At 51.2% G+C, this 106,531-nt stretch overlaps 5 protein-coding genes and 1 long non-coding RNA gene across 10 annotated transcripts; 3 read left to right on the top strand and 3 right to left on the bottom strand.

Annotated features, from left to right (window-relative positions):
• Positions 1-17,216: 17,216 nt before the first annotated feature.
• On the bottom strand, positions 17,217-52,267 carry LOC119114765 (Hexokinase A). 2 transcript variants are annotated; one of them, XM_037238796.1, is made up of 10 exons: positions 52,232-52,267; positions 31,804-31,966; positions 29,701-29,840; positions 26,918-27,133; positions 25,923-26,022; positions 23,501-23,644; positions 22,083-22,287; positions 19,823-19,939; positions 18,401-18,560; positions 17,217-17,871 (listed from the first exon to the last, which is right to left on the bottom strand). In XM_037238796.1, exons 1-10 carry the CDS (start codon positions 52,253-52,255, stop codon positions 17,791-17,793), a joined length of 1,350 nt encoding a protein of 449 aa, XP_037094691.1. In that variant the 5' UTR covers positions 52,256-52,267; the 3' UTR covers positions 17,217-17,790. The 2 variants fall into 2 exon arrangements, with proteins under 2 accessions (XP_037094691.1, XP_037094690.1); XM_037238795.1 differs by lacking the exon at positions 52,232-52,267 and adding an exon at positions 37,111-37,230.
• Positions 52,268-54,495: 2,228 nt separating this feature from the next.
• Positions 54,496-61,028, bottom strand: LOC119114766 (E3 ubiquitin-protein ligase RNF185). Of its 3 annotated transcripts, none has more exons than XM_037238797.1 (5): positions 60,933-61,028; positions 58,703-58,852; positions 58,191-58,371; positions 57,316-57,445; positions 54,496-55,138 (listed from the first exon to the last, which is right to left on the bottom strand). In XM_037238797.1, exons 2-5 carry the CDS (start codon positions 58,846-58,848, stop codon positions 54,714-54,716), a joined length of 882 nt encoding a protein of 293 aa, XP_037094692.1. In that variant the 5' UTR covers positions 58,849-58,852; positions 60,933-61,028; the 3' UTR covers positions 54,496-54,713. The 3 variants fall into 3 exon arrangements, with proteins under 3 accessions (XP_037094692.1, XP_037094695.1, XP_037094693.1); XM_037238800.1 differs by lacking the exon at positions 60,933-61,028 and adding an exon at positions 60,907-60,925; XM_037238798.1 differs by lacking the exon at positions 60,933-61,028 and adding an exon at positions 60,736-60,900.
• Positions 61,029-61,299: 271 nt separating this feature from the next.
• Positions 61,300-74,871, top strand: LOC119090210 (uncharacterized). Its single transcript, XM_037212998.1, has 11 exons — positions 61,300-61,549; positions 65,075-65,208; positions 65,414-65,557; positions 66,231-66,431; positions 66,833-67,006; positions 69,712-69,861; positions 70,506-70,696; positions 72,473-72,576; positions 73,131-73,232; positions 73,716-73,847; positions 74,804-74,871. Exons 2-11 carry the CDS (start codon positions 65,089-65,091, stop codon positions 74,869-74,871), a joined length of 1,386 nt encoding a protein of 461 aa, XP_037068893.1. The 5' UTR covers positions 61,300-61,549; positions 65,075-65,088.
• Positions 74,872-77,504: 2,633 nt separating this feature from the next.
• Positions 77,505-89,422, top strand: LOC119114762 (protein CNPPD1). Of its 2 annotated transcripts, none has more exons than XM_037238792.1 (7): positions 77,505-78,353; positions 78,644-78,739; positions 79,164-79,260; positions 86,213-86,412; positions 86,699-86,827; positions 87,226-87,405; positions 87,794-89,422. In XM_037238792.1, the coding sequence occupies exons 2-7, from the start codon at positions 78,704-78,706 to the stop codon at positions 88,424-88,426; spliced, it is 1,275 nt and encodes a 424-aa protein (XP_037094687.1). In that variant the 5' UTR covers positions 77,505-78,353; positions 78,644-78,703; the 3' UTR covers positions 88,427-89,422. The 2 variants fall into 2 exon arrangements, with proteins under 2 accessions (XP_037094687.1, XP_037094688.1); XM_037238793.1 differs by having other exon boundaries at positions 78,329-78,339.
• Positions 89,423-89,439: 17 nt separating this feature from the next.
• On the bottom strand, positions 89,440-98,084 carry LOC119114763 (splicing factor 45). The gene is made up of 8 exons (XM_037238794.1): positions 97,653-98,084; positions 93,931-94,175; positions 93,593-93,710; positions 92,961-93,089; positions 91,761-91,909; positions 90,881-91,096; positions 90,382-90,556; positions 89,440-89,819 (listed from the first exon to the last, which is right to left on the bottom strand). Exons 2-8 carry the CDS (start codon positions 94,168-94,170, stop codon positions 89,713-89,715), a joined length of 1,134 nt encoding a protein of 377 aa, XP_037094689.1. The 5' UTR covers positions 94,171-94,175; positions 97,653-98,084; the 3' UTR covers positions 89,440-89,712.
• A 5,509-nt stretch (positions 98,085-103,593) lies between these two features.
• Positions 103,594-106,289, top strand: LOC119114761 (uncharacterized). Its single transcript, XR_005096068.1, has 3 exons — positions 103,594-103,687; positions 104,141-104,253; positions 105,785-106,289. It is a non-coding gene; the product is annotated as an uncharacterized LOC119114761 (long non-coding RNA).
• The last annotated feature ends 242 nt before the right edge of the window (positions 106,290-106,531 follow it).

Here is a 106,531-nt window from a genome sequence, read left to right as displayed (position 1 = left end):
CCAGGAGGTGACCGCTGCTCCTGCCCTTCTGCCGCCGGGCCGCCCCACTGTCCCGCCTGAGGACGATCAATACCGGCGCTGACCCCGGCAGCGGCCGGGCGCTCCTCTCCACGTGTGCGTAGCCCCCGCCCCCCCGCTGCCGGAAGCGCCAGGCCGTCGGTGCGTTCAGGTACCCGGCGCTCGCGCGTGTGTGCGCGGGTATTTGCGGCACGCCAGACCTGAACGGATCCGCCGTCGCCTCGTCGCTCTTTGTGACCGAGAGAGCCACGCTCGGGTCGCGTTTCAATGAAGAGGTCGACGAATGAATGAATGCGGAGTGAACTGTGAATGGGCCGGCGTGCGTGTGCCACGTATGCTGCACAGTGGGCAAGCGAGCGTACACTGGTGAGTAAGACATTGCGCTGGTAATTGCTGGACATGACATTCTGTGATGAGACCTGGAACTGACTGATCGACAGGTTTAAAAGAAAGTTTCGTGGGAATAGTGGCGAGAGACGAAGCGAGAAACCTGGACTGCGGAATTGTCGCCTTGCACTTTTTGCAGCCGCATGCACTTGGTCACGTCTGTTTTATTTTTAAGACGCTGCCTCTCGGCTCAGTATTTGTATTTTAATGTGTAATTCTTTGCCATTGTATCATAGGACTCATTGGGGGTATAGTGATGCTATGCATGCTCCTTAGCATTTAAATGCAGAAGGTTCGTCCCGATAGCCCAGTTTTCTAAAGCGCCTGTCTTCCGATTCGACCACCCGTGGCGGAGTGGGCTCGAGTTACTCTGGGCGCTCGCTATTTGCCCCTGACTGAGATTGCCTGAGGCCGGTGGCCACGGTCGCGCTAAAGGTCAGGTGACGTCAACGTGCAGGATGGAGGTCAGACTTGTGCGGTATGTGACAGGAATGTTTCACAATTGGAGATATTGAAGCAAAGACGAGATATGATGGAACCAGCTCACTCATAAGCATTCGTATACTTTTTAAGTGGAAAGGACTGTTCTAGACAGCACATTTTTGTTGAATAAATGCGCTCCTCATTGCGCCATGGTTTGATTACGTTGTCGTATATTGCACAGCATTGATTGAGAGCCAATTGAATGTCTTGAAATCGCGCCCACGAACTCCAGATATGAACGTCTCGACAATTTGTTTTTGCCTTGATCGCGGCATGGCTTATGGAATGGCAGGATTTGAATAGCGTTAATATCACGTCATGAATGCAATGTAGACTTTGAAATGCTTCCCTCGATATACCTTTCCGCATTTTCGCGGGTATGTAGCAGAGGGGCTTAGGTCTTAAGAAAAGCGGGATTGTGAACAGCACCTAAAGGCCTTCAAGATAGCTATTTCAGTTCAAAGCTCATAGAAATGTGAAACACCCCTTACGGCTTTCACCGCAAAATTCTGCCGCAGACCCGTAATTTCACGACTGTGTAATGAAGTCAGAACTTATGCAACAAGCACTCTTAAAGTAGACGTGCGATTCTAGAAATCCATGCAATCAATACGTTCGGACTAAATGTAAAAAGGAGATGAAGAAACTTGTTAGCCATACGCCCAGGATATTGCAACAGGCAAGTGTACCGGTTTGCCCATAGACAAAACACACCATCATTTGACGAACACTATTGTTATATAACGATGCTTATTCGCCATCAATATGAGGCTTCAGACTTACTTTCACATCAAAAAACCCTGTTGGAATGAAACGATGGCTTTGTTGGCAAAAGGTTCTCCTAGCAATGATCATGAGGTGCCGCCCATATTGATTAGTGTATTTGCCCGTCCCGTTTTGCGTAGCGCCGTCCATGGGCTGAATGGCGGGTCACTGAATGATGACATTTGGACATCATGCGCGGGCGCATGAGTTGGTCTTCCACGGGAAGATCACGAGCCGCTGCAGTCTGGGGTTCGTGGCACGTGGTGAAAGGACCGTTTGAGGCCCACTGGTCTTGCACGGACGGCCCGAAATTCGTGAACCTCGGCAACCAGGGGTCGGAACGACGCCAAAAACTGACACGCCTCGGTAGACTATTGAACGTGAAATCGTGTGGTTCCGAACTGCGGCTGCACTTGCCTCGTGTCACGTGCGCAGAAGTGGCCAACATGGACTTTCCCAAGACAGATTACCTTATGGCTCTCACATTATATACTGTATCTTGGCATCCGAAGCGCATGGGAGCGGCGCCTAATGCAGCGCACTGTCGTCAGCACTGACCAGGATCGTGACGACATTTACATCGTTGCATGTACCGACTCATTTTCTGTATTTTCCACCCATTTTTCGTCGTTCTATGCGCTATACCGCCCAAACATCTACCTTAACTCATCGGTTCCAATTCCACATTTTTACATCGTCTCTATACCACTGGTTGATTGCTCAGTCGCCGGAGAACAATATTCTAAGTAAGCCATGCTGCCTTTTTAAAAACCACAGTTAGCCAGACTACCAAATAATTAAAAAACTAAGGTTCTAAATATGACAATTTCCCACGTGTTTATGCACAATTGGGTCATGATAACCATCCGATGTTAGACTTGGCTTGAATTACGACTATTTTGACCCATAATGGCCACTTCAGTGTAGTGCTATTTTTCATTTGAGATTTTTTTCGGCCGGCCATGATCATCTTGTGGTCCTGTGGTGGGGGACGCGGCTGTGATGGGGCACACTGCATCCATCTGGGAGCTTTCTGCTACCGGGTCTTACCATGTACAAGGGCTCCTGTTCGGACTGCTTGTGAGCGCTTGGGCGGGCCTTCCGCCATGGGGCACTTAAAGAAAGAATGCCACCTTTTGTACTTTTCACTTATTGTTAGATCAGACGCATTGTATTTGATCAGTAATTCCAGCTTTCTCAAAATCCCTCTAAATAGCTCAGAATTTCTGTATGGAGTAGCTGCTTCCGAGGGAGAAATTTCCTAGGATTCCCTGCTCACCACTGTGAAAATACGTCCAATTTGCTTTGCTTTTTCGAACGTGTGTGTCCTGTAATGTTTGCAACGCACTAATTCATTAAAATGTTTTGTAATGAATGCTACAAAAGTTTGCAACTCTCAGAGAAAAACACACATAGGAAAAGATATGCAAGTGTGAGGCTATTATCCCGCGAATTCTACGAAACGTCATGCTATGGCTTTGATTTGCCTCATATGTTTCTTACCACAGCTTCTCTTTTCGAAGCGCATTTTTACTTTGGGGAAACGGATACCTGTTTGTTTATAGTGACAAGCTGGTCTAAACTTCAACCAATGCTCTTCTTGGTAACTGGCTGACTCGGCTGTCCAGCTGAAGCTGACTGGCTATCCAGCTGGAGCTGACTGGCTGTCCAGCTGGAGCTGACTGGCCGTCCAGCTGGAGCTGACTGACTGTCCAGGTGAAACCGACTGGCTGTCCGGCTGGAGCTGACCGGCTATCCAGCTGGAGCTGATTGGCTGTCCAGCTGGAGCTGACTGGCTGTCCAGCTGGAGTTGACTGGCTGTTTAGTTGGTGCTGACTGGGTGATTAGCTAGCGCTGACTGGCTCTCCGCTGTCGTCATGACGACGGCGGTTGCGACAATTACGCTTGTCGCGGACTTGGGACACTCCATGGCTACACGAAAGGGAGCAGTGTAATGCTATTACAAAGCACTTGTAGGAATCTATATCCTTTTTATATCTTAATGGTGGCGCCGCGGTACTACTCGGTGTTATTACTGGACGTATATGGTCTTGAGAATTCACCACAGTGTGTTTTTTGAAATATGCCACAGAGGTGGGGCGCTCCCTTTAACCGCTTATAGCTGATGCATGCGGCATGCCCCAGATAAACGGGGCGTTGCGGAATTCAGGATAAAGCGATGAATGAGGAAAGACGTGCAGACGCCGTGAGATTAAGGAGAGAGGCAAGCAGTGAGGAAATGCTGGGCCGTCGTGGGAGTAATTCGTTACCGAGCAGTGCTCGGCACAGGGGTTCAGGTGTCTTCGGGGTTTATGCGGCCGCTCTGGCGGGGCTCCCGCGGGGGCGGGCCAAGGTGAAAGCTGATCAAGTCAGTCAACTCCAGCGGAGAGGCCAGTTCAGCTCCAGCTTGAATCACCACCCAGTCGGGTCGGCTTCAGCTGGACAGCCAGTCAGCTTCAGCTGGACCGTCAGCCATCTTCAGCTGGACAGCCAGTCAGGTCCAGCTGGACAGCCAGTTATCTTCAGCTGGACAGCCAGTTATCTTCAGCTGGACAGCCAGTCAGCTCCAGCTGGACAGCCAGTCATCTTCAGCTGGACGTCCAGTTATCTTCAGCTGGACAGCCAGTTATCTTCAGCTGGACAGCCGAATCAGCTGTTGACGTCGGCTGGAAGCTGGACGGCCCCGTTCTGGACGGCGTTACGACGCAGGTGCCCGTCCAGGTCTTTTAACAAAAACTCTCGTCGTATTGGTAATAAGCGTGCGGGCCTGTCATGTGACATGATAGCTTCGCGGCGTTAGAAGTATGTGCCTATCTAAGGGATTTTTATTGTGAGTACATTATTCCACCACCCACTTCACTTTTGGGCATATTGTAGAAGCAAGTCTGATCGCTTTTCAATGCACGTCATGCCAACAGTTAAATCATAATCCTTTTACCTTTATTTGGTATGACCGCAAGCCAGCACACCATATTTGAAACCGAGGTGTGACGTCCACAATATCCCGGACGAAAGACGCCGACATGCACTATTCGGAACCGGAATGTGGCGTCCACAATACCCCAGACGGCTTAGTCCGAGCCATTCGGAGATGTAAGAGATTGCGCGCAAATGTCCGAGAAAATCCTCTCGGCGCTAAGTTATTAAACAAAAAGAAACGGGCACCACTGAAAAAATGTCATTTGAACGGGACTTAGGATGACGTTGTACCCTAGCGCCACCTGTGGAGAATAGTTGGAAACTGCGTCATCGAGATAACCACGAGCCACATGATGAGGTGATTGTGGAAGTCGCTGATAGGGCTCAGGTACGAAAGGCTGCTCGGAGTTGATCCCCTTAAGTATTGATTATCCACGAGATATTCATATATATATATATATATATATATATATATATATATATATATATATATATATATATAACTACATATAGCCAGAATAACTACCTCTGAAGTCTGGACTGCACTGGTGATGATCGTACATTCAAAGGGGTTTTATCACTTATCACTACCACCTGTCGAAAAAGCTTTCCAACGCAGCGTCCGTGCAGCACGCCTAGAACGCTGATGTTGCGCCTACAACGGTGATGCAGCAAAACATAGTCGGCAGCACTGGTGATTGCAGGTTTACGCAGGAGGCTTTTGGGAATCAGATGACGATGATGTTACAGCACATGTGAAATTCCTGTGCACTTCTGCGCAATTGCATAAAGTTGCGATGTGCATGGCAGGGTTTCACAAAAAAATAACACCAAGGTTATTATTGCCAAGTTTTAAATGACTTCATAGATCAGACTACCGGCGCTACCAATTTTCCAATGGTTCAGTGGACTTTTCCAAAGCAATAGCTTACCAATAGCACTCAGAGGCTTCCGCCAGGATTTGGGTAGGTTATGAAGAGATATGACATAAGACAAAGACAAAGATATCTGGCCAGCAAAGAGCCACAAGAGCTCATAGACGTTGGCCTACCTCAAGCTCCTTATACATCCCAAAATTAACCACCTGACCTACATAAGCTTAACTATAAACGATATGCTTCAGACCGATGCAACTTTTCTAAACGGGTTTTGAATATTGCCAGATAGGGACTCCCCACAATTTGTTTGTGAGCCATTCCAATGGTTCACTACTATTTGACCAAGTGACACCCGCCTCTTCATAGTTCTACTCCTAGCTTTGCTAACTGAAACTGGTTTCCTCTATGCCTCGGCCTAATTTCTAGTGTTCCATGTAGATCTACCTTGTCATTCCCCTTCATAATCTTGCATGCCTCTATCAGATCCCCTCAGTCTGATATTTCAGTGAATAGAAGCATAAGCATTGAGGACTTCGCAAACATAGCTTGTGGATCGAAATGGAATCAAAGTTGTGTATTACGCTTAATGTTATTTTACATTGCCAGCCCACCTTCGTCTGGGAATGTTCAATCTCTACTCAGAATAAGATCACGAAAAAAAATAGATCAGATAGCTATGAACATGCGTGCGTGCAAGTCTTAGGAGCAAAAACCGCGATGCCCGGCGTTGCAGTGTCCAAGGGCAGCACGACGTTGCCTTCCGAATAATACCAGGAGGCAGGCAACAGATGGACGAAAGCGGTAACACATGTGTACGAGTTATCTTTGGGCCCTTTAAGATATTAATAAGGACATTTTAAAGGCATTACGAGCAAATTTTTCAGCTTGCACAATATTTATATCAACAAAAGGAGCAAATTAATATTTATAGCACGATGAAAAATTGCTGGAGCCTAGTGGTTGGACTGGAAGAGTGAAGGTAAAACCTCAGTTCTTTTGTTTTACTCTGCCGGTAGAGCTGCTCAGAGTTGAATCTCAGAATTTAAGTTGAGTCTCAAGCCCCACTTTTGTCTTTCAATAATACGGGTTGATTTTGAAAGAGTTTAAAACTGATTATTTCACAGCGGCCGTTTTCGCACGCCCGGTGCCCGATGTCCGGTGTTAGCAATGGTCAACGACGCTCGGTTTTATGGAGACTGCAGCTCCAGCCCATCGGTGTCCTTACGTACAATATTAATGATGCCAGGCTTAAAACGTGTTATGTACAATTTGCTCCCATAGTTGATTCTGCAAAGGATTGACGTCCTTGGGCAACACACGTTGGCCTTTTTCATTTTTGACCTTGTCTCGATTCTGTTGAACACTTATGATACTCTTCCCGTTTTCCTGGCATGAAAAAGCTCGTTATCAGTTGTCCGATGTCATATTGTCGCTATTGTCTCGATCATATACGTTCTGTTGTTTTAGCAATATATCCATTAGAGAAATGTGTTCATGCTTGATAAATTTACTCTCCAAAGCAACGTTTTCAGATTTATGTGTTAGAAACAGGACAGCTCGTAAATCGGAGTTTACAGCTCCGCCTATGTGTTTTTTTCGGCATCATTTTTGTGCAATTTGCATTGTGAGAACACGCTTCAGTTTTCAGTTTGTCTTCAATATAGTTAAGATCCTTGAAAATTGTGGCGTCATCACGTGGTTGGTGTGAGCTGTCGATCACCTTACAGCGATTTTGATCCAGCTTCCCCTTGACTCAGACGCGTTCCCCTCTGGAGCGGTGCTGTGGTTCATGCGGTGAAGTGCTGTGGTGACGAATTCGTCGCGTGTGGCGGTCATGAAGCTTTCACCCCCGGGTGTAGTTTTGCAAAACAGATTTGGGGCCCTGAGCGGGGAAAACGTCCAAACCCGGCAGTAAAAGGAGCTTAGAAACAGGCTTCTCACCAGATTTCACCTACTTTCCTCTCAGATTTAGAAGGTGAGTCTCTCCGTGCTTCATTGAAAACTATACTCCTGCTTCAAGGCGTTACCTCACTTTGTCCCGGTGTGAGATGATGTCAGGCATCAATATCATTTTGTTGGGTCTCGATGATGGTACCCAGGTTTCAGTAATCGATGTAGGATCGATGTTATACGGCTTTAAACGCTGTTGGATGTATTTGGCCTCGGGAATAAAGAGCGTAAGTTAAAATGCGCGACTTTTAAAGGTTGCCACGGAAATCCGCGGCTAGAAGTTGCGAGGTGGGTCTCAGACTTCAAAACAGTACTCGTGAAAGGCATGCTTGAAACGCTTCGTATTGTGTTACTGGCATCGCCGGACGATTGCCGCTATCAGTTCAGACGGGTTGTGTCGATCGTCACGTTTTCGTAACTGTTTCGTTAAATATTCACTTTGACATGAAGGTCGGTATATTTCAAGGTTTTTACCAATATAGCTGGCAGTAAATTCGTCACGTTTTTTATACGTTCTAATTCTCCGATGATATGTGACCGAATATCACAGTGAACATAGCTTGATGCAGCGCATAAAGTTTCGAACATCGCTAACTAATGCCAAAAAAAAGATGCAACAACACAAAACTAGACCAGAGTTAACAAGACACGAATTATGTCATTAAATTATGCATGATTCACCAAAAACATAGATGCTCCTCTCAGCATGGACAGAACGGGGAGCTGTAAAGGTTTGACAAGCCCCGACAGCTGCCCTCAACTTGACGCGGCATTACAGCTAAACTTTCTTTGTATATTTTACCTGTGAAACAACTATTGGAACATTTCAGAATATGTATATAATTTTGAGCTCTCACCTAACTGGCTCTGCATGCACATGCTTAAGTTTCAGAAGGTTGCGGAGGTCCAAACTGAGCGTTTAGGTGGGAGTGGGAGGGAAATTGGACTTTGGAGCCGTTTCGATATCAACGACAAGTTTTGCGCAGACCACGAAACATGAAAAAGTGACTTGAAGGCAATATTCCACGTCTAAAGATACTTACACAAGCATCGCATATGATGAAATAAGATCACTTTCGGTAACAATTGTCATACTTTTTAGTGGAAAATACTGCTTTAGATGGCACGTGTTCGTCCTGTAGTAACTATGCTCCTCAATGCGCCATTGTTTGATTGCGTCATGGAATGTTTGTATCACATTGAGGTGCTGCCAAAACAGCCATGTGAAATTGACATGCTTGCACTAACATGTAGCACTTTAAACTTGCCGAGAGATGGCAGGGCGGTGTTGTTCGCAGCGCCGCCCTTCTTAAGGCCTACACCCCTCTATTTTCTAAGCTACATACCCGCGAAGGTGTGTGGGCTTTTTTAGGGAGACTTTGTCAGGGTCGCCCAGGAAATCTATGTAGCTCCAATAATGTCATTCCAATATTGTCATTTCATTAGCCGTGCGGCGATATAGACCAGAAACAACAGAATTGCAGAGTTGTTCATACGTTTGTTTATTCGTTCATTAGCAGAAATTACAGGCATAACGGCCGTCAGTTGGCTCTCAATCATTGTCCTGCAAGGTACGATGACGCAATCAAGCAATGGCGTATTCAGGAGCACATTTATGAAACAAAGAAATTATGCTGTCTAGAACAGTATTTTCCACTTTTACGTATATCATTACTCGTAAGTGAACTTTCTCGTCATATGTGATGCCTGTTTCAATATCTTCAGATGCAGAATAGTCCCTTTGGGGCCATCGATGACTAGTCTCATTTCAGTAATAACTAGCTTATCGGTTGACTTCGGTGATGATGCACGCAAAAAAACGCAGTACAATATTTCCTATTCATCCCGCAGCTGTGAACACCCTGATTGATGACTATCACTCAGGCAAGTAGCCAGAATTTTCCTCAGGGAGCGACCAAATGTCAAATGTGCTTATGTTTAACCCGTTTTCAAGATAGTTTGCTCTACATCTGGTAAAGAACATCTGTGTCGGTGAAGGGCCATGATCCCTGTGGCACCCCCTTTGTTATGTCCCAGCTGTCAACTTAATGCAGACGAATTGAATGTTGACTGCGTCCACGTTAGTTCCAACCTTGATGCTGTTCCGGGCCCATGTGGTGTTAATCCAACGCGTTGCATAAAGTCTCAGCTGACTCAAAGTATTTCTGTCACAACTGCCGGCGTCAGCACGGTCGTCAGCACACAAGTCGCCAGTTGGCTGCGCGGCTCAGCACGGCGGCGCGTGAAGAGGGCCCGCCGGGCTTTCTGCCGGCCTTGCCGGCCGGTGAGGAGGGTTCTGCACTGTGCCTGTCTGCCCAGAAGATGCTCCAGGAGGGTGAGCTGAGCCCGCATGCGGGACGGACCCGCCTGATCTGGCCCACTCGACGGTGAGCGGAGACAGACCGAGCTGCCCGGCTGGGACGGGCCCCGACCGACGCCGAGTCCAAGACGGGTCATTCCTGGAGCTCTCTCAGACTCCGGCTCACGTTGCGCGCCGTTCATGAGGTATGTAGGAATGACTATCGGTGAATGACCTACCAGCGATCATTTTCAATTCGATTGAAGCTGACTATTTTATCGATGCTCCAGTAGGTGGCGCCATCGGTCGGATAGATGGCAGCACTGCATGGCTGCCGCACTCACGGCACGCGCACTGATTGGAGGAAAGCGGTGAAGCCGTCACGCTGCCCACACCCGTCGATGGCCTCGTCACCTCCGTTGTCTCGAGCCGCTGCTGGCGTACCGGCCTTCTTCTCTTATCGTGTGGGGATTATTGCACATCCGAAGCTTGGCCATTGATCTGAAATTCAGCAGGACCCCTGTTAAGCACCAGGGGGCCCCTGACAGATACTGGGGCCTTAATCAGCGTAAATCACTGGCCCGGCTTTGTAATTGATTGGGAAGTGGGCCTTCAGGTCCATACCGAAGCGGAGCCGATTTGAAGGGTCGTTCTCAGGGGCGGGGCTCCTGTATAACACTCCCCATCACCCTTTCGCATCCTTACGCCCTTCCATTGGGCCCTTGATGGTCGACCCCGGTGGGTCCTTAAGGCTCTTCGGGCCTCCTCGCACTGCCTCTGGCCGAGTCGGGGCCCCGGGACAATACACGCCTCCTATTGGGCGCCGTGGAGCCCTGACAGACGCTGGGACCCCGACCAATGTAATTCACTGTCTTCGGCTTTATGTTTGCGTGGGAGATGGGTCATTAAGCCCATGTCGACGCGGAGCCGACTGCGCGCTACTGGTGAGGTCTGGCCGCTGTATAGGCACTTGTCGACTCAGGGGTCCCTGGTTAGGCGCGCAGGGCCCTCTGGTTGGCATTGAAGTGCCCGATCCTGGGGGCCGGGGCCCTGAATACCATCCCGGCCGGCCTTTCGGGCCCTCTGGGACTCTCAAATGGGGTTATAAATCGTAGAACCTAAGGGGGGCACGTGCCTCCTGTGTGCCCCCTACCTGCGCCACTGTTTGTACTGAAATGGGAAGAGTTCTGAGTTTATCAATAAGTGATATCGCAATTTTTTAAGCAATGTCTGTATAATTTTTCCGGTACAGGTAATGACTGGTATGAGTTTTTGAGGTACAGGTTTTGCTGTGTAACACACAGGTGTCGTTTGGGATTATTTTGTGAGAGCCCAGCCCCCCCTCCCCCCATTTTGATTCGCCTCTCGTCAAATGCTCGCCTACCCCCCCCCCCCCCCCCACTCCCCACCGAAATATTTTGAGCTTGAATATTGAAAAACGTCGGAAAGAGTGACTTTAACACGAAGACGATCTGATTTATCTTTCTTGTAGTAGTCTCACCATGGAGGGGCAACTGGGCAACTTAAAGCCGCAGCCTCCATATGATATTCGCAATTGAGCGATAACTGAAGACATTACAGTTAACTATTTTATAGGCTGAGTTTTTCTCTTCTTCGTCAAATGTAAACCCAAACACGTTTTTACCGCAGCTTAGCGTGATGCTTACGCCAATGATTCTTTGTTGTAGAATCGCTTGAGCCAAAATTTGGCTATCTTTTTTAACTTCAGCGCGACATCGATTTTTTACATCGTGGATTCAGTTCAGTTACAAAAGGAGAAACCGTGAAGCACGAAAGTTCTCCGCGATAGATTGTTAACCCGATTACGTGTTGAAAATATTGAATTGTTAGCACTCTAAAGCTATCAATCCATCATTGTAATGCATCGTCAATAAATCCAGTCTGCCTCAGTCCCTTATCCAAACAGCACGAAGGGGCATTGCCGTGCGATGACGCTACAGGACTGTCGGCTGCTCGGTAACCAGGCTGACACTATCAAGGCAATGCCTGAATGGCCTTCGTTGACGAGCTACATATATAAACACTTACTCTGGAAAGCTAACCTGTCTTTAAGTGTTTCGCCACATCACGAATGTGGTCGGCATAATTTCAACGCTCTCCCAAAGCTGGGCTCCCGCCGCCGTGACTGGTGTGTCTGCGCGGCAACATGCGTTCTTTTTGCGAGCATTTTACGCATCGCAGTCAACGGGCTCGTAGAAAGACGATGTCTGCTAACTGCCTCTTCACTTTTGTTGTCGAGGGTTATTACCAGTCACATAAAACGCAATTACGTTTTGTTAAACTCTGATTAATATGTGACGCGATTAATTGGAACAGTGACATTGTTTTTGACAGCCTGACGTCTGTTTGGGACATCATAAGGGGGAAGTTCAAGCTTCATCTGGACTCGTTTGGCTACTTCGTTTGAAAATAGGTAGCTACGCTCTTCTACCGATTTAGGGATTTCAACGATTCGGGATCAAATCAGACTCTGGATGCAAAGGTTTTAGGTTTAAGGCGCATCGCTGTGTGCAGTGAATAACGATACCATCTAATAATGCGCAATTTTGCGTGTTTTAATCAAGCTTATTTTAATCACTGGTCATTGATCACTTTGTCATGTTGGTGAAAAGAAGGCTGCCCGTATACACCTTCCAAAACGGAGGATGGTTACGCACCGGGCTTATATACCCTCCAAAACAGCGGGCGGTTACGCACCGGGCTCATACACCCTCAAAAATGGAGGGTGGCTACGTACCGGGCTTATACACCCTCCAAAAATCCTTCAGATGGTCGTATGTGTCAAGCATACGCGAATGCCAGGCTTAGAGGGAAGCAAGTGCAAACAAGCAGAATCCCGTATGAAAAGTCGGCTTTATGTGTGATGGCATCGAACGATCACAAAATCCATCAACTCACTATGAACCAGTCATATTCTGATCAATCGTTGCTCAGGGGCCTTCTACGTGGGTATCGGTCAACCTACTAACACACCTGAGATATGCCCATGGGTCTTGTACATTGGTCTAGGGCGTTTCCAATTCTCTGTCACTTGCTTAGGGCCCTACGCTCTTGTCGGGGCCCATCTGATAGCCTGCTTGGGCACACTCAGTCGTTCGGGGACCTTCCACACTGGTTTTTTTTTTTTGGTACTTCTGTTTTGAATGGGGGCCTACGCTTTTGTGGGGGGGGGGGCTACCTAATAACCTGCTCGGGCACATTTGATCGTTCGGGGCCTATGTTGGGCCTTGGACACGTGCTATTTGAATGGGCCCTACGCACTTGTTGGGGGCCCCCTTTGTTCGCCTCCCCGGCCACATTGGATTGCTGGTGGGCCCTGCACATTGGTTCTTGGTGTTTGAATTTAGGGCCCTCTGCCCCTACCGGGGTCGTCTGATAAGCTGTTCGGGTACACTCCATCTACCAGGGCCCTCCGCACGGGGTTTTAGGTACTTCCTAATTGAATGGAGGGCCTTAAGCTCCTGTCGGAGCCCCCATCTGATAAGATGCTTGGGCCCATTCGATCGTGGGATACCTCTTCGTCTGGTTTCGGGTATTTCCTTTTCTAATGGAGTGCCCTCCGCTCTTTTAAGAGGCCCTATCTGTTCACCTGCTCTGGCGCACTCGGGGCCAGAGCAGGTTATTCGGGGCCCTCTACATCGTGCCGTGAGTAATTCATATCTTAACGGAAGGGCCTACGCTCTTGCCGGAGCCCCATCTGTCAACCTGTTCGGGCACACTGAATATCCGGGGCCCTCCACATTGTGTCTTGGGTACTTCCTATCTGAATGGAGGAGCCTACGCACTTGTCGGGGATCCCATCTGTTCGCCCCTTCGGCCACACTGGTTTGTTCGGGGCCCCATATACTGGGTCTTGGTGTTTAAATTTAGGGCCCTACTCACCTGGCTGGGTCACCTGATAATCTGCTCGGGTATAATCCATCTTTTGGGGGCCCTCCGCACTGGATTTTGGGCACTTCTTATTTGACTGAAGGGCTCTGCGCTCTTGTCGGGCTCCTTCTGATATGCTACTCGGGCACATTCCATCATTCTGGGGTCATTCATTTGGGATCTTCAGTGCTTCCCATTTGAATGCCTTCCTATCCGGTGCCTTACGCTCTTGTTGGGAGCCTCTACCTTGGGTCTTGCGTATTTCCTATTTGAAAGGAGGGCCCTACGCTTTTGACCGGGCCCTATATGCTTGCTTGCTCTGATACACTGGATCATTCGAGGGTCCTCTGCATTGGGTCTTGAATACTTCCTATTTGAATGGAGGATCCAACGCTCTTTTTGGGAGCCTTGTCTGTTACCCTGCTCGGGCACACTCGATCATACGGGGGCCTTCTACATTGGGTCTTGAATACTTCCTTTTTGAATGGAGGGCCCCAAACTCTTGACTGGGGCCTTATATGTTAACCTGTTCTGGCGCACTCGATCGTTCAGAGCCCTACACATTGCGTCGTGAGCATTTCTTATTTGAATGGATGATGCTATGTTCTTAGCGGGCCCCATTTATTCAGTTGCCCGGGCCGGTGGCGGATGCAGAGGGTGGGGGGGGGGGGGGGGAGGGGAGGGAGAGTCACAGGACCATGTCCCATCGACCATGCCGAGGGAACCTAAAGGCTCCGAAGGAGCCCATAACCCGTCAGACAGACGCAGTTTCCTTGCAACAAAAACACAACGAAATTGGATGCCTTTGGGCCTACAGATGACCAAGAACCCTTGCTAGCAAAAGTAAAGAGTTCATAAGTAAACGAAGGTCATTCCTCGCTGACTGGGAAAATGTTGCTTGGGGAAAATTTTGGGGCTCATTACGCTGTCTAGAGGCATTACGCTGTTGGCTGCCTGTCCCTATATGTCCACTTTCCGCGTCAATCTGATCGCTAAGGAGCTTTTCACGTTACCCTCGATCTCTTTCCATTTTTTCGTATGGCCCAATGTGCTGTTGGGAGGCCATCTGCCTCTATGCCTGCGCATTGTTGATCAATCGGGTTTTCCTCCACGGATTCTTCCCATTCGTCCGAAAGGCTGTATACACTTTTTCCGGGGTCGCATAAGCCAGAGTACAATCACTTGCTCAGTGGCCCTTCATATAAATTTCAGGTTCTTTCTTCCGGCTTGAAGGGCCTTGTGCTGTTGCTAGACCTCTAATAAGGTAAGGCACGGAGACACTCAATGCTCAGGGCCCTCCACTTTTGATCGAGGACTCTCTCCCTTTGGTCTCATTTGCGGCTGGCTTTTCACTCCTATGGAGACTCGTGTTGTTAATCTACCCGTGCACTCTTGATTGCGCAAGGGTATTAATTTATGGTCTTGAATAACTCCCCTTTGTTCGGAGGGTTCTGTGCTATGACCGGGGCTTCTTATGTCAGCCTGTCAACGCACTACCGATCGTTTAGGGGCCCACTACGTTGGCCCCCAGTTCTTTTTGCTTGCTCTGAGGGCCCTATTCTTGTTGACGGGAGCCACTCTGTTGGCCTCCTGCGGCACCTATGATCGTTCAGGTTCCGTCCCTATTGGCCTTGGTGCCGTCGCCTTTGAGCAGCAATCGAATACGCGCCGATGAATTTTTGCGCGCAATTTCCGAACGTAGTTCTGCATGCCGGCGCCGTCGTATGCGTCATTTCCACTGGCTATTCAGCGTGCCACACTCAGTTAGATTTACGGTCAACCTTCACGGGATCCTCAGTATCTTTGTAGGGTGCGGACTCCCTCCCCCTGGCATTGGAAACTATGGTACTGTCCGATATAAAAAGCCCAAGTTAAAATTCATCCCGCTTAGAAGTGGAGCGTGTTGACAGCATCGCGCCACGCCGATAGACCAGGTAACCGGATTACCGTCGGTAACCGTCGAGATTTGAACCCGGGCTACCCGCGTGCGAGACTAACACGGTAACCATCTACCCACTGGAGATGCGGACCCGGCGGTCGAAAAATCGTGATCAGAATAGAACTGGTTCAGAGTAAGTTGATGAATTTCGTGATCGCTTGATATCTATCACGCATAGAGCCGACTTTTCGCACGGGATTCTACATTCTTCCACTTGCTTCCCTCCAAGATTGCCAATCCGCGTATGCTTGACACGCACAACCATCTGAAAGATTTTTGGAGGGTGTAAAAGCCCGGTGTGTAACCGTCCTCTGTTTTGGAGGGTGCATAAGCCCGGTGCGTAACCGCCCTCCGTTTTGGAGGTCGTATACGCACTGCCTGAAAAGAAACGAAATATGGAATTTAAGTGGTTCACATAACATGACATGCCCATTGAACGGAAATTTACCCTCACATCAGGCAGCGCAACAATTCGAATATACGCATGCATGTGGCGTTCTTATTGAGAGCACGTGCATTTTGTACATCACACTTACAACAAACTCATCATCGCCGTTGTGTTTAGAGCGTATTTCTATGCATCCGATGGAAGCAGTTTGCTTCTAACTTCAATCCCACTCAGCCATTAGTCACTGTGTAATCTTCATTATGGGCTGTTGAACCCAATTGAGTATTGATAACTATGGTTGATTTAAGTTATCTCCTTGTTCACATTTGTTGATGCCATGACATAGTTAAAGTGAAAAGTGTGCTCAAAAAAGCGAAAATACGTCGCAAAATTCAGCCGACATTTTCGAGGGCCGCTCGCGATTCTAGCAAAAATCGTAGCGTAAACGTATGTGGGTGGAGGTCAATTTGACCCCGCCGATGGTTTTACCAGAATGATTTCCAAACATCGCAGCGCAGCGACGTCAGATTCTGCACTGCTGTAGGCAATGACCGTATATGTTCTTTTCGGTAGAAGTGGTGACGACTGAACATTTTTGGAGTATACGTTTTGTTGTGTAGCTCTAATGTCGCGTAGAAATTGACCTTGACATAGTATGCACATCTTCGCGGGCGTGTAACTCAGAAGCTGGATGGTTTTAGGCGCTACGAAAGACAGGGCTGTGAACTGCACCGAATGGTCTTCAAGGTGGCCATTTCAGTTCAAAACGTCACACAAATTTGCAACACTCCAACCGGCGGCGGAGCGGCGCCCGCTCACGTGGGTTCGGTGACGCCAGCGAGGCTCTCGAACAGCATATGACCTGATGTGTTTGGTCGCGTCTCGGTCTATGCATAGCGCAAGGCTTAGCCGATATTGGACGCCGCTGGGTCGTGCTGCCATACATGAAGCTCGTGTCTCGCCGCTGCCATAGTGCGAGCACGGGGCAGGGTGACTATGCATGACACGGCAGCTTCTTCAGCGTTGAGCCGAGCACACCATTGCAGCGTTGATGGTGCAGCTTCCTCCAGCCCTTCGTGCTCATTCGCTTTATTCAGCTCTGTGGTCAGCCCACCAACATTGCAAAAAAAGGTTGGACGCATCAGATTTTCAGACTTGAATGCTGGTTTTCTGTAGATGTGGTCGACTGACGCTGGCTCATTCGCTAATTTGTTTCACAAACTGCACCAGTGCAGACTGGGTGTCATGCACTGTGACATTACATCTGAACAGACATTGATCAGACTCAGAACAAAAACACGAGGTATAATATGTATTCCATCACCGATCTCCTTAAAATAGCAGCTATGCACGGCACAGGGCTGACAATACGTTCCATCGGCTGCTGCAGCCTGCCAACAGACAGCTAAGAATAGATATCGGTCATGAATTTACGGCAGTACACGACAGTGACCTATGAAATCGAGCCGTGAAAACATCTATCACCAACCGTGCCCACGGAGGGCCAATACACTGAAAAACAACTGACACCATCATCTCTGCAGCAACGAAACCACTCAAGCAACTAGGGCCTCTCCAGCAGTAACAGGAGCGACTGTGCACTGACCACCAGGCAGGGCGCTCAGCATCCACCAGATCCCGCGGGGACCTCCAGGCAACGTTAGTTCATGCAGCAGCCGCCAGGCGGCCAACATCGTGGAATGCGAGTTCATCAAGAGCTGCCGGCGATATTGTTCACTGGTGTGAAGCTTATTCTGGTGCCATCCATTGGCACGCTCCTCGCCTACGGCACACGGCCGCGTGGTGTGCGCGCTGGGGGGGGGGGGGGGATCTTCGAGGCTTGTCCAAGGTGCGATCCGGTTACCTGGTGAGCTCATGAAGCAGTCCTACTTGCAACGGCAGCCACCAGGGCGGCGCCACGTCCACTGCCGTCCTCCGACAGCATTAGCTCAAACTGTGGGTAACAGAGTATTGTGGTAATAAAATCACAGTGAAGATAAGTTATTACCTATGTCAGAACCAGGGCAAATTTTAATTCTCCCAAGCCGCTGCGACAGACAACATAGACGTATGAGTTCGTCGTCGTCTTCGTCACCGGGACTTTACGGCGCACTCAGCTGCTGAGACTACATGGCGTCGCCTGCCTCTCATTCTGGCGGGAACTGCGGACGCCGTGGAGAACGGAACCCAGTACCTCTGATTTCTCAGGCGTGCAGTGGATATATAATTTCACACACGTCGAGCATAGAAAGGCACAATAATACGACTGCTCCATCAGCCCTGGGCAATAACAGTGTAACAAAGTGGAAAACGCAATTTTTCCGACCAAATGCTGTCTGTTTCTTCTGGCCGTTCGATGCTTTACAAGAAGACACGATTGACGACCGCCACATTTCACATCACCAACGGCTTTAGGTCCGTGACATCCACAAAGCCCACAATTCATCTGCCGGCCCGCAGCTCAACACCCGCTCACCACCTACCTTGATGCCGGGCTTGATGAGCTTGCTGATCTGTTCGCACATGAGGTTGTGTACGTGCGGGTGGAACCTATAGACGGAGCCGTCCACGCCGACCGTCACGTTCGGCCTCTCCATCTTGTTGAGCAGCACCGCCAGACCGGTGCCGACCAGGAAGGCCGCCCTGCAGGGGCACAGGGCTCATTGTCAGCGGCCGGGACCAAGGCCCGGGGCAGCAGGGCGGTGTGACGGACAGAGGGCACCAGTGAGGCTCGGAACAGCGGGGTGTTATGACGGACAGAGAGCACCGGTGAGGCCCGGTAAGGCCCGCGACGGCGGGGTGTTATGACGGACAGAGAGCACCGGTGCGGCCCGCGACGGCGGGGTGTTATGACGGACAGAGAGCACCGGTGAGGCCCGCGACGGCGGGGTGTTATGACGGACAGAGAGCACCGGTGAGGCCCGCGACGGCGGGGTGTTATGACGGACAGAGAGCACCGGTGCGGCCCGCGGCGGCGGGGTGTTATGACGGACAGAGAGCACCGGTGAGGCCCGCGACGGCGGGGTGTTATGACGGACAGAGAGCACCGGCGCGGCCCGCGACGGCGGGGTGTTATGACGGACAGAGGGCACAGGTGAGGCCCGCGACGGCGGGGTGTTATGACGGACAGAGGGCACCGGTGAGGCCCAGGACGGCGGGGTGTTATGACGGACAGAGAGCACCGGTGAGGCCCGCGACGGCGGGGTGTTATGACGGACAGAGGGCACCGGTGAGGACACGACACGAGCACGCTGCACGCGCACGACAGCACGCTGCTGTCGTGCGCTGGAAGCACGCATGGGAACGGCACTCAAGCATGCGAGGTAGAGTGAAGCAATATGAGTCCAAATGAAATAGTTTATGCCGGGCTGGCAATCATTGCCGTACGTATGCCATGGATATCGTCGCTTAATAGAAGTTAAACAGTTCGCAGTTCATTGCAGGCATCCGGTAAGCGTTTATTGGCCTAATGCTGCATGTGGCGAACAAAGAAATGTCAAGAAAATTTACATAGCCGGGCTAAGCATTTCTATACCAGCACACCTCTTCAATGGGCATTGTCTCGTCCTCTCCTGTTCTGTCCCTGACATGTCAGCGCGTCGTTGCTCCGTCCTGCCCTGTCCTGCCCATGACATGTCAGCGTGTCGTCGTTCCGTCCTGTTCCGTCCTGCCCATGACATGTCAGCGTGTCATCGTTCCGTCCTGTCCCGTCCTGCCCATGACATGTCAGCGTGTCATCGTTCCATCCTGTTCCGTCCTGCCCATAACATGTCAGCGTGTCATCGTTCCGTCCTGTTCCGTCCCGGTCGTGGCTTCACTCCTCCCCTCCCTTGCCGTCGTGTGTTTATCCTTCACTGTTGCCATCCGTGCCGGCGCCGCCCGCGTCGCGCCAGTGAACCCCTCACCGCCGGGAGACAATCTCGCAGACGTAGCGCACGTTCTCGCAGTCCTCGTCTGTGGCGTGCTCCAGTCCCAGCTCCTCCAGCACCATCCGGCAGTTGGTGTAGTCGCCCGGTGTGTCGCTGGAACAGCGAGGCGGCCTACTCAAACACTGAGCAGTCCACACTGGTCCGTCACGGGGCAGATCACAGGGACAGCTCTGGTGCACTGAGCAGTCCACACTGATCCGTCACGGGGCAGATCACAGGGACAGCTCTGGTGCACTGAGCAGTCCACACTGATCCGTCACGGGGCAGATCACAGGGACAGCTCTGGTGCACTGAGCAGTCCACACTGGTCCGTCACGGGGCAGATCACAGGGACAGCTCTGGTGCACTGAGCAGTCCACACTGATCCGTCACGGGGCAGATCACAGGGACAGCTCTGGTGCACTGAGCAGTCCACACTGGTCCGTCACGGGGCAGATCACAGGGACAGCTCTGGTGCATGTAGTAAGACTCAAGCATGCATGTGGCGTGCAAATTTAATTTAGAAATTCGCCAATCCTACTCAAGGCGTATTCTTTTGTGTTCCTATGTTCACATGTTCTTGAATCTCAAAGGAAAGTTCCATATTCCAAGCGTTCCTTGAAAAAAAACATGGGAAAAAGATCCAGGGTTCCGAAGGCAGACGCAGTCTGAATTCCAAGGGTGGATCCAAGATCCCATGAGGTCAAATACTTATGAGATTCTGGGATTGGATCTTGGGATCTTTTCTGGGGCTCCAGTTATATGTCTGTCTAAAGGGTCGTCCAAGGTAACTTCACACTAGATCCAAGATCCTTGAGAAATCATGCGGTAAATTGAGAGACAGAATTCCGGATCTCAGCTAATCTTTCGACACAAATTTAGCGTGGATCCTGTATTCCGGAAATTTCAAGCCAGAAGAGTCAGGAGTCCGATTTCAGGATCCATGTCTGTGTTTTGCAGCACAGGCAGAACTTCTGAGCGCGACACATTTAGTTGATAAAATCAGCGAACTTTTAGAAGGTTATCAGCGAACAGGTGTGCTTTTGTTAGTCAGCAAGGTAAATATATTTTGTACATGTGATCAAGGCGAACTTGTGAATCCATTCAATAGGAAGCATAGGTTGCATACATTACATTAACTGGCCTAAGCAATTCACAAACAAAATTTCTTATCAAACTGGATCCAAGGGATCATTCCAAAAATCGCAATATGGGTCCAAAACAAAGGATACTCCCCCGGGAAAACTCTAAAGAGAGATGCAAGACCACTTAAGATTTTCCGGTATCATTTCCAGATAGATTCTGGATCCCAGGACATCCTTTAGCAGTCTGAAAAAAAATACTGAGTCTTGTAAATATTGAATCTGGGACTGTCAGTATCTGAGCCCGGGATCCATTTCTGAAATCTAAGCACATGTTCTGCTCATTTATACACTCCGCACACCTTTTTCATGTTGTCATGCTGCTGCTCCGAAGGCAGAAGCGCACTAGAGCCTTTTAGATGTTCATAGGCCTTGCAGCAGCTATTTAGGACGCATCGCACCTGTCTTGCAACCCGCACGACGCCATAACGCGGACCGAGGCTGTGAGCCTCCGCCGCGGCTGGCACAGCTCGGCCATCGATTTTCCATGGCGTCAGCCGGCCCATGGCGACAGCCGGCCCAGAAGGCGGCCAACGACGGCGGAGCCCACCGGCCAACGCTCCCAACTGTCCCGCTACCATGGGCGTCTGCAGAATTTGACGAGGGGGGCACAGCTCACAATTTTTTCATACACACCCAAAAACTCTAAGCGTGATGTTGACATTGAAAACATCAGTTTGTATGGTGACTGAATAAGCCACAAACCTGTCCACGCCCAAGCCACGAGCCCATTCAGGTTCTGTTCCAGACGACATAGCACGCAGTCTGACTATCCATAGCATACCGCTAACACATCAATGGTCCGTATTGCTTCTCCCCCTCGCCATTTCGCGAACGCACTAAGCCAGGCGTCTACCTTTCATATTCAGAAACGCATCCGGTAACAGGCGTGTTTCGATTTTGGCAACGTCTAGGTGTCCGGACAAGTCTGCACATCGGCCTGAGTGCCTGATCAAGTCTGCATATCGGTCTGTGAGATCCGCACTTCCGTCCCCGCCTTTCGGCTTCGACGACACATCCTGCTCAACCCCCGTTGCTGCCTCGTCGCTGCCTCGGGCGACGTTGGTGTGTGTGTGGGGGGGGGGGGGGGAGGGGCGCAGCTCAGCAGGACTCACCTTTCGACCTCGGTGACGTATTTGGTGAAGAAGGTACCCTTCTCGGCCAGCGTGTCCGAGCCCAGGCCGCCGAACAGGAGGCCCCGCTTGGTGAGGCGTTGCAGCACCAGGCGCACCAGCTCCCCCATGTACATGCCGCTGATCATCTTCTCGAACAGCTGCCGGCCGGGGTTGATCGAGTGCTGGTCGATCTCTCGGTCGTAGTCTGCGAACAAACAGCGCCGTCAGCAGTCGCGGGTGGTGAAGTTGGGGAGGGGGGGGGGGGGGTCAGACCCTGTGAGCGGAAGGTGACGTAAGAGCTGGTAAGAGGTGGGGACTTGAGGGGGTGACGTATGAGTTCCGGCCGCCGTATCTCTTGGTAAAAGTTTGCAACTGACGATGAGGTGTGGAGCCGCTTGGGACTGGGAGACGGTCGCTGTTCCACAGGGCATTGTTGAAAGTTTAGCGCGGGAGGCATTCTCAAACGTTTGAAGGTCCTCTTCAGTGGAACATTTTCTTGTGACGCTACTAAGTGCTTCAATACATAGCTTTTCCGCGGGCATGTCAAGCCTCCGATCAGAATGCAGTTCCCAGCTCGCGTTCCTGCGACTGAAGACGCAATGAGACGTAATGAAAAAGACGTACTTTAGCGTAAGTATGTAAAGTACGTAAGTACCTAAAAGTACGTAAGTACCTAAAGTACGTAACACGTACTACAGTGGCTAACATGACAAGGTATCATCATCTGACCTATAGCTCTGAACTTATGTTGCTGTTAGGGGATAGGATTTTCAAGCCATGTGCCTGACTACAGGCGCATACCTTACTCATGGTGGCGCCGCCCACCCCCGCAGCTCCACTGATTAGAACACCCACCTCCCGTCCCATCCGGGCGGGGTAACGTATCGAATCACTATAAGCGCACGCTATTTGTCCATACTGGATGGGATGGAATGTTATGCAACAGATGGCAGCGACCGCTCCAGGCCCGATGAGGTCAAAGCGTGGGCAGACCGTGCCCAGCATTGCGGTGTGCTAAGCTTTCACCACAAAACTGTTGTTGGAATTTTTCGATCGGATAGCGGAGTTAAGGTTCATACACAAAACACTGGTTAAAGTGAACTCTGATCCAAGAAATTCGTCTGATAAAAAGGTTTGGACTACATTGACAAAAGCATAAGACAGAAATTATCATCATGAATTGCCTGTAGTGCCGGAAATGAGAAGGAACCCTTCACGGACTAGAGAAGTGGCCAACTGCACAGCCAGCAGCACACCACTCAGCTGTTGAGCTGGCATGCCAAGCTCGACTATGCATGCGATGAAAACCAAATCATGCAGTTTTGAGAATGGTTCGCGGTAGCTTCGACAGAAACAACAAATATGCATGCCCCCACTGACATTTAACGCGCGCTGGCTTTCCTCTCCTCCGACCTGACCTGTGAGGATGAAGCCCAGCTCGCCCTTGTTGCCGAACGCGCCCCACTCGGTGTTGATGAGCACCTGGCGCGGCTCCTCCCAGCTGCCGTCCCACAGCTCGACATTCTCCAGACGCTCCACATAGCACGCGTTCGTGCCCGTGCCTGGGAAACGACGCGTGTCAGACGGTCCGGACACAACCATCCTCTGCCCCACACAGAGCACTCACTGGGAGAGTGCTCTGGGATCGGCGCGTGTCAGATGGTCCGGGCGCAACCAGCCTCTGCCCCCACACGGAGCACTCGCTGGGGGAGTGCTTTGGGAGCGGCGTGTGTCAGACGGTCCGGGCACAGCCCGCCTCTGTCCCATACAGAACACTCGCTAGGGGAGTGCCGGGGGGGGGGGGGGGATGGCGCGTGTCAGATAGTCCGGGCACAGCCAGCCTCTGCCCCTCACTAAGCACTCGCCGCTCGATCTGAGATCATCAACAAGGATCTGAGTGTCCACTTGCGTCATTCATCGCTGTTTGGAACGGCGAATGCTACGATAGAATTGCTTGCATGTCTTCGCTGTTTACCAGCTTCTCCTGGCATGACAAAGCTCATTTATTGTCAATGCGCGTCTATACGCCGGCTAATATTATTGAAAACGCCAAGTTGTCGGGGGAGTGAGTCTCTTGATAGCCACATGAGGCGTAGGTTCAGTTTATAAGCATGACCGAGTGGGCCGTTAAGTCTGACAAATCGTCTTAATCGTCCAGAGGTATGGGTAATGCGGTCAATTACAATCCGGCACTGCAATGCAACCCTTCTCCTGCCTAATGACTCTGGGACCCTACTTTGCATTCGCTTGCGCTACCACGTCACAAGGTCATTGCCTCCAGTTAAAGCAGCATTTCATCCTAGCGTGACATTTTCTGCTAGACAGATCGGAGCTAGAGGTCAGAGTTCTGTGAGCGATCAAACTGCAAGATGGGGAAGGTTGCATTTTTGCGCAAGCCACGTAACATCTTGTGAGCTGAAAATTACTCTGAAAGCTTGTGATGACATCTCGATATTTTTGAAAAGAATATTAATATTCGTTCAGTCTACTTTCTTCTACGAAAGCAGTGAGCTTTTACGACAGGATGACCAAACTGCGCCATGTTCAAACGTCTGAAAACGTTATTTGTCGGTGTTTGGAAACCATAGGGCCGTGCGGGAGCGATGATTCAGAAACCGTAGGGCCGTGCGGGAGCGATGATTCAGAAACCATGGGATCGTGCGGGAGGGATGATTCAGAAACCACGGGGCCGTGGGGGAGGGATGATTCAGAAACTATGGGGCCGTGGGGAGGGATGATTCAGAAACCATGGGGCCATGGGGAGGGATGATTCAGAAACCATGGGGCCGTGGGGGAGGGATGATTCAGAAACCATGGGGCCGTGCGGGAGGGATGATTGAGACACCATGGGGCCGTGGAGGAGGGATAATTCAGAAACCATGGGACCGTGGGGGAGGGATGATTCAGAAACGTCACCGAACGCCGCAACTCTATTTCAGCAAGCTCAAAAACCACATCTTAATAGATGTCGTCTCTGATTTGGTAAAGACATGCAAGGATGACATCGAGTATGAAGCCGAACGGGTCAGAAGTGTTCAGAATATCCCCCTTCATTCGCGCCGGTAACTAGCTCCGTTCGCGCCGGTAACCAGCATCTACGGCTTGTTGGCCGCATGGTCCAACGACAATGCACACATGCGTGATCTGCATCATGATCTGCCATCAACTGCACAATTGTGCATCTACCATGAATTGCACAATCGCACATCTACCATGAATTGCACAACTGCACATCTGCCATGAATTGCAGTGTTTCGTAGACCGGGTGCGGGCCAGCGCTGAATAACACTGAGGAAAATGCTATCGTTCATACGTGTTCCTGGAGCAGTGACTATGTGGCAGTGAAATGCTTAGCATATGCCGCGTCACTGGCCAAACGGCGCCGCCCAGCTGAGTGGTTTGGCGTCAGCAACAAAGCCAATCTCACGCTTTTTTACCGCGCGAGGGTTATTGGCAAATAGGCCGGACCATTGCCATGGTGCATATGCAGAGTCAAATGCCACTGTAGGCAGCGGTCGGCATGAACATATTGCCGCCGACCACAACGGAATCTCTCCAACAAAAACGACGTACAGAGGCGCGTAAAGGATTCAAGGATGGAAATCAAACAAAAACGAAACGGGTTTAGCTTAAACTTTAGCGTATGCTTAAAACGAAAAGCGCACTACGCGCCAGAATGACTGGCTACGTGTTCAAAGTCACCATGTTCACTACAATGGCAGAAGGTGAGACGATCGGCGGCAGCACGCCGCCACCTAAGCGTTCAGTAAACCACATACAGCGTTCGGTTAAGAGTATTGCATGCAGTGCTCCGTTCACCGCTGCCGAGCACGAGCGTACCGATGATGAGGCCGACGTAAGTGTCGTGCTTCTTCCAGGCGCACGACATCAGCGTCCCCGTTGTGTCGTTGAGCACTGCGCACACCTTGATCTGGACATCCTGCCGGAAACAAAATGCTTTGGCGTAAGGTTTGGAGCTGTAGTGCACGCGTAGAAATGTTTCATGCGAGTGTTGACTCATTTGTCTGGCATCGGCTCAGCGGTGCACTCAGTCGGGCCTTTCTGGCTGTGGCAGTGGCCATACGGCCATATTTGAGGGCGCGGTTTTTGCGGCTTCACCGTCCTTCGGGGAGAGGGAGCGGGGGGGGGGGGGTTGTGGCAAATGTCGTGTCGTATCTCCGTCAAGACATTTCTCGTTTCGCTGTACTAATCCTCCCCCCTAGCACCCAAACAATTGAAGCAATCCCCATCTTTGAAGCCTTGGCCTATCTCAGCGAGGCTCCCCGTGTCTAACATCGTACCCGAGGTACAGGTCAACAACGGTTTTGATGGCGTTAACTGCCCACCCAGCCACGACCTTTCACTTCCAGCCCTCGTATGCCAATATGGCTCCCTCTAACAGGCTCAATCTCTTTCCCCAGCCCATCGATTTCTTCACCTGGCCCTGATCTCCCTCAGTTGGCTCCCTCGCCTGTCCTTGACTCCCTCATCTGGCTCCATCCCCCGTCCGTCATCTCCCTCACTCGGTCTCCTCACCTGTCGGTAACCTCCCTCACCCGCACGCAATCTCTCTTACCCGGCCACAGGCTTCCTCATCCGGTCGTAATCTCACTCACCCGGCCACAGGCTTCCTTACCATGCAGCACTTTCTTTCTCCCATCCATCTCGTCCCTCAGTCAGAGAATGCCCATTGCCATCTCCCTTATACCTCCATCGCCTAACCGTCACGTATTTCACTCCCCAGCTGTCCTTTCCTTTCCAGCCTCGCCCGCCTCCTCCGTGTCTCCAGACCCATATCCCTCCGTCCCCCTCCTCCAGACCCGCGCCGCACTGACCCCACGCCGTTGGATGGCCTCCTCCAGCAGGCGGACGACATCCTCTCCCTCGACTCCGCTGCAGCTGAACCCCTTGGTCCACTGCACCAGACGCGCCTCCGTCAGACCGTGCTGGCTGCACGGAAAGCTGAATGTGAAGCCCAGCGGCAGCACCTCTTTCTCGATGTGCTGCGCATGCGCGAATGCCGACAGACACTCGGCGATGTGGTCAAACAGCTGCGGAGAGAAGGGCGAATGTGTGAGAGGCGGTGCGGCAGGCGGCGTTAGATAGTGAGGGAGAGGGACAGTATGACGGGCGGTGGGAGACAGTGAGGGGTGGTGGTAATGGACAGCATGACAGGCGGTGGGAGACAGTGAGGGGGGGGGGGGGTGGTGAGGGACGGCATGACAGGCGGTGGGAGACAGTGAGGGGTAGTGGTGAGGGACAATGTGAGAGACGGTGTGAGGCAGTGAAGGGAACGGCAGTGCCACAGGCGGTGTAAAACAGTGTGAGGGCGACGTATAATAGGTTTAATGAAAGGTGGTGTGGTAGCTACCACACCTGCCGAAATGAATTTCCCACACGAGGAAACCACCACCTGAAAGCTTTGCACTCAGTCGCTCACCACATACATTCCACATGAAAATGTGTCCAGTGGTTGTTTTTTGAATTTTGTTTTGCGACAGGCTCTGTAGTGTTCTGTTAAGACCGCCTTTCTACAATAACCTCGCTAACGTCATGTTCGTGTGTCGTATCCTTGAAAAGCTGAATCCTAAGAAATATCGCCTGCAGTTTGAACATAGAAAGTTCTTGCTCGCTAGCGTGCGGTTCCGTTCCAACCCGCCTCGTTGGTTTCACTCCTTGCGTCAGGCTCTAATTGGGAAGCCACAGGCCACATTCTCGGCTATAAAGACTCAATGACCGCGAGCTGCTGGGTCCAGAAAAGCCAGTCCTCCAAATCGCTGGAGAAATATCTCCTATGAATGACTAAAACTGATGCAGCTAGGCGTCGTCATAAGAGGGAAGAGAGAGAGAAGAGAGAGAGAGAGAAGAAGAGAGAGAAGAGATAGAGAGAGAGAGAGAGAGAGAAGAGGAATATAGAAGATATACGAGAGATAGAGAGAGATAGAGAGGAGAGAGAGAGAGAGAGAGAGGAAGAGGAGAGATAGAGAGAGAGAGAGAGAGTAGAGAGAGAGAGATAGAGAGATAGAGAGAGTAGAGAAGAGCAGCGAGAGAGAAGAGAGAGAGAGAGAGAGAGAGAGAGAGAGAGAGAGAGAGAGAAAGAGAGAGAGAGACTAACAACACGGCTGCCGACTATACTGGATAGTTTGAGTGAAACTGTGCGTTAACTTAGTTGGCTTGAGTTATTTACGGGACAGGCAACGTGATTTTCAGAAGATGGAAGAAATGCTGCTTTCTGTCAGCAAGACTAACGTCACCCATCCCAACGTCATTGTTTTGTAGTACGGCTGTAACCACTACGGCCCGGATAATACGGCAGGGAGAGAGATTGCAATTTCACACCATTACAACAGCAAAGTCGCATGCCCAGTTTTACGGTGAGCCCATGATTTCCTCACTTTCTACACCCACGGTAACGCCAGCAAATGAACACGGACGTGGCGCGTCCGCGTCCGCCGATGACGTAATATGTTGCCGTGGGCTGCCACCTCTCGGTCTAATCGCCACTTCAGGCTCGACTCGCCCTGAGGTACGAATGTCGGCCTCCGCTTACAGCCAGCTGTAGCCAAGACCTTATAACAACTGCACCTACCCTGTGCCGCACCTGGGCCCGGCTTGATCGTTTGACAACAAAGCACGCTTGCCAGCCGCCGCGTTCTGCTGCTAGCGGGCTGCGCTAGTGGATCGATGACCCGGACGTCAACATGGCCGTGCTCCGACTCAGCAGTGGCGTACGGCAGCTCAACAGGTCAGGCACCGACAGCCGCAGACCACGGCCATGGCTTGCAATGGCGCCAAACGCCGAAGGACGCTCTACCAGCAGCCGACCAGTGAAGCAGGCCGACAAAACACTTTCTCTGATTTCATTCTCCTCACAATGAGTGGAATTATATGACTCCAAGAAGTCGTTTTCCAGCTGTACAGCTCCTGAACGACTGCAATGTTGTTAATCCTGCTTCTTGGTTTCGGCTGTGGCATTACAGATTTACCACTGTTCAAATCGGGCTTACGTCTACTGCGTTCTTCCTTCGATCTGAGGTGAAGCGGAAGACCGTGCCGCAACTCTACATGCATTGAACTCCAACACGAACGTGGAATGGTCCCAATCGCCTTAAAATGCCGGGACATCTTGGCCAGCGACTTTGACGAAAGCCTTCATCGGTGAGACCACACGGCAGTGCGAAAAGTGGGATCTGAGCAGGATGTCGCTACGTTCGGGCTCTACTCAAAACAGCGCTTGGGATTTTTTTTTAAAATGCCGGTTTGCGAGCAAGCTTCCTGATAGTGCAAACGTTTTGCAGCAAAGATAACTCTTCAGTTGCTGTTATAGATTGGTTTCTTAATCGCATTGTTGGCAGAGCTAACGAGATGACTTAACCACACCTCTACAAAAAGTACCACTGAATAACGACTTGATTGTTATCATAGATTGCTAAATAACAGCGAACCTGCGGTACCAGGACTAGCTGACCAAAACGCTACATTACAGTGTTCAGCATCGAAAAATCGTGGATTTCTACCGGGTAGCAGCACTATCATCGCCATCAGGAATGATAGGAAAGTCTGGCTCCGCGTCCCCCGCAAAGTCAGGCCACGTAGTGCATCGACCCGGGCCACTCACCCCGACGCCCGGACCAGCCATGATGTTCTGTGGGACGGCGAAGATGCGCGACTCCATCTTGAAGTCCCCGTCAGCCAGTTGGATGAGCAGCACGCGGAAGTTGGTACCGCCCAGGTCCAGCGCCAGGAAGCGACCTTGTTCTGCAGCAGCGCCAAGGTCACAGGAGGTCATCGGACAGGTCGGCAAGACACCAGGCGTGACAGTGCGCACCAGAGCGTAGGCTGGTCAGAAAATCACATACAAACCATTGAATAGCTGATGCTGATGCTGTCAACAATGTATGCGTCACAAATACTTTCGAGCGTCGTAGCTTAATTCACTTTCTCTACACATATATGACGGATTTCGTGCCCAGCTACGATTTTGAGCCAGAACCGACTTGAGTGAGAACATGTTTGGCCATGTCAAGGTGCAGTCGACTTCAGCTGTTTGTGGAGTCATAGTCAAAGTTGATTCAGCCATCACACAGAGCTACGCCGAGTCAGCTCCCAAAACGACGGGTATGCTGAATGCTGAATCACGTGAAGCGTCCTTCCCCGATTGCCAGCCTGTGTCCACACGCGATAGTAGTGTGATACCGAGGTGCCTGGCATACTGGCACCATGCACGATACTGCACAGTTGGCGATTGCGATTGGAAGAATGCTGTAGACAGTAAAAAGACATCCTGAATTCGCATGAACACTGTGTTGTTCAAAGGTGCCGACCCTATGGCCACTCTAACTATGGCCAATGGAATGACTCTACTACACTAAGCTGATACTTTGAACACTGAAAGGTGATCTATGCCAACAGCACATACAAATAAGCAGTTGGGGTCTGCTGCCAGCAGTCAGCTCTGAAGTGGGTCAAAATTTCGTTGCTTCAGGGGTAACTGATACGCCGAGAGCAGGCGTTCCGAGGGAGACTGCTTGTTTTCTGCATGCGCAATACCACTACGCATCGTGGATGAGAGGATGCCATAAAAAACGGAGAAGACAATGAATCGTCTGAAAGAAGCCGAGTGCATCACAAGTGTGTGACCTAATCGCATCAGGAGCCCACCCCATCAGGACCCAAACGTCATCGCGAGGTGAGCCAACGGTATCAGGAGCCTTTGCAAGGATGAATGCTGATTTCCCTGTTGGTCGTGCAGCCCCCCACCTCTAGCACGACGCCTGCAGCGCGTCGCGGTGACTAGCCAGTTTCGCCAGGTAGACTGGCCGAGGGCTGGATGGCAGACAGACGCGTGACCTTCAGACCAGCTGAAGGTCGATCACGCCACGTCTGTGGGAAGGGGGAGGAGCGCGCGGACCTGGCGCGGCGCCCGCGGCGCACGACGGCTGCGGCCGCCCCGAGCCGCTGGTCGCCTCGGCTGCGATCGCAACGGCGGGGTGACCACGCGGCGCACGACGGCTGCCGCCGCCGAACCGCCGGTCGCCTCGGCTGCGATCGCGACGGCGAGGTGACCACGCGGCGCACGACGGCTGCCGCTGCCGAACCGCCGGTCGCCTCGACCTGTGGCTGCGCCGTCGGGGCGACCACGCGGCCGCGGCGAGACCGTAGCGGCGCTGGCGCAGCTGACGGGGGCTGCCAGCGTCGCTGGCCGGCCCGGCGGGACACGTGGCAGAAGACCAGGGCTCGGACGTCACCGCCTGCTATTTCAGCCACTCATGACAGCGGCGTGCGCGCGTCAGCGTCGAAAAAGACGAGTCGGTGTGGAGCGCGGCGAGCGATGGCGCTGTCTTGGCGGAAGCGACGCGCCGGCTCAGTGGCCGCTTTCAAGGTCGGAGGCCCACTAAAGTGAGATAATTGAAATTTCCGTGGGCGATGCGGCGGGGTTTGAAGCACCTCATTCTTTTGAAAGTGATGTACGGAGGTGTTCACGTTTTTGCCCGAGGCTCTCGGCACGGCGGTAAGGCAACCTCCCCTACCCAATGTCATGGAGTTGGGCACGCGCTTGCGTCTTACGTAAGTATACAGCACGGAGCTATTTCAGCTGTTCGGGTCGGTATTGACGCACGACGTACCCAACACGGATCAGATATGTACTCCGCGGCAAAACCGCGAATAACCCAGCCGTTCATCCCGGTCTGTCTGGTGTGCAGCTGGACGCGGCACTCACCGTGGCCGTTGGGTAGTTCCTTGACGTAAGTGGGGAAGCACTTGACGGTGGCGTGGGCGTTGGTGGCGCGGCCCAGTCCCAGGTTGATCTGGGCCAGCAGACTGCTGTACACGTCCTGGATTTGACCCGGGGTCAGCACCAGCTCCTGGCATGCCTCCTCCATCTGAAGGCGGCAGCAAGTGATAGTGTTATCGAGGCGTTCTTCAATCACCACTAGATGGCCGAACCATAGGGCGGCTCGCTGACGACAAACAGCTTGAAAGCTTCAAGTGCGCGAAACCTTTTTTAACACATTTTTTCTAGAGCGGGCGAAAAATGCTCAGGCAAAAAGGGAACTTTTGAAACCATTCCAGATGCTTGAAAATTGACCCCATGGGCTTTCGTCTTCGAGCGTTGTCTTGGGCCACAGGGCCAACAACAGAACGGAAGCACCATTCATCAAAATGTGGCATATGTCTCCTGTGGGACCAATACCAGTGTCAACAGTTTGCAGGATTGCTACATGATGAAGGAAAGACTCCTTCAGAAATGTGCGCGTGTGTGTCATTGGGGCTTTACGATGGACTCGGCTGCTGAGGCTATATGGCGTCGCCCGCCTCTCACCCTGGCAGGAAGACTGGGCACCGCGGGGAATCGAACCACGTGCCTCTGGTTTCCCAGTCGCGCAGTGCTACACTACCGGCACCTCACTTCCACAGAAAGCAAGGCGCCTAACGAACCAGGAGAGAATGACGCATTTTCCTGCAAGCTGACTTTAAAAGTAGGTTCCGGTGGGCCAAGACCTCAAAGTAAGTACGTTGCAATACGCGAGTCGTAATATACTTATTCAAAGAAACAAGCAACATCTATGTAATTATTACTTTTACAGGGAATCAAATGTTCACCTGCGGGCTGATATATCGAAATATTTGCGAAGTCCGGAGAGTGTTAATGTTTGTGCACTGTGCACGAAACCCGAATATTTGCTCTCTGCCGACAGCCCTTCCACACAATGATGACGGACGCCCCACTCATAAAACACGATAAGATACCCGTATGTGATCACGTGAAGCGTCCTTCCCCGATTGCCAGCCTGTGTCCACACGCGATAGTAGTGTGATACCGAGGTGCCTGGCATACTGGCACCATGCACGATACTGCGCAGTTGGCGATTGCGATTGGAAGAATGGTGTAGACAGTAAAAAGACATCCTGAATTCGCACGAACACTGTGTTGTTCAAAGGTGCCGACCCTATGGCCACTCTAAACACGGAAGTTATTATGTGCAGATTGACTTGGCCAATGGAGAGGATATATGATCGCCGTTTAATGACGTGGGAAGAACATTTAAGGACGACATGGACACAGCAGTGTTCATCGATAAGGTGGTGATGACCTCATGAAACGTGCTCTTATATAGCACTTATGGGTTTCTTCCTCCTCCTAGCTTACGTTTAAGTCCTCAAAGCTGGCTTGGGCCTTTTTGTGCTCGAATATCACGAAAGTGAGGAAATAGTAAAATGGCACGCAAGGGAAACAGCTTCTACGTATTTGAGCATTAGTTGATGCTCATGGCTACCGTGCCATTTAACTGAGACACTTTTTATCAATGACACGAAGGTTGAAAATAGAATGTCTCAAAACAAACAAAATAACGGTTAATTAACATAAAGTGGGTGAAGCCCGTACACATGTGATGGAGGTTAGCTTGTTAACCCTTTGGCTCATCTCCCCTGCGCTTAATCATTCACACCAATCGGTGTCCCTGCTGATTGTTGTCTGACAGAGGTACTCTACGATCTTATGGGCATTTATTCGCTGAAAAAGGTGTATTGCGGCTGGAAAAGGCGGCTGGTTTGCTCTTGCACCGAAACCGTCACAAAACGGTAGCAGGAGCCAGCTAATGTGGAGTTCGTCCTGCGCATCTGTTTCAGTAAGCCCTGTTCAGGACTTTTCCCCCGCCAGGACAGCATCCACCAATTGGTGCCACCAACTACCGTTGCAATATTGACAGCTTGCCTTCCCTGCGAGGCCGAGTCCGACTGTTCTCCACTGCCCACACCGCGTGCGACCATCAGTGGATCGATCGCATCGGTCTGATCAGCTGCGCCTCCTGCATATAATGAGGGACATTGGTGTGAGCACTTCTCTTGCCGATTAGGCCTCGTTCTGACGTCACATCGCACGCTGCGGTAGACAACTAGAATGATATGATCGATTTGTGAGTCACTGGTATCTGTATGCAGGATGCAACCCATGGCTAAGTCAGTTACCCACCTCGGCTAGATTTGGAGGCACTGTTGGCGATATCTGAACACGCTGAAGCAAATGCGGTTATTGGCTATGCATGTGTATTGTAGTTTTTTTCTAAGTGCTTCGCGTGTATGTTCAGGGTGCGAGTGGTCTACACCACGCAGTATGTGGCAAGAGAGCTTGCTAATTATCGCTTGAGCCAGCCGGCGAAGTCTTCCCACCCTCGTTTAATGACCCATTTGGCGACTGGCCTGTTTATGACACAGGGTCGCCGAGCCCTCTAGTCGGTGCCACCGCGGCCACCCTGTGCCCCGTTGACGCTACCCGGCTAGTTGGGATCGAACCCAGCCCCATTGGGCAAGTCCTCCCATCTACGTTGGATGACGGGATGACATGATGACACCTAACCGGTGCCTACGATGTCAATGATTCAAGCGTTACCACCGGTTGCCGTCCCTCGTCACGCTGCGAAAGGTGGTGTGCGCTCCGGTTTTCCTACTGTGTAGAACGGATCCGAAACTGGGTGTGTCAGTAACATGTACGTAAGCTTCATACATTTGCCAAAATCTCAACATATGATGGCAGCGACGTTTCATCCCGTTATCGCTAAAACTGATTGCACTTATTGACGATGTCCATTCTTAACTGTATAGGCAAGGCCATGTAGCAGGCATGAGCACACTGCTTTACAAGCGTAGCTACAAACAACGAGCCAAAAGGCAGACGCAATGAACTGCTGTTTGAGAATATAATTTTTTTTATTCTTCTTGCCTGGCCTGCATTTAAGCAAATCGTCGCAACTTCGACGACAAGCAACTGATGTGTAATAAGCGTCGTTTAAAAGCAATGAATGCGCGTTTAAAGCACACACAATATCAGGCAGCCAAGGTTCCTTATTTGGTTCCCCCGGAACTAGGTTCTGGTTCCTGGTTCGGAAGCCAGCAAAGACCTAGGAATCACTCATAAATCGAGCCGAAGAACCAAGCGGTCTCTCCGCATGTCAGGAAGAAAGCAAATGTCTGATTAAGGGGTTCATAAACTAGCAGTCTGGCAGGTAGGCACGTACCGTCGGCTCAGAAGCTGCATAGTTTGACCGTTTAACGACCCTGCAAAAAAACATTGCATCCAACCTTCCCATATGAAACTCGATCCCCGGGTAGGTATACACGACTAAGGAGAGCTGTCCGGTATTGGTGGGCTCAGGTGTATTTTGCGCCGTTTGTTTCCATGTTCCGTTGCCATGCTCTGTCATAGGCCTAACAGTAAATCCTAGATGGATCCATCCAAACGAAGCAATTTTCATACAGGCCCCTCGTCTTGAACGCGATCCGACCGTTCCTCGTTACAGGAAATGCTCCAGATTTGAAAATATTGAAGCAAATTGGATATGATGAAATAAGGTCGTTTATAACTATCGGTATACCTTAAGTGGAAAAGAATGCTCCGAGCAAAAAAAAAATTCTCGATTTGGTGAATATGCTCCTCAATACTGTCTGACTGTGTCATCGTACCTGGCACATTTTTGATTGAAAGCCAATTGGCGGCCTTTGTATCTGGAAGTCGTGATCACGAACGGCAGATATGAACGACTCGACAATTATATTTTTACTGACCTTGATCGCTGCACGGCCAATGGAGTGACCGAATTTGAATGACGATCATAACGTCGTGTATGTCTGGGTGGCCTTCAGATGGCCTGCACGAAAAATCTGCACGAAAAAGTCTGTGCATTTTCGCAGGCGTGTAGCTCAGAACCTAGAGGGGCTTGGGTAATAAGAAGAACAGGGCTGCAAACCGCACTAAAAGATCAGCATGATGGTCATTTCAGTTAAAAACACCCACGCAAACGTGGAACGCTCCCTTCAAAGCGAGTTCACGCGATCCCAGAACCCCGAGGCACAAGCGCGCTATTGATTGCGCTTGCATCACGCCCTCCGCCCGGCGCCAATCAGCTGCGAGCGCCGGCGGCGGCAGCCAATCAGCGTGCGGTCGGCCGGAGGCGCGACCCGCGTGCCAGGAATAGGCTTGGTGGCTGCCGGCGGGGAAGCCAGCGCGGGGGTGGGTTGCACGAGCGGGTTGGCACTCACTGCCCGGTGGTGTCAGGTCGGACGCCAGCGGGGGGAGGGGGGGGGGCGCTCACCTCGGAATAGATGCCGACGCAAGGCCCGCCCAATGAACGGGGTCACGCGCAACGTGCGCTAGGGGGCTCGTCTCTGGTTGACAAGCCCACCTTCGGTACAAGTTCGTACACGTGTGGGGCAAAGGAAGCACGCGATCCGTTGTGTGCGACAGATTGCTGGTCCGCGCTGAACGCCTCGCGTATACGGCTGAATTAATAGTGACATTCGCACGCACTTGCCGTCTAGCGATTTAATCGCTGTTGCCGACTCCACACCTTCGACGGCCAAATTATCGTGTCCGCCAACCAAATCAGGTCATAACGGGTCTACCAGATCAGGGAATCTGACCAGATCAGGTCAGATCAGGATCAGGAACACCAACTGCGGCGTAGCCCATGGGGCCTTCTCGAGCCATGGCTTTCCTTTCCTGGAGTTGGCGGGGCTGATGCTCTCTGGGCCCGACGGCCCCAATAATTTTAGGCAGTTTAAGACGCCCGAAATGGAAAGAAACAATGCAAGCGAGCCTCCGAGGCGGCAAAAGCAGGGCTCGGGCCTACGAGAGTGCCACGAATACAATACAAGGTGTATAATTCATGAAAAAGAAGAGCCCCTATTATTTGACCTGGCTCCCTCCTGTATGGGCGCAACTATGTTCCTGAGTCTGGGAGAGGGGGCCAGGATTTTGATGGTCCGACTGGAATCTCGAGGGTATAACCTGACCTGGACATGATATTGGGAATGGGAAAGCGTAAAGAAACGTTCAATGCATGGACAAAACTGAAGGAGACATAATAATTGTTTTCGGAAAATCGGGGACCTGTCTCCTAGTCCGCCCCCCCCCCCCCCTACTGAATGTTATGCCCATGTCCTCCTGGACGAAAGTGTAGCTACGGCTGACTACAGTATGCCTGACCACTGAACACCACTGTTCCGGCCGGACCGAGCGTCCACTCACCCTGGACGAGGTGGGCGTAGATATCATGATGTCTCTGTCCTCCTCTGCCGCCGGCTGTCTCAGGCACTCAGGCATGTCGCTGCCGTACCGCGCTCGATCGCCGTGTTTGACCCCGTCAGGCCGCCGGCACCGTCTGAACGCCCTTGGCGCCGAGTCGACGTCCGCGCCGACGGGGGCGGGGGAGGGGGCGTGCGCGCACGCGCCGTTTCATCGAGCCGCCGACGGCGCCGGCCCTGGGGCGATACACATCGCCGCCGGCCATGTGACTGGTGACGTCACCGGCCTACAGCGGCGTAGAATCGGAACTATGTTGGCGAGACGGTAGACTGAATCGATGCCGTCGGTGGCGCTGTGGAGTCACGAGGGTGGTGGGAGAGAGAAAGAGGAGGTGGGGGATGAGGGCGCGAGGGGCTGCCATGAATTACTACGGCGATGTATATAGATTGATGCCATTTTGTAAATTGTAGGTAGACAGACGGGGTCTATTGACCAATTCACTTAACTTGAGGGACAGCAACGTTTACAGGTCCCGGGATTACACAATTCTTGCACATTTATAACTAAGGTGTAGGTTAAGAAAGTCTTATTTTTGGTATTTCAGGAACTCAGATTTTTCATATTTCCAAGCCCACATTTCTCCCCCTTCCAATCTTTGTTTTGTAGTTAGCTACAACGGTATTTGCTCTCATACGGACATCAATATGGGCATAAATCACAAAAGGTACCACATTTTGATAAGAAGGGATTCAAAGCCCAATTCGTGCACAATGCACCGACAGAGCGCATACGTGATGATGATGATGATTTGGGGATTTAGGGCGCATCGACTGCTAAAGGTCATGCAGCGCCCATAACTATCGATTCATGCAGAGCCGTCAATCAGAGAAGTGCATCAATCAGGTCACCCTATAGAGCCATGATGATCGGCCCTAGCATCATGATGAGAAGATTACAGGAAAATCTATAGCGCGAAGGAACTGGAGCACTTTACCAAACCCGACGATGTTCGAAGAATCCCCTAAAAAGTCGCATAGCGTGCGACTCTGGACGTGGCGTCCGAAAAACTGCGCTCTCGTTGCCGTAAGGTGGCGGCAAGCGACCAGTACGTGACGCACGGTCAGTGGATCAGAGCATCGACCGCAGCATGGTCTGTCGCCAGCCAATAGCAGGTGACGGTGCGTAGCATATGTGTGACCTATGCGTAACCGGCAAAGGGCAACTTCTTCCACCCTATTGTCCCGAAAGCACGACTGCCATAATCCAATGCGGGGTTTCACCGACTGCAGCTTGTTGGCGCTCAGCGAGTTCCAGTACAACTGCCATCGCTTCTGCATAAACAGCGACACTGCGGGGTACATGTCTTGAGCAGGTAGTGGTGTTATAGGAATTCTAGTCCCCGTCGTAGCGCGCTTTGCTGCCGCGTCAGCAAGATCATTTCCGCATATCCCCACGTGACTTGGGATCCAGCATAGAACGACCGTTTTTCCTGCTCGATCCAGTGAGCTAAGACGAGATTGAATGTCCTGAACAAGTGGATTCGACGGGGAGAAGCCGCTAACAGCCAGCAGGCTGCTCAAGGAGTCGGAAAGAATTAAATGCAGATTGCTATCGTCCACTTCAATAAAACAGAGAGCTTTGCTAATGGCTATAAGCTCGGAAGTGTAGACCGACGCGTGTGAAGGCAGTGTGAATGACCGTGTGGTCGATCCGCACACAAAAGCGCACCCTACACCTGCATCCGTCTTCGAACCATCTGTATAAGTCATCTTGTACCCATCAAAGGAGGCCATGTGCTTTAAAGCTGCGCCTTTGAGTTCCGCCATGAGGACATGTTGCTTTTGCATATTTGATAGAGAGACATCCACTCTTGGCGATGCTAGCTCCCAAGGAGCAGTCTCCATGGGTTTAGGTCTGATGACACGCCGTAGGTTCAGGCCGCTCGCATCTAAAAGCTCTCTCATTCGTACACAGAAGGGAGAAGTTTTAGGTGACCGTTGACGTAGGAAAAGCCTTCGTAAGCTACGCGAAAACACTGCTTTGTAGGTGGGATGATCTGGGAACTGCGCCAGCTTGCACGTGTAGCGCAGTCCCAGCATCTGCCTTCGCAATGCTAGTGGGGGCTCGTGAGCCTCCACCAGAAGACTGTCTATGGGCGATGTCCGAAAAGCCCCTGTGGCGATACGGAGTGCGGCGTGATGCACCGTGTTCAGAGTACGCTTGATCAGGTCTGATGAGCTGTCGTAGATAAAACAGCCGTAGTCAAGTTTTGAACGAATCAGGGAGCGGTATAGGAGTAAGAGTGTCCTCCTATCAGCACCGTATGACGTACGTCCCACGCACCTTAGGATGTTAAGAGATTTTAAACATTTGCCGCGGAGATTTCTGATGTGCTCACGGTATGTTAGGCGTCGGTCAAAGCGTATACCGAGAAATTTCGCGGTATTCTCATTGGCGACGCGTTGCCCATACAGCCTGATTTCCATATCAGGACAGTGACGGCGACGACGACAGAAATGAACTGCAGTTGTCTTCGATGTAGAAAACCGGAAACCGTTGAGCACACTCCACTTCTCCAGACGTGTGACAGCCAGCTGCAGCTGTCGCTCCATCGTGCGAGTGGTCGATGAGCTACACCAAATAGCAAAGTCGTCTACAAACAGAGAACGGCTGATCCCATGTGGAAGCGTGTCCCCTATGTCGTTTATCATCACTGCGAAAAGAATGACACTTAATACGCTGCCCTGAGGCACACCATTGTCCTGTGGATACCTGTCGGATTGATAAGAACCAACACGCACCCGAAAGAATCTGTCAGTCAGAAAGTTTTGTAAAAACTTTCCCATGTGACCACGGATGCCACAATCGAGTAACTTCATCATAATTCCATGTCTCCATGTGGTGTCATAAGCTTTTTCTATGTCAAAGAAGATGGCGCCGGTATGACGCTTGCTACTAAATCCGGCTCGCACTGCGGTATCAAGAGTTAAGATGTGGTCAATCGTGCTCCTGTTCTTACGGAATCCGCACTGAGCATTCGTGAAAAAGTTCTGGCGTTCTAAAGTCCACGAGAGCCGCACATTCACCATTCTTTCCATGAGCTTACAAAGCGAAGATGTGAGGGCGATCGGGCGGTAGTCAAGAGCGTTCGTCCCACTTTTCCCGGGCTTTAAAATAGGCACTACTATTGCCTCTCGCCAGATTGGCGGGAAGTTACCTGACACCCATATGCAGTTGAAAACTGCCAGCAACGCTCGTAGTACACGGGGAGGAAAATGCCGTATCATATCATTGTGGATGAGGTCGGGCCCCTCCGCTACACTACGCAGCGAGCGAATGGCCGCTTGAAGCTCCATCATAGTGAAATGTTTGTTGTACGTCAGGACGTCATCTGTACAAAAATTAACCTGCGAAGTTTCACATCGTGCCCTGTGCCGCAAAAACCGCGGATCGCAGGTGCCATTTCGGCAACGGTCTGACAGGGCTTCCCCAATGGCTTCTGCCACATCACTTGGGTGGGTGATGTCTTGACTTCCCACTCGCAGTACGGGAAGAGAAACTGCTGGATGCAGTCCAGCGATTCGCTTAATGCGGCCCCATACCTGTGACGTCGGCGTGTGGCGATTTAGTAAATTGACGTAGCTGCGCCATGATGCACGTTTCGCCTCTCGTATAGTGTGGCGTGCGGCCGCGCGTGCTTGCCTGAAAGCCAAGAGGTTTAATGTGCTGCTGTGCCTGTCAAAAGCCCTAAAAGCTCTCCGACGTGCACGAATAGCGTCGCGACACTCGTCGCTCCACCAAGGTACAGGGGTACGACGAGGGCATCCGGAGGTGCGCGGAATGCATCCTTTCGCCGCATCCAACACGAGAGACGTAAATTCCTCCGTAGTCGGAGTTGCAGAGTCGAAATCGTTGGAAAACGTTTCGTCCAGGCGAGTCTCAAATCCCCTCCAGTCCGCCTTCTTGAAATTCCAACGCTGAGGTCGAGTACCAAGAACAGTACCACCACGGTACCGAACCCAGACCGGAAAGTGGTCACTTCCAAGGGGGTCCTCTGAAGCATCCCAGGTGAAGTGTGGTACCAACTGCGGACTACAAATGCTCAGGTCTAGCACCGACGATTGTCCGGATGGCAATGTAAAATGCGTTCTTGATCCTGTATTTAAAACGCACAGACCTTCGTCACGCACGAGAGCCTCACATAGCCTCCCGCGAGTGTTCGTGGAAGCACACCCCCACACAGTGTGATGTGCATTAAAATCGCCTAAAACGAGTAGAGGGGGAGGGAGTTGAGAGACTAACTCTCGTAGTCCTCCAGATGGAAATGAAACCCCAGGTGGCAAGTAGAGAGAGCAGACAGTTATGGTGCGGCGGTTGAAATTCACCGTTGCTGCGACAGCCTGCAAGTCTGTTCTCAACACCAGACGCCGCGTAGGTACGCTTTGGTGTACAGCCAAAAGAACGCCACCGTAAGCAACGGTATCTGTTGGCATGTCAGTGCGGAAGGTAGTGTACCCTTTCAGGCTGAAGGCCGCATCAGGCGCCAACTTGGTCTCCTGGAGACACACGGCTACCGGGCAGTGCGCGCTTAAAACTGTCTGCAAGTCCTGGGTGCTTGACCTTACACCTCTACAGTTCCACTGTAAAACTGACTGAATGAGGAGGCTTTAAAAGCACTGTAAGGTTTTAAAAGAACTCAGCAGCGCTAGAGCCTGGCCCATGGTTGTGGGTTTTGTCGTCAGAACCCGAAGAGATCGGGCGGATCCTGGGTCGGATCCGGGGACTACCGCCATCTGTTGGCGAAATCGGCCCCGGCGGTCCACGCTTTTCCGGACGCCCCGTCCTAAACTGAGCCGGCGCCGGCGACGCCGTGGTCCTAGGCGGCGGTGGTGGTGGAGCACCCATAGACGGGTCTCTCCGCGAGTCGGAGGGGCCTGAGGGAGCTTCCACACGCTTTCGGGGAGGTGGGACTACCTCCCCCGTGGGAGCAGGCCCGGGGCCCGCACCCGACAGCCGACTGGCTGCCTTTGCCCTCTCCTGCTCCTGAAGGCGTGCACGCTTTGCCTCGCGCGCCCGTCTCTCCGCCTCTTGGCGCTCAAGGTTGTCCAGTTTCCGACCCATCGTCTCACTCAGGGTTGTAGGACGTGATGCTCCTGGGGAGGACGGCTGTGAAGCCGGTGATCGCGCGCTTACTGGCGAAGACCGAGAGGTTCGGCCCCGGCGGGCCACGGTCCACTCATTGCTTTCGGCTGGTGTGGGGTGGGGCGGCGAGGTAACAACTGGCGCGCTGGCCTGTGCCTCAGAGGGGGCACAAGGTGCCAACGAGACGGGGGACGACAGTGTTGCCGATGCTGTGGCGTGCACCTGAGACGCCGGTACAACCGACAGCCCGAAAGATGTAAGCAGTTTAATGAACTGCGATCCGGTCATCTGGTCTAAGGAGACCTCAGGTGGGACATGGGCCTTGGCCGCCGTGGCATATGATGTCTTAGGGTGGCTCAGTTCATATAAGTCCCTTGCTTCCCGAAATGAGATGTTCTTCGTGGTTTTTAGTGCGATGATCTCCTTCTCTCTGGCGTACGCCGGGCATGCGCGATCAAAAGTGGAGTGAGGTTTCTGGTTTTTCCCACAGTTCACACACCATGGGTTCGCTGCAGTGCACTGATCGCTCAGGTGCTCCGGAGAAGCACACTTGCCACATGCTGGCTGGTTGCGGCAGAAATCTCTCGTATGTCCAAACATTTGGCACTTAAAACATCTCATGGGGTTCGGAATAAAAAGGCGCACCTTTACCTGCACATAGCCTACCCTTACTTCAGATGGTATGTCAGGACGATTAAAAGTCAGCACAATGTTGTTCGTGGGGACCAGCTCCGCACCTCTGCGCACCTTGATGCGGCGAGCATCCGTTACCCCGAACTCAGCGAGACCATCGATTATCTCCTCATCACTGACATCTCTCAGGTCAAAACAGTTCATGATACCCTTTGACGAGTTCTTTGTCCTATGGACCTCCACAGCCATCGCCACTGACACATCCTTTTTCCCCTCCGCATCCCGTACACAGTACACAAACCTATCCGAGGTCCTGGCCCGTTTGGCCTCCTCTCCGTTCTGAAACTCAACCTCGATCCCGCCGTCCTTGAGCTTATCGCATCGGAGCACCTTTCCAAACCGATCACACCCATTTCGCCTTTGAAAGGGCGAAAGGGACGACAACGGCTTCTCGGCGCTTCGAAAAATCAAGATCCGAGGGGTAGGCGCTGACGCACTACCACCTGTAGCCTCAGTCCGCCCCCCTTTCGGGGTGCGGGTGTTTTTTGAGTTTATAGTTGCCATGCGTGTAAGGTTGTAACATTCGGCACCGAGGCTCCCCACCCGCCTCGGAGCCCAACTGGGGGACGGCCCACTCACCCAGGGGGTGGTGGTTCCGCCAGGGCTACCCCGGTGCTATACAGGGCGAACGACGCCTCCCACACGGCCAGGTGTAACCAGGGAGACCCCTCCCCGTCCTGACCGTAGTTCAGCGCCGCCGCCCCTTGACCCCTTAAGCCGCTGCGCGCGGCCAAGCGCCCCAAGCGGAAACCCGCAAGGAGCACCCAACCGCAACGCGAGCGACAAGCCGCTAGACCCGTGTGGGGCCCCACGGGCCCCCCACGCCCCCGGATATTCTGGCCAAAGTGGAGTGTTGGGACGCGCCGTGACTGACCCGCACGACGCGCCCCTCAGCCACCAGGATCCGATCAACCCGGGGACGTGGGCGAGGGGGCACGGCGACCCCGATAAAACGAGGATGAGGAGTGGTGATAGGGCCGGATGACGGAGAAAGGATAATGGGAAGCGGAGCGGGCGGGACAAGGAGCAGGAGCTCACGTACCGGCAGGGTCGCTACGCCCTGAGAGGAACAGCTTGCGCTGTCCACCCGTTACCGGAGCTGGGACCCGAGGGGGCGCTAGTCCCCTACACCGGCCGAAGCCGGTGCCCCTGCGGGGACAGAGCGCATACTAAACATAAAGGTACCTCTACCCAATGTGCTGCTGTGTGGGTGACCCCTGTGTTGACGTCTGATGCCCGGGCTGATATCGTGGTATGGTAAGCACACTAGTATCATACGTAGGTGCATTTGCTCTTACAGTTCCCCACTTCAGTAGATGTGAAGTGTTGCGGGTACCTCCGCAGTTCATTTATGGCAGGCGGACCATTTTCAAAACAAACATTCCAGGTGTCAGCCATGCTGTCCCGTGCCTTCATCACCGACAGAAACATACCAAACACGGCCAATGAATACTTGAGGAGACACAGGCCTCACCAATGTTGACAGCTGAATAAGAACAGAACTTCGTTTCGTCATCGAATTACTGAGGGAACCTTTCCGTGAGCGTTTGTTTTCGCATCTATGTCAAAGACTTGTAATGCTACCAGGTCCGATGTGTGAAGCAGCCACGCAGGGGCTAGTTGAACTCTGGCACGTAACGTATGGTCCGGCTCAAACCTTGGTGCTAAAGACTGGTGTAATCTGGTGCCGGGCTAGCATGAGGGCGGCACAGGATGAGTGATGGTGCGACCCGAGACGCCGTACACCTAAAGGCGTTCCCACTAGCCTACCAGTCACGTCCGAGGCATCGAGGAGTACAGAAACTGCCGTTTACGTACGCCCGTTTCCATGGAATGGTTTCCCGAACCAGCAGTGGCAACTGCGTAAAAAAAAACTGACAGTTTAGAAGCACACCAAACAGTAAGGGGCTGCACCCCGCCTGCCAACTGAGCAACTGAAGGCAATTTACCCAAGCCATCGTCTTGGCAAGCGACGGAATTAGCTCCAGCTACTCTGCAATGTAAACGATGACCCCGCCTTCCGAGGCGTTCCCAACTGTTTGCGACTCTCGTGACCTCACGTGATTCCCCCCTCCCCCAATCCCGCCCCGGGTCAACATCCGGCCCGGCCCGGCGGGGTGTGCCGCGGGCTTGGCCGCGACGGCGGCCGTGCAGATGGCAGCACTGCACCGCGTCTCGTGCAAGACGGCCGACTATTTCCACCGACTCGAGTTGCATCACCTGGCGTGATTAGATCGGTTCTGGTCCGCTCAGACAGGATCAGGCCCGCTCAGACCAGAGACGTGCCGCTCGGAGTGGATCAGGCCCGCTCAGACTAGAGCTGGGCCGCTCAGACTAGAGCTGGGCCGCTCAGACTAGATCAGGCCCGCTCAGACCAGAGCTGGGCCGCTCAGACTAGATCAGGCCCGCTCAGACCGGAGCTGGGCCGCTCAGACTGGATCAGGCCCGCTCAGACCGGAGCCGCACCGCTCAGGCTGGTTCAGGCCCGCTCAGACCGGAGCTGGGCCGCTCAGACTGGATCAGGCCCGCTCAGACCGGAGCTGGGCCGCACAGACTGGATCAGGCCCGCTCAGACCGGAGCCGCACCGCTCAGACTGGATCAGACCCACTCAGACCGGAGCTGGGCCGCTCAGACTGGATCAGGCCCGCTCAGACCGGAGCTGGGCCGCTCAGGCTGGATCAGGCCCGCTCAGACCGGAGCTGGGCCGCTCAAACTGGATTAGGCCCGCTAGGACCAGGCACGTGCCGCTCAGACTGGATCAGGCCCGCTCAGACCGGAGCTGGGCCGCTCAGACCGGAGCTGGGCCGCTCAGACCAGAACCTGCCCACTTAGATGATCGACCACGAGATCCTACCGGAACTGTCCCATGCCTGCTGCGTCGCGACGCATCACGGCTGCCACTTGAGCTTCGAGCGGCGGCCTCTGCCAGACGCCACCGAGGGACGAGTGATCTCTGTGCAGAACTGGCTGTTGCCAGCAGGGACGGCGCCATTAATTTTTGATATGGGGAGATGAGATCAAACAACCCCCACTACGGGACTTCAATAAAAATGAATGAAAGATCATGCATTTCTTAAGCGGCGCGCTCACCAATGACCATTGCTTTGAAAATCGTTTCTGTGCCTTGCGCTGTAACACCGGTTAAAATGTAACATTGAAATTTCCAAGCTTCTGCTCGGCACAGTGCACACAAATATTTACCCATTGGAATACGCAATGTCTTTTCTCGTCATTTACGGCCTACTATCGTTATGATAGCGCCTCTATAAACTTCAAAAGAAACTAAAAGGTATGCTCCCCTTGGCACACGTTGAGGAGGAGGACTGTCCTTGCCCCTGGTGGCGCCCACGCGGGCCTCCCTGGGTTGGTCGGTACCCACGGCTTCTGGGCGACCAGGGGCAAAAATCATAGGAGTTTAACTGACCGCTCCCGGACAATTAATATTTGCTCGGGCAGTTGCCCGCTGCCCGGGCAAATAATCTCTGCCCTTAAACGACCGATGCATGACAGATGGAAATCACTATTGGGCAATTGGCAATCGGTGTGCAACTGATACCTGTCGCGAAACTGGCAGCTGGCGGACAAATACTTCCTGTCGGACATCTGACCACCGCTGGAAAAAGTTCCTGTCAAGTAAACGACCGCTGCAGGCCAAACGATCTGTCTGGCGTAATTGACCGTTGCCAGACAAACACCTTCAGCCGGGCAACTCACTGCTGCCGGACTGCCGGACAAATGATCTCCGTCGCGTTACTAACCGCTGACGGGAAATGATCTCTGTCGGGCAACCAACCGCCCCCCCCCCCCCCGACATTAATCTCTTTTAAAGAACTGATCACTGACGGACAAATAACCTTCGGCCTTTTCAGCTGACCGCTGCCGGACAGGTTATCTCTGTCCGGCAGCTAACCTCGCTACTGGACAGTTTACCACTCCAAGTGACTGTCGTGACCGACTCTAAAAGAAGAAATGTTGTCTGGTAAACGAAAATTGCTGAGCTTTGATCGTTGTCGAATGAATTGGACTTGGACAGAATTATTTCCGCTGGCCGAACGTATGTTGTCAGGCATTTTTGTCTGTCAAAGTCCCACTGACATGCAAAAGCGTAGCATCATTTATCAAGCACATTTCGTGGCTTAATTCTGTCAGGTATTTTTCAGCAATATAGAACAAAACCAGGCACCTGTATGCAAAGTTAACACGCGCCCCGGTGACGGGTTGGATACCCTTTACTAGGGTGGAGGTCAATTTGACCCCCTCAGATCTCAGGAACTAAGAGAGCTAGAGACGCCAAATTTACAGGATGTGTTCTCCTGTACGTGAAGTCACTTAGGCTGAAGTGTGGGGTTCTTAGATTATGATCTTCAGGTGAAATGAGGTCAAATAAGGTCAAAATATAGGGTGGTTTCCGAAGGGCTCCCATAGCCTAGATACCTATTGTTATCAAAAGATCACATGCTTATTTAAAGGCAGTGACCTTTTTTGACTTTTTGAAGCTTATGGTGACCAAGTATCTCAGAGATGCATGGCTTCGTCCAACACTCCGTTGTTGCATCAGATTTGGCGCTTCCCCAGAAATTCACTTCGCTGAATCCATAACCTGACTTTGACTTCCTGTAGGTCAGCGACCTTACAAGACACATCTAAATGTTTGACACCAAAGATCCGCTATTTGATTGTCTACCGCTATGCAAAATCTGGCACGGCTGCTCCACGCCGTTCGGAAATAATTGAAGAAAACCTTCGGGGGGTCAATTTAATCTCAGAGCGCATGATAGCTCACACAATGAGCACTACCACAAGACCAGCCGTATCGGGTTGTCCAAGTGATGTCTGACGTCATTAAAGAGCCGTTCGGGCCCACGATTGGGCATAACATGCCGTTTTGTGAGCATTACCAGGTTAGGAATACCGGCTAGAATACCAACAGAATACCACAAGACCAGCCATATTGAGTTGCCCAACTGATGTCTGACGCCATTCAAGAGCCGTTCGGGCCCACGATAGGGCATGATGACACGCCGTTTTTGCGAGCATTATCAGGTTAGGAATGCCCGGATCCGCGAACAAGTAGACCTGAGTCCTGATCAGCGGCTGACCTCTGCACGATCGGTGACTTGTGCGACGGGATCGCCCGCATGTGACAGGAAGAGGTCCCCAGGGGTGGGGAGGGGGCTGGCCGAGCCCGGTACCGATCTCTACCACGTGACATATCTCCCCCGGCGTGGCACGACAGGGGCGGAGCCACCAGGTGGACAGCCGTCCGCCTCGCCGCAAAACAGGGCGGATGGACATATCCATTTGCCCACCGTGGGATTGGAGGATGCACCTCGAAAGTCATGGTATATGTAATGCGGGCGGCCAACAACAATGCTACGATCAGGACAACCCGAGATAGACAGTGTGACGTAGTTATCAGGAAAGGGTCCAGTTATGCAGCGATCAGGCATCGCCGGAAGCAACCGTGCTGTATGTGTGGGCTCCCATCTTGAATGAGAAGAGGCTTCGTACCCTTCATATACCTCCTCTTATTATTTTAGCAGCATTTGAGAGTGGTTGGCCAGTGTCAACTGGCTTTGAAAGTCGCCGATGGTCTTATCGCGCTTATGTCAGACCTGAGTCAGGACCGGAAGAAGCCCTTGTGACGTGCAATCCATTTCACGGAGGCATCTCATGCAAATAAGCAGCAGATTCCGGACTGAAATGAAGTCATCAGGGAGTTCCTGGACCAATCCAGCACCTCTATACCCCGCCGAGTCAAGGGGTTCTTTACCGCTTTCAACGTATGACATAGGGTCAGATCCTGCTGAAATATCGCAGATCCACCAGGACATCTTTCTGTTAAACTCTGAAACAGCATGCACTCAAAAACGTACTCTTGAGAGTATTGCAGCCCTAACTGCGTGTAAGAAGCCGGCACCGGCGTAATTGAAGCTACCCCAAAACACATGTTAGTGTTCCACGCTATATGAAAATAACTAAGCTTATTGTCTAGTGATCTACGAATATTCTGACTCGCTGACCCTGGATGAGAAAATGTCGCTTTGATCACTGAATAATACTTAACACCAAGCTACTTCTGTCAATTTTGTGCATCTCGCTGGCCATTTACGACGGTTTTCTTCCATTGCTTTTGCCAAGAGCTTCTTTTTTTTGTTTTTGCGGTTTTTGCAGATCGTCTGGTTAATTGACCAGCTGCTAGCGCAGACGCAGCCAAGAACTGGCTGGCCAGTTGACGTATAATATGATACGAATAATCTTCGACCAGTATTTTGTTTTTGTTTATTTCCCTCAACAGATGGCTCATGATAAAATGTTTTTAAAAAACAGCCTAATGCGTTCTCATTAACTCTCACCTTCATTTTAAGAAAATAATCGTTGCTTCTACGGCTGCTAGGAGACGTCTGCGAGCAGCAGAACGACTGACCTTTCTTCTTTTCTTTCTGATTTCCCTATTCAGGGGGGCACCAGTCTTGCAGAGATATTTTAGCCCTCCCGCGTGTGCGCCGTATATTGCAATGGTATTTCTCTTTCGACTGCACCGCACGTCGCATTTTCGAGGAAAAAGGCCGTCTCCTTCCTTAGCTTCACGATCCGGCTGACAGCGGCAAGGCTCACACCAACTATGCTTGCTGTCTCCCGAGCTGTAGGTCTTGGATGTGTGCTCGTGCATTGTTATGATTTCGTCTTTTCCTGTAGATGTCATGTTTGTCGCGAGCGAAGTCTGAATCATGTCTGTCGCGAGCGAAGCCTGAGTCACGTCTGACGCAATGTCGGTCGATCAAGCAATGACACCAGCCGGGAATTGCATCAGCCGTCCTCAAAGCAACCATTTCTGGCACAACTTCAGCTGCTGAAGCACTGGTCCATTGATAAAAATGGCATAATATGAAAATTTTTAAACATATGTTACCTGGTTGGATTGTAATAAGATAAATGGACTCGTGATATATTTATATATTCATATATTTATATCTTATATTTGCATATTTATCTTATGTTATATATATATATATATATGTATATATATATATATATATATATATATATATATATATGTCTCAGCAGGCAAGTTGGTCTTCTAATGCGTTATGATTTTGGTTATGCCCGCAGCTGCCCCGCAATACAATGGCTTAGATGCGGGTATGCATTTCCCAGGAACCCCGGCGAAGTAACTTTGGTTTCCTCGCGATAAAATGTCATTTGCCGTTTTTCTGAAGTGCATGTGGGCCAAGCCTTTTTTCTAATGACTGAAAACCTAATCAAACACGCGTGGCATCTTGCGATTTCATTCGAAGCCAGTGTTCATACAGTTAAATAAAAACTGAGTCGTCCGCATCACTTAACCCTATCTTGCTGAGGACTGCTCCCGTTAACCAGGAGTATATTTCAATCACAACGACCTCCTCTCAATCGAGACAGAAACTTGCTCCTGAAGATGGTCGGGGCTCCTCTTTGTCCGAAGGGGGCCTTCTGCCCTCGGGCGCCGGAACTGCTCTAAGCTAGGAGGACCGGTATCCATCCGGAGGCACGGCAAGTGCCACGTTATGGGAAGGTTGGAGTTGGGGGATCAAATCAATCCAGGATTTGGGAAAATAAGTAGCGGTGCATGGAAAAAACAACTCAAGGTGCCTCTAAGCCCATCCCTCTTAATCTTGGACAACCCCTTACTTCTTCTTCTACTTCTATCCAGCTTTGTTTATTTCTTTCAAATTAACGGCTTTAGGGCAAATATTTAACTTTCAGCAAATTGGAAGTCCAGCCCCCTGCATCCCCCCCCCCCTCCACCCCACCAGTTACCGCACCCCTGCTTCAGCGTCACATCATAACCCGACACGCAAGGCGGGGACCACCTGTCGACCCACGAACTTAAACCACCCGAGCCAACAGCATCACAGGACGGGACCTTCTCTGATTCATCGTTCCTCTGATCTTCGCCAAACGGGATCCTTATTGTCAGGACCTCCTCTCGTTTACAGGGTTTCTTCGAACACTGACTCAGCTGGGGCTCTATCGTAGGAGTAGGTTGTTGTTGCACTGGAAACAACCCATACATCCGTAATGTTGCATTCTAAAGCAATTGATGCTTCGCCAAGACCACAACGAATCGGAGGGCCTGCTGAGGCCTCTCTGCGGCAGAGGCCTGCCCAAACAAACACTGGCCTGCGCATCCGCCATACGGTTCATGGCAGCGCCCCTATATCCCGAGCCGCAGCCGTATCCAACTTAACCCGTGCGCTTGGCAGGCAACGTGCGGGCTCTGTACTGAAGCCGGCGCCAGACAGCACAGTTCCTGGGAAAACTCCGTCACGTCTGTTCCTCCGTCCGCTCGCCACATCAGTATGGGATAGGCCAGGCGGCTCCGATTGCGACAACGACAATTGTGAGCTTGCCGGGTACGCACGAGTTATTCACTCAAGTTATTCACCAGATAATGAGTGCAGTACCAGGGAAAGCATAGTCGGGAAAGCCATGCGGATGAATCCTTCGTGAATCAGCAGGGAGGGTGTCAGCAAACCGAAGGTGCCCAAATAACGATATTTTTGCATTTGAATATGCACCATAACCTTGATTTCAGACGTTGCTTCGTGACAGTTGACACGGACGGCGGGCGGCATTGCAGGAAGCCTGGCCTCGGCCAGTGACGGTCAAGGCCTCCTCGCCGTGTTTTGCCACCGGGTGCCATCGACCGCTCCGTGGCTGTTTGCGCGGTGGGCGGTGGCCGCTCCCCCCCCCCCCCCCCCCGTCCGCCCGCCTATTACCGAGCAATCGTGTCCGTTCCTCTTGCGCAACGTCACGATAAAACGGGTGTCAACAGCCGCAGGCGCGCATGTAACTTGTGGCCAGGTCGAACACGAGAGCAAAACCGAAGCGCGCCGAACATCGTCGCTGCCGGGGTGGGGGCGCGCAATGCGCAGTCCCACGTTCGCAGCTTCAAGGATCAAATTTTGGCAGCGAATGGACGCCACCACGCGTGTCTTTAAGGAGTTTGGCTGCGAAACTTTCACCCTGCGTTTACTCAGCAACACGACAGAGCTTTATCACGCGTGACGCTGCGTTTGCCCCGGGGAGGGGGAGGGGCGGGGTACGTAGTCTTGCAAAATGCGTTGGGGGGGGGGGGGGGGCTGAAGCCCCAAGCCGAAAGGGAAGCAGCACCCCTGATTTGCCCATTACACTTGCCCATGCGTGCTTGTACTGTGGAACTTAACCTCGTACCCGGCCCATCTTCTCAGCGCTGTGTCCGCTCATCTCGCTCAGGCCCCACTGGCTTCTCGCGAAGCGACTCACCTTGGCTCTCCCGCCGCGGGACATCCTGCCTGCACTGCGAACGGCGGGGGACTGGCCGGCGCACGCTCCGCTCACCGCCGCCTTATCTTCGCCGTCGAGTGAGGATTGCGAGCTGGCGGGTGCGCCTGACGCCGCGGGAGAAGAGCGACGGCGTATGGTCCTCGGAGGAGGCATTGGCGTGATGGTGATGAGGACATTGACATCGCTTGGGAAGCGATGAATGCTGCAACAAAGGCCGCCAGGGGTGTATGGATGTACGAAGTGAGGCGAAACCAACACCTTTTCAGTGATTTCTTCGCGTGCGTTAACACTTGGTAAATTTAAACGCATGAAATGTTGGTGGTCCGTGACTTCCTGTGCCTGTTCCTATGACTGCAAAAGGCGCCACATGCAAGAAGCCTACCCATTGCAATACCCCGTGGCACAACTAGTCAAAGAAAGGGTTCCGTTCTTGACCCGGGGGTTGAACAATGCATTTATGTCGCCTATGACGCACAGCAAGTCACGCGTCATTTCAAGCATAACCTCTCGGACGCTGAAATGAAATCACGAGAGCTAATACCCATCGCTGATGTGAGTGGCTGTGTGTTTCCCAGCCTTTAACCTTGTGCTCTCATAGTTTCCCAGTCGGTGCTACCTATACATTGTCCAAGATGTGATCTGGACTGGTGACATCGCAAGCATGTCCCGTCCAACGTTGGCGCGTCTCGCCAGTGCGGGCCGCGAGCAGCTCGGGGCAAACGGCGCAGTATGCAAATGTACCATGGCCCATCGTTAGCTCAATTAAAGTCGAGCCTGGGTCGTTAGGTAGTTGAGGCTTGTTTATAATAGCCCGTTCTTTAATATCCGTCCCACGTTGGGCGTTTATTTCGTGGAGTGCCCATAGGTTACCCTACGGGGAGTGTGGACGGCTGATCAACAGCAAGTTTCTATGAATGGACAGTTCAGTGTTGGAGCCACCTCCAACTGGAGCTCACGGCCCGAAATCAGCCCACCCCAACCGGTGTGATCCCCGAACGCCGGCACCCCTTGACCCACCGTATCCAGCCGTCAGGGGTCGGTCACCGACCGGCCGGGCGTCGGCACCGGCCGCGCTATCCCAGGGCCTTGAGCGTGATAACTACTCGACTGCAGCACACGAAACACAGCCGATATAGCGGAGACACGCTCAGCAGACCCCCAAATACAACGCTGCGGACAAGCGATGCGGCCTAAGCCTACCTGTTTCCCCCAGCTGTGCCCGAGACGCGCCTTGTGTGAATACAAAATACTGGCACCGAACACAAGCGCTGGCGTGAGCTTTCAATGCCCTCCCCAGTCCCACGCCGCATGCTGCTGAGAATCTTGTCTGTTGTCATGGTACTCTCATATGGTATGATCATCGGGAGCGCACCCCGATGAAACAGAATAATTTCCCGTCAATAAAAATGCTTTGGCCCCAGGTCTGTTCCAGGTGGGTACAAAACTGGCATGGCATGCACGACCCTAAACAAACCCGCTGAGAAACAATGCGACGCCACTTGAAAATCTCTTACTTTTTTACATTCCACCCATAAAAACACTGATACCAAAATATTTGCCACCGGCATGGCCTCAGATACGCGCCCAAAACAAGAGGTCTATCAACGTCGGCGACGGCGTCCCAAAACGAACCAGTTAGGACTGTTGGGACGAAAATCGTCAAAAAAATACACTGGACGTCGTGTAAGATTTATTTACGACGAAGTTACCATATATATATATATATATATATATATATATATATATATATATATATATATATATGCATATATCCGTAACAAGTCATCTGCACAAAGACACTCAGTGAGCTGGGCAGTAGACATTCAACGTAGACATATAATTCAAATACCATGCGATACGAACAGCTCCTTACACAAACCTACCATAGCACTAGTGTCCAACATAATCCCTCATCGGCGATATTTTTCCCAATTACTGGCACCGCGCTAATGTATCTTTTAGCAAATGCATTTCATACTAGGACGAGCAGTTCGCCCCCATCGCAACGGAGCAAGCGGACCTCTAGCCCAGCTCTGTACAGTGTTACTATTTAAAGACGCGCACCGCGATCCGACGGTGTCCATCTGCCCCTCCTTCCCTCTACTCGTGTCCCGGCTGGAATCGTGTCTCAATCAGCTCTCCGCTCACGGCTGCAGGGCACGCGCAACACCAGCAGCCGCTGCCTGCGAGCGCCGGTACTCCCCGGCACATCCAACAGCGGCCTGCGCGCGCCAGCCCCGCTACGCAGCAGCACCCGCGACCGACGCCGTCCACAGGCGGGCTGCGCGCCTCACACGCACACGCGCACGGCCAGACGATAAAGCTGAGCTCTGGGGCGCCCGGGTGGCGCGCTTGGGCCGGCGGCCGGCCGGCCAGCTAGAGGCCTCTCTGTGAGGCCGCCCGCCCGGCAGCAGTCTACACCCATGCCGGTCGTGATCGCAAGCAGCTCGCGCTAGCCACCTCAGCATCGACCCCTGCAGAGGGACAACGTCCACATACCCCACCCACAAGCACACACATAGTGATATTCCCGGTAAATATACGCATAGGCCGACAGTGATGGGCGCGCGCGGTTCCACAGCTGGTCAACACCGGCGGCCGCGGCCGGCGCGCAGGGTCGCCTGTCGCCCCGCGGGCAGCGCCGGTGCGGGCCAGCCGGCTGCCTTGCGGCCAGCCGGCGCGCACTGCGGGCTCTGTCGTGGCCCCGCTCGGCCGCGACACAGATATGAATAGAAGAGGGCGGTGCTGATCGCGCCGGCCGAGGCGCACCGTTCCGGAGTGACACTACTGCCAACAGGATCCAGATGACGCAGAAGATGCCCAGACCCAGAAATACCTTGGAGAGCATCTGGTCGTCGGCCTGGAACTGCTGACCCTGCTGGAAGCCTGGGGACACCAACCAGAACGTCAGCAGCCTACCAAGCTTTGCGCAAAAAACGAGCCGAACAGACGGCGGGCGGGTATAGACGAGGTTTCGTTATTACTTGAGCTGGCTGGCCATGAGACTCTGGCGTTGACGGGGGACTGGCCAGCCTGTGACCCAGATACCGGACCTGTAGCGCCGCGGCCCACGGGGCAGAGGGAGGGGGAGGGGGCGGCCCCACTGCGTGCGCTCTCCGGGCCTCGGAGGAGGCTCGGCGGACCTTCAGCCGCTCGGAGACGGGCCGCCCTGCAGCCGGTGACACGCACTGGATGACGCCACCAAGCGGCCGTTCCGCGGCACCGATCAGGTGACGCCCGTGTCAGTCCCTCGCCCGCCCCACCCACACAGGGGTACGGGAACGCGCGATACGGCACTCCTGGCCGTTCAGCAGCGGCCGACCGCGCCAGAATGCGGCTGGAACACAGGCAATACGGACGACACAGGCGTCAACGCGAGGTCGGGCTCCTGCAGCCACCCTTACCAGCAGCCAGTGAACTCTCATGGACTAATGGTTACTGACGTCGCCTTGGCTCGTGACCACTGGCCAGCAGGGCACCCGTCACAGCAAAGTGGCCAGGGTGATAACGTGCTGGAGTCAGCAGACACCTTTAATTAGCGCAGCTAAAACCTAACAGTCCTGTAAGATTTCAGCTGTGATAATTAAAGGGGTACGCCACCTGTTTGTACCTTATTACTTATTGTTATATCAGATGCATCCGACATCAAAAGATACACCAGTTATCCCGAAATCCTGAACAGATCAGGGTTTCGCTTTGAAGTAGAAGCTCCAGCGGAAAAAATATCGTTGGCCTGCCTGCTCACTACTATGAAAGTAGTACATTTGATTTGTCCCGCTCTTACCCGCATGTGTGCTGTTACGTTTGTAACACAGCAATTTATAAGAACAATGTCTGTGTCATAACTGCTACAAAGGCTTGAAAGGCTCTTTGAAAAAACAGATACATGCAAATCGGAGTCAATCATCTCGCAAATTCAACGAAACGTTACACTACGGCTTTGACTTCTCTCCTCATACTTTGAAATTAGTTATATGACTATGGCGTTTAGCACGGCAACTCCTTTCAAAGCTCACTTTACTTTGGGAAACGGATATCGTATGGTCTTTAGCGACGCGCTGGTTCAAACTTCAACCAATGCGCTTCTCGGTGAGTGGCCTCGCCGCGCGCTACGCCAATCACAAACCTTCCTTTGTGCTGACACCATCCATACCAGTAGAAGTGCCACTTTTAAGTCCACGGGTCCGTAATGTGCGGATTAAAACAGCTCAAAAGTAGCACCTCTAACCCGTAACTGCTGACAACGGCCCTCAGCAGACTCCGCCATCGTCAAGTCGACGACGACGGCACAGCTGCAGTTGTCACGGGCTCGGATACGCTCTGGGGTTACCAAGAAAGGAAGAAGTGTAGTGCTATTACAAAGCGTTGACAGCGTCATTCAGACTACAAAATCAAAAATGCATTCTTATTATATCATGATGGCGCTACGGTGGAGCTGCCTGGTGCCATTATCATACTAAACAGACCTGAGATTCCCAATAGCATTTATTTTTAAAAATAAATATGAAGGGTGTGACGCTCCCTTTAATGACAAAGACGGCTCAGGAGCTATTCGGTCACTCAAGGACATAGGACCTCAGAAGTGAACACCTAAACGGCTTAATACGAGCTTCCTTCGCACAGTTTCACGTCGTTATGGGAGCGCAGGACACAGCCCACTCACACGAACATCTAATGGGCATCACGACGACCACACGTGTGTGGTTTTATGGTGTTGGTTGGCGAAGCCTCTGATATCTCGAGCCCAGGAAACATAGCTCGACAATCGCCCTGCGCATGCAACAACGCAATATTCCGACCCAGCTATCACGAGAGAAACGGAAAAACTACGACTCGGCAAAACTAAAAGCAACATAAGCAGACTTCTTAGAAACGATACCAAGCGTAAGGTGATCACCTGGCCACGAGCACCTACCATGCGGACAGACTCTGTCTTAAATTGCTCGACACGGTCTCACGTGAGCAGACCGATGCGTCCCGTAAGGAGGCACCTCTGCGGCGCACCACACCCGGCGACAGCGTCCAACGCGCGGGGCACCCGATCTCCAGCTCCCGAGACTCACCAGCATGGGGGTTCAGTCGCTCGCCGCCGAAGTTGAGGGTCGACGCGAAAAAGCCGAGCGGGAACGCGCCGATGCCGAAGGACATGTGGAAGTTGGTGTCGCCGAAGTTCAGACCGCCGAAGCCGTTGCCCTGTAGCGTGAGACCGGGGAGCGGTGAGGCATGCATCAGAGGGACGACCGGGGTGGTCCTGTTGCACGCTGAGAACACTTTGGCAACAGTAGCGTAACTTAACGAGGACCTCACGGCCAACCTTCATCAGCTGTTGTCATGTCAACAAGGAGGAGCTTGCCAAGGAAGCCGACACGGTTCCAGACGGGTCCTTGCGTCGCGTCCCACATCTACGGTTCGTGCCCGGCATCAATAATCGTGTGCCGGGTCCAACTACCGTGACAACGCGTGACTGTCACCCATTATACATGGGAGCTGCGATCAGTATCGGAATGGCGAGTTTTATCGACTACCAGCTCTGTCCCTTGTCCAATTCACACCCTAGTTGCCAAACTTTATAAATGACTGTCGCGGTCCGTACCTGACTGCAAGGTCTCTCATACCCAAATTATCATCTACGCCCCCTCTCATGTATCACCTTACTGCCGCACCCCTAACTCACGTGCGAGCGGCCCACACCTGCTTGTCCGGTTTCACACCTCACCGCCGTACCCCCTAACCCGCGTGCGAGCGGCCCGTACCTAATTGTTCGGTTTTACACCTTACCGCCGCACCCCTACCTCACGTGCGAACGGCCCCTACCCGTTCGTCCGGTTTCACATCCTTACCGCCGTACCCCTGACCCGCGTGTGAGCGGCCCGTACCTAGTTGTCCGGTTTTACACCTTGCCGCCGTACCCCCTAACCAGCGTGCGAGCGAGCCGTACCTGGTTTTCGGGCTCTGTGCGCTGGCCGGCCGGCCGCGGCGGCCGCTGGTCGCGCGGGTCCTTGTTGGAGCTGTTGCGGCCGTACAGCGGGATCACCTTGTCTCGGCTGATGGCCGCCTTGCAGACGGGGCACACGGGGTTGGCGCGCCGCATCTCCAGCCAGGTGTGCAGGCATGGCCAGCTGGCGACGGCCCACCGGCGCTGGTCAGCCGTGTCCACAGCGGCCGTGCGTTGAGCGCGGCACATGGCCAGCTCAAGTCCCATGATGTCACAATGGCGCTAAGCACGGCTGGAACGACCCTTTATACCGAAATGGATGCAAGGAGAGCTGCGTTCAATGTGGATGGAATGGAATGGATGTCACAACTATTGATAATATCAAATCACATTATTCACTTTGCAGGGTAACAGCAAGTATTTGAACATACATCAAGTGAACTATGATGAGAGGCCTATCAAATCTCTAGCCAGCTCTACTATGCACTTACTGTGATTGAGAGCATAAAACTTACCAGAAGAGATGCCCACACATGCTGACCACAGCATCTCGTGCCTGATCCAGGCAGATGTTGCATTCATAAGCGCCATCAGTTGGGTCAGAGCGCTCCTGTTGCCCACCACTGGCTCCACCTGGCTCACTGCCCTCAACTCCAGACATAGTCCTGCCAAAAATACCACAACATTATGGAAAAGACTAAGATGCCACAGCTTCCCAAACTTCAAATGAAGACAGGAAAAAATGCCCATGGACCTCAACAGCACATAACCATAGTCTCCACCACAGCCTCAGTCAGATGACATCAGAGGGGTCAAATTTTAGCTCATGTATCCAGATGAGGCATGTATGATCCTGCCTACACACCAGCTTTCTCAAATTCATTATACCAAGCATGAACTCCCTACTGAATACCCTTCAGAGCTTTGACCCCTAATGAACAATCATTTTAGATGAGTTATTTAACATGACTTCTACCTTATAACTATCAAAACATGTATTGTTCAATCATATCTATGTGGATCCAGCAACTGTTTAGCCTATCATGTGATAACAGCCAGAAAGCTAAAATTTTGTGCAAATCATAATATACTGAGAGTTGTATGCAAGCCTTTGGATAAGCACTGCCTTTTTTCATAGAATTTGTTTCAATACACTGCCCAATGGCAAGGTGGAGACCATGACTGGTAAGAACATATACCTGGACCTAACATTGTTCAGAACAGGTATAATAAGCCCATGTTGATGATAGTAATGCCAATTTCCTATATTTAACTTCAGGCACAGTGTAAAAACAAACTTAGGCTGGTTTTAGTAAACATATGCAAAGCAAAAATACAACTGTATCACAGGCTTGTGAATCCCAGGCATATCTATGCAGCCATGAATTTGCTTAAATCTTCCCAAACTGGATAAATATTTAGCACGAGTAGCTACCTGAAACCCAGAGAGGCCAGGACATCTCTTATGGTTCTGCTGAAATAAAAACTGAAACCCCTAACCCCTTCAAGTTACAAATGATCATCTTAAGTTGCCAAGCTTTTCTGACACCCCAACATGGAAAGACACATCTGATATGTGCCACAATTTTCATTTCCTGATATCCATGACCCCACAGCTTCTTTAGGTCATTATGACAGCATTCCACTTCAGTGAGCTTTGGCTTGCTGATCTATTGGCTGATTTGTTATGAATAACTCATTCTCACCACAATCATGTGCCAAATAATAGAAAAAAATTATCATGTGCAATTGTTTGCCACACTGCAAACTTAACAAGTTGGCTACTAAATGAATCAGCCTGAACATGTTCTTGACCTGATGTTTCTGTCCATGTTTCAATCCATGAACCATACTGGACACTTATGTGACATGGTGTTCTAACACATATGATTGAATGCCCAAACTTATACTAGGACAAAGTGCACTGCATTTTACATTATTTCTTTATGGAAAATATTTTAAAAGCATTTCTCAGTCAAATTATCTTAACCATATCACAATTCCTGAGAACATTGGCTTTCTATATGCTGAACATGGAGCAAACTATGCAAAAACCATTTTAAGACTATGATTTACACCATAACTATGCTTAACTTGTTGCCAAAATTAGGCTGCTATCACACATGTGAATTATATGTGTTCACTGCAGTCTGGACCCTTGCTAGCTATATGACTACTGCACTACATACCAATCCAGTTATGGAAAGCACATTTTGTAAATAAGTACAGGTGATGAGACTGGCAAAGTGCTGTGATATGAAAATATTAGTGAATGGACAAATAAGTCATGGAAAGTGTGTAGATATATAAGTAATGAATATGCCTATGACTGTTGGCACACACATTAAATAAATACCCAAGTCATGGTAATTTAAAGAAAATTGTTGCAGTTACCACCACAACTACCCAATCAACCCAGCCCCCACACATGGCATGAGTGGGTCCAAGTAATGGTGTCTGCATGGATGGAAACCTACCCAGTACACAAACTTTAAACACTGTGTTAATAGGTGGTGATAGGTACGTGGCAAACAGGGTGGGTACCCACCAACTCAGTCTGGTGAGAACTGATCAACAGTTGGTCTACATATATACAACAATTGGACTATCACTTGCTTCAGTGATAAACTTTCCTAGTCACAAGTCAGATCTCCATAAAACACTCAACGACACAAACATAGGTCCACAGCCGCCAATCCAAAACCACCCTCAACGTTACACAAACACCGCGCGGACAATACTCACACCCAATGCGAATACCACCACCCGTCACGAGACCCCACGCATAAACTGGGATATCAACTTTTCCAATAAATAAACAACTGATGCAAGTACACATTAGTGACGTCATCAAAAAACCGATGTCCACGTTGCGTTACACTCGTGCTTAAATCTGGGAATAGTTTTAAAACTTGGTGCGTTTTAATATTTCAGCTTGGGTTCGAGGCCAGCAAACGTAACCTTTTTTCGTCTGTTTCTAAATTCTTAAAACAATAACTGAAGAAGCTTTCCTCGAAGAAGAACGGCACATAGGTATCTCTATTCCTATTGGTTGCTGGGAGATCAGCGTTAGTCGCATGCGAGGGTTACGAAGTCGTGCGGCATATTGGCACCAACGTCCTTGGTTGGTGAAATTTGAGGGAACGGAAAGTTGGTGGCCAAGGCCGCGCTGGTGACTGACGTAAGACGATTTTGGTTGGCGGATTGTCTGATGGGCTTACAAGAGGGTTAAAGTGAAGAGTCTGGCTGAGTATGGGTTCATGGGTGATTTACTTGGTGGTATTGAGCCATTCCACGTGCGACAACACCGATATAGCCCGCTGACTGTAATCTAGAAGTGGTATGAATTACAGTTGATCAAAGTGAGATAACTTCAACTTTTATAGACTCACACCGCGAGGACTGGAACTAGAGAGTGTAGCTTGGGTTGGGAACTAATCCAACGATGGGCTTAGTTTTCTATTCAGTGAGGTAGTCGTAGTGCTCTTGACTTGGAGAAGCAAGGAGGCCAAATCTGCAATTAAATGCTCTAGTTTTGTTGGGAGTAATCCTGTCATCATGTTGAGAAGCAGCATGCAATGCCAGATTGTCTGACAGCTTAGTGTAGGCCTTTATGCATTGAAACAGCCTTAAGTAATCCCCCCCCCCCCTCAAAAAGGAGAAATTTCATAGTTCTGGCCTGGTTGTGTCCAAACTTTTGTTTTGTCTCTTGGCTGATTTTTTAAATGGAAACATAGGTACTAGATTTTTGTCTGAATTGTAAGCATGAGCAGATGATCCTGTCCCTGTCCCTGTCCTATAATGTAAGCATGAGACAGGTGCAGCAGAACTGCACCATCGCGCTTCTAAATGAGCTTTATTTTAATATTTCACCATGGAAGGCTCTCCATTGTATTAGCAGTGCTCACAGCTTTTCTTGAAATCTGTCTTCGCTGATATAGACATGCGGTCTTGCCACAGTTGGCAACACTTCTACATTAAATGTAGGAAGACCAGCCAATGTCAAAATTTGCCGCTATGGAAACCTTCTTCAATATTTGTTGGTGCTCAGACTTGGCTTAGTTCTGGAAAATGTTGTTTTGTTTTCAGAGCTCTTCATTCCTTTCCTTGATATTGTGTATATATATATATATATATATATATATATAATTCTTTCTTTGATACATGTTTGATTAAAAATAACTGCTGACTCAGCAGTAACGAGCTTTTTGCTGCATCGTTCTAGTTTCCGGGCCTTTGACATTGCGTCATCGCTTAGATTGAAGATTGTTCGCACAAAATTACTCATATATTCATCACTCCTTCCATTCTAACATTTCAAGATCTTATCTCATCTTTGGAGAAGACTAAATTGCACATGAAATAAGTTTTGAGTTTTAAAGGATGAAAAAATTGTGCACTACTGTCGGAAAACATCTTTTAGTACGGAGAACATAAATGAAGCACAACTAATTGAAGTAAGACGGATTGCTATTTTCATCTTCACACATGTAAGAAACACTCATAATGGGAACATCACAAAGACACAATGGGAACGCTATTGTCACAATCACATCGGAAGTGCTCACCGCCCACCACCTAGTAGCTCAAGAGTTCTGCAAGAATTTGTCTGTTTAAGGCCAGAGAGAGTTCATTAATGAATATGCTTTCCCAAATTTGAAGGCATCTTCTGTCACTGCACATCTGTAAAATGTCAGTGCTGTCTGTCAGTTGTCATGTCAATGTCATGTTGTGTTCCTGTCGCATGTGGTCCAGGGGTGCCCTGTCACGTAAGTGCATTGTCAGGCCTTAAACAGACAGACAAATTCTTGCAGAACTCTTGAGCTACTAGGTGGTGGGCGGTGAGCACTTCCGATGTGATTGTGACAATAGTGTTCCCATTGTGTCTTTGTGATGTTCCCATTATGAGTGTTTCTTACATGTATGAAGATGAAAATAGCAATCTGTCTTACTTCAATTAGTTGTGCTTCATTTATGTTCTCCATACTAAAAGATGTTTTCCAACAGTAGTGCACAATTTTTTCATCCTTTAAAACCCAAAACTTATTTCATGTGCAATTTAGTCTTCTCCGAAGATGAGATAAGATCTTGAAACGTTAGAATGGAAGGAGTGATGAATATATGAGTAATTTTGTGCGAACCATCTTCAATCTAAGCTATGACGCAAAGTCAAAGGCCCGGAAACTAGAATGATGCATCAAAAAGCTTGTTAATGCTGAGTCAGCAGTTATTTTTAATCAAACACATATATATATATATATATATATATATATATATATATATATATATATATATATATATATATATACATGTGTGTGTGTGTATGTCTGTGTGTGTGTGTGTGTGTGCATGTGTGTAATATATATAATTTTATATTGCCATTACCCATCACTCAGTGTGAAATTGGGGTTTCCTGGTATTCATGGCCCCAAGAGAGAAGTCCCAAGATCTCCTAAAGTTTACATAGGCAAGAGGCCACACTTGTACTCTCAGTTCATGCTAAGGCAAGTTTAAATGACACTCATCAGGAAACAGAACTGCTGCTCACATCAAATTGTCACTTGAAACTGAAAATTTAGTGATTTTGTGAGCTTGGATTGTGTAAGGAGACTAATCACACCCCTGTTTCAAGTAGAAATATATTTTATTTATTATTTTCAAGGAATAACTGCAAGCTTTGCTGTCAGCTTCTGTGAATGTGTTATGATCAGGAGTACTTATGCCATATGTGCTGCATTGCAGATGCCTTACTTCATTGCCCTGTGAAATAAAAAAAAAATTATTGGGATGAATTGGGATGCTCCATACTAGCAAACAGCTGAGTATAAAATATCCCCAATCTATTTTCAGGAAAGTCAGGAAATGCTGCAAAAGTGATGGCATAACTGCATCCATAAAATATGATGAAGATATGGCTTAAACGCAAAGGTCTTAAAAGGTGTGGCTGTCTGGCAGTAGATGCAGTATTGCTATCGCTTGTGTTAGGTATGTTTCTTTTGCATGTTTTTTTGCTGTTGTCAGCTTTTTCCATTCTGCTCCTTTTACATGGTTGTGCCTTTTCAGGGTTCCACCACAAGTTTTCAATGCAACAATCAACTATGAACATCTCTCATTTTGTTATTCGCCTAGGCCACAAAATGCTGAAATACTGAAAATTGTTTCTTCCTAATGTTGAATCCTTTGATTTTTTGAGAATCATACTGGAAATGGTCAAGTGGTCCTCAAAAAGGAGCCAAAATTTAAAGTTAGATGTAGAATATGGCATGTTAAAGCTTGTCCTCAAAATGATCTAAAAACAAAGCAAATGAATGCTACGAATTGAGTCACGTAATTGCTTTTCATCAAGGAGCATGTGTTCAAGGTTTGGGATCCTAAAGCTTTAATTTTTAGTTCATACAGGCAATAGCATGTTGCAGACAGAGAATGCCCAAGACTCCATGACATCCCTGCACTCAACACTTTGTTATATTGTGGCCTCATATGATCAGATGGGTACAACTTTGGGCATGTTTGTACCTAAACAAGGCCAAGTTTTTGGGGTGTTTTAACACTGATTGCAAGACGTTCCGTGAAAGATATGCGATGCATTTTGTCAAAGCACCATTGAACAGAGATTTTTGTTTTATTAGCATAATGACCTGAATTATGCTCACTCTGCCATTGGGGAAGGAAGGGTTCACATTAAGCTGCGGCCATACGTTTTTCCGTTCAAATCAGTAATCTGACATTTCCATAGTATGACTTGGCTGCCTACTCCTGTTCAAAACTTGTCAGCTTGTGAGCATCACCGTTGTTAACTGGCATTCATTTCAGTCCCCTCTGATATCGCGACTAGTTTAGTAGGCCCCGTAGGCTGATGACTTGTAACCTTTCCCAATTTCCCCCAGAGAATCTATCAAGCATGGAAGGCATGGCGCAGAAGGCGAGGGCGACTGGCGATGCGTCGCAGCCGTTCATGGTCTCAGCGCTCCCGCTGGTTTTCAGCAGCGGTCTGCCCGTCTCCTTGGAGAACATGCTGGAGGTGAAAGCGCCGCCCCCGGGCCAGCGGTGGCCGTATTTGGCTGTGCTGCCTGAACAACCACGGATGTTTGGAGTGGGCGACTGACCGTATAAATTCTGCTGTATCTCGTGTCATATTCTTGCTTCCCCCCCCCCCCCCCCACTTGTCACGTCTTTGATCTCCTAGCTTGTCTTGCCTCTGATGCCCTTGCTGACAACCCTGGCAGCGGAACCTGGTGAAGTTTGTCCGGTTCATGCTCAAGTGCGCGCTGGGCGTCGACGAGACCAAGCTGCGGCTGGTGCGTCGGCCCGCCTGGTGGCCGCGAACCGTGCCCTACTTCAACTTCAAAGCCAGCAGGGAGGTGGAAAAGGTGAGGTGACGTCAGAGGGCAGCGCGGACTGCGTCTGAAATTGCACGATGGGATGGTAACGGGTAGGGCTGATACATCCAGCACTGCTTAATGTGAGCCCTGATCCCAGAAATCAGTCCATGGAAAATGTCCTGATGAAATTTTTTAAAACAAAAACGGTGGTGCCCTGCTTGCCATACAAGCTGGTGGACTGGCATAGCTAGGTGCTGGTGGACTGGCTGAGTGGGGAGGCAATCGGCCTGGCTCGATAGAACGGCCTGTAAAGGATGGCGAGGGCAAGCTATTTCGTCGGCAGTCTAATCTTGTAAGAAATGGTACAATACTAAGTAACGTTTGAATAGGTGCCTGGGGAATTCGATTACTGCTTGTTGAGGTAGATGGCATTCCTAGAATTAACCTGATTGCAGCGTATGTTGTTTTGCATAGGCCGTACAAGACACAATACATGTCAAAATGTGTTTGTGCATTGGGCACACAGGGCTGTGTCAATTGGTATAGTTTTATCCAGTGCCTCACTGACAGAGCTTTCTGCTTCTGTAGAAAACAGCTGTTGTGGATCATGCTGATGGCCACATCTGTTGAACCCTCAAGATCACTCACCTTTCAGTCAGCGGGCGGGTCCGGACGCGGCCTGCCCAGACCTCGCTGTCTGCTCACCGGCCTCTACACACAGGGACATGCGGAGCGTCTGCGCGAGCTGGTCCGCTGTTGCTACCGGGGCAACGCATGCGAGTACCTGGTGCGCTTCTGTGCCGACCTCGAGCACCACTGCGCCTCGGGCCGTATGCTCTTCAAGAACAACTTCAATGGCAGCTCGTCGCTATATGAGCGGGGCACCAACCGACTGGTGGTCACGTGCCTCAACGAGAACCTGGTGCGTGCCGACGTACCCGGCCACCGGAACAGAGGACGTCGGCACGGTGGCGTGTGGTGGATAGGAGGAATACGGCCGGCCATCAATCCGTGAACACATCCGTAAACCTGTGAAAGGGACTGCCGTGTTGCGCTGTCGGAACTATAGCTGGTTTTGCATGCCACGAAAGTACACTTCCGCCGTCTTGCCAAGGTAGCAGCGTGGTACCCATTTCATACACAGTGGCGCGAGCTTCCCTTTGCAGTATTTCTGACGCGGTCCACGGTTGCTGCTCACGCAATGTGACCCTCTTGCCACGGCGGCGCCGTCCTTCCTGTGTCACGCTGCCACCAATACGACACTCCCTCGTCGGGGGCGTGCCGCGTCACCAATGGCATGACTGTTGGATGTCACCCCTCCAGGAGTACGACCGGCCGTGCCCCGACAGCGCCATGTCCCCGCGCCGGCACCTGTTGCCGCGGCTGGCGCGCGGTCCCGGCCATGCCAGCAAGCTCGCCATGGTTCAGCCGCCGGCCAGCGACATCTTCCTCTGCGACTCGTGCAGCGCCGAGTTCAGCTCCGTCGCTGATGTCAAGGCAAGCCTGTAGTTCCTGTGGTTGAGCTCTCCGCCGAAGTCAGCCCCGTGGGGAATGCGACCGTCGCCCATTGGTCGCCATCAGTGCTGTGAATGCTGCCAACTCGGGTCAATTTAGGTCCCAAGAACTTGCAGCGTTTGTCATGGGGCCAGCGTACAATGCTAAGCAGTATCGAGCAATAACAGACACTTTTCTTATACTTGGCCGCTTGTATTCATCACTTCACATCCAGCTGCCTGACTGGACTTTGCAACGATGAATGTGATCCCCTCTACAGTTGACATTTGTGGGTGTGGCAGCATGTGCAAGGTTCAGCAAAATCCTTTTTTCCCATGTAAAGTGTCTTTCCAATCTGACAGCTTTTATTGTTTTTGTTGTTGCATTTATTTCAGTTCCTTGGTTCTTCCTCATTCCAAGGAACAAGATCATCCATCGTTTCTGCCGTCTTGAGGTCAGCTTTAAAATACAAGCCTCGGGTGGCTCAAACGATGATAACTGTGGCCCTTTGGGTGCTATTATAAAACCCACTAAGATATATGAAGCCTCCTGCTTCTCACCATCAAACGTGCTAGTTTACTGCTTCAATTTATTTACAAAATTGTGCTGATTGGGCCAAGAAAAAACATCGGTTTCCTGGCCTTGGGTGGTCAAGAGTTCTTTCGCTGTTTGTCTGAACTGCGAAAGTGGCAAAAGTGGCAAGTGTGCTCGACTATTGCGTGTATCCACTCCTTCAGTAAGCTGCTTGTACCATTCATCTGTTTCTAAATATCACAGTTCTACCGAGGGGCTCTGGGGGTTATTTATCCGGGTGTATAGGGCTGAGTGTATCCACCAGAGCTCTAGGGGCTCTGGTGGGCTATCTTTGTCCGCAATGTGCACTACTGTACCTTCGGCAGCCTACAAACATGGCTGCATGACTAGGATGAGACGCGTGTGCAACCACCCGTCAACGGTTTCTACCGGCCTTTGTTGAACACCCATCGTCCCTTGCTCTCATACCGTGTGGATGCCTCGTGCATAACAATGGTGGCAGCGGTGGGACCTGCAAACGTTGGTAATGTCCGTCTAGACCCAATACTTACTCAGTTGGCGCATGTGGATTGCCATAACGTCTGACAATCCTGGGTTGAGCACATGCTTCCACGCCGTAACATGTGCTCACCTGGCAATTGAAGTTAAAGGGAGTATTTGTTCCACATTTGCATGGGGTTTTGAAGTGAAATAGTCATCTTAAAAGCATTCAGTGCAGTTTACAGCCCTGCCACTTTAAGACCTAAACATCTCTACTTTCTGAGCTACACGCCCACGAAAATATGCCGCCTTTTTTCGTGCATCATTGTCACCCAGACGTTCGTGACCCCATAATTACGTCATTTAAATCCTGCCATGGCGTTGGCTATGCGGGATCAAGGCGAATAAAAACATAATTGCCGAGTCGTTTATACTTGGCGTTCGTGAGCACGATTTCCGTATAAAATGGCCGTCAACTCTCTAAATGTAAAATGGCCTAAATAAAATGGCTTCTCAATTAATGTTGTGAAAGTTACGATGATGCAATCAAACAATGACGTATTGAGCAGCATATTCACTGAAGGGAATGTTTCAAATTTTGCGATCGAGCATTGAAGCGAAGGAGAAGAAGCGAGCATCACATATGATGAAGTAAGCTCTAGTAAAACTATTGATATACTTCTAAATAGAAAGGAATGCTCTAGTCAATCAAATTTCTCGATTTGGTAGATATGCTCCTCATCACATCAGTTTTTAATTGCGTCATCGTACCTTGCACAATATTGATTGGGAACCAGTTGACGACCGTGATATCTGGAAATCATGCTCACGAACACCATATGTGAACAATTCGACAGTTCCATTCTTGGGCCTCGGTCGCCGCATGGCCATTGGAATGGCATGATGTGAATGGCGCTGTCATGGCGTCATGTATGCCTGGGTGGCCTTGAAACAGGTAAAGCGAAAACGTCTGCACATATCTGCGGGCGTGCAGCTCAGAAACTATAGGGACTAAGGTCTTACGAAAGGTAGGCTATGGACTGCACCGGATGATCTTTAGGATATCTATTTCGGTTCAAAACTCCATACAAATTTGGAACACCCCCTTTAAAGAGAAATGGTGTCGCGTACAGCGGCCTTCTCCATTCAGTGTACCGATACTTATAAGTGAGCGAATTTCATCGTACCGATTGCTTGCTGCAGTATTTTCAAATGTGGAACATTACCTTTAGCCTGACTCACTTGGCGATGCCTGCTAGTTTGCTGCCTAGAATGGGCATGATGCTTTAGTAAGCAGACTAAGGCCATGGACAAAGTGGAAGTTGCTGTAGCTACCATGCAGAGCTGTTGCACGATAACCAGTTCATGGTCTGTTCATCAAGCCCGGATTGTTGGACAAGGCCAAGACCTTGCGACACGCCGACCCATCTGCATGGTGAACGCACGAGTGTTGGGGGAGGTCGGCGTATTTCCCCATATGCCAGGGGTCGTGGTCCGGTCCCCGGGAACGTGGGAGGGAGGCTAACTCTACCGTATTCACTGTGTTGCCCACTTGGTGACGGAAGGATACAAGACTCACTTGAGCTCGCGATAGGAGATCGGAGACCGTCTCGTCACGTTACAGTATCTGCGCCTGGGCCTGTGTCGTGCACCCGCGCCATACGCGCGTCACGCGCGCGCTCTTGCCGTTTCAGGCGCACGAGCGCGAATGTGGCGTTACGGCGGATGAGGAGTCGGTCTCGGACACCGAGTCGGTTCGCTCCGAGCCGGAGGTGCTGTGCCGCGACCAGACGCGCTTTCTTAGCTATGTGGGTCTGGTCCCGGCCGTCAGCAGCGGCAAACAGGTAGGCACGAGGCGTTGGGAGGCGCTGCAGGGCTGCGTGTGACGGATGAGGAGACTTGTGGAGAATACAGCGCTCGGTGGGTTCATGGTGGTAGAATAAGAGTAAGCATGTACCTGGAATTATTGGTCTCCTAGCATTTATGCGATTAGTGCGTGATAGAAGCACATCTCTGTATGTTTTAGTACAAACTTAGTAGTACTAACTACAAGCACTTGACTTGTAATCGGAAGACTTTTCCTGTGTTAGCAGCTCAAGGGTACGAAGTGTTGTAATGACACATGCATGGCTGAAAGTCAAGCACTATGCGTTCTGTTTGAGACTCAACAACACCTAACCGCGGCCGCAGAATTGCGTGGCCGAAACGCTGTGCAGATACTTATAGGCCAAAGGAGGACGGTAATTCAAACATTTCTCATCCATGACGCTAAGGCCTAGTCTCGACCGCTCCATAAACCTGGAGCATGCTTTAGGGCTGTGTTCCCCGCTCTCGGCTCCGTCCCGGCCATAGTCATCTTGTGTCGCTCGTAGTTCCGCCTTTCGCTGAAGTTCCTGGCGCTTGCCCAGCGGCGCGCTCCGTTCGCTGTCCCAAGCCGCCTGCGTGCCATGCCGTCTGGTGCCCGCTGACCGTTTAGTGCCGTCCCCAGCTGTACGCGTCGCCGAGCAAGCAGAGCGCGTCGGCCGAGCGGCGGCAGCGGCGGCGGCTGGCTCCGCTTGGCCGTTACCAGGCGGTGGACCTGAGCTCGCCGCTGGGCCGGCGGCTGGGCGCCGGCGTGGCGCCGCCCGCCGACGGCCTCGTCGACTACGAGCGCTACTGTGATGACGGCAGTAACAAACGGTGAGCGACGGTCAACCAGTGAAGATAGGTGGACGATGGAGGGTGGCGTAGCTGGGAGTAAGCCCGGGGAATGAGAAGCAGGGGGTGAGGGATGATGCACACAAGGAAGCAGATGTCGCTGTGAGTTGGAGGGGTGTGAGTAATGTATCGTGAAATTGAGGTCGTAGGAGTTCAGTTTCATGACGGTAGGATATGATCATTGACTTCTACTTTCCAGTGCTTACCTACAGTTCCTTAGCATAGACAATTTGTGAACGATATACGCAGCTAGAAAATCCCTCTAAGCACTACGTTTCATCCCGCTTTCATTCAATCAATTTTTAGTGATTGAGAGTGATTATGAGCAAGGGCGGAAAATGATGTCGTTTACTACTTTTCGCTTCCTATTCTATCCAATATTACGGTGTCATTATCTGTTAACGTCGCCTTCGTGTTTCCCGGCACGTAGCAGAGTGCATATATGGCTATTATGTACAGGTCGCGCAAAGGTAATGGGAGGTGCTAAGATCCAGCTGGAATATTGAGCATGGCGCCGGTCTTTTTTGTTTGGAACCGCGTATGGTACTCCGCGTGATATCGCACCGTCTGTACGTCATGCATTTTTGCTTTTTGGCGTCGTGCAAAGTAGAAAAACGAGGAAACAACGCGCGTGGTCCCGGTCAGCGTGGCGGCTGGCCGATTTTCTTGGCAATCGTCACTGCTCCGGTCACCGTCCAAGCCCTGTCCAGCCTCGTCCAGATGACTAACAACAATCTGTATGCGGCTTGTGCCGTCAGTGGAACCATGCGTAGAGGCTAGCTGGATGTGGAGCCGCTTTCTGGGATCGCCGTGTCCTGAAGAGCTTACGTTATGGAGAGGCCCTCCGGAGCTTCCAGGGGACCTTTGAACGCGAACAGCTGTCGATTGGGTGGGCCTGTGCTACGCGATCGACGCAGGGATAACGCATCATTGCCTTGTTTTGGGGGCTGATTCAAACAGAGCATTGTGTATGGGAACAGGCTCTGCATTGTTGGGAATGATGCGCTCTCTTGGAACTTAATCTTCCGAAGTGAAAATATCTCCGGACACACGGCAAATCTGAGTGTCCAGCGTGGCATCCCTGGCACTCACATTATTACGGGCGAACTTCACATGTAAACATCTGCGACATGATTGCTGGCATGATTGCGACACCGTGACAGGAAGGGCGGGCACCGCGGGAAATCGAACCCCGTACCTCTGGTTTCCCAGACGCGTTAACCACTACACTACCGGCACCCTCTCTCTCCCTCTCTGCGCGGCGGTGGCCGTTACGTATCTCTGCTCAGCATTCGCTTCCAGCCCTTCAGCTTCCGATAGCCCAGACGGCTATGACAAACGCATATCTGGAGGCTCATGAGGTGGCTGATGTACGACAGAGTACAATTTTAGGCTCTCACCATACCCGGCCAGTGTCCCAAGCGACTATGGACTTCGATTGGACGTTGGTAGTAGGGGCGTGCCCAGAGAGAGAGAGAGAGAGAGAGGCGACACAAGGGACTGTAAAACGTTGTTTTTTTTAAATTCTCGAAAATGAAAATTGAGGACATTGATCGCACTACAGTAAGCTCATAGACGCAAAAGCACGTGGTCTTACGCAGTTGCACGGATGTATGCCTGATGGTTCCGGAACTCTGCTCGGGTTTGTTGTGAACCGCATCATGACTTCTCCGGTGGCCTGTGCCAATCCCGCTGAATACGGGCGTCACTGACGGCACGTCTGTCGGCCGCACCTGGTTGGCCCTCGGCTCCCGACAGGCTGTGGCGCCAGCCAGCGTTTCCCGTCAGCTGGCGGCCTCCGCGCAACGGCCGCACGATCGTGCACCGCTGGAGCCATCTGTACAAGTTCACGGCCGCCCAGCGCGCCGAGCGGAGGCGCGTCAACAGAACCGGACAGTGACTCACCGGCGCGCCAAGCAGCCCGTGTGTCCGGCTCTCCCCCCCCCCCCCTTCCTCCCCCTCTCTCCGGATGGTTTACCGTCTGCGTGGTTGGAACGGCTGCTGTTTGATGTGTTTTGGTCGGTCAGGAGCCGAAGAGTTCTGTTGTCATTGGGGTTTGGCTACGCCCTCAACGGTTAAGTTCCTTTAGCGTTAAAATGATCTTAGCTTCTTATTCTGTCACACCTCTGCCTGTAAGGGGATCCAGCTCTTGGCTGCAAGATGCCACTATACCTTAACGGCCCCTTTAGGAAATGTATCTGCGAGTTTTGGTTAGTTAGAGTCTGCCAAATTCACTTGCATGGGCAACTGTTGGTAGCTTGCTTCGTTTGAGTGGCGATTGCGTATGTTGTGTGGTTTTAACCGACCGATGTGGTGCGGACCATCTGCACCGCTGTCTGAGAGGCGGGTGCCCAGTTCTGCTGGCAGTGACGCCGCCGTTGCCCCCGTCCGTCTGACCGGCTGCGGCCCGTTCTAGGTCTGACGTGCCGCTCGCGGCGCCTGCTGCCGCTCGTGCTGCCCTGCTCGGTGCCGCTGATGCGGCTGTCGCCAGAGCTGATCGCTGAGGCGTGCCGGCCGCGCACGCCGCCGCCGCCGGCCCCGGCCAGCCCGGAGCGGGCGTGGCGGCCGCCGGCGGGCGCGATGGGCCGGCTCTGGAGGCCGTCAGCTGCCGCCGACCGGACGCCGCCGTCGTCCGGCGCGCAGGTGGCCAGCTGGACGGCCGCCGCGGCGCAGTACACCGTCCAGAAGCCGCCGGCCGACAGCGGCGAACGGCGAGCGGCCCCGGCAGTGATTGCTGCGGGGCCCGAATGCGTGCGACGGCCTGTGGGGCGCCCGCCGCGCGGCTCGTTGGCGCGGCATCCGCTGGTGCGGGGCACCGCCGGCCCGGCGGCGTTGAGACCTTCGCTCGTGCGAGGCAGAGTGGGGAGACCATCCTTCACACAGGGATATACTTGGCAGTGCTCGCAGGGGCGAGGCAGGCCTCCGCTCGTGCGCGGGAGCGTGGCCCGACCTCCGGGACGGGGCGACTGGCCGCGCGGGCCGGGGTCCCGTGGACCGCCAGGAAGGACTCTCCTGGTGCGTGGCAGCGTGTGCAGGCCGCTCGGAAGCAGCGCACCGAGCCGCCCGATCGGCCGCGAGACGCGCGATCACGACACGCTCGTCATCGACCTGTGCTCCAGCGACGAGGACGATGGCCCGTCGCTGCCGGCGCCGGCGCTGCCCATCGCCCAGCCGCCGGTCAAGGTTGAGCCCGACGCCGCGTTGCCCGTCACCGTCGCCAACGGCACCAGCTCGCCGTCAAAAAACGCGCGTAGCCATTGGTCGCGGAGCTGCGGGGGCTCGGCCAATGGTAGCAGCAGCTTGACCTCGCTAGACTCGGACGATCGAGCAGGCGGTGACCGGCCGGCGGCCAGCAGCGGCGCGTTCGCTGCTCTGTCGCGCGGGCATGGCCGGCTGGCTCACCGCCGCGCGCGCCGCCGACACGGCACCTGTGAAGTGCCCAACTCCCGCCGACCACGGCCATTGCCGCTATGCCGGCCACGGCTATCACTGCGGGGCCGCCGCCGGCCGGTGCTGAGAGTAGTGCTGGATGCGTCTCTTTGCGAAAAGTTTGAGAGGCTGAACGTTCCACTCGGTCTGACCCGCTCGATCCGTCAGCGGTGCGCACGCGGTCCTGGTGCACCTGGTGTGTTCGGCCCAATGCCGTTGTGCCACGCGCGTCTCTTGGACCGCTCCTCGGCGCGAATGAAGCACCCACGCAAGCGACTTCCGAGTAGAAGATCTCAGATTGGAAAGGCGTTTTGACGCAGCTGTGCTGCGTTGTGGCGTGCTCAGTTTCGGTGCCGTCTTCGATGGCGCCACGGTGCGCCGCCGCATAGCGTGTGACCCGCCCGTGTGGAGCCCAGCTCCTCGCGAGTCCCGTTCAGCGCCGTCGCCGCGTTGCCATGGCGACCTGGCGACCGGAGCCGGCTGCACGCCGTTCGCGTCCGCGTCCGCGGCCCCGGCCACCGCTGGGTGACCGCAGTCCCTCCTGCATGGCCTGGGCGCGCTGCGCAGAGCGCGGCGAGGCGTGATAGTGTCACATCCCATAGCTGACGGTACGATTGGAGGCCTGCCCCTGCATCGTGACGTCACGGCCTGCCGGCACAGACCACAGCAAGTGTGATGGCGGGGCGGCAGCGGCGGCGGTGGCCACCGCTGGGAAGCCGGAGCTGTAGGGAAGACCTGCGCTGCTCCACGTCCCCGGCGTCACGCGCTCTGTGGCTGCCGTGGAAGCATTGGTACCATGTGCTGACCTGAAGTCAGGAGCGGTGGTGTTAAGATTGTGGGTCCTGAGTGATGTTACACGTTCCCTTGCCGAGCGAGTGGTGTCCGGGGTTGATGCCTCGGCGGCTGGCGGTCTTGTGTTTGATCAAATGGTCGTGCAGTCGTAAGGTCGGTCGTGTCTCTGCAACCAGCGCATCATTTACATTTTGCTGGCGTTTTTCGTCTTGTTCGCGGACCTTTCTTATCCTGTGTCATGTTTTCATTCGAGATGAGCGGAGTCGATATCACAGGCGCTGTGATGACGTTTGGCGGGGATCTGGATTATCATGCCACCGGCAGTCCTGGCCTCAACCTGGCGAGCGTCTGGTCTCGTCCCGCTGCTGCCTCTGGCGGGGTCACGTCCGGTGGTGGCCAGGCAAAGGCCAGGCCTCCGTGGCAGTTGCACCTTTTCATGTGCTGGAGAGTTCCGTGACGAGCTGCGCGGAGTCGTGACGTTTTGTCTCGCGATCGTCGTGCATGCTTCACAAACTTACTGGGAGCGCCTGCAGACCGAGCTTCCGAGCCTCCAAATCAGGCAGACTGTGCGGTGGCTCCAAATTGTGATACCAACTCGGCCAGCTGGATTCAAACGGCCATCTCCGACTCCTTAACAGAAAGCACCGATCCTTAACAGAAAATATCCCGGCAACGGGCTTTGGAAAAGAAAACTGTCGAGAAGGCGAGACACGATTTCTTTAATAAAACCTCAGCTGTGTTCAATGTCGGGTGAACACCCTACGGGGGATGTGTATGTAGGACGTAACAGACAGTTCCCAACGCCTGCACGTATGAGCAACGTCAAAATCTTGACCATGGGGCCGCGATCGAAGCCCCTCGGGGTTGAGGCGCACCGATTGTCTGGATATCCGATGTTACGAGCCGTGCTGGTACTGTCGGCCGTGCCCCGAGCGTGCTGCGGTCTTGCACGCTGCGTGTAGGTGATTAACTGTAAAAAATAAGGTTATGTCACTTTTCGTTGACATCAGTACCGGTCTGGAAGGCTTACAAGTCATGTAAATAAGAACTGTAGCCTGGATAGGTGAAATTTTAATAGACTTCCTAGCGGGCACATATGGTTTCCACTCCAGGATGGTTTTCCAGAGTGTCCCCAGAATCTACATACCTATTCTAAGCAAAAGGTCACACGCTCATTACAGGTTAGCGACCTTGTTTGACTTCAAAGGTCATGGTAACAAAAATAATGCACGACTGCTTGAGTTCTGCATTTGAAAAAGCGACAAAGATAACGCTAGGTAGTATGCTCCTAATTACAAAATGTTGACCGAGGTCATCTGAGTTCAGCGACCTGTTCTGACATTTAACAAGTCCGTGGAAGATGCATAATGCGATTCCTGGCCGTACCAATAAGTTCGCATCGAACACCTAAAGCTGTCCGAAACAGCAAGCATTAGAGCGATAAAGCACGTTGGTTTTGATCTTGGACTGACCTTCGTACTTGACCCTAGGTCAATGGAATTCATCTTTCATTGTTGTGTTTCCTAAGGAAGTATTCCTGAGGTCTATGGACTCGTGTAACATTCCGTTGTTGCATCGGACTAAACGCTTCCCTAAAAATTGACCACTGAATCCATGGCCTGACCCTGACCTGCCGCAGGGCAGCAACCGTAGTAGGTACATTAAAGTTTTTGGTACCAAACGATCCGCTACTCAACTGTCTACAGCCATGCCAAATTTGGTGCGGCTACGCCAAGCCGTTCGGAAATCATTCCGGAAAAACCTTCCGGGTAGGGTCAAATTGAGCCCCCCACTCGAGCGTGTGTTAACCACTGCGCGGTTTTCCGCCTGCGCTCTATCGGTGGCGTTCAGTGTTGCTGGTCTCTGGCCGAAATTAAAGCCCGTACTGTCCCAAGGGTCCCCAAGCAAGAGGCTCCCTGACTAACATTTGAGGTCACGGCCTTACGAACGGGGAAGGGGCCACGTCCTTAACATGACCCATGGCCTGTCCTTCGATTTCTTTGGCCTTCCAACCGAGCCCTTGACCTCTGGTCCCGAGGGGCCCTTCGGCCCTCTTCGGGGCTTCTCAAAGATCTGCACAGACTCGAAGCTACTAGCCGACACATGGCCCTGTGTCAGGCGCTGTCGGTCCCCAGCCAATATAAGGCCCCGACCAGTGTTTTAAAGATCCCGACCAATATAAATTGTTGCCCCCGGCCTTGCTCAGGTATGCTCAACGTGCACGTGCTCCCAAGATTAAAACTGGAAGGGTGCCAACGGACTGATGCTGTTGGTCTCGAGCCGACTCAGACACCTGCGTTATCTCGGGGGTCTTCAAACGGTGCAAGAGGCCATCTGACTGATATTTCAGGTCATGACCATACGGGCCGCTATTGTTTAAGTGAGTTACAACGAGCCATTCGGACTCCTGTGCTCTCTAACCGGGCCTGTAATCGTCGGTTCCGATGGGCCGCCCGGGCCCCTCTTCGGGCCTAATCGGACACTGCCCTGGTCGGTTCGGCACCTGTTGCGAACACAAGACCCTCTGTTAGGTGCTGTGGACCTCTTGCAGATATGGGGGCCCCAACCAGTGTAAATCGCTGATCTTGGGTTCGCAGCTGGTTACAGTAATATATAAACCCTTATCGACCCAGACCTTAGCGACCTGATCTGCGCAAACGGCCTTCTGGCTGTAGTGAGTTTGTACTTCGTAGTTTGTAGTAGTTTGTAGTTTGTACTTTTTGGGTCCGTCTCCGCAGACCGGGGCCCTTGAGAAGGATTCCCACCAGCCATTCGCGCCCTTAAACCCTCCTATCGGGCCCTTGATCGTCGGTCCCGGAGAGCCCTCAAGGCCCTTCGAGACTTCTCGAATGCTGCCTCTGGCCGATGCCGCACCCCTGCCGACGCAGGGCCCCTGTTAAACGCTGTGTGGCACTGACAGACGTTGAGATCTCAACCAATGTAAATTGCTAACTCCGGCTTTGTTCTTGGTTGGGCAATGGGCTTTCCGCCTTGAAAAGTTAATTCGTGATAGGTACAAAGACAACCTGATGTTCCTACCACCCTCTTGCGAAGTAGTCTCATTTCTGCGGTTTTTATTTTTCGTGCCATTACATTTTAATTGCTGCCGTATGTGCTTGCAAAACACATAATCATATTTGCTACGCAATTCTTCGTTATGGGCTCTCAGATCATAAGCACCTTCTGCGAACGACTTTTTTTCCTATCTGCACGCGTATTTTGATGTTCCAGCTGCCCCTCAGCATTGCGTCCAGTATCTTGCGGCCCACGGCGGCGTAAAGTTTTGACACCAGTGACGTCAAGATTACGCGAAGATAAAACGAGAATCATCGGACCGTTTTGCCTATCTAGCACGGGCTTAACTAGCCCGGCAGCGAAGCGCGTGTGTGGTGATTGGGTGTGGGGTGTGGTGGGAAAGGTGGGTGTCATTTTCCGCACATATCGCAGTCGCTACACCGGGCTGATAGCTGAATGTTGGACAAGGAAAAAATTGTTACTTGAAGCGCTATGTGTGTCGAAAGCATCTTGGCCGTGTGTTTCGTTGTATTTTATTTGCCATTCTGAAATCAGTGCCAGATGTGACGAAAGAGGTGTGGGCAGGAGGCACGTGCAAGCTGTGTAGTCGGAAAGGTGGTATTTTACGCGAAGTTGTAGCATCTCTGGCCTGGAAAATGAAACCAAAGCTCAAAGGTACTTTTTATTTTGCAGCTTCTTTGCAGGCACCAATCAGATAATCTGCATCAGCTGGGACAACAAGGATTCCAAATTATGGCACTGGGTGCTTCAAAGCCCACCCGGAGAGAGGTGAGAGGATTTTTAATTTGCAGTGCTTTATTTTGGTTTTGTCATTAAAGCATGGTGAGTATTTAAACATGGCCAAAATGCAGGCATTGGTTTGGACTGGAACAAAAAAGGGAAACATGAAATGTAAGTTGTGATAGCTTAAATACCAGTGCCAGGGTTTCAGGCAACATCAGCAAGGGTGTGTGTCAGGTGGTGGTCAGTTAATTCAGCATGAGTGTGCATTAATTTTGGTGTGGCAACCATTTTGCAACCAGATCCATGTTTGCTGAATGTATGAACCTTTTGTAGGTCAGTAATTATATCCTCATTGATCAGGTTAGCACAGAAAAGCTGGCTATGGTAAATGATGCTGTTTTTCATTATGCAAGTTGGTTTCACATGTCATTCGCTACATAGATGCATCTCAATGTTATGTTACCTGCAGGAATTCCTCTGTCACCGCGCCCTCTCCCAGAGGTTACGTCGCAGCTTGTACTTCAGCAGCAAAGTCACAGAAGATGCCAACAGCCTCCCTCTGATGAGTAAGCATATGTAAAAGTGATGCTGCTCTTTTGAGAAGGTTGACTTGATATTTTTACCAGTGAGATATATCACAGCATAAAGCAGTGTCTATGACACTGCATTCACTATGGAATACTTTATGTTTGCAGGATGTCTTGTTATTTTGATGATTTATTTGTTTTTGTATCCCAAACTAGGGCTACACATCTCCACCACCACTGCCTTGGATTCAGACATATATGTGTTTTATCAGGGTGGAAAATTTAGTTTTTTTTTGCTGGTGGCAGAGTACAAACATTTTCATGGTTGGAGCACAAACAGCAGAAGTCTGTCTAATGTGGAATGAGTGTCTGCACAACAGGCCTTGGTTGGAGTACATTACACACTGCCCTTAATGCATCAACATTTTCCCAGTGTTTTTCAGGCAAAAATTAGTCAGCATGCCATTTTGCATTTCAGTGGAACAGAGCACTTCTTGTGAGTGAGGGTGCCACGCTGATCCCATCCATGTCCGGGTAGTGCTACTAGCTTGCCTATATGTGCAGAGATTGATTAAGGGTATGTGTTAATAAGAAATATACAGTTAGAGGGGTTAACAACAAAATTGTATGCATATACATTCACGGGTGCATGATACAAAACTCATTTACATATTACCTATCTACATGCAAACTTATACAATATCAAAATGATAAATCAGATGCATCCTCTGCTAACTGACAAACTGAATTGTGGACAGACACTTTGCATGACACCCTGTTTTTTTATAACTCTTAGGTAGCTGTAACTGACTATGAAAGCCTTATGTATGTGATATCACTAACATGTAGTCCTTGAGGCCTTAACAGAATTAATATAAACATACCAAAAGTGTTCCTCTTCCTATTCTTCTCTTTCTGCTCTTCTCCTCTTTCAGTTCCTTCCCTGCTCTTTCTGTCACTCTTCTCCTTCCACTCCTCCTCCACTTCTGCTCCTTCTCTCTTCCTGCACCAGTGTAGGTGTACTTTCCTACTTAATGTTAGAAAAAATCATTGCACATCATTTGTTGTGTTAAAGGCAGCACATATCGTAAATAATCTCAAAACAGGTAGAATCATGCTCCTACCTTCGAATCTCTATGCTTCTCCTCTTCTCCAAGTCCCCTATGATCCAATGCAGGGAAAATTTTAATAGTGTCACTGCAGGACCTAATGTCTGACAGCAAGGAACATGGCAGCATTGCCACCTGTCACATTACAGCAATTATAACCACAGGCTGAAAAGAGGTCAGCCTTATATTTGATCCCACATGGGAAACCCAACCTAGCATTAATTTTGTCTCCAGATACCTCAGTACCTACGTACCTACCCACCTTGCTGTAGGTAGAGCAGGTTATAACAAGGCAATTTTACATCGGCCTGCAGTGGTAAACATTTAGGTCAGCTCCCAGGCACTAATTTACCTTTTTTGGAATGACTTAATAGTGGTCCAAAACTAAATCCCAAGCAACCTTAGAAGTGTGGATGCATGCTGTGTGAATATTGAAGACAACAAATTCCACTTTGCCTCACTGAGTAACTCAAACTCACAACCACAATGCACATAATCCCAAGCAGCTACACTCACGTTCCACCCTCCTCACTCCCACCATAGCCTTGCTCCCACCACATCAAGACAAACAACCAAACCACGCACAGGAGTTCTGGCGCATTCCCAGACATTGTGATGACATTCTAGCACTTGTCAAGGGGCCAACCAAGTACAAGTACCACGGGTCATTCCTGAAATGACAGGCTGTGATGAATAGTCGAAGAAAAGCCATTTATCCAGTTGCACCAACACAAATTGTTAAGTTTGTAGTAGAAAAATCATAGAGCTTTACAGCCATGCATTTCAAGTTGTAATTTGCCGCCTACAAATATATCTTATCTTCTGGTGGCGCAAGACAACGCCGAGATAATGCAGTACCTGTACTACAAATCGATTGATATTTATTATTCTAAGGCATCTGACGTCATTTTAACACCCTCGAAGAAAGGCCCGTGTCTGGGCGATACCAAAGCACGTAAATTTTTCAATAAAATTTGGCTAACCTTGCCAAAAACTTGCTGTTCTCCGGCTTGTACTCTGGCTTGTTCTCTCCGGGTCTCCCCATAGGCCCCATTGTGAGAAGGGCAACCAAGTACTGCGATTTTTTCCCACCGGGTTATGGACCGTCTCTATCTTAGGAGTACAGATACTGGTTGAGCCCGGAGACGTGATACTGTTGTTAAATAAATAAGATATCCTCGAATCTTCAAAAGCCGGCATTAAGCGATTTTTTAAGAAGTGGTTGACTTGCTATCATTTACACAAAAGTAATGATAAGTTTTGGAATGCTGCATGCCACAAGCTCCCATTTTGGGAACGTAATTCCCCATGACATTTCGGAACCCAAAAGAAGCCGTTACCACCAAAAGTGCCGCCCACAAACGTGATATTTGGATGTCATTTAATGTCATGATTCTTAAAAGTGCCGATATGTGGTGTGTTTGAATGTTATGATTTTTAATTTAATTGCAAGTTGGATGATGATTGGTGGTTGGTATGGCAGGAGCAGGAATGAAACAAGTGCTTTGAAAAGGATGTTCATTGCTGCAACATTTTCAAATTTTCCCACCAAACTGTTTGCAAAATGCACGCCCTTTGGTAAAATCGCTAACATGTTTTCTTTACATGAGGTAAGTTAACAGCATAGTTGGCATCCTGGACTTCTTGCTCTCCGAGTCTTTGAATGATCTAGTTGAAATAGATACGCCATTGGTGATTTTGGTGCTGCTAGTGGCTTTCCGGTCGAAAGAATATTGTTGTAGGTGTCCTTTTGTTCTGATGCGGACCTTCACTGCCCGAGAATGCACTCGTCAGTTGCAGGACGGTGGGCTGCCATAAGTTTCGGGTACGGGAGGCGATGGGTTCGTCGCGTGGTGGGAGCCGGCGCCGTGATATGTTCGTCCGTTTCTTGAAAAAGGTATCGGTAGGTGTGTGCGTCGTGGGGAATGCGGTCTTACTCAGGTGCGCCATATATTTTCCCCACAGGTGACACCTGAGGTATGTGGCAGCGGTAGGTACTTAAAACAATCACATTTCATATTTCAGTTTATTTCATTTCCACAGAAGTAGCTCACATGAGATGTCATCACCCTTCAGGAGTTGCATAGGCTTGTACAAGTACATCTAACCCATGTAATACAATGATGAAGGACATTGACATGAACACCCTGGATTGACCAGCTCCTGCAGGATTGCAGATGCTTGTTTCCATTTCTTGGGGCTCCATATGTTTGCTCCCTGGAAATCAAATAAATGTTGTAACTCACTTTATGACAACAAAGTTCATGCACCCTCCTGGCTATCAAGAAAGAAAAACTGTCTGCCTTGGTACCTATACTCAGTCTCATACATTTGCAATGGTGCATTTGCTTTGTGGGGTGGACTGCAGCATTTGGAGTACAAAAATTGTCATTCTTGCCAGTCAAAAGCCCGGAGTACAAAATTTCCTGGTGCCACATCCACCAGAAAACGGAGGTTTTTCCCGCACTGTATTTTAACGTGCATGGTCACTGCCTCACAATGAAAACATATCCCAATTCTAAAAAGAGAAATTGTTTTCCTCAAAGTGGCAACATTGTGTAACGATGATAGCACAATTTTACCAATGCTGTTAGCAGTTTTTTCCTGGTAGTATTTAACCGACCCAACTGAGCTGTAACCTGACCTGACAAAAGAAAATAGAGTGGCATGGAACTCGACATACCATGATATTTATCATCACTCTGTCATCTGTTACATTGAGTTGTGCTGTTGTTACCCTCCTGCATGTTTTGGACAGTGTGCTGTTACAGACTGTGAGCAATTGTCCTATCAATCATGACCCCACTTTTAGCTAGCATTTCTCTTGCATTGGTAGTGTTTTTATGATGAGGCTTGGCTATTTATGTTGACCAATAAGAAGAAATACTCACTGCTCTTTTTTTACAATGGTTGATGGATGTTCATCAAGCAATGCTACTGGACAGGGGAACTTCATTGTACAATGAGATGGTCACCAGCTCCAAGAATTCAGGATGGGATGCATGACAGATCATGACACTGAACTTTTGTGAGCTTTGGCATTATGGTGCAGCTTTCAGAGATGCACAAAGATGTTTACTTCTGCTAAAACTATCACTCAAGTTAATGTCATGACTGTACTGATGCCCTCTTGTGATTTGAATGATGACAGACTTTGTATTACTGTCATACAATAGTGCATCATGTGTTTGTAATCAGATGTTTAACCATGTGGGAAAGGCAGCTGCACAGGTGGCCATGATCAAGCTGTTCTTGTAGGCACACAAAGACAATGCCATGATTATTACTTCAAACCTGACTTTTTCCTTGATTTATCAGACAGAATGTGGGTGACATGAATGGGCTAAAAAGTTGTTCAGAATGTACAACCATTTCCTTGGTTTATCATACAGAACTGCCTTCAAAAGCCAAAAACATTTAACTGGCAATTTCATTTCTGTTCAGGAGACTGTTTTTGTGTTATTTAGGTGTCATGATCATGAATAAGAAGCAATAAGTCGAAATTTTCACCAATTGGAAGGCAAAACAATTCTTTATCTACCAGTATAAAAGTGAAAATAACTCAAGATAACTACAGCTTTAACAGCTGAAGATGTTTTTTGACATGGGAAGGCAGCATTGAAACCTAACAGTGATCAGTGTAAAAAGGTGTGTGGGCGTAAACGTATATCTGCTAATATACGTGTTTCTGTCAGTGGTAACAAGAGACTTGGCAACGTCTCATATTTCGGCAAAAGCAAGTATTCGCGCAGTTATGCGTTTTCTATGCTGTTGCTGAGCATCGTATGGCGGATTGAAGAGCTCCGTTGAACCAGGCAAGGATGTCATCATGTCTCATTCATAGCCAATTTAGGGCCAGGATATCTCCGCAAAAGTTAAGCATCTGCTGGGCGTAGAGTGCCAGACGTGGTCTTGGGCGTACCTGTCGTGCATGACAGAATGACGGTAGTTTCTTAGTGATGAATAGCCGTAGTTAAGGCCCATGGTGTAAACGCACCAAAACTGCTATCCTGCTAGTGTATGACAAACACTTCAACGCACAAATATGACGGCAGCACTCCCCCTCCCCCGCCCCTCCCGTGGAGGTGCGCGTACTTGCTTAGTTTTAGAAGCAACTTAAAGGAACAGACATCTTCCAACGGCAAGAACGCATAACTACTCAATTTACAACAGTTCATAATGACAAAAACGTGTAACTTTGCAGATACGCGCTTTTGACACAGTACTGACACTGATCGTGGTTGTCGTATGTAGGCGGAGGCGTGTTTTGGACCCTGAAAGCGAAGTACGTGAGAAAATTGAGGCTCGTGTTGCACAGTTACGCACCAGTTACTCGTTTTTGTCTTTGGACAACTTTACGGGCACTTCTTACGCGAGAATCTACCAACCTTATGTCCCTTTTAAGTCTTGAATCTTAAGCATGCACCTCACCAGGTCAAAATTTGGGGCTCACTGAGACGAATCTAATAATACCAATAATTTCATTTCCAGAAAAATGTGTGTTACGTGTTTTTGACTTTGGACGGCAGAGAATGTAAGAGACCTGAATGGGTTAATATGATTGTACATGTCTTATGCATACCAGGGGAATTCTAGGCAGCTATGGCATGTGGCATGAATTGTTCAAAGGAAGCATTCCACATCCAAATGGAATTTTGAACTGAAATAGCTTTGTTTAAGATAATTTCGTGCAGTTCGCAGCTCTGCCCTTTACAAGCCCTAAAACCACTTTTCGGAGTTACATGCCTACAAAGATCTGCAGGTTATGCTATTTTTTAGTTACATGCCTACAAAGATATGCAGGCCACTTCATGCACACTATTTCGAGGCCATTCAGGCATGCATGATGCCCAAGGAATGCCATTCAAACCTGCCGCCCCACCACAGGCCGGGCCGTGTTCAAGGCCAGGAAGAATGCTATCATCCAATTGTTCAGATCTGACGTCCCTGACCACAATCTCCAAATGCAGTGAACATTAATTGGCTTTCAATCAATTTTAAGCGAGTTATGCCAGCTTCAATCATGAATCACGTTTGGTTGGTTGTTGGTCTCTGGATAAAAGTCCTCTCGACCAGTGCTGACCATTTCAGGGCTATGGGATGAAGGGGGAATGGATAGTGGTGGGATACTTAACTTAATAGGGATATACAACGATATTTTGGCTGAGCAGACACTTCCAGTACCGCCACTGCTATCTCTTGGCAAGATCGAAGTACTACAAGTGAGTGATAGTGCGACAGTTTTGCACGGCTAGTTGGCACACCTCAATATCATATAAATGTTTTATGACAATTAAACAATGACATAATGTGGAGCATAATTACTGGACTGAGAAATTGTGTTGTCCAGAGCAGTCTTTTCTGGTTAAAAGCTTACCACTAGTTGAAGTGAGGTTAAATCGTCATACATGGTGTTTGCTTTATCATCTTGAAATGTGGAACATTCTGTTCACATCTTTGAAGCAGATGAGGACAATTCAAGGCAGCCATGATGTGGAACATTATTTGCTTAAACAGTGACTGGGATTCTCATTTCAGCAGATGAGGGCTGTTTTAGGCAGCTGCAGTGTATGACATGACAGGCTTGAAAAGTGACAAGGTGCCTTCTTTAAGCTGTTTGTGATAATTGTGGTCAGTTATGGTGTGTTGTGCATAGTAGTTTCCACTGCCCGCATCTCGGTGGCCGGCATTGTTGATAGCGTTAGTGGCATTTGAGGACAGCAAAAAGTGACTGAGGGGCAGAGGGTAGTATACCCAAATTTCATGAAATTTAGCGTCAAACTTCTGCTGCGCGGACTTGATGTGTGGCGCCACCCTGCGAATCCGCCCAGAGGTGGGTGTGTCCCGCGGCGGCCGCTGACTCGCACCCCGTGCGTCGGCAGCGGCGGCGAGCCGCGTGTTCTCCGGCCGACCCGGTCGGCTCCGCTCGCTGGACGTGCGCGACGTCAGCTGGATCAGCCACCATGCCTGCATCTCGCCGGCGGCGCTCGTAATGGCCATGGTCTACCTGGAGCGGCTGGCCGTTCTCCGGCCCGACTACCTGCAGCGCACGCACCCCAAGCAGCTGTTCGTCACGTCCGCGGTACGCGCTCGGGCACTGCGGCGCTCCACGCGTCGAGACGAAATGAGTCTGTCACTGTTCCTGTGTTAGCCGTTGTGAGTTTTGTGCCATCTTGTGAGGTTATATGGGTTTGCATCAGTACTGTTATGATTACAATTTTAAAGGTGTTGTCATATTTGAAGAAAAAATCACCGTGCTGCGCATGGCGCGCCATTTGTGCAGCCGGACGCCCGCCAGGCGGACGCTGCCAGTGATGTGTCAGGCAGGTGTGAACTGACAGATGATGGCCCGCCCCTGGGTCCGGCAGCTGACCGCTAGCAAGTTCTTGTACGACGACGGCGAGCGGGAGCAGGTGTTCAATGACGAGTGGGCCGCCTCGGCCGGGCTGAGTGTGACCGAGCTCAACGCAGCCGAGATCGACTTCCTCTCCGCCATGGTGCGTCCGCCCTCGCCGGACTCGGGGGGGGGGGGGGGGGGGGGCTGCCGGCCGACCGTCAGGCGGCGTTTGATGTGTGTGCTGCTGCTGGAGACGTTGGTATAAGGCGTTCTAACGTCTAGGTGGCACGGATATCTCCGTGCGGAGACCGCTGTGATACCTGTTGTCTCTGTGTTTGGTGTTGTCCTCACCGGGACGTAGATCTCATGTGTAGCGATGGGTTTGATGCCAACAGCTAAGCACTGCACCGCATGTGCTTTGAATGTAAGTATGCTAGTACGAGCATGTGCTCGTGCTGTCTCTATGGCATTCCGTCAGGGCATATGTTAGGATGTCACTTTGCCACGCGGCATCCATCGCCCAGTCCCAGCCTGACTGGTCACTCCCGGCGCGCGCAGAACTGGGAACTGTTCGTGTCGCCGGACTGCTTCGCCAACATGCTTTCCCGCGTGGAGGCGGCCGCCGCGCTGGCCGAGTCGTCGCGGCGCGGCTGGCTGACATACGCCGACCTGCTGGCCGTCGGGGGCGTTTCCAACCTGCAGTTTACGCTCACCCTGCTGCGCGACGCCCTACTCAAGGTGGGAGGCGCCGGCTGCCGTGCCGTGCCGTGCTGTGCCGTTTCGTCCGCCTTAGTTGTGTATCACCACCAATTGGGCGTTTTTTTTCGGCGAATTTGGTTTGGCGACTGGGACCTGACTATTTTCGCCATTGATGCAGCTACAACCGAACCCAGTTCTTCATTGGCAACATGCTAACGTGATGGTTGGACCAAGGACGTCACAGGTGGCCAAGTCACATGAGCGACTGTACTACAATGCATGCGTACTGTTGTGAGGCACTTGCCGGTGATGTCACGAGTGGCAGCTTTTGAACAGCGCTTGGGAGTGCGAATGGGGCCCAGTTCATTAATGCCTGTTTTTCCGTGGACCCAGCCCAGTCGCTGACCTTCGGCCTGCCTGTCGGCAGGTGGTGGCTGTGTGCTCGGTGGCGTACCTGGCTTCGGTCCTCACGCTGATGAGCTCCGTACTACTGGTATTCCACGCGCCGGCGCCCAGCTCGCCGCCGCCGCCGCCGCCGGCCGTGTTCGTCGCCCGACCGGCGGCCGAGGCGCCCCGTTCTCCGGGTGCGCTCGTGGGGCAGCTGTGCGCGGCCGCCGCCTCCTCCAGCCTGCTGCTGCTGGCCGGGCTAACGCCGCTGACCGACCAGCAGCCGGACGACCAGCAGACCGCCGGTGGCGACGCGGATCGTCCCGACGGCCGCCAGCGGCTGGACCATCCGGACGCCGACGGACACGACGCCGAACGGCGCGAACCGGCAGGCGAAGTTCCGATCGCCGACGACAGGTGGCTGATGGATGGGCTGAACGAATCGTGGGCGGGCCTGCGTAATCCGCTTCCCGACCGAATTCCCTGGAAGCCGAACAGCGCCGACTCCTCCCAGCGGCGTGCTGACCATGCTCTCGCGCCAGCCACGATCGCGCACAGCCGGTGGGTGTGGAACCCGAGAAACGAAACCGAACCCAGTCGAATCACGTGCTCCTGGACGGGGACCGCCGGCTGGCTGGGCCTGGGGATGGGCGCGGTGGCAGTGGGCAGCTGACGGCTTCTCGAAGACGTCCCTGACGCACGGATCTGACTCGCAGAACCCCACGAATGGATGGTTTGTGCCCTTGGGTGGTCCTGGCCCTTGTCTTGTCCTGCTGCAAAAGGCTTGTGACTCAGTTGTTCTTTTGGGCTGCTGGCAATCCACGTTCTGTCGTGTTTTGAGCTGTTCCAAACAAGGATTTTGATTCTCCTGATTGTTAAAAGTTTCACTTGTTAATATGTTTTTGTTGCATGCCACACTTTGTTTAAAATTTATACTACTTGGTGCCACGGATTGTCCGTTGCTGCTGTTGCCACTACTTTTTCCTGAATGAATGGCCTGACATGTTTGTTTTGACCACGCCACGTGTAACTGTTGGGAGTGCTGTTCATTGTGGCTCTAAGGCCCGACTCAGACACGAACTACACTTGAGCGACTGGTGTGTTTACAAGTGAGGTTCAACCACGAAGGTACACATAGACATCGATAGTGTTGTTCCGTGACGTACGTAGGACGAATGCTTAATTGTCTGACCTGTTCAAAGAATTTTCTGGCGGCGTTTGTAATCCAACTGTGACTCATGAAAACACCTGTGATGCTTTTAACCCTGCTGCGTTGTTTCATAAATACTTTGGTTTTCACCTTTTCGTTCGGCCATTTCAGGCCATGCATAGTTGGAGTAAACCGTTCAGTACAATTTACAGTAGTTATTCCTCCGAACTTATTTGGCCCACTGCGGACAGCGGTCGATCGGTGCCGGCTGCCGGGGTGACGTGTCGTGCGACTGATGTCGTGTCCCTCCCGTGCCAACTGATCCGCCTATTCGGCGCGAGCTATCTTGATGTACTTCCATTGGACTGGAACAGAGCCGGCTGGAATGGTTGCTATGCCTTCGAACTCGCTGCGGCGCGTAATGATCGTGAACGCTGGAGTTTGGTACGATGCCCACAATCGCGTAAGGATTAAGACCCGATTCGGAGTGCTTTGGCGCAATACATCTTGAAATTTCTACCTGCTTTGTTTTATTGTGGTGAATTTGTCAGGTGTGCGAGTGGTGGCACCAGTGACAGCATGGGTGGAAACACATGCAAACTGCCTGTGGAATTGCTCAAAACCTACGATTCAGATAACAGAGCAGACCACCTGCCCCCGTCAGGCTCCGGCAGTGCCCCTCTGCGTGGCGCCAGATACACAGGGCTTTCTAGCGTTTTCCGTTGTATTACGCGGGCGGCGGCTCGCCACCAGGCGACGACGATGAGAGAAACATGTGATAAACAGTGGTGACGATCGGCTGCCAAGGTTCACGGCACCGGTTCGTTCAGCTCCAGCTCGTCGTAGTGGTCCTGCTGGTAGAAGCGGGCCTTCACCTGCCGTCCGCCGAAGAAGCGGCCGTTCAGGTCGACCAGCGCTGAAACGGGGCAGCCGCTCAGGTCAACCATGTGCCGAAGCACAGAGGTGTGGCCCAGATCAACCAGTGCTGAACGGACGCGTCAATTTTGATGCTGAAACGGAGGTGTGGTTGGCTCGAACACCACTAAAAGACAGGCGTCGTTCAGGTCAACCAGCGCTGAAGAATCGACTGCGCGCTCAGAGGTGCCGTTCATATCAGCTGACGTTCAAACAGGTGCCGTCCAGACCGACAACGTGCTGAGGCGGGGTCGCGGATCAGCTGATATCGCGACGGAACGAGGTGCCTGTCTGGCCTAGCGGGGTCTCAGCGGGGTCTTGTGGCTGACAGGGAGCGGGACAAAGTGTGCTGACCTGCACGCCATGTTCAGTCACCAAGTGATCATGCCTCAAATGGCGCCCGCGCTGAAAGGCTTTGCTAGAAAATCAACGTCCCACAAACCAATCACGTCGAGGAAGTCTCCGACTCAGAAGAAATTCGATTTTCACCACGCCTATAAATTTGCGGCCCAACAGCCGCTTCTTTGCATTCATCATTCAGCGTCTCCCGCGGCACCACGCACCTTTGATTGAGTTCTCCACTCGTTTGAACTCGACGAAGATCCGGACGGCCTCGACATCCTGGGCACCGGCCACCTCCAAGATGGTGACTTTGACCACCTCGCCGTACTTCGTGCTGCACTCCTCCTTCACCTCGGCCTCCAGCTCGTCATCCACCTCGCCGGCGCCCACCATGTTCTGTGGAGGCCGGACGGGCGTCAGCGCAGTATACCGCGCCGGACCCAGTCTTACCCAGACGACTGGCAGCGTTTCCACACGTTATATCACTGCCTACACCATTTGGCCGATGAAAGGGTGTCACTGGCTACACCGATCGCCGACAGGGTTTCCTCACCCCGTCCTCACTGTGATGGCCGTCAGTTTGTGCATCACATCCTCGACTTGGGCGTGACAGGCAGGACTGCCACGTCCCATCAGACCCCCAGCACGGCCGGGAACGAGTCCCCACAGTCCTGCCTCGGACGAGCCGCGCGCCTGCCGCGGTTGGCGCACACCACCCACCCGGAGCATGACGATCTTGGTAGGGTTGCGCAGAATGTCGGCCATCGTAGGCTGGGCGGGCGGTGGCGGCGGCGGCGGCATCAGGTCGGCGCCCGGCGGCGTGCCCGGCCCCGGCACTTCGCGCTCGTGGATGATCCGACCGCCGCGCTTCGACGTCTTCTCGACGGCCAGCGCGCGCGCGATGCCCTGGCCCGCCTTGCCTAGGCCCTGGCCCTCCTGCCGACAGCCCGAGCACCGTCACACGAGGCGTGGCTGGCCCGCACACACCGCCGGCGGCACACAGGCAGCGACTGGCCGACACACTGGTGCTGATCCAGGGTGTTCGGAGGCACTGCAGCTTTGAAGACCAGCGCGGCCCTTGCCAGCAGTTCGAGCACACCGCTGCGATTGACATATTGGTATGAATTGAGCATGACTTACTCCACGATTTATGACTTTCCAACTATTTGTGGCGAGTCCAGCGCTGTACGGAACGAGTTCCACGACGAACGGTTAGTCACCCAGCTGTTAGCTAACGGTGGTATCACTTAGCAAACTATACCTCAACTATACGAGTGAACGTAAACCAGTAGGTTGCTGACGCATCATCATAGTAACAGTGCTTAAATTCATTGAATCCATGACAGCCTGGAGCGCCAAACCATTCTACAACGGATTAAAGTGTAGTAAATTTGAGTCAGTGCTCGGCGACATTTGGATGCTCTGTCCCAACACACACTAGGAGAGGAAATTTACCGAAATACGTCTTGGACTAAAATCGTATTCTATAACATTTGCTGCTTAGGACAATTTACCGGCTTTGTTCGTGATGGCCGACTCGTGCTATCACGCAGCAGTACACCTGTGCATGTGCTGGGCAGCATGAAGCGCGCGTGCCCACCTTGTATCCGTATTTGGCCATGATCTGCGCGGCGATGCTGCCACCGCCGCCGGAGGAGGGCGGCCGCGGCCCGAGGCCGGCCAGCAGCGGAGGCGATGCCGACCGATCCTGCAGCGCCGTCGGTGGCGCGATGGCCACGCCCACCGAGCCTGCGCGCGGGGCGGTCACGCGCCGCGTCACAACGGCACAGTGGCGTCACGCGGGCGCGCAGCAGAGCAGTCCTGTCACGCTGAGTCCCATGTCACAGGCGCCGCGTCACACCAAGGCTCACGACACAGCCAGTGCGGTGGGCGTGGGCAGCCGCAGCCAGTCAGTGGCGGCGATGTTCAAAGCGAGCTAGCGGAGCGGTCGCAAGCATTTCTAAGATACAGGGAAACACGACGCATGTCGCCACGCTCCTGCCATAGAGCGCCAGCGACCGCATTGACTGTACCAACGCTCAGGGCCATGGTGCAATCGAGATTCGAACCCGGGCCCCCACGTGGAAGTCCCAGGCCCCAACCACTCGGCCATTGCGCCCCGGAACGGCCAGTGGCGCCCCAGAGCGGAGTTGTACGACACGAGCAGAGGATTGGGGAACCACGGAGCCCACACAGCGACTCTCACAGAGTCGAGAAGCACAGAGCGCGGCAGTGCTTCTGTGTGAGAAGTGGACCTTCGGTGTGAAGAGTGGGCCTTGTGAGTTACAGTGCCAACCGCCTGTATCCCAGCCCAGCCAAGCACTGTCAATGCCTTTAAAGACGGTTGGGGGAGTCAACTAGCCACGCTCTGGAAGAGGTACAGCGACACCAGCTGATACTCGTTACAATGGGTTCGGTGCGTATAAACTACCCTGGTACAGAACATGCTGCATCCAAATTCATCGAGGAAATTATATGGGAGCTTTCCACAGTATAATATTTAAATCAAATCACGTGAGCTCACCACACGGCGAATACGCCGCGGTATTTCGAGCGACATCATCCTGTTCTGTTTAACTATCAACTGTAAATGACACTGAAACTATGTTTACGACCGATAGACATGAGATCGTTGCTGCTAGCCGAGTAGAACGTTACGCAAACCAATCATGTGATGGAGAACCTTAGGCGCAGAGACCTTCACACCGCCTACGAACAGTGGTTGACGCCTCTCCACGCATGCTGCCCGCCTTTAAGTGGTCACTGCGCCCGGTTTGCGTCGCGCCGCCGGGCCGCTTACTGCTGCGCTTGCGCTCCTCCTCCTCCGCCTCGTCGTCGCTGTAGTTGCCCACCAGGCCGCGCTGCGGCGCCGTCTGCTCCCGCTCACGACGCTCGCGCTCCCGGTCCTGCTCCTTCTTACGTCGGATCTCTGTAGCGGACGCCACAGGCCAAACCCTTATATCAATACAAAATATCTGCTTGGTGACACGTACATGCACTCACTTTCAGGTGTAAATGAGCACTGAACAAAACTGTTTAAAAAGAAAGAAAACGAAAAATTCGGACACCTTTCGAGACAGTCAAATTATGTTCATGTCCTTCAAGCAAGCCATCTTTGTCTTCTTTGGTCGAGTTTTTGCTCGACGAGAGCTGAACGGAATAGCGACATTTTGTAGTAAATCCTTCGCATGCCAACAAGAAAAGAACATCAAGGGTCATTCCAGATCTAAAGGGATAACTGTATCCTTTACAGGGGGCAGGCTGATGAACTTAAAACTTTCAGAGAAAAGGCATCTTCAGTGAGCTGAGCCGAGCATCTTAGCGCTTTCCACCCAGTCCATGAACTATTCAGCACAAATTGAGGCATCATGGAATAACTGTATTACCGAGCAACAGTCTGGCTTCACCACGACAAATTTGAAAAAAACTCACCTTTAACAACCTTCTCATAATCATTGGGCTTCAGCGGATCATATTCATTCTTAAAATCGGAATCTGGCCCGAACGATATGAACTGCGTAGGACCCCTTAATCCGCCTCTTTGGCCGAGCTGGAGAGGCACAAAATGATCATCGAAAATGCAAACCACCGCCTAAACAATGCGCCCAAAACGGCAGTACTCATCCAATACATGCCCACAAGCACACACCGATAACATCGGCAAACACACACGCTGCGTGACTGTTGACTCTCTGTCTTGCAATTGGCCACCTCTATAAACTAGGCTCGTCTAGAAAGAGCGGACGCCGCGGTATTCACATCCCTCTCACCCCAGGCATGGCCATGACAGCAGTGGCCGGCGGCACGTCGTCGTCGTCCCGCTTGCCCTTGAGGTCGATAACGGGCGCCAGCACGTTGCCGCGGCGCACGAGGTCGCGGCGCGGCTGCCCGATGGCCGCCTTCCGCAGCTTCAGCTGCGACTGCAGCAGCTTCATGTTAGAGCTGCCCCAGCCAGGCACCCGGTCTGACTTCTTGTCCATGCCCGTGTCCACGTCGTCGTAGAGCGACATCTCGGCTAGAGCACAGATGTGAAATCATATCAGACCTGAGATCAGATCTGTGAACAGTCACAAACTAATACAAGGCAGCTCAGGCATAAGAGGAAAAATAGACCCAAATAGAAAAAGGAAAAATAGAAATAGAAAAAAACACCCTCCATATGTACATAAAGCAATATGGTAATGAGGAGATTAAATCTGGCTATCTTAAATAATTTCAGTTGAATACTAAGACCCCTGTTCCTTATGACTTTTGCTAAGTTTGTGATCCATTGTGAGCTTAATCAGGGCTTAACCTACCAATAACATTTGTGTTTAGAAGCATGACTGGTGGGAATCATGTGAAAACAATTACAAGATTATCCCTAAACAGAAAAGACCTTAAAATTGGGGCAACACTCAGTGCAAAGTGAAACATGGTGAAAACAACCTGCGTTAGATTTGCACCCCCTTCCACTGGACAGCCAGGGGTGGCAGAGCAGGAGCAGCTGTCCCTCCCTGCAGAGGGGGAAGTTGTTCCTCTCTGTTTGCTGGCAGTTGAGCAAGAGTATGCTTCCCCTATTTTTTTTTTTAGGTGCAATTAATTGTTCACACCTGTAGATTACCAAATTCATTCAAAAGGTCATATAAATGAGCTAGAGTAGTTCAAAACTTGGGCTCAGAGGACCCTCTTTTACATCAAGAAGCCTCTTTTCTGGATCATGAGTCCTTCTTCATGGAAATGGTGGTCCATGCTCTAGATCAGGAGGCCCAATGCAGTGGTACGGAGGTCCCTTTGCTGGTTAGGGAGACCCCATTAAACACTAAGAGGTGCTATCGAAGCTCAGGATGCCCCATTTCTGAAACAGCAGGCCCCTTTCACACATCACACAGTTGTGGTTCTAGCTCAGCAACCCTGTTTTGGGATTATGAGGTCACTTGACTAGATCTGGACTTGACCAGCCCCTTTCATGAACTGAAAGCATCCTGTTCTGAATAAGGCAGCCCCTATTTGCATGAGGTCTTGTTCTTGAACATTCATCAGTCTGGCAGCAGACTGATACCCAACTGCCAGTGGGACATTGGGAAGCACCATGACCGCCTGAAAATTTGGTGCGCAGAATCTTCTTGACATGATTCTTCAAAATGATCATGATTCTTCGCAGAATCTTCTTGGCAAAATTTAGTGTGCAGAATCTTCTTGACATGCTGACTCCAAAAATAATAGTCATTGTGGTGGGATTTTGTAAACTTCTGAGTTACAAGATGTTGTACATGACGCTTTGAAATTGTTAGGCATAATTTCTCTAAATATGGTGAGCAGGGTCTTCTTAACATGCTGATTCCAGAAATCACTGCCTTCAAGGTGGGATTTTGTGTGGCTTCAGAGTTGCAAAGCTTGTAACATGCCAGGTTGATATTGTGAGGTGTCTTGATTGCCTCCATATTGGGTAAGCAAGGCCTTCTTAGCATGCTGATTCCAAAAATCACTGCCTTTGAGATGGATTCTTGTGAGTTACAAGACACAGAACACACTGGTTTGACTTTGCAGAGAAGTTCTTTGCCTTTCTTGCTTTCAAATTTGGTGTGGTCCTTTGTGACCACTGGTTTAAGAAATCCTATGTTTCAGAGTGGGATTTGGCAAAAATTTCAAGTCACAAGATTTGCAATATCACCAGTTTGATGAAGTGGGGTGGCTGATTGCCTCCATTAGCATGCAGGGCCTTCTCACTTTTTAACACGTGCTCAGTGAGGGGTCAAATTGACCCCCGAAGGTGTTTCCGGAGTGGTTTCCGAACGGCGCAGCGCAGTCACGCCAAATTTTGCATAGCTGTAGACAAATGAATAGCAGATCATCCGCATCAAAAATTAAAATGTTCCTGGTAAGGTCACAGACCTATGGCAGAGCAAAATCAGGCCATGGTTTCCGCGAATGCAATTTCTCGGAAATCTTTCGATCTGATCCAACAATGGAGTGTTAGATAAAGCCATACATCTCTGAGATCCTTTCTTAGGCAACACAATTGAATTAACACATTGCATTGACCCATGGCAAGGTATCAAGGTCAGCTGAAGGTCAAAACCAACCTGTTTTATTACTCTAGAGCTTGCTGTAAAGGGCAGTTTCTGGTGCTCATTTGAAATAGGAATTTGATCATAGGAACCACATTATACACTTTCTGTGGGCTTCTTGAAAGTCAGAATAGGTCACGGACCTCAAATGACCCAGGTCAACATCTTGTTTTGGGGGGCATACTGCCTAATGTTACCTTTGTCGCTCATTCAAATGCAAAACAAAAGCAATATTGTACTATTTTTGTCACCATGACCTTCAAAAGGTCAAGCAAGGCCACTGACCTTAAATGAGCATGTGACCTTTTGCTTAAAAAGTTATTTAGGTTCTAGGGACACTTTGGAGACCAACCTGGAATCTGTCATTGTTTGATGTTATCTGATCTAGGAACCTCAAACTTTGACCTAAAGGAGTTCACATACAAGTCAACATACCCTGTAAATGTGGTGCCTCTAGCTCTTTTAGTTTCTGAAATCTCAGGGGGGGCTAAATTGACCCCCCCACCCAAGCAAACAACCACCCAGGTGTGTCACCACGAACCAAATTTGGAGTCATTCAAGATGCTCCACAAGACCTGGCCTGGCATGCCTGGCATGTCACAGTTTTCTTCTTGGAAGTTATGCAAAATCTCACCCAAAATCTTTGATTTTTGAAAGCAATGTATTAGGAAGGCCCTGCATGCCAAATTTGGAGGTAACCAAGCCTCTAAGTCTGTGTGGAAAATACCCCACATCCAGGATTTTATGTTAGGAGTCAGTGTACTGAAAGGCCTTTAACACCAAATGCCAAATCTGGAGGCAATCTGGACCCCCACAACATTAGGTTGGTGATATCACACACTGTAATGAGGAACTTCACAAAATCTTACCCCACAACCTACAATTTTTGAAATTAGCACATGGAGAAGATCCTGCATACCAAATTTGGATGTGATGCCCCATATCCAACTGACAGTCAAATCTCAATCTGCTGCTAGACTGACTGATGTCTTTCCAGAACAAGAAGCATGGCTTTGGTGTGCCACCCATACCACAGTTGACCATACTGAAAGCATATTAGATACATGTCTGATAATTCAAGCCTTCCAAATTGGGTACAAGACAAGACTGACAGAAAGAAGGGAGAGACCTTCTATGAAATGCCACAGTGCAACCCACAGCAAAAACATTCAAGTACTTTTATACTCTTGGTTCTTTACAACATTTTAGACAGTGTACACAAGCTTAGTAAATAAGGACAAACTGTCCCATGCAAGCAAGCAGTGAAAAAAGATGATTGTGATGCCCCTGCAATATCCAAATGGTAGTCAGATATCATTAGCTAAATCTGCTGCTGCCAAATATGCTGCTAATTTGACTCATGTTTTCTGGAATGGGAGACACTGCTTTAATGTGCCACCAATGCCACACTTGACCATACTGAGCACAAATTAGATACACACCTGGTAACTTAAGCCTTCCAAAGTGTGCACAAGACAAGTCTGCTGACAAAGGAGTAAAAAAATTTGCACTCCTATAAAATACACCAGTGCATCCCAAGGCGGACGCACTTCACTTCCATGCACTTAGTTGTCTACAATGTTGTAACCGGTGTACACGCGCCTAACGCACAAGCACATACGGCCCTACGCAAGCAAATGCGAGAAATGACACAGCTTCCTTTTAACAAGTCCAAATAGACTACCCAAGGCCGCATAAGTATCGCACGAAACCTGTTCAATGGCCTTGGCAATGTGCAAAATGCGGACAAGGGTCGACCAAATCAAGGAATAAATAATGACGATAAATAAATTGGCGCGAAAAAGACAGTTATGCACGTTACTGTACGGACTATCAGCTGATCTCTGCATCGCGCTCATGCTGGTTTGCATGTTTGCGTAGATGGGGGAGCAAGCTGATGCGCGAGTAAGTGTGCTGTAGATTGTATAGATAATGTTTGACGGCAGTTGATCTATTTAGCAAGCAACAGTTGAAAAGCAGAGTGTCGGGGAAACTATATATCAGCTTAGGAACCAGCTGTTTAGTTGCGTCCTTCCAACTCTGCGCCATTGTCAGCATCGTTTTCGCGTATCGCTGTTCACGGCTCTAAAAGCCGCGGGAATGCGCACATGAGGTTCCGGCGGTTCGTAAGTTTTGAGGGGGTGGTAACTCTCAGTTGCGAGGACAGCATAATGCGAGCCATTTCAAGATGCTGCTGGAAAGACCGGATGCGGCGGGCGGAGAGAACTCGGACCTGATTGAAGACCGGCGGTATCTCTTAAAATAACATGAGAAACAGCTAGCGTGTTAGACAACAGGTTTGGTTATGCGTGCAAGATGTGTCCGCGATGCTGAGTGGGTGGAATGCATTGTGGTGCCTGATTTGAAAATTATCTAACATGAGTGTTCTGTAGTTGTAGTTAGTTTTCATTTCTGTGTCAATTTCCCACTATCCAGGTTGTCAGCATGGAGAATACCAGCATGGAAAGTTAAGAAGATACAGGGAAATTGCAGCAATGAATTAAAAAGGATTTTCAAACTAAAATTGAGTTCTTTAGCATCTATTGCTTTCCTTTGATTGGTTAAAGCCACGTGTAGCATCTCTTTAAGCATACAAAGGTGTGTACATACCTATACCTGTTTGATACAGGAGCAAGACCATTGGATCCATGTGTCATCAATGTTTGATGCAGCAAGAAATGATCATATTTCTCTCTTGTTTAGAAGCAGAATCATTTGATTAGGAAGTGATAGTGCAGCATAATTATTGTGCAGTAATAATTCCGTGTTCAGACCCTAATATGCAGGTTAATTAGGGATAACTCAGTAATATGTTGTCTACATGTTGGGATTATAACAAGCAAGTGTGGGCATTTATAATTATTGCCAATTCATAGCTTGTCTAATGACAATATTGAAGTACAGATGCAAAAATGCTGACACAACTGACATGTTTTTCAGTTGTTTTTTTACACAGTAGAAAGCTTACATCTTGGATTGGTTGCTTTGTAGTTCCTGCAGCAGAAGGGCTTTTTATGTCATGCATCTCCTGTTATCAAATATAGCTGCTTGTGATCATAGCTTGATAAATGAATATGATATCCAAAAGAAAGTGTTTGGTGTTTATCTACTGGCATCCACTGGTCCTGTGAAGCTTCCATGCTGTGCTGCTGCATAGGTTGCATGTGAAGAACTAGCAATATAGATATAAAGAACATCTCCCACTGGCTCATATAGTTCCTCAGAAACAGTTTCTTTTTCCTTTTTTAGGGGATACTCACCTCAATGGAAATTATGCCTTAGTTGCATTATAGCAATAGGCAGATATAGATGTTGTGCAAGACATGCATAATAGATGTATTTGCTGGGGGTCACATTCTGCTTGTTCATAGAAGACAGGCACATATATGGCAGGGAAATAACATTTAAGGAGTGTATGACATCAAGAGGTTGTGCAAGCTGTTTGCAGCAGCAGAAGGCTGAGTCATCACCAAGTCCATCACCAATCATGCTTTTCTTCCCACCATTTGTTTTTGTAATAAATCCTCTGTCTTGCAGCACATGATTGAATGGCAGCTTGTCTGGTTGCATTGCCTGCAGACTCACATAATCATTATTTCAGGTTTTGCTCAAGGTTAATTGCAAGAACTCATCATGGATAATACTGGGAGCTCATCATGCTGCCTCTGTGGCATCCAGCAAGATGATCAGTTGAAGTTTGGACAGCTGTTTAATGTTGGTGATGTGTCTGCGCATCACTTTTGCTTGGTAGGTGTTGTGCAGGGGTCATTCCTTCCAAAACTATTGATTTTGCATAATTTTCATTTTGGTTTATGCATGTAGCATGCTTGCCTGATTGTGACCACAATACAGGATGCTACAAAATATAAGGTCATCATCACACTGCTTCAACTGTAGAGCATGGCATCTACATGCCACAGTATGATCACAACTATAGGTGGCTGTGGGATTTCTGAACAATCTGCATAATGACTGATAAGGATGATGTGGTCATATGAACCAGTTCCATGCACTTGATGCCATCATGACATCACACACCATTAAATGACTTCACATATCCAACATGAAAGCATTATCTTATATCACTGAAGGCATCACAGAATGACAATGTTAATCATGTTAATAGCAACAATATCCTTGACTTCTTGCCAGGGGTACAACCAGGAGGGGTGCACCCCTTCCCCTTAGAATTAGATTTGTGTTTTGTTTTTCACTATGGATGACTTCCCATAAAGAGTTAAAAATTGGTGTGATGTGTTTTCACTGTGCCCCCCCCCCCCCCCCATAAGAAAATTCTGCAGCTTCTTCCTTGTACCCAATGGTTGGCAGCTTTGTTGCTTCAGTTTGCCTGTTGCCCTTTCTGGAAGCAATTGTCTCTTTAACTGCATCATGCAGTCTTGAGTAGTTTTTGTCGGCAAAAAGAGCAATTCTGAAAACATTTTCTAAAGCCAAATTCTCCCTGTCTTTCAAGCCTGTCTCAAATCCAATTCTGTCTTTTGCACACCAGCCACCATCTCCCATATGTATTCTGCCAACCAAAGGCAAAGAAGCCTAAGAGCCATTATTTAATGGACACTTAAGCTTTGTTTGCCTTTGGACAGCAGCATTCCCTACCAGTTGGTCCTGCAAATCTGAGCTGTATGTATTTGATGGTAAGCTGTCTGGTGACATTCCAGCTCTTCTCGCCGCATCTGGCGCAGAACGGCAAGGACGACGAGGGCGCCGAGGGCTTCCTCCCCGCCGACATCAAGGCGGAGGTGGCCAGAGTCACCTCCACTGTAAGCCAACTTTACGGAGGGGTAGCCATTGGATGGCAGAGAGTTACTCAAGCAGGAGGTGGCTGGGGTGGGAGGGCGGCATCGAGCGGGAGGTGGCGGCAGGGCGGGAGGTGGCCGGGGGGGAGGGCGGGGGGTGGCTGGAGCGGGAGGGCGGCATCGGGCGGGAGATGGCCGGGGCAGGAGGGCGACATCGGGCGCGAGGTGGGTGGAGCGGGAGGGCGGCATCGGGCGTGAGGTGGCCGGAGCGGGAGGGCGGGCATCGGGCGCGAGGTGGGTGGAGCGGGAGGCGGCGTCGGGCGCGAGGTGGCCGGGGCGGGAGGGCGACATCGGGCGCGAGGTGGGTGGAGCGGAGGGAGGGCGGCATCGGGGGTGAGGTGGCCGGAGCGGGAGGGCGGCATCGGGCGCGAGGTGGGTGGAGCGGGAGGGCGGCATCGGGCGGGAGATGGCCGGGGCGGGAGGGCGGCATCGGGCGCGAGGTGGCCGGGGCGGGGCGGGCGACATCGGGCGCGAGGTGGGTGGAGCGGGAGGGCGGCGTCGGGCGCGAGGTGGTTGGAGCTGCCTCCAATGAAGGCACAATTTGAGGGGTTCCGGTGACAGTTTGGTGTTGAGTGGCGCGTCGGTGTCGAAGTCACTCTACATCCACTGTATGAGTTTCTGTGGATGTTGGTGGTACGACCCCGATGTGGCTCCGACGTCCGACTGCTTTCGGTCCGCGCCAACGAGGAGCAGGCGACTGGTGACATTGCACCAAAGACGATGTGTTGCAACTGTTCACTGCGTTGAAGAATTCGGTCCGAGCTCAAACGTTTGCCAGGTTTTCGTCTCTTAAGACAAGACAAAATTGTGACTGAAATTCACTCTTCAACCCCTACAAAAGCGGAGAGGGGAAAATGTTTCACTGCTTCACGTTGCAGTTGGACTCCACGCGACGCGGAGCTGGGACGTACCATTTTACTGGGATTCTGATGCATGACAGTGGTGCATAAAGAGCGGGCAAAACGAAGGAAACTTTATGCATTGTAATGTGATGCAGCTACTTTGCACACTTGCAGCTTTCATTAAGCCCTTGACTTCGATTCCCTTGAATTTGATGAATGTGGTGTCAATGCATGCCAGTATGTACTTAAGAAGAATGTTTCACCTTTGGAGATAGTGAAGAAAGCTTCTGATATGGTGAAGCAAGCTCACTTCAAACTATTGGTACCCTTTTAAATGGAAAACAGTGTTCTAGACAACACAATTCTCAGCTAAGTAAGTATGCTGCTGGATGCGTCATGGCTGATTAAATCATCATGCCTGACACAACATTGATTGACAGCCAGTTGACGGCCGCTATATCTGGAATTCGTGTTGACGAAAGCCAGATATGAACGCCTCGATGGTGGTATTTTTCTTGGTCTTGTTTGCTGCATGGCTTATAGAACGACTGGAGATGAATGACATTATTGTGACGTCATAAATGCCAAGGTACCTTTGAAATACTCTCTCCCGATATAACTCTCCATTTTTGCGGGTGTGTGGCTTAGAAGCTATGAGCTTAGGTCTTGAGAAGGGGAGGATTGTGAACAGAACCGAATGGTCTTCAAGATGGCTATTTCAGCTCAAAGCCCATGTAAATGTGGAACACTCAATTTTAGTGTCATGGAGAGTTCAAAAGGTCTCTGATCGTATGCAAAGCTACAGTGAAGTTTGCTGGTTTTCCAACTCAGCTGCCTAGATACCCCAAATGTTGTTTTTTTGTTTCGTTTTTTCTTTGTTCTGCCGCTTACATAAGTGAAATGATGGGAGTTGCTGTTTCTGCTTGCGCGAAAAACAAAGGCCAGGTAGTTGCAGCGATTCGTCAGAGCCATAGCTTGCTGATCGCTGGTTACCCAGTGCATGTGTGACGGGGTTTTCCTGATCCCGTCAGATATGCTATTTCTGTAACAAGGGAGGTGCCTCTGGCCTATGTATGAGCATGAAGTGCAAGAAACACTACCACGTGGGCTGCGCCGTGCAGGCCAACGGGCTGCTGCAGTTCTTCGGGCAGTTCAAGTGAGTTGATCCTGTGGGACGCGCGGTGGGCCGAGTTGTGGGTGATTGAGTCTGCAGTACGCTTCACAACGCCGAGTTGGAACCGGGGACCCGGGAGCTTTGCACGACGGCTTCCGTGTGAACGGTCGCAGCTGCCATGACCACATCAGCCGGTGAGTAATCTTGCCGTCCGATGGCGCTGTGTCCGGGTGACGGTGACGTGCGAGCCATGCATGAGCCGAGCGTAAGCCGAGCATGAGCCGAGTGTGAGCCGAGCATGAGCCGAGCGGAAGCCGAGCGTGAGCTGAGCGGGAGCCGAGCGTGAGCTGAGCGGGAGCCGAGCGTGAGCTGAGCGGGAGCCGAGCGTGAGCTAAGCCTGAGTCTAGCGTGAGCCGAGCGCGAGATTAGCCAGAGCCGAAAGTGAGCCGAGGGTGAGCTGGGCCTGAGCCAAGCGTGAGCCGAGCGTGAGCCGAACGTGAGCCGCCGTGGCTGTCTGGATGACCCCGGCCGTCGGCCGGCCCCTGCAGGTCGTTCTGCGAGGAGCATCGGCCGCGCCCAAAACGTGGTGGGCCGAGAGGCGGGGCGAGAACTGCGGCATCTGTCTCGAGCGCACCAACCCGGACGACGCGTACAACGTGCTGTGGACGCCCTGCTGCCGACACTTCTTCCACAGGCCCTGTCTCCAGGTTGGCGGCGGGGGGGGGGGGGGGGGGGGGGGGGGGACAGGGCGCGGCGGCGCCATGTGCCAGAGTGATGGATTGATGTCAGTGCTGGGAGTGCTGTATGTTGACCACTTGTTGGTTAGAGAACTGTAGACAGAGAACTTCGACATAGAACGATTAGTTAAATGGCATGGCTCATCACTTGGGCTTCTAGTTCCGCTCGTGTAGAACATCAAACATGCTGCGTGGAAACACATTGTGAAGCATCCACTCTACCGGACAAAATATTTGCTATGACTAAGCGATGTGCACCACATAAATTAGCGTGGTGCATAACGGGCAGCTAGGTGTAGGAGTCTTCTTAATTAAGTGAAAAAATGTCCAATGCGGAATATTGCCATCAACACCGTCTTCTGCCTAGGTGTAAGGAACATAGTTTGTTGTGATCCCGGCTCCTAATGCACGTATCTTTTTCAGAGAATGGCTTACCATTTTGGATACTTTTTCTATTGCCCAGGATGCAGGAACAAGGACAACATCAGCGGGTTTTTGAAACACATGCGACACTTTGGAATCTTTATCCCGAAGAGGTGATGCTTTCCCCAATGCTGGTGGCCTCCTGGTTTAACACCAACGTGTTTTGTGTTATGACAGTGTGGAGAAAGATTCTATGCATCCCAGTATGTGGCTTTGCTCGTCTGTGTTAAGTGATCTAAAATTTACCGATGAGATTGCCTCACTTTGTGTATTACGAGCAACATAGCGGGAGGCATTAATAAAGATGCATGACAATTACAAAAATTTGAGTAAAGTTGGTCAGACTGTCATTATAAGCCTTTCTAATAGCTGTTAGCAGTAATAGTACCCGCCATGTGTAAAGGTAAGCAAAGAGGCTCACTGATGTGTAAATCCCTGACATTGTTTGAGAAGTGCCGTGCTTTGGCATGCTGGTGTGAGTGCATTTGAGCCGCAACCGAGCCGTGTCGTGTTTCATGAACACGTCGAGACCTCGTGCTTTGTCATTGTCATTGGAGCTTCATGACGCACTCGCTGCAGGAAGGGCGGGCACCGCGGGGAATGGAACCCGTACCTTTGGTTCCCCAGACGCGGGGGTATTGACGCAGAAGCGTTAACCACTACACCACCGGCACCACCCTCCGCTCTGCTGGTGTTAACAGAGAGCAGGCCGGCGCCCTAGGACGCTGCCGGAGCTTGTGAAGGAACCGTTCCATTATCGTAACGGATCCCTTTCTTGTGTTAACGGACCAATCCCTTGTGACGGACCGCTCCCTTGTCGTGACGGACCGCTTACTTGTGACGGACCGCTCCAGTGTCGTGACGGACCGCTCCCTTTTCATGACGAACCACTCCCTTGTGACGGACCGCTCCCTTGTGACGGACCGCTCCCGTGTCGTGACGGACCGCTCCCGTGTCGTGACGGACCGCTCCTGTGTCGTGACGGACCGCTCCCGTGTCGTGACGGACCGCTCCCGTGTCGTGACGGACCGCTCCCGTGTCGTGACGGACCGCTCCCGTGTCGTGACGGACCGCTCCCGTGTCGTGACGGACCGCTCCCGTGTCGTGACGGACCGCTCCCTTGTGACGGAACGCACCTTTGTCGTGACGGACCGCTCCCTTGTGACGGAACGCACCCTTGTAACGGACCGTTTTCTTGTTGTGACGGACCGCTCCCTCGTCGTAACGGACCGCTTTCTTGTCATGACGGGCCGCTCCATTGTGACGGATTGTGCCATTGTAACGTTCTATTCCCTTGTCGTGACGGACCGCTCCCTTGTAACCGACCACTCGCCCTTGTGACGTATTGTCCCCTTGTCGTGACGGACCGCTTCGTTATTGTGACGGACATTTCCCTTGTTGTGACGGGCCGCTCCCTTGTCGTAACGGATTGTTCCCTTGTCATGACGGACCGCTCTCTTGTGACAGACCGCCCCTTGTGACGGATTATTCCCTTGTCGTGACGGACCACCCTCTTGTTCTGTGTGTTTGGAGGATAAGTGTGACGTCATTGTGTTAGACATGAGTGACGTGACCGTCCCTGGCGTGAGTGTGATGTCACTGCCCACGGTTTTGTTCACGGGCGCTTCCACCGGCCGACTACAGGGACGCCAGCTGGGAAATGGTGCCGAACGCGTTTGGTGAGCTGCTTGAACGACACCTGATGTGTGACGTGCGCTACTGCCTATGCAGCCGGGGCAGGGCTCACCAGGACAGCGAGGACGATAGGTGGGGCCCAGAGAGATGGTATAGTATGTTGCTACTCCGCGTGCCAGGTTGTTGAGAACTTGTTTGGGATTGATTTGGTGTCATCAAAGCACCAACACTCGGAATGCAGGTACACTGTCGTTAGTATCCATGGCTTGCAGGCGACCATAAAATGTTAGAGCAATATGATTGATCAGTCTCGTGAAAATGGTGCCGCTGCTCCACCAACGCACTAGCAATCGGAGTTTTTATCTTATGAGCAGCATCCCAGACTAGGGTGTTCATGTATTTCGTGCGTGCTCGTCGTAGCCTGGTTTGCCCGCTGGGGCCCAGCTCAAGCTGATCCAATGCCTCGAACCTGACGCCTCTGACCCGATACTTTTGACTCGACCGCATGAGATCCGATGCCTTTAACTCAACGCCTCTGACCCGCCCCTCTCACCCGCCCCTCTGACCCGACGCCTCTGACCCGACGCCTCTGACCCAACGCCTCTGACCCGACGCCTCTGACTCGACGCCTCTGACTCGACGCCTCTGACCTGTCCCTTCTGACCGGCCACCTCTGACTCGACGCCTCTGACCTGCCCCCTCCGACCCGCCCCCTCTGTTTCGACGCCTCTGACCCGACGTCTCTGGCTCGATGCT

The sequence above is a fragment of the Pollicipes pollicipes genome, unplaced genomic scaffold, assembly GCF_011947565.3.
Source record: "Pollicipes pollicipes isolate AB1234 unplaced genomic scaffold, Ppol_2.1 Scaffold_3087;HRSCAF=3621_pilon_pilon_pilon, whole genome shotgun sequence".
NCBI lineage: Eukaryota > Metazoa > Arthropoda > Thecostraca > Pollicipedomorpha > Pollicipedidae > Pollicipes > Pollicipes pollicipes.
This window is presented reverse-complemented; position numbering and strand designations above follow the sequence as displayed.

Bases quoted from the DNA above. Each gene is read 5' to 3' on its own strand.
- LOC119090210 (XM_037212998.1), top strand. From the start codon at position 65,089: ATGGAAGGCATGGCGCAGAAGGCGAGGGCGACTGGCGATGCGTCGCAG. The intron at 69,862-70,505 runs GTAGGCACGAGG...TGCCGTCCCCAG, and splicing joins CCGTCAGCAGCGGCAAACAG to CTGTACGCGTCGCCGAGCAA. The intron at 73,848-74,803 runs GCCCGTCGCTGC...CTGCCGGCACAG, and splicing joins CTCCAGCGACGAGGACGATG to ACCACAGCAAGTGTGATGGC.
- LOC119114765 (XM_037238795.1), bottom strand. From the start codon at position 37,185: ATGCCTGAGTGCCTGAGACAGCCGGCGGCAGAGGAGGACAGAGACATC. The intron at 31,967-37,110 runs GTGAGTGGACGC...TGCCGCCTTCAG, and splicing joins CTACGCCCACCTCGTCCAGG to ATGGAGGAGGCATGCCAGGA. The intron at 26,023-26,917 runs GTCAGTGCGGCG...TGTTTCCGGCAG, and splicing joins AGGCCATCCAACGGCGTGGG to GATGTCCAGATCAAGGTGTG.
- LOC119114763 (XM_037238794.1), bottom strand. From the start codon at position 94,170: ATGTCGCTCTACGACGACGTGGACACGGGCATGGACAAGAAGTCAGAC. The intron at 91,910-92,960 runs GTAAGCGGCCCG...CCCCGCGCGCAG, and splicing joins GGAGGAGCGCAAGCGCAGCA to GCTCGGTGGGCGTGGCCATC. The intron at 90,557-90,880 runs GTGGGTGGTGTG...CGGCCTCCACAG, and splicing joins CCAAGATCGTCATGCTCCGG to AACATGGTGGGCGCCGGCGA.
- LOC119114762 (XM_037238792.1), top strand. From the start codon at position 78,704: ATGGCACTGGGTGCTTCAAAGCCCACCCGGAGAGAG. The intron at 78,740-79,163 runs GTGAGAGGATTT...TGTTACCTGCAG, and splicing joins CAAAGCCCACCCGGAGAGAG to GAATTCCTCTGTCACCGCGC. The intron at 86,828-87,225 runs GTGCGTCCGCCC...CGGCGCGCGCAG, and splicing joins TCGACTTCCTCTCCGCCATG to AACTGGGAACTGTTCGTGTC.
- LOC119114766 (XM_037238797.1), bottom strand. From the start codon at position 58,848: ATGTCTGGAGTTGAGGGCAGTGAGCCAGGTGGAGCCAGTGGTGGGCAA. The intron at 57,446-58,190 runs GTACGGCTCGCT...CTCACGCTACAG, and splicing joins GCACAGAGCCCGAAAACCAG to GGCAACGGCTTCGGCGGTCT. The intron at 55,139-57,315 runs GTGAGTCTCGGG...TGGTGTCCCCAG, and splicing joins GCGACTGAACCCCCATGCTG to GCTTCCAGCAGGGTCAGCAG.